Here is a 144,179-nt window from a genome sequence, read left to right on the forward strand (position 1 = left end):
CTTTCCACTCTCATGTTCTTTCTCTCCCTTCCCTCCCTCTATCCTCCACTCCCATGCACCCTCAACTCTCTCTTTCTCCCTTCCTCCCTCCGTCTCTTCTCCCTTTCCTCCCTCATGCCCTTTCTTCTGTTTCCTGCCTCCATCTCCACTCCCATGCACCCTCACCTCTCTCTCTCTCCCTTTCCACCCTCACCTCTCTCTCCCTTCCCTCCCTTTATCCTCCACTCCCATGCACCCTCAACTCTCTCTTTCTCCCTTCCTCCCTCCGTCTCTTCTCTCTTCCTTTCCTCCCTAATGCTCTTTCTTCTGTTTCCTGCCTCCATCACAACTTCCATCACCCTCAGCTCTCTCTCTCCCTTTCCACTCTCATGTTCTTTCTCTCCCTTCCCTCCCTCTATCCTCCACCCCCATGCACCCTCAAGTCTCTCTTTCTCTCTTCCTCCCTCCGTCTCTACTCCCTTTCCTCCCTCATGCTCTTTCTTCTGTTTCCTGCCTCCATCTCCACTCCCATGCACCCTCACCTCTCTCTCCCTTTCCATTCTCATGTTCTTTCTCTCCCTTCCCTCTCTCTATCCTCCACTCCCATGCACCCTCAACTCTCTCTTTCTCCCTTCCTCCCTCCGTCTCTTCTCCCTTTCCTCCCTCATGCCCTTTCTTCTGTTTCCTGCCTCCATCTCCACTCCCATGCACCCTCACCTCTCTCTCTCCCTTTCCACCCTCATGCTCTTTCTCTTTCTTCCCTCCCTCTATCCTCCACTCCCATGCACCCTCAACTCTCTCTCTCTCCTCCTCCCTTCGTCTCTTCTCCCTTTCCACCCTCATGCTCTTTCTCTCCCTTCCCTCCCTCTATCCTCCACTCCCATCCACCCTCAACTCTCTCTTTCTCCATTTCCTCCATCATGCTCTTTCTTCTGTTTCCTGCCTCCATCTCCCCCTCCCATGCACCCTCAACTCTCTCTCTCCATCCCTCCCTCTATCCTCCACTCCCATGTACCCTCATCTCTCTCCCTTCCCTCCCTCTATCCTCCACTCCCATGCACCCTCAACTCTCTCTCTCTCCTCCTCCCTTCGTCTCTTCTCCCTTTCCACCCTCATGCTCTTTCTCTCCCTTCCCTCCTTCTATCCTCCACTCCCATGCACCCTCAACTCTCTCTCTCTCTTCCTCCCTTCGTCTCTTCTCCCTTTCCACCCTCATGCTCTTTCTCTCCCTTCCCTCCCTCTATCCTCCACTCCCATGCACCCTCAACTCTCTCTTTCTCCATTTCCTCCATCATGCTCTTTCTTCTGTTTCCTGCCTCCATCTCCCCCTCCCATGCACCCTCAACTCTCTCTCTCCATCCCTCCCTCTATCCTCCACTCCCATGTACCCTCATCTCTCTCCCTTCCCTCCCTTTATCCTCCACTCCCATGTACCCTCATCTCTCTCTCTCTCCTCCTCCCTTCGTCTCTACTCCCTTTCCTCCATCATGCTCTTTCTTCTGTTTCCTGCCTCCATCTCCCCCTCCCATGCACCCTCAACTCTCTCTCTCCATCCCTCCCTCTATCCTCCACTCCCATGTACCCTCATCTCTCTCCCTTCCCTCCCTTTATCCTCCACTCCCATGCACCCTCACCTCTCTCTCTCCCTTTCCACCCTCATGCTCTTTCTCTCCCTTCCCTCCCTCTATCCTCCACTCCCATGCACCCTCAACTCTCTCTTTCTCCCTTTCCTCCCTCATGCTCTTTCTTCTGTTTTCTGCCTCCATCTCCCCCTCCCATGCACCCTCATCTCTCTCACTCTCTTCCCTTCCTCTATTTCCATGCACCCTTAACTCTCTCTCGCTTTATCCTCTCCTCCCTCCGTCTCTTCTCCCTTTCCTCCCTCATGCTCTTTCTTCTGTTTCCTGCCTCCATCTCCCCCTCCCATGCATCCTCAACTCTCTCTCTCCATCCCTCCCTCTATCCTCCACTCCCATGCACCCTCATCTCTCTCTCCCTTCCTCCCTCTATCCTCAATTCCCATGCATCCTCATCTCTCTCACTCCCTTCCCTTCCTCTATTTCCATGCACCCTTAACTCTCTCTCGCTTTATCCTCTCCTCCCTCCGTCTCTTCTCTCTTTCCTGCCTCCATCTCCCCATCCCATGCATCCTCAACTCTCTCTCTCTCTCTCCATCCCTCCCTCTATCCTCCACTCCCATGTACCCTCATCTCTCTCTCCCTTCCCTCCCTTTATCCTCCACTCCCATGTACCCTCATCTCTCTCTCCCTTCCCTCCCTTTATCCTCCACTCCCAGGTACCCTCATCTCTCTCTCCCTTTATCCTCCACTCCCATGCACCCTCATCTCTCTCTCCCTTCCCTCCCTTTATCGTCCACTCCCATGTACCCTCATCTCTCTCTCCCTTCACTCCCTTTATCCTCCACTCCCATTTACCCTCATCTCTCTTTCTCCCTTCCCTCCCTTTATCCTCCACTCCCATGCACCCTCAACTCTCTCTTTCTCCCTTCCTCCCTCCGTCTCTTCTCTCTTCCTTTCCTCCCTAATGCTCTTTCTTCTGTTTCCTGCCTCCATCTCCACTCCATGCACCCTCACCTCTCTCTCCCTTTCCACTCTCATGTTCTTTCTCTCCCTTCCCTCTCTCTATCCTCCACTCCCATGCACCCTCAACTCTCTCTTTCTCCCTTCCTCCCTCCGTCTCTTCTCCCTTTCCTCCCTCATGCCCTTTCTTCTGTTTCCTGCCTCCATCTCCATTCCGATGCACCCTCACCTCTCTCTCTCTCCCTTTCCACCCTCATGCTCTTTCTCTCCCTTCCCTCCCTCTATCCTCCACTCCCATGCACCCTCAACTCTCTCTCTCTCTTCATCCCTTCGTCTCTTCTCCCTTTCCACCCTCATGCTCTTTCTCTCCCTTCCCTCTCTCTATCCTCCACTCCCATGCACCCTCACCTCTCTCTCTCCCTTTCCACCCTCATGCTCTTTCTCTCCCTTCCCTCTCTCTATCCTCCACTCCCATGCACCCTCAACTCTCTCTTTCTCCATTTCCTCCATCATGCTCTTTCTTCTGTTTCCTGCCTCCATCTCCCCCTCCCATGCACCCTCAACTCTCTCTCTCCATCCCTCCCTCTATCCTCCACTCCCACGTACCCTCATCTCTCTCCCTTCCCTCCCTTTATCCTCCACTCCCATGCACCCTCAACTCTCTCTCTCTCTTCATCCCTTCGTCTCTTCTCCCTTTCCACCCTCATGCTCTTTCTCTCCCTTCCCTCCCTCTATCCTCCACTCCCATGCACCCTCAACTCTCTCTTTCTCCATTTCCTCCATCATGCTCTTTCTTCTGTTTCCTGCCTCCATCTCCCCCTCCCATGCACCCTCAACTCTCTCTCTCCATCCCTCCCTCTATCCTCCACTCCCATGTACCCTCATCTCTCTCCCTTCCCTCCCTTTATCCTCCACTCCCATGTACCCTAATCTCTCTCTCCCTTCCCTCCCTTTATCGTCCACTCCCATGCACCCTCACCTCTCTCTCTCCCTTTCCACCCTCATGCTCTTTCTCTCCCTTCCCTCCCTCTATCCTCCACTCCCATGCACCCTCAACTCTCTCTTTCTCCCTTTCCTCCCTCATGCTCTTTCTCCTGTTTCCTGCCTCCATCTCCCCCTCCCATGCACCCTCAACTCTCTCTCTCCATCCCTCCCTCTATCCCGCACTCCCATGCGCCCTCATCTCTCTCTCCCTTCCTCCCTCTATCCTCCATTCCCATGCATCCGCATCTCTCTCACTCTCTTCCCTTCCTCTATTTCCATGCACCCTTAACTCTCTCTCGCTTTATCCTCTCCTCCCTCCGTCTCTTCTCCCTTTCCTCCCTCATGCTCTTTCTTCTGTTTCCTGCCTCCATCTCCCCCTCCCATGCACCCTCAACTCTCTCTCTCCATCCCTCTCTCTATCCCGCACTCCCATGCGCCCTCATCTCTCTCTCCCTTCCTCCCTCTATCCTCCATTCCCATGCATCCGCATCTCTCTCACTCTCTTCCCTTCCTCTATTTCCATGCACCCTTAACTCTCTCTCGCTTTATCCTCTCCTCCCTCCGTCTCTTCTCCCTTTCCTCCCTCATGCTCTTTCTTCTGTTTCCTGCCTCCATCTCCCCCTCCCATGCACCCTCAACTCTCTCTCTCCATCCCTCCCTCTATCCTCCACTCCCATGCACCCTCATCTCTCTCTCCCTTCCTCCCTCTATCTTCAATTCCCATGAATCCTCATCTCTCTCACTCCCTTCCCTTCCTCTATTTCCATGCACCCTTAACTCTCTCTCGCTTTATCCTCTCCTCCCTCCGTCTCTTCTCTCTTTCCTGCCTCCATCTCCCCCTCCCATGCATCCTCAACTCTCTCTCTCTCCATCCCTCCCTCTATCCTCCACCTCCATGTACCCTCATCTCTCTCTCCTTTCCCTCCCTTTATCCTCCACTCCCATGTACCCTCATCTCTCTCTCCCTTCCCTCCCTTTATCCTCCACTCCCATGTACCCTCATCTCTCTCTCCCTTTATCCTCCACTCCCATGCACCCTCATCTCTCTCTCCCTTCCCTCCCTTTATCGTCCACTCCCATGCACCCTCAACTCTCTCTTTCTCCCTTCCTCCCTCCGTCTCTTCTCTCTTCCTTTCCTCCCTAATGCTCTTTCTTCTGTTTCCTGCCTCCATCACAACTCCCATCACCCTCAGCTCTCTCTCTCCCTTTCCACTCTCATGTTCTTTCTCTCCCTTCCCTCCCTCTATCCTCCACTCCCATGCACCCTCAACTCTCTCTTTCTCTCTTCCTCCCTCCGTCTCTTCTCCCTTTCCTCCCTAATGTTCTTTCTTCTGTTTCCTGCCTCCATCTCCACTCCCATGCACCCTCACCTCTCTCTCCCTTTCCACTCTCATGTTCTTTCTCTCCCTTCCCTCCCTCTATCCTCCACTCCCATGCACCCTCAACTCTCTCTTTAACTCTTCCTCCCTCCATCTCTTCTCCCTTTCCTCCCTAATGTTCTTTCTTCTGTTTCCTGCCTCCATCTCCACTCCCATGCACCCTCACCTCTCTCTCCCTTTCCACTCTCATGTTCTTTCTCTCCCTTCCCTCCCTCTATCCTCCACTCCCATGTACCCTCATCTCTCTCTCCCTTCCCTCCCTTAATCCTCCACTCCCATGTACCCTCATCTCTCTCTCCCTTCCCTCCCTTTATCCTCCACTCCCATGTACCCTCATCTCTCTCTCCCTTTATCCTCCACTCCCACGCACCCTCATCTCTCTCTCCCTTCCCTCCCTTTATCGTCCACTCCCATGTACCCTCATCTCTCTCTCCCTTCACTCCCTTTATCCTCCACTCCCATTTACCCTCATCTCTCTCTCTCCCTTCCCTCCCTTTATCCTCCACTCCCAGGTACCCTCATCTCTCTCTCCCTTTATCCTCCACTCCCATGCACCCTCATCTCTCTCTCCCTTCCCTCCCTTTATCGTCCACTCCCATGTACCCTCATCTCTCTCTCCCTTCACTCCCTTTATCCTCCACTCCCATTTACCCTCATCTCTCTCTCTCCCTTCCCTCCCTTTATCCTCCACTCCCATGCACCCTCAACTCTCTCTTTCTCCCTTCCTCCCTCCGTCTCTTCTCTCTTCATTTCCTCCCTAATGCTCTTTCTTCTGTTTCCTGCCTCCATCTCCACTCCATGCACCCTCACCTCTCTCTCCCTTTCCACTCTCATGTTCTTTCTCTCCCTTCCCTCCCTCTATCCTCCACTCCCATGCACCCTCAACTCTCTCTTTCTCCCTTCCTCCCTCCGTCTCTTCTCCCTTTCCTCCCTCATGCCCTTTCTTCTGTTTCCTGCCTCCATCTCCACTCCCATGCACCCTCACCTCTCTCTCTCCCTTTCCACCCTCATGCTCTTTCTCTCCCTTCCCTCCCTCTATCCTCCACTCCTATGCACCCTCAACTCTCTCTCTCTCTTCATCCCTTCGTCTCTTCTCCCTTTCCACCCTCATGCTCTTTCTCTCCCTTCCCTCCCTCTATCCTCCACTCCCATGCACCCTCAACTCTCTCTTTCTCCATTTCCTCCATCATGCTCTTTCTTCTGTTTCCTGCCTCCATCTCCCCCTCCTATGCACCCTCAACTCTCTCTCTCCATCCCTCCCTCTATCCTCCACTCCCATGTACCCTCATCTCTCTCCCTTCCCTCCCTTTATCCTCCACTCCCATGTACCCTAATCTCTCTCTCCCTTCCCTCCCTTTATCGTCCACTCCCATGCACCCTCACCTCTCTCTCTCCTTTTCCACCCTCATGCTCTTTCTCTCCCTTCCCTCCCTCTATCCTCCACTCCCATGCACCCTCAACTCTCTCTTTCTCCCTTTCCTCCCTCATGCTCTTTCTCCTGTTTCCTGCCTCCATCTCCCCCTCCCATGCACCCTCAACTCTCTCTCTCCATCCCTCCCTCTATCCTCCACGCCCATGCGCCCTCATCTCTCTCTCCCTTCCTCCCTCTATCCTCCATTCCCATGCATCCGCATCTCTCTCACTCTCTTCCCTTCCTCTATTTCCATGCACCCTTAACTCTCTCTCGCTTTATCCTCTCCTCCCTCCGTCTCTTCTCCCTCTCCTCCCTCCGTCTCTTCTCTCTTTCTTGCCTCTATCTCCCCCTCCCATGCATCCTCATCTCTCTCTCTCTCCATCCCTCCCTCTATCCTCCACCTCCATGTACCCTCATCTCTCTCTCCTTTCCCTCCCTTTATCCTCCACTCCCATGTACCCTCATCTCTCTCTCCCTTCCCTCCCTTTATCCTCCACTCCCATGTACCCTCATCTCTCTCTCCCTTTATCCTCCACTCCCATGCACCGTCATCTCTCTCTCCATTCCCTCCCTTTATCGTCCACTCCCATGCACCCTCAACTCTCTCTTTCTCCCTTCCTCCCTCCGTCTCTTCTCTCTTCCTTTCCTCCCTAATGCTCTTTCTTCTGTTTCCTGCCTCCATCACAACTCCCATCACCCTCAGCTCTCTCTCTCCCTTTCCACTCTCATGTTCTTTCTCTCCCTTCCCTCCCTCTATCCTCCACTCCCATGCACCCTCAACTCTCTCTTTCTCTCTTCCTCCCTCCGTCTCTTCTCCCTTTCCTCCCTCATGTTCTTTCTTCTGTTTCCTGCCTCCATCTCCACTCCCATGCACCCTCACCTCTCTCTCTCCCTTTCCACCCTCATGCTCTTTCTCTCCCTTCCCTCCCTCTATCCTCCACTCCCATGCACCCTCAACTCTCTCTCTCTCTTCTCCCTTCGTCTCTTCTCCCTTTCCACCCTCATGCTCTTTCTCTCCCTTCCCTCCCTCTATCCTCCACTCCCATGCACCCTCAACTCTCTCTTTCTCCATTTCCTCTTTCATGCTCTTTCTGCTGTTTCCTGCCTCCATCTCCCCCTCCCATGCACCCTCAACTCTCTCTCTCCATCCCTCCCTCTATCCTCTACTCCCATGTACCCTCATCTCCCTCCCTTCCCTCCCTTTATCCTCCACTCCCATGTACCCTCATCTCCTTCTCCCTTCCCTCCCTTTATCGTCCACTCCCATGCACCCTCACCTCTCTCTCTCCCTTTCAACCCTCATGCTCTTTCTCTCCCTTCCCTCCCTCTATCCTCCACTCCCATGCACCCTCAACTCTCTCTTTCTCCCTTTTCTCCCTCATGCGCTTTCTTCTGTTTCCTGCCTCCATCTCCCCCTCCCATGCACCCTCAACTCTCTCTCTCTCTCCATCCCTCCCTCTATCCTCCACTCCCATGCACCCTCATTTTTCTCTCCCTTCCGCCCTCTATCCTCCATTCCCATGCATCCTCATCTCTCTCACTCTCTTCCCTTCCTCTATTTCCATGCACCCTTAACTCTCTCTCGCTTTATCCTCTCCTCCCTCCGTCTCTTCTCCCTTTCCTCCCTCATGCTCTTTCTTCTGTTTCCTGCCTCCATCTCCCCCTCCCATGCACCCTCAACTCTCTCTCTCAATCCCTCCCTCATGCTCTTTCTCTCCCTTCCCTCCCTCTATCCTCCACTCCCATGCACCCTCAACTCTCTCTCTCTCTTCTCCCTTCGTCTCTTCTCCCTTTCCACCCTCATGCTCTTTCTCTCCCTTCCCTCCCTCTATCCTCCACTCCCATGCACCCTCAACTCTCTCTTTCTCCATTTCCTCTTTCATGCTCTTTCTGCTGTTTCCTGCCTCCATCTCCCCCTCCCATGCACCCTCAACTCTCTCTCTCCATCCCTCCCTCTATCCTCTACTCCCATGTACCCTCATCTCCCTCCCTTCCCTCCCTTTATCCTCCACTCCCATGTACCCTCATCTCCTTCTCCCTTCCCTCCCTTTATCGTCCACTCCCATGCACCCTCACCTCTCTCTCTCCCTTTCAACCCTCATGCTCTTTCTCTCCCTTCCCTCCCTCTATCCTCCACTCCCATGCACCCTCAACTCTCTCTTTCTCCCTTTTCTCCCTCATGCGCTTTCTTCTGTTTCCTGCCTCCATCTCCCCCTCCCATGCACCCTCAACTCTCTCTCTCTCTCCATCCCTCCCTCTATCCTCCACTCCCATGCACCCTCATTTTTCTCTCCCTTCCGCCCTCTATCCTCCATTCCCATGCATCCTCATCTCTCTCACTCTCTTCCCTTCCTCTATTTCCATGCACCCTTAACTCTCTCTCGCTTTATCCTCTCCTCCCTCCGTCTCTTCTCCCTTTCCTCCCTCATGCTCTTTCTTCTGTTTCCTGCCTCCATCTCCCCCTCCCATGCACCCTCAACTCTCTCTCTCAATCCCTCCCTCTATCCTCCACTCCCATGCACCCTCATCTCCCTCTCCCTTCCTCCCTCTATCTTCAATTCCCATGAATCCTCATCTCTCTCACTCCCTTCCCTTCCTCTATTTCCATGCACCCTTAACTCTCTCTCGCTTTATCCTCTCCTCCCTCCGTCTCTTCTCTCTTTCCTGCCTCCATCTCCCCCTCCCATGCATCCTCAACTCTCTCTCTCTCCATCCCTCCCTCTATCCTCCACTCCCATGTACCCTCATCTCTCTCTCCTTTCCCTCCCTTTATCCTCCACTCCCATGTACCCTCATCTCTCTCTCCCTTCCCTCCCTTTATCCTCCACTCCCATGTACCCTCATCTCTCTCTCCCTTTATCCTCCACTCCCATGCACCCTCATCTCTCTCTCCCTTCCCTCCCTTTATCGTCCACTCCCATGCACCCTCAACTCTCTCTTTCTCCCTTCCTCCCTCCGTCTCTTCTCTCTTCCTTTCCTCCCTAATGCTCTTTCTTCTGTTTCCTGCCTCCATCACAACTCCCATCACCCTCAGCTCTCTCTCTCCCTTTCCACTCTCATGTTCTTTCTCTCCCTTCCCTCCCTCTATCCTCCACTCCCATGCACCCTCAACTCTCTCTTTCTCTCTTCCTCCCTCCGTCTCTTCTCCCTTTCCTCCCTCATGTTCTTTCTTCTGTTTCCTGCCTCCATCTCCACTCCCATGCACCCTCACCTCTCTCTCCCTTTCCACTCTCATGTTCTTTCTCTCCCTTCCCTCCCTCTATCCTCCACTCCCATGCACCCTCAACTCTCTCTTTATCCCTTCCTCCCTCCGTCTCTTCTCCCTTTCCTCCCTCATGCCCTTTCTTCTGTTTCCTGCCTCCATCTCCACTCCCATGCACCCTCACCTCTCTCTCTCCCTTTCCACCCTCATGCTCTTTCTCTCCCTTCCCTCCCTCTATCCTCCACTCCCATGCACCCTCAACTCTCTCTCTCTTCCTCCCTTCGTCTCTTCTCCCTTTCCACCCTCATGCTCTTTCTCTCCCTTCCCTCCCTCTATCCTCCACTCCCATGCACCCTCAACTCTCTCTTTCTCCATTTCCTCTATCATGCTCTTTCTGCTGTTTCCTGCCTCCATCTCCCCCTCCCATGCACCCTCAACTCTCTCTCTCCATCCCTCCCTCTATCCTCTACTCCCATGTACCCTCATCTCTCTCTCTTCCCTCCCTTTATCCTCCACTCCCATGTACCCTCATCTCTCTCTCCCTTCCCTCCCTTTATCGTCCACTCCCATGCACCCTCACCTCTCTCTCTCCCTTTCCACCCTCATGCTCTTTCTCTCCCTTCCCTCCCTCTATCCTCCACTCCCATGCACCCTCAACTCTCTCTTTCTCCCTTTTCTCCCTCATGCGCTTTCTTCTGTTTCCTGCCTCCATCTCCCCCTCCCATGCACCCTCAACTCTCTCTCTCCATCCCTCCCTCTATCCTCCACTCCCATGCACCCTCATTTTTCTCTCCCTTCCGCCCTCTATCCTCCATTCCCATGCATCCTCATCTCTCTCACTCTCTTCCCTTCCTCTATTTCCATGCACCCTTAACTCTCTCTCGCTTTATCCTCTCCTCCCTCCGTCTCTTCTCCCTTTCCTCCCTCATGCTCTTTCTTCTGTTTCCTGCCTCCATCTCCCCCTCCCATGCACCCTCAACTCTCTCTCTCCATCCCTCCCTCTATCCTCCACTCCCATGCACCCTCATCTCTCTCTCCCTTCCTCCCTCTATCTTCAATTCCCATGAATCCTCATCTCTCTCACTCCCTTCCCTTCCTCTATTTCCATGCACCCTTAACTCTCTCTCGCTTTATCCTCTCCTCCCTCCGTCTCTTCTCTCTTTCCTGCCTCCATCTCCCCCTCCCATGCATCCTCAACTCTCTCTCTCTCCATCCCTCCCTCTATCCTCCACTCCCATGTACCCTCATCTCTCTCTCCTTTCCCTCCCTTTATCCTCCACTCCCATGTACCCTCATCTCTCTCTCCCTTCCCTCCCTTTATCCTCCACTCCCATGTACCCTCATCTCTCTCTCCCTTTATCCTCCACTCCCATGCACCCTCATCTCTCTCTCCCTTCCCTCCCTTTATCGTCCACTCCCATGCACCCTCAACTCTCTCTTTCTCCCTTCCTCCCTCCGTCTGTTCTCTCTTCCTTTCCTCCCTAATGCTCTTTCTTCTCTTTCCTGCCTCCATCACAACTCCCATCACCCTCAGCTCTCTCTCTCCCTTTCCACTCTCATGTTCTTTCTCTCCCTTCCCTCCCTCTATCCTCCACTCCCATGCACCCTCAACTCTCTCTTTCTCTCTTCCTCCCTCCGTCTCTTCTCCCTTTCCTCCCTCATGTTCTTTCTTCTGTTTCCTGCCTCCATCTCCACTCCCATGCACCCTCACCTCTCTCTCCCTTTCCACTCTCATGTTCTTTCTCTCCCTTCCCTCCCTCTATCCTCCACTCCCATGCACCCTCAACTCTCTCTTTATCCCTTCCTCCCTCCGTCTCTTCTCCCTTTCCTCCCTCATGCCCTTTCTTCTGTTTCCTGCCTCCATCTCCACTCCGATGCACCCTCACCTCTCTCTCTCCCTTTCCACCCTCATGCTCTTTCTCTCCCTTCCCTCCCTCTATCCTCCACTCCCATGCACCCTCAACTCTTTCTCTCTCTTCCTCCCTTCGTCTCTTCTCCCTTTCCACCCTCATGCTCTTTCTCTCCCTTCCCTCCCTCTATCCTCCACTCCCATGCACCCTCAACTCTCTCTTTCTCCATTTCCTCCATCATGCTCTTTCTTCTGTTTCCTGCCTCCATCTCCCCCTCCCATGCACCCTCAACTCTCTCTCTCTCCATCCCTCCCTCTATCCTCCACTCCCATGTACCCTCATCTCTCTCCCTTCCCTCCCTTTATCCTCCACTCCCATGTACCCTCATCTCTCTCTCCCTTCCCTCCCTTTATCGTCCACTCCCATGCACCCTCACCTCTCTCTCTCCCTTTCCACCCTCATGCTCTTTCTCTCCCTTCCCTCCCTCTATCCTCCACTCCCATGCACCCTCAACTCTCTCTTTCTCCCTTCCTCCCTCCGTCTCTTCTCCCTTTCCTCCCTCATGCCCTTTCTTCTGTTTCCTGCCTCCATCTCCACTCCCATGCACCCTCACCTCTCTCTCTCCCTTTCCACCCTCATGCTCTTTCTCTCCCTTCCCTCCCTCTATCCTCCACTCCCATGCACCCTCAACTCTCTCTCTCTCTTCCTCCCTTCGTCTCTTCTCCCTTTCCACCCTCATGCTCTTTCTCTCCCTTCCCTCCCTCTATCCTCCACTCCCATGCACCCTCAACTCTCTCTTTCTCCATTTCCTCTATCATGATCTTTCTGCTGTTTCCTGCCTCCATCTCCCCCTCCCATGCACCCTCAACTCTCTCTCTCCATCCCTCCCTCTATCCTCTACTCCCATGTACCCTCATCTCTCTCCCTTCCCTCCCTTTATCCTCCACTCCCATGTACCCTCATCTCTCTCTCCCTTCCCTCCCTTTATCGTCCACTCCCATGCACCCTCACCTCTCTCTCTCCCTTTCCACCCTCATGCTCTTTCTCTCCCTTCCCTCCCTCTATCCTCCACTCCCATGCACCCTCAACTCTCTCTTTCTCCCTTTTCTCCCTCATGCGCTTTCTTCTGTTTCCTGCCTCCATCTCCCCCTCCCATGCACCCTCAACTCTCTCTCTCCATCCCTCCCTCTATCCTCCACTCCCATGCACCCTCATTTTTCTCTCCCTTCCGCCCTCTATCCTCCATTCCCATGCATCCTCATCTCTCTCACTCTCTTCCCTTCCTCTATTTCCATGCACCCTTAACTCTCTCTCGCTTTATCCTCTCCTCCCTCCGTCTCTTCTCCCTTTCCTCCCTCATGCTCTTTCTTCTGTTTCCTGCCTCCATCTCCCCCTCCCATGCACCCTCAACTCTCTCTCTCCATCCCTCCCTCTATCCTCCACTCCCATGCACCCTCATCTCTCTCTCCCTTCCTCCCTCTATCTTCAATTCCCATGAATCCTCATCTCTCTCACTCCCTTCCCTTCCTCTATTTCCATGCACCCTTAACTCTCTCTCGCTTTATCCTCTCCTCCCTCCGTCTCTTCTCTCTTTCATGCCTCCATCTCCCCCTCCCATGCATCCTCAACTCTCTCTCTCTCCATCCCTCCCTCTATCCTCCACTCCCATGTACCCTCATCTCTCTCTCCTTTCCCTCCCTTTATCCTCCACTCCCATGTACCCTCATCTCTCTCTCCCTTCCCTCCCTTTATCCTCCACTCCCATGTACCCTCATCTCTCTCTCCCTTTATCCTCCACTCCCATGCACCCTCATCTCTCTCTCCCTTCCCTCCCTTTATCGTCCACTCCCATGCACCCTCAACTCTCTCTTTCTCCCTTCCTCCCTCCGTCTGTTCTCTCTTCCTTTCCTCCCTAATGCTCTTTCTTCTCTTTCCTGCCTCCATCACAACTCCCATCACCCTCAGCTCTCTCTCTCCCTTTCCACTCTCATGTTCTTTCTCTCCCTTCCCTCCCTCTATCCTCCACTCCCATGCACCCTCAACTCTCTCTTTCTCTCTTCCTCCCTCCGTCTCTTCTCCCTTTCCTCCCTCATGTTCTTTCTTCTGTTTCCTGCCTCCATCTCCACTCCCATGCACCCTCACCTCTCTCTCCCTTTCCACTCTCATGTTCTTTCTCTCCCTTCCCTCCCTCTATCCTCCACTCCCATGCACCCTCAACTCTCTCTTTATCCCTTCCTCCCTCCGTCTCTTCTCCCTTTCCTCCCTCATGCCCTTTCTTCTGTTTCCTGCCTCCATCTCCACTCCGATGCACCCTCACCTCTCTCTCTCCCTTTCCACCCTCATGCTCTTTCTCTCCCTTCCCTCCCTCTATCCTCCACTCCCATGCACCCTCAACTCTTTCTCTCTCTTCCTCCCTTCGTCTCTTCTCCCTTTCCACCCTCATGCTCTTTCTCTCCCTTCCCTCCCTCTATCCTCCACTCCCATGCACCCTCAACTCTCTCTTTCTCCATTTCCTCCATCATGCTCTTTCTTCTGTTTCCTGCCTCCATCTCCCCCCCCCCCCCATGCACCCTCAACTCTCTCTCTCTCCATCCCTCCCTCTATCCTCCACTCCCATGTACCCTCATCTCTCTCCCTTCCCTCCCTTTATCCTCCACTCCCATGTACCCTCATCTCTCTCTCCCTTCCCTCCCTTTATCGTCCACTCCCATGCACCCTCACCTCTCTCTCTCCCTTTCCACCCTCATGCTCTTTCTCTCCCTTCCCTCCCTCTATCCTCCACTCCCATGCACCCTCAACTCTCTCTTTCTCCCTTCCTCCCTTCGTCTCTTCTCCCTTTCCTCCCTCATGCCCTTTCTTCTGTTTCCTGCCTCCATCTCCACTCCCATGCACCCTCACCTCTCTCTCTCCCTTTCCACCCTCATGCTCTTTCTCTCCCTTCCCTCCCTCTATCCTCCACTCCCATGCACCCTCACCTCTCTCTCTCTCTTCCTCCCTTCGTCTCTTCTCCCTTTCCACCCTCATGCTCTTTCTCTCCCTTCCCTCCCTCTATCCTCCACTCCCATGCACCCTCAACTCTCTCTTTCTCCATTTCCTCTATCATGCTCTTTCTGCTGTTTCCTGCCTCCATCTCCCCCTCCCATGCACCCTCAACTCTCTCTCTCCATCCCTCCCTCTATCCTCTACTCCCATGTACCCTCATCTCTCTCCCTTCCCTCCCTTTATCCTCCACTCCCATGTACCCTCATCTCTCTCTCCCTTCCCTCCCTTTATCGTCCACTCCCATGCACCCTCACCTCTCTCTCTCCCTTTCCACCCTCATGCTCTTTCTCTCCCTTCCCTCCCTCTATCCTCCACTCCCATGCACCCTCAACTCTCTCTTTCTCCCTTTTCTCCCTCATGCGCTTTCTTCTGTTTCCTGCCTCCATCTCCCCCTCCCATGCACCCTCAACTCTCTCTCTCCATCCCTCCCTCTATCCTCCACTCCCATGCACCCTCATTTTTCTCTCCCTTCCGCCCTCTATCCTCCATTCCCATGCATCCTCATCTCTCTCACTCTCTTCCCTTCCTCTATTTCCATGCACCCTTAACTCTCTCTCGCTTTATCCTCTCCTCCCTCCGTCTCTTCTCCCTTTCCTCCCTCATGCTCTTTCTTCTGTTTCCTGCCTCCATCTCCCCCTCCCATGCACCCTCAACTCTCTCTCTCCATCCCTCCCTCTATCCTCCACTCCCATGCACCCTCATCTCTCTCTCCCTTCCTCCCTCTATCTTCAATTCCCATGAATCCTCATCTCTCTCACTCCCTTCCCTTCCTCTATTTCCATGCACCTTAACTCTCTCTCGCTTTATCCTCTCCTCCCTCCGTCTCTTCTCTCTTTCATGCCTCCATCTCCCCCTCCCATGCATCCTCAACTCTCTCTCTCTCCATCCCTCCCTCTATCCTCCACTCCCATGTACCCTCATCTCTCTCTCCTTTCCCTCCCTTTATCCTCCACTCCCATGTACCCTCATCTCTCTCTCCCTTCCCTCCCTTTATCCTCCACTCCCATGTACCCTCATCTCTCTCTCCCTTTATCCTCCACTCCCATGCACCCTCATCTCTCTCTCCCTTCCCTCCCTTTATCGTCCACTCCCATGCACCCTCAACTCTCTCTTTCTCCCTTCCTCCCTCCGTCTGTTCTCTCTTCCTTTCCTCCCTAATGCTCTTTCTTCTCTTTCCTGCCTCCATCACAACTCCCATCACCCTCAGCTCTCTCTCTCCCTTTCCACTCTCATGTTCTTTCTCTCCCTTCCCTCCCTCTATCCTCCACTCCCATGCACCCTCAACTCTCTCTTTCTCTCTTCCTCCCTCCGTCTCTTCTCCCTTTCCTCCCTCATGTTCTTTCTTCTGTTTCCTGCCTCCATCTCCACTCCCATGCACCCTCACCTCTCTCTCCCTTTCCACTCTCATGTTCTTTCTCTCCCTTCCCTCCCTCTATCCTCCACTCCCATGCACCCTCAACTCTCTCTTTATCCCTTCCTCCCTCCGTCTCTTCTCCCTTTCCTCCCTCATGCCCTTTCTTCTGTTTCCTGCCTCCATCTCCACTCCGATGCACCCTCACCTCTCTCTCTCCCTTTCCACCCTCATGCTCTTTCTCTCCCTTCCCTCCCTCTATCCTCCACTCCCATGCACCCTCAACTCTTTCTCTCTCTTCCTCCCTTCGTCTCTTCTCCCTTTCCACCCTCATGCTCTTTCTCTCCCTTCCCTCCCTCTATCCTCCACTCCCATGCACCCTCAACTCTCTCTTTCTCCATTTCCTCCATCATGGTCTTTCTTCTGTTTCCTGCCTCCATCTCCCCCTCCCATGCACCCTCAACTCTCTCTCTCTCCATCCCTCCCTCTATCCTCCACTCCCATGTACCCTCATCTCTCTCCCTTCCCTCCCTTTATCCTCCACTCCCATGTACCCTTATCTCTCTCTCCCTTCCCTCCCTTTATCGTCCACTCCCATGCACCCTCACCTCTCTCTCTCCCTTTCCACCCTCATGCTCTTTCTCTCCCTTCCCTCCCTCTATCCTCCACTCCCATGCACCCTCATCTCTCTCTTTCTCCCTTCCTCCCTTCGTCTCTTCTCCCTTTCCTCCCTCATGCCCTTTCTTCTGTTTCCTGCCTCCATCTCCACTCCCATGCACCCTCACCTCTCTCTCTCCCTTTCCACCCTCATGCTCTTTCTCTCCCTTCCCTCCCTCTATCCTCCACTCCCATGCACCCTCAACTCTCTCTCTCTCTTCCTCCCTTCGTCTCTTCTCCCTTTCCACCCTCATGCTCTTTCTCTCCCTTCCCTCCCTCTATCCTCCACTCCCATGCACCCTCAACTCTCTCTTTCTCCATTTCCTCTATCATGCTCTTTCTGCTGTTTCCTGCCTCCATCTCCCCCTCCCATGCACCCTCAACTCTCTCTCTCCATCCCTCCCTCTATCCTCTACTCCCATGTACCCTCATCTCTCTCCCTTCCCTCCCTTTATCCTCCACTCCCATGTACCCTCATCTCTCTCTCCCTTCCCTCCCTTTATCGTCCACTCCCATGCACCCTCACCTCTCTCTCTCCCTTTCCACCCTCATGCTCTTTCTCTCCCTTCCCTCCCTCTATCCTCCACTCCCATGCACCCTCAACTCTCTCTTTCTCCCTTTTCTCCCTCATGCGCTTTCTTCTGTTTCCTGCCTCCATCTCCCCCTCCCATGCACCCTCAACTCTCTCTCTCCATCCCTCCCTCTATCCTCCACTCCCATGCACCCTCATTTTTCTCTCCCTTCCGCCCTCTATCCTCCATTCCCATGCATCCTCATCTCTCTCACTCTCTTCCCTTCCTCTATTTCCATGCACCCTTAACTCTCTCTCGCTTTATCCTCTCCTCCCTCCGTCTCTTCTCCCTTTCCTCCCTCATGCTCTTTCTTCTGTTTCCTGCCTCCATCTCCCCCTCCCATGCACCCTCAACTCTCTCTCTCCATCCCTCCCTCTATCCTCCACTCCCATGCACCCTCATCTCTCTCTCCCTTCCTCCCTCTATCTTCAATTCCCATGAATCCTCATCTCTCTCACTCCCTTCCCTTCCTCTATTTCCATGCACCCTTAACTCTCTCTCGCTTTATCCTCTCCTCCCTCCGTCTCTTCTCTCTTTCCTGCCTCCATCTCCCCCTCCCATGCATCCTCAACTCTCTCTCTCTCCATCCCTCCCTCTATCCTCCACTCCCATGTACCCTCATCTCTCTCTCCTTTCCCTCCCTTTATCCTCCACTCCCATGTACCCTCATCTCTCTCTCCCTTCCCTCCCTTTATCCTCCACTCCCATGTACCCTCATCTCTCTCTCCCTTTATCCTCCACTCCCATGCACCCTCATCTCTCTCTCCCTTCCCTCCCTTTATCGTCCACTCCCATGCACCCTCAACTCTCTCTTTCTCCCTTCCTCCCTCCGTCTGTTCTCTCTTCCTTTCCTCCATAATGCTCTTTCTTCTCTTTCCTGCCTCCATCACAACTCCCATCACCCTCAGCTCTCTCTCTCCCTTTCCACTCTCATGTTCTTTCTCTCCCTTCCCTCCCTCTATCCTCCACTCCCATGCACCCTCAACTCTCTCTTTCTCTCTTCCTCCCTCCGTCTCTTCTCCCTTTCCTCCCTCATGTTCTTTCTTCTGTTTCCTGCCTCCATCTCCACTCCCATGCAACCTCACCTCTCTCTCCCTTTCCACTCTCATGTTCTTTCTCTCCCTTCCCTCCCACTATCCTCCACTCCCATGCACCCTCAACTCTCTCTTTATCCCTTCCTCCCTCCGTCTCTTCTCCCTTTCCTCCCTCATGCCCTTTCTTCTGTTTCCTGCCTCCATCTCCACTCCCATGCACCCTCACCTCTCTCTCTCCCTTTCCACCCTCATGCTCTTTCTCTCCCTTCCCTCCCTCTATCCTCCATTCCCATGCACCCTCAACTCTCTCTCTCTCTTCCTCCCTTCGTCTCTTCTCCCTTTCCACCCTCATGCTCTTTCTCTCCCTTCCCTCCCTCTATCCTCCACTCCCATGCACCCTCAACTCTCTCTTTCTCCATTTCCTCCATCATGCTCTTTCTTCTGTTTCCTGCCTCCATCTCCCCCTCCCATGCACCCTCAACTCTCTCTCTCCATCCCTCCCTCTATCCTCCACTCCCATGTACCCTCATCTCTCTCCCTTCCCTCCCTTTATCCTCCACTCCCATGTACCCTCATCTCTCTCTCCCTTCCCTCCCTTTATCGTCCACTCCCATGCACCCTCACCTCTCTCTCTCCCTTTCCACCCTCATGCTCTTTCTCTCCCTTCCCTCCCTCTATCCTCCACTCCCATGCACCCTCAACTCTCTCTTTCTCCCTTTCCTCCCTCATGCGCTTTCTTCTGTTTCCTGCCTCCATCTCCCCCTCCCATGCACCCTCAACTCTCTCTCTCCATCCCTCCCTCTATCCTCCGCTCCCATGCGCCCTCATCTCTCTCTCCCTTCCTCCCTTTATCCTCCATTCCCATGCATCCTCATCTCTCTCACTCTCTTCCCTTCCTCTATTTCCATGCACCCTTAACTCTCTCTCGCTTTATCCTCTCCTCCCTCCGTCTCTTCTCCCTTTCCTCCCTCATGCTCTTTCTTCTGTTTCCTGCCTCCATCTCCCCCTCCAATGCACCCTCAACTCTCTCTCTCCATCCCTCCCTCTATCCTCCACTCCCATGCACCCTCATCTCTCTCTCCCTTCCTCCCTCTATCCTCAATTCCCATGCATCCTCATCTCTCTCACTCCCTTTCCTTCCTCTATTTCCATGCACCCTTAACTCTCTCTCGCTTTATCCTCTCCTCCCTCCGTCTCTTCTCTCTTTCCTGCCTCCATCTCCCCCTCCCATGCATCCTCAACTCTCTCTCTCTCCATCCCTCCCTCTATCCTCCACTCCCATGTACCCTCATCTCTCTCTCCCTTCCCTCCCTTTATCCTCCACTCCCATGTACCCTCATCTCTCTCTCCCTTCCCTCCCTTTATCCTCCACTCCCATGTACCCTCATCTCTCTCTCCCTTTATCCTCCACTCCCATGCACCCTCATCTCTCTCTCCCTTCCCTCCCTTTATCGTCCACTCCCATGTACCCTCATCTCTCTCTCTTCACTCCCTTTATCCTCCACTCCCATGTACCCTCATCTCTCTCTCTCCCTTCCCTCCCTTTATCCTCCACTCCCATGCACCCTCAACTCTCTCTTTCTCCGTTCCTCCCTCCGTCTGTTCTCTCTTCCTTTCCTCCCTAATGCTCTTTCTTCTCTTTCCTGCCTCCATCACAACTCCCATCACCCTCAGCTCTCTCTCTCCCTTTCCACTCTCATGTTCTTTCTCTCCCTTCCCTCCCTCTATCCTCCACTCCCATGAACCCTCAACTCTCTCTTTCTCTCTTCCTCCCTCCGTCTCTTCTCCCTTTCCTCCCTCATGCTCTTTCTTCTGTTTCCTGCCTCCATCTCCACTCCCATGCACCCTCACCTCTCTCTCCCTTCCCTCCTTTTATCCTCCACTCCCATACACCCTCAACAATTACTCTCTCTTTCTCCCTTCCTCCCTCCGTCTCTTCTCCCTTTCCTCCCTCATGCTCTTTCTTCTCTTTCCTGCCTCCATCTTCCCCTCCCATGCACCCTCAACTCTCTCTCTCCATCCCTCCCTCTATCCTCCACTCCCATGTACCCTCATCTCTCTCTCCCTTCCCTCCCTTTATCCTCCACTCCCATGCACCCTCATCTCTCTCTCCCTTCCCTCCCTTTATCCTCAACTCACATGTACCCTCATCTCTCTCTCTCCCTTCCTTCCCTTTATCCTCCACTCCCATGCACCCTCACCTCTCTCTCCCTTCCCTCCCTTTATCCTCCACTCCCATGTACCCTTATCTCTCTCTCCCTTCCCTCCCTTTATCGTCCACTCCCATGCACCCTCACCTCTCTCTCTCTCCCTTTCTACCCTCATGCTCTTTCTCTCCCTTCCCTCCCTCTATCCTCCACTCCCATGCACCCTCAATTCTCTCTTTCTCCCTTTCCTCCCTCATGCTCTTTCTTCTCTTTCCTGCCTCCATCTCCCCCTCCCATGCACCCTCAACTCTCTCTCTCCATCCCTCCCTCTACCCTCCACTCCCATGCGCCCTCATCTCTCTCTCCCTTCCTCCCTCTATCCTCCATTCCCATGCATCCTCATCTCTCTCACTCTCTTCCCTACCTCTATTTCCATGCACCCTTAACTCTCTCTCGCTTTATCCTCTCCTCCCTCCGTCTCTTCTCCCTTTCCTCCCTCATGCCCTTTCTTCTGTTTCCTGCCTCCATCTCCACCCCCATGCACCCTCACCTCTCTCTCTCCCTTTCCACCCTCATGCTCTTTCTCTCCCTTCCCTCCCTCTATCCTCCACTCCCATGCACACTCAACTCTCTCTCTCTCTTCCTCCCTTCGTCTCTTCTCCCTTTCCACCCTCATGCTCTTTCTCTCCCTTCCCTCCCTCTATCCTCCACTCCCATCCACCCTCAACTCTCTCTTTCTCCATTTCCTCCATCATGCTCTTTCCTCTGTTTCCTGCCTCCATCTCCCCCTCCCATGCACCCTCAACTCTCTCTCTCCATCCCTCCCTCTATCCTCCACTCCCATGGACCCTCATCCCTCTCCCTTCCCTCCCTTTATCCTCCACTCCCATGTACCCTCATCTCTCTCTCCCTTCCCTCCCTTTATCCTCCACTCCCATGTACCCTCATCTCTCTCTCCCTTTATCGTCCACTCCCATGTACCCTCATCTCTCTCTCCCTTCCCTCCCTTTATCCTCCACTCCCATGTACCCTCATCTCTCTCTCCCTTCCCTCCCTTTATCCTCCACTCCCATGCACCCTCAACTCTCTCTCTCTCTCTCTCTCCCTCCGTTTCTTTTCCCTTTCCTCGTGCTCTTTCTTCTCTTTCCTGCCTCCATCTCCACTCCCATGCACCCTCAACTCTCTCTCCCTTCCTCCTTTGATCCTCACCTCCCTCCGTCTCTTCTCCCTTTCCTCCCTCATGCTCTTTCCTGCCTCCATCTCCACTCCCATGCACCCTCAACTCTCTCTCTCCCTTCCTCCCTTGATCCTGTCCTCCCTCCGTTTCTTCTCCCTTTCCTCCCTCATGCTCTTTCTTCTCTTTCCAGCCTCCATCTCCACTACCATGCACCCTCATCTCTTTCTCCCTTCCCTCCCTTTATCCTCCACTCCCATGCACCCTCATCTCCCTCCCTCCCCTCCATTCCCTTCTTTCCCTGCCTCCCTTCCTCCCTACCTTCTCCCTCTTTCTGGATTTAAACCTTACAAATTAATCATGAATTCAGACTCGGAATAAGAAATACAAAAATACTTTAATCTTTTGCACATACTCTGTACACATAAACATGGTATGCACAAACATGATTGTTATGAACATATTCCAGATGTAATGACATTTTCATTTCAGTTAATTTAGAATTCTTTGCATATCATATACATACAAGGCTGTAAACTTACAAACTATAAGATCATCCGATTCGAATAACAGTGATCAGATTTTCTTCTTGAGATTGGAAACATTCTTTTATTGCTACATCTTTCTCATAAAAATCATGTACCTTCAAAGAATATTGATTTTTTTTTTATACACTGATAGAAAGTATGTCCTACAGTAAACACACACTGGTATGCCAGTTTGTATTGAAAAATGGTGATTTTGACATTTTCAACATGTCACAGAGTTCAGGATTTCAATGCATATTTCCCTCCTATACAAGTAGCTCTTGGCATCAAGGCTAATATCAAATCACATGACCACTTTATGCAGGCATTCAGCATAAGACACACACAACTTGGTACATATCTACTCAGAGGCCTGATAGTTAAAATGGAAGAACAAAAATACAACAATGCTATTAAGTACTGGAATAATCCTTGAATTGTGGTATGTACATACATGTATTTGATCCAGATATACATTATCACAACTTCACTCATTCCTGCTAACTTTTCACTTCAGGACGATAGACAAATTATATCTCTGTTTTAGTATATACAAATCATAAGGCACACAAAACTTTGGTACACATCTACTGATAGTTCAAATGGAAGAAGATGGAGAAGAAAAAAAAATATTGTCAAGTACTGGAATAATTCCTTAATTGTAGAGTTGGGCCAGATAAACATTATCACAGTTTCGCTCATTCCTGCCAACTTTTCACTTCAGGAAGATACAATAAATTTTGTCTCTGTTTATAGTATATAAAAAATCATGAGGCACGCAAAACTTGGTACATATCTACTGATAGTTAAAAATAGAAAAAAACAAAAAAATAATCAAGTACTGGAATAATCCCTGAATTGTAGATGTACATACATGTAGAGTCGGGCCAGATATACATTATCACAATTTCACTCATTCCTACCAACTTTGCACTTCAGGAAGATAAACAAATATGGTCTCTGTTTAATATATATAGTATATACATCACTAATTACTCTGAGATGAGTGACTCCTGATAGGAACGAATGAAGTTGAGAAAATCTGAGTAAAATGAGTTTCTTCCCAGTACATGTAAACTTTCGGGGCCCAACTGTGTAAACGCAACTTGTGTGAGCCTGACCAAAATGCATACAATTAAGTACAACATGGTAATTTAAATACTTAATAAAATTACAAACACATTACAAAACAACCTCAAAGTCAATATTGCATTCTGGGTACTCTTCCATACAAAGTTGAAATCAAAATTACATTTTCAACCAATTGGGGTCATGTATTTAGTAATTGTGTTTACTTTTTGAGTAATGTTGTGTTTGACATTGCAACTTTTGAAGCAAGAGGGCCCTCGATCGTAACGAAATCCAATTTCCAGACAAACTAGCTCAAAGGAACTCTCGGTCCTGTTTCATAAAACTTGCAACCATTAACAAGTGTCACATTTTCTATGACAAATTGGCTCTCAATCATTCAAATGCAACAATTTCAATAGCTTATAATAGTTATTGCAACTTGTTATTGATAACAAGTTTCATAAAACAGGGCCCAAGTTTCAAATTTCATTCTTGCAACTTACTTCTATGAGTGCAGACAAAAATAAAAGATTTCAGTAAGTCATCCTTCACAGCTATTTTTTTCTGAATTGCTAATGATCAGGCGTTACACCTTGGGATATTAAGTAACACAACTGGTTGACCAGCTGCTTGTTATGGTGGTAAAAACAGAATTGTTTTCAGCCCAGTGGAACAAACGTTTACGTTGTTTGACAATATTATGTCAGCTATATAATTTTATCATGAAATCGAAAAATGTATTGATCAAACAAATCTAAGAGAAAAGAAATTCATGAAAAAGTGTTTTTATTTCGACCATCAATTTTTTTGTTATTGTGTTTACATTTTAAGTCATAATCTGTCATATAAAATAAATTGAATGCAGTATATGATTGATTTTTGCTTTGGTAACAAATTTTAATATAAATTTTAGTTTGACCAAGTGATGTAAATATGGAATTTTGCATGATTGTAGATGTAAAGGAATCCTGTGGATGAGGGGAAGAAATGGATGAGGGTCAACATTTGATCCTATGATCCAGGCTATACTTTATGAAATATATAGGGTTATGGTCGCACTTTATTTTGACTTCAGGTAATAATGTTTACGGTTAGGTACACGTAATATGATATATTTATTGTGTATGAATATAACGTTGCTATGTTGTGATATGAAGTTCATTGAATTTGCTGTTTCATTTCTAGTGTTAAATATTATAATTTTATGTTTACAGTAATATGTAAGGCCTGAAGTTGAAGTTAACATTTTGGTAAGTGTAGGAAACCGACGCGGAACAACTGTCGTACAACCGACTCAGAGATAGTTCTATATGATCCAGTAGCACATAATCAAACTGTGCAATCTGGATGGTTGTGCACTGCCATTGTGTGGCTCTCGAAGGTATTCTGATGGCTGTGATGTCCATCATAGGTCATCCTCCTCGTCTGAGACGTAATCCTCCTCTTCTGAGGTTGAAGCTGGAATTTTGGTTAGTGTAGGGAGCCGACGCAGAAAGACTGTCACAGTAGCAAGTGTCGTAGAACCCTCTTGAAGATAGTTCTATACGATCGAGCAGCACATAATCCAGCTATGCGATCTTGATGGTTGAAGGGATTCTGATGGCTGTGATGTCCATCATAGGTCATCCTCCTCGTCTGAGACGTTATCCACCTCGTCCGAGGAGGAATCCTCGTCCGAGGAGGAATCCTCCTCGTCTGAATCTGAGATGCTATCCTCCTCTTCTGAGAGATCAGAAGTATCCTCCCTGAATTGATGTTGAGGAAAGAAGATAAAATATAGGTTTGGGGGATAGGATCTGGGCCCTGTAACATATGAAGTGACTAACAATCCAATCAATTGTAAAAATCTCCACTTTAAGCATTGTATTTACCTGTAACGAAGAAGATACATGTATCAGGGAAACCTGCATGTACAATCAAGATTTTGGATAATATTAATAGTAACTTTCAATGTTACACGGCCTAGGCACTGAAGGCCTGAAGTGGTATTCTGAAATTCATGCTGTCTTTTATGCTAGTGAAAAAATGTTTCCTGTTAAAGCAAAGATAAATAAGAAAAGTCTTAGATTAATTCTCGATATCACCAATATATTACAAATACCAGCATGTTACATTCAGGCCTTATTTCAAATGCACTCTGGGATAGTTTGGTGACCAAGTCGCCGGCTGTGATTGTGTGTCTGTGTACTCTATTTTCTGACAGTACTCACAGTGATTTATCAACGATTCTCAACGCTTTCAAGAGTGGATCATTACTTAAAACGTATGAAATATTTTACACATACTAAAATTAACATATTTGGTGGTGTGATTGGAAAGAGCAAGTACAAGCATAGAAATAATAATGTCACCTTTCGTTGGTTATGTTCATTGGCAAGAGTGAAACCTTGTCTGAAATATTAACGGATGTGACTACATTAAAGGGTTCGTTGGCTTTTTAGATGACCAATGGACATACTCCATTCTGGTGGGATATTCTAAAGTTAAGCCTGTCATTTTCTTGAAGTTTCAAGAAGGTCCTTCCATTGTTTTAATCTAGACATCGATAAGATTTGGAGGATCTTTCTCTTGTTTGTCATTGCTGCCGTCACCAAAAATAAAGAACCTAGATGTAGCTTTCAGAGACGTACCTATGTACATTGGCTCAAAGTTACTTCAGAGAGGCTTCATCTGTGCATTTTGGGCATATTGGCGATAGCGAGAATTTCTATGTAAAGCTGGCTATTTGTACAGTTTAGAGATAAATCTGCACCAACACCTACAATTAGTCCCATTCCATGCAACCTCAATTTATGATAATTAACATAATTTTCACTTTTTGAATGTAGCAGACGTAATAAAGTATATTGCACAGAATACAACCCAAGAAAACTAAAACATATGTTTATTGGGGACACTTGTATATATTGTTCACAGCCGTCAGACTGAATAGGATAGGTGCCTAACCGGCCTCAACAAGAGCAGATAGATCCTGTAATGAACGAATAAAACATCCACCATTTTTTTTAATACGAAAAATATCCTAGATCCTTGTTATTTGATTTAAAGAGACTTTCAAGATTGTTCTTAGTAATTATCGCTTTATATATGTTTCATCTTTATGCAGCGTAATAAACAAAAAAGTATAAACATTTGAACCCAGGTCCATGACACAATGTAGTATACAATACACAACTGTGTCACTGGCAGGGTATACAAGACAAGTACAACATGTACAACATAGGAAACATATAAAGCATATATAGAAAGTGGTTAACAACATAATGGAAAGAGAAGTACGAAGTTGAGATTCCTCAACGGTAATAGGCAATCCGATTCTATCTTTGGCGATCTTAAATACCAGTATAAATAGTAGAAATGTAACCATGAATAAGTGTATTATGCTTGATTTTGCGACAATGCACTAGTTTCTCTGGCATGTATTTTATTACCATGATTTTGATAATAATACTAGTTTGTTTTACGAATGTGGGTCATGATTATTTACACCATCATTTTGTGGCTTACTTGTTTTTCTATAAACTTGGATAAATATGATTTACACCGAACGTAAAATGATATACATGGAGTATTTAAATACTAAATGGTTTCTTATATATAAACATTTTTAGATTTGTTCATAGTAAAATTGCATGATATATATGTTCATAACAGGTATTGCATCGTTGTAAACATCATTCGAGCATTGTCGTATTATAGTTATACATATTTTGAAGAAAAATAATGAAATGAAAGTACCTCTTCTTCGTACATGCACTGTTATTCTGATAAATAAATCCAAATTAATAGGCTTAATTTAGCGCGAACACAGGGATAGGGGCACTTACCTCTACAAGCATCAATGCACAGTGATATACATGTATTAATCCACACACAGTATATAAAGCATATTAAACTCTACATGCCCTGCTGTGGAAAGATCGTTAAATAGTACTAGAAACTATAGCATGCTTTTTCATGGAAAAACATGTAATATTCTCAGTAAAGGAATCACACATGACCCTGCTTAACCAATCATTTGATTAGGATCTAGGAGTAAGTTGTATAGCAATAAAATTAATTTGTAATTCATTATGTTTAATAGTTCACTTACCGTCGAAAGTCGGTGAGTGACTGCAGGAATGAATCAAAATCCGCTTGGGGAACTCCATTGAACATGAAATTTCCATCACTGATTTGAGGAAAAGAATCCTGAAAAGAAATGTATGGGCATGCTTGGTGATAGTGATTCATGTAGTTTTCCTCCATTCAAGTATGGCTGAAATACTATACCATACATGTACATACCAGGTCAGTACTCTCTCTGGCATATAGACTTAGTGTCCTTGTTACACTGACACCTCCTATACACTGCCCCTCCCCACCAAATACACACACATACAAAAAAGCTATGTTGATTGAACTGGTCAATATTTCAACAGAACTTTATGCTGACACCCCCTCCTCCCTTATCATGCACCTGTCCAAAACATCAAGAACAAAAACAAAAACTGTGCTTAAAATAAGTACACTGTGATCAAGATCTCCATCTTGTTTAGTGACTATTCAATCTGACGTATACTCTCAGACCCATGATGACATTATTCAAACCTTATGAATTGATTTGAACTATTTGTATCTATTAGTCTTTAGAGTACTTCAGTGATCTGTTTATACTGAAATTGTATTATTGCGTAACTAGTAACACAACACTCTCCCCCCCCCCCAACAAAAAAAAAAAACTAGATGGAATTCGACTGCACGCAGTCGAAAATGATGCCTCCGTCATCAGAGCAATATTACAAACCAAAACAGAAGAAATTTTTCGAATTCAAGTTCAAATGTAATTCATTAACAGGTTCTCAGAATATCGTGATTACAAGCAATTTCTCATATACATATATGACCCTTTGATCTTTAACCTCATGACCCTAAAATCTACTCAGTTCATTGGCTCTGCAAGATGTCCTGAGTTAAATAGTAATCCATCTGTCATTTCTAATGAGAATGCGTTCACAAGCTATTTTTGCTTACATAATGAGCCCATGACCTTTGACCTTTGACCTTATAAACCAAGAATCTACTCAGTTCATTGGCTCTGCAAGTAACATACATGACCTAGTTTTGGCAGGAATCCATCAATCGGCTCTTGAGATAACGCGATCACAAGCCGTTTTTGTATACATAATGTGCGCTGTGGCCTTTGACCTTTGACCTCGTGACCCCAAAATCTAATCGGTTCATCGGCTCTGCAAGTAACATACATGACCTAATTTTGGCAGGAATCCATCGATCGGTTCTTGAGATAACGCGATCACGAGCTGTGTTTGCATACATAATGAGCCCTGTGACCTTTGACCTTTCACCTCGTGACCCCAAAATATAATCATTTCTTTGGCTCTGCAAGATACATACATGACCAAAGTTTGGCAGAAATCCATCAATCGGTTCTTCAGATAACGTGATCACGAGAACGGGACGTACGTACAGACGTGTGTACAGACGTACGGACGGACAGACGTAACTGAGGCATAAAAACTCCTTAAACTCAACTCCAATGCTACATGTGTACCTGAATTCATCATGGCATGGATATAGAGTACAAACACACATACATACCTGTAAGGTTGACGCCTTTGCATTCAGTGTAGAATAGAGCTCCTCCTTGAACTCCTTTCCAAGTAGTATCAGGTGAGTCAGGTTTGGCATGGAACACAAAGCATCTACTAGGTAATGTGTAGAGGCTGATGTTGGACACCTAACATCAAGCATGACAGTGTGGACCTACATGTATACAAACAGTGATTCATACATGTACATTACCAGAGTACACGTTTTCATTGAATTACTGCAAATATAACTGGGTGCTCTGATATACATGTATGTGTATGGCTATGCTTGGGTGACAAATGCAATGGGCTTTATATAGTCAAATATAGGATTTGGATAAGGGCTACAAATAGGTTTGAGCTCAGGTTTAGTGATAGGAATACTTTTTGGTGCAGGGATCAAGTCCCCCCAAAAAGCTTACTTAAAAACTTTAAGTTAGTCTTCATTAAACCAAAATATCTTTTCTGAGGCAATCCTTTAAAAGTGATGTTTTTTGCAGAACATCATATTTTTAACTCGAGCCAACTGAATTCTGTATCTTACACTGCACATGAAAACCCCTCTTTTTATAATACTGTTCCTTTGTCTACTAAGACTATTATACATTTTCATATAAAAAAATTAACACGTTGAATAATTATTGACAGCATGTTGCTAAAATATCATAACTCCTTAAATTCATCTCCACTACTGCATGTGTACCTGAGTTCATCATGGCATGGATATAGAGTACAAACACACATACATACCTGTAAGGTTGACGCCTTTGCATTCAGTGTAGAATAGAACTCCTCCTGGAAATCCTGTCCACGTAGTGTCAGTTCAGTCAGGTTTGGCATGGAACACAAAGCATCTGCTAGGTAATGTGAAGAGGCTGATGTTGGACACCTAATGAGCTTGACAGTGTGGACCTACATGTATACAAACAGTGATTCATACAAGTACATTACCAGAGTACACGTTTTCATTGAATTACTGCAAATATAACTGGGTGCTCTGATATACATGTATGTGTATGGCTATGCTTGGGTGACAAATGCAATGGGCTTTATATAGTCAAATATAGGATTTTGATAAGGGCTACAAATAGGTTTGAGCTCAGGTTTAGTGATAAGAATACTTTTTGGTGCAGGGATCAAGTTAAGAATTTAGATAGTACAGGATGGAAAGCACAGAAAAATTGTTGATGGGGCATATGCATTAAACAACAGGAGGATAGACAAATTATACAGACGTAGTGCATTTTCTTACTTCATACTACATAGTGATGCATTCAAGGAATATATCCTAACAGGTACCCACTTATATTACTTCACCTAGGACAAGTTTGGCAAATGTAGATTAATGTCTTGCCAAACAACGTGAGTGCAACGTATGGCAGGGATTCGAACCCCATACCTCATGGTTCATGTCCATACAGTGACCTATCCAATAGACCACGAACACCTCTACATGAACAATGGTTGATAACAATTATTTTAGAATGTATAATACCCATAAACGGGTATCTGATTTTAATAAATAGAGACGTATTTGTCTTTGGAGAATTAAATATAAAACAAAGAAGAAACTATCACTTTTTTGATTATTAAGACACATTTTTGACATTGCCTTACTGCTATAATACATTTGTGACTAAATGAATGCATTATACATGAATGTGTATGTAGAGTGTGTACATGTAGATTTGCTTAAAATAAGTACTGTGATCTAGATCTTCATTCTTGTTTAGTGAGTATTGAATCTGAAGTATACTAAGATACTACTTTCAGACCCATGAGGATATAATTCCCACTATATGAATTGCTCTGAACTTAAAAATATGAAAATTACAAACAAAATTATTTGTATCCACTAGTCTTTAGAGTACTTCCGTAATCTGTTTATACTGAAATTGTTTTACTGCATAAGGAGCGACATGACATTCTCCATCCCCCCAAAAAGCTTACATAAAAACTTTAAGTTAGTCTTCGTTAGTCTTCATTAAACCAAAATATCTTTTCTGAGTCAATCCTTTAAAAGTGATGTTTTTTGCAGAACATCATATTTTTAAATATATAAAAAAATTAACACGTTGACAAAATATTGACAGCATGTTGCTAAAATATCATAACTCCTTAAATTCATCTCCACTGCTGCATGTGTACCTGAATTCATCATGGCATGGATATAGAGTACAAACACACATACACACCTGGAAGGTTGACGCCTTTGCATTCAGTGCAGAATAGAACTCCTCCTGGAAATCCTTTCCATGTAGTATCAGGTCAGTCAGGTTTGGCATGGAACACAGAGCATCCGCTAGGTAATGTGAAGAGGCTGTTGTTGGACACCTAACATCTTTAAGCCAGACAGTGTAGACCTACATGTATACAAACAGTGATTCATACAAGTACATTATTAGAGTACACGTTTTCATTGAATTACTACAAATATAACTGGGTGCTCTGATATTCATGTATGTGTATGGCTATGCTTGGGTGACAAATGCAATGGGCTTTATATAGTCAAGTATAGGATTTGGATAAGGGCTACAAATAGGTTTGAGCTCAGGTTTAGTGATAGGAATACTTTTTGGTGCAGGAATCAAGTTAAGAATTTGGATAGTACAGGATGGAAAGCACAGAAAAATTGTTGATGGGGCATATGCATTAAACAACAGGAGGATAGACAAATTATACAGACGTAGTGCATTTTCTTACTTCATACTACATAGTGATGCATTCAAGGAATATATCCTAACAGGTACCCACTTATATTACTTCACCTAGGACAAGTTTGGCAAATGTAGATTAATGTCTTGCCAAACAACATGAGTGCTACGTATGGCAGGGATTCGAACCCCATACCTCATGGTTCATGTCCATACAGTGACCTATCCAATAGACCACGAACACCTCTACATGAACAATGGTTGATAACAATTATTTTAGAATGTATAATACCTATAAACGGGTAACTGATTTTAATAAATAGAGATGTATTTGTCTTTGGAGAATTAAATATAAAACAAAGAAACTATCACTTTTTTGATTATTTAGACACATTTTTGACATTGCCTTACTGCTATAATACATTTGTGACTAAATGAATGCATTATACATGAATGTGTATGTAGAGTGTGTACATGTAGATTTGCTTAAAATAAGTACTGTGATCTAGATCTTCATTCTTGTTTAGTGAGTATTGAATCTGAAGTATACTAAGATACTACTTTCAGACCCATGAGGATATAATTCCCACTATATGAATTGCTCTGAACTTAAAAATATGAAAATTACAAACAAAATTATTTGTATCCACTAGTCTTTAGAGTACTTCCGTAATCTGTTTATACTGAAATTGTTTTACTGCATAAGTAGCGACATGACACTCTCCATCCCCCCAAAAAGCTTACTTAAAAACTTTAAGTTAGTCTTCATTAAACCAAAATATCTTTTCTGAGGCAATCCTTTAAAAGTGATGTTTTTTGCAGAACATCATATTTTTAACTCGAGCCATCTGAATTCTGTATCTTACACTGCACATGAAAACCCCTCTTTTTATAATACTGTTCCTTTGTCTGCTAAGACTATTTTTTTTTTTCATATAAAAAAATTAACACATTGACAAAATATTAACAGCATGTTGCTAAAATATGATAACTCCTTAAATTCATCTCCACTGCTGCATGTGTACCTGAATTCATCATGGCATGGATATAGAGTACAAACACACATACACACCTGGAAGGTTGACGCCTTTGCATTCAGTGCAGAATAGAACTCCTCCTGGAAATCCTTTCCCTGTAGTATCAGGCGAGTCAGGTTTGGCATGGAACACAAAGCATCCACTAGGTAATGTGAAGAGGCTGATGTTGGACACTCAACATCTTTAAGCACGACATTTTGGACCTACATGTATACAAACAGTGATTCATACAAGTACATTACCAGAGTACACGTTTTCATTGAATTACTGCAAATATAACTGGGTGCTCTGATATACTATGCTTGGGTGACAAATGTAATGGGCTTTATATAGTCAAATATAGGATTTGGATAAGGGCTACAAATAGGTTTGAGCTCAGGTTTAGTGATAGGAATACTTTTTGGTGCAGGGATCAAGTTAAGAATTTGGTTAGTACAGGATGGAAAGCACAGAAAAATTGTTGATGGGCATGCGTTAAAACAACAGGAGGATCGACAAACACAGCCATAGTGCATTTTCTCACTACATAGTGATACAAACAGTGATTCATTAAAGTACATTACCAGAATACATGTATTTATTGAATGACTGCAAATATAACTGGGTGCTCCAATATCCATGTATGTGTATGGCTAAGCTCAGTTGACAAATGTTCTGGGCTTTATTAAGTCACAAATATATATAGGATCCGCATGAGAGCTGCAAATAGGTTTTGACCTTAGGTTTAGTCTTACGGTTTATTATAGATTTTAGTGCTGGGTTAAGTTCAGAAATCGGTTAGTTCAGGGTAGTGGGCGCAGAAAATGCATCAAAAAAGATTTATAGGACTAACTTTTACTATTATAGCCGTAGTACATGTAACTACTGCATATTCATCTGAGTAATTGCATCCATCCAAAATATTTATGAACAAAAACAAACACAGGACGCTGAGTAATACCCAGCTCATCTTGAACATAACTACAATATGAAGGTTACGTTAATTTGCCAAATAGATTTTCAATTTCATTAATTTACATATACTTCTAGATCAACATGTATGTTTCTCTTTATATAACTTTTGTTTACTAGCTGTCATCATGTGATGAGGCTGGTGTGAGGCACTCAACATCATGAAGGCAGAGAGTCTTGATCTGTACAGAAATTGAATGACTGAAATTGGTTTAACCCTATTTAGCCCGGGCTATTTTGAAACTGCATAGCCCGGGGGGGGGGGGGGACCCAAAAATAAACACCTAAACTATAAACAAGACCAAATAACCAATGTTTTATCTCTTTATTTGAAAAATGAGATTTCCATGTTTGTTACACAAAAAACAAAAATGAGCGATTTTCGGGCTGACATACAAAGACAAACTGACACGTGACTTCATAATGGTAGGTTTGATTTTCAAAAAATTTCTTTCAAAAGATGCGCAAGACTCGAAAGAAAAAAGTCACAAAATTTCAGTGCAAGATTTTCTTGCGTTAAAAAATTATCGCGTAAAATGTCGAGGGGGGGGGGGGCTTCTAAAGCCCCCCCCCCACGGGCTAAATAGGGTTAACACTGGTAGATGGAGGGGGAGCAGGAATTTTGTAAACATGTGGTCAGAGACCGCATCAATGAAAGGGTCTTGTTGGGGCTAGTATTTATTTGCACAGAGTAGTTTTCCCAATATTAGTCCTTTTTATACTTTTATAAGTTAAATCAGACAGTGAGAAGTCAGAATGTGTATTATTTATATGTTTTAAAATACTTAGTACCTTCAGGTGATTTTTATGTACATTATAGTAAGATCAAAAGTGCATGAAAATATAAGGCCTTTGTCAAGAGTCAGGGATGACAGTCCAATAGGATATGACCATACTGAAGATTCAGGTAAGAGGAAGATCAGGAATTCCTGAGCGTAGGAGCGAATTGCAGTGATTCTACTGTATTTTAGAGGTATGTGAATTAAATGCAAATCTTCTCAGTAAAATATTCAGTATAGCACCTTTTCATTGTAATTCAAATATTTAGACCAGCATTGCTAAAGATAATATTCTATTAGAGAGTTTAAAGAATGATAATTTTATTTACAAGTGTAAAATGATTATGATGATTATAATAATAGATGTTATATTGTACATGAAAGTGGTCTAGCTATAGAACATATACATTCCTTACTATAATTTTCCTTTGTGGTTCGAATTATGTGGCCTGCTATGTTTTAATAATTTGTATGTACTATAGTTCTGTTGAATGAAGACATAATACCATCAAGGCAACAACAAAATAGCTGAATACCTAGGGGGCAAAACCTTAATTTGGGGGGTTTTGGTCGGGATGTTGTAGGTCGGTCGGTATAAACATGATCAGAGGATCTTCCTGCACAATTTCTAGGTGGACTACCCTGGCAATATTTTTCTGGAAAAAAAATAGTCAATAATTAGAAGATAATTTTGTAACAGAACATCATTTTACCATGCATGTGGTATCAATGAAAGAAAATTAAATTATCTACATGATACCACATTCACAATGATTGAATTTATTTTACATAATAATAATAATAATAAATAATAGGATAATTATATAGCACCAGTATCCGCCAAGCTCTGACGCTCATGGTGCTTTACGCATATTACCCTGGTCGTAGCCGAGCTGCCAAAGTAACTAGTGCTGAATAATATCAGGTACCCATTTACACCTGGTGGAGTTATTTCTCCATATTTCAATCACTTTTGAAACTGAAGAAATAAAAATATATAGAAAACCTTCATAATATTAGTTGAATACGATCTGAAAATTACAGGTTCATTGATTTTTATGTAAAAAAATGTATAGCGTAGTAAAGTTCATTTTGGACAATATGCACAGACCAGTTCCTTGATGATACGTTTAACGTGCGTCGTCATTGCCGCATATCTGTCAGGTTTGCCCTTGCAACTGAAACGTGAATCATCTAATTGCATTCTATCCTTTTTCTTAATGATTGAAGGGACAGTGAACGGTTGGGCTGGGCGATGGGGGAGACACAAGTGGCAGGGGCAATTCATAAATTCCCCCAAAAATTAGTAATTCTGATTTGTAATTAATACAAATTGTGTAAGGTAATTGTAGAATCTTGGTTTTTGTATGACATGGTCAAATAAAACATAGAATCCTGTCTGGATCTACAAATATTTTAATGAAGTTCTATAAATGACTAATCCAGAAAGGACTCTGTATTAAAACATTACCTGATGTAAATATAAGAGAAAGTGAACCAATAAATATATAGTTTCTTATACTAGTTCCACTTTAACACTTGTAGATTAGAATAAACCTTAATATAATGTAGCATAAATTTTGTTCCATCTTGTGTTTTGGATCAGAACACTTAAATCGGATTTGCAACCTTTTGTGATGACTTTACATGTTTGTTACATCCAATGCTCCTGTTAATCCAATACTAATATACCTATTACCCCTATCTCAATGTTGTTTTATAATTGATATAGGTATAAGAGGGTGACATTGACCAAAGCAACCTCATACTAGATGAATTTCAGAATTCCTGGGTCTGTCTTTTAAGATCTTACAAGAATTACAAGAAAGAGTGAAAGTTTGCCTGCTAATGTAAAGTAACATTTCAAAGTTAGGTTTATATGAAATATGAATACAGTGCAACTATTATTCAAATGATACACCCCTCTATATTATAGGTTCCTACAGCAAGATGAGTAACCAGCCAAGAAAATGTGTGGCAGATAGTGCCATGTCCATGAAGCATGTGCCTGCTAAGAAATCTTCCAAAGATATGAGCACTGACTACACAAAATGCATCATATGCCAACAAGAATCTGTGATAAGCCTATTCTTCATCCAGTTACGTGTGTAACAACATATATGAACAAATTTAAGGCTCTTCGCATTCTGGTCGGTCAAAGTTAAACCCTTATGATGAAGTAGATGAGCTAGAAGCTCCTCTTTTCCAGCTCCTGGTCTGTCCACATTCCTCATAGAATCATCCGCGTAAGGTACCGAGACATTCTTGAGGAGCTTGGTGTCGATAAAGGAGATAAATACCGGGCGACCATCTTGAAACATACATTACATGAATACTATGGGTCACATATTTTGGTTCTCAATCAAACCAAAGGTTCAGGATTTATATGTGCTTCCACATTACCACTTGGTGACGCACTGAAAAAACTGAGGCACCTAGAAGGAGATGATATCGAGGGAAAACACCATACATGTACACTCCTGCAAGCATCAAAGATTCTTAGAGCAGATTGTGAAGTGTAAGAAAGAGATGTGTGAGAAAAATTCAACTGAGATTTCATTCACATCTGCATACAATATGGTTCCAGACTCACTCACTCTTCAGATGGCCATGAAGACTGAGGACGTTCTGCTTATGTGGCGCCTCGGTAGAATGATCACAACTTCGCAACTGGTGGATGCTCCTAGAGTTTTAGAAGCAGGACTTCCGGGCTTTTCCTCATTCCGTGCTGACCTCCATCCACATAGACAGGCTAGAATCATTGGCTATCTTCCTCTGATCCCATCTTCTCCAACTGACCCTACTGTACTAAAGGAAATGATGATTTGACTTGTCAGGACATCACATGCACGTGGTATCAAATACACAATTATAACTGGAGATCAGGCTACATATGAGCTCGCTGTAGCCATCAGAGACAAGCATCGTAGTGAGTTCAGCAATGTGGTCTTACTGCTGGGTGGCTTTCATCAAGCTCACAACTACATGAAAGCAGTTTGCAGATCTTTAGGGCGGCAGGTGCAGAAGATTTTCTTGTTGCAGCTGGTCTGTGCCAGGAAGGGGCCGCCAAGAAGATGTTTGGTGATAAAGCCGACTACTACCAGGCCATACATGCCCTCAGAATCCTGAGCGAAACTATGTGGCGCCTCTACTAGGAAGCATTATAGACATGATGGGCAGCAGACAGAGAAACAGATCACTGGCAGTCTGAGGTGGAATCTGTCTTGAAAATGCTCTATGAAAAAGACATCACTGCCACTGAAAAGTTGCAAATGCTTCAGAATTCCCATGAACAGTTATCAGCCATTCAGGAACTTTTCCCAGAATCAATGGTTGATCAACCAACAGCAATCTTCTGGTCCACCTTCCTGATGTTCTGCATAGATTTAACTACTACCAGCGAGAAGCTGACTGGGTAGGACATGTCTGTGAATCATATTGAATGATACCTTACCTCAAAGCAGCAGGGCATTACAAATATGGGCATCAGTCTCTGCCTCTCTATCTTGATGAGATGAAAAATCTTCCTAAAACAGCCCCTGATGTACATGAAGCACTTATGGCGGGTACATTTGTTGCAAGGAGAGCAGATGGCAAGCACAATTGTGTTTCTCCTGACATGCTTCTTGAACAGACAAATGCAGATGTCAAGTAAAGAAGAAAGCGGTCATGACGGAATTACACCTAACCCCGCCGCATGGATAAAATGGGTTTAAACAATTAAAACCCATCACATCTGTCTCTGCACAGTAAATATCGATGCTGCATCTTCTTTCACCCAGCCGTAACAATGAATCTGGTGTATGTCGAGTAACAAGGGACACAGAGATGGTCATCAAGGTAAATGGTAGCAGTCGAGACGAATCCATCCAGTGCAACTACAACATCCCTGATAAATGTGTCAACTGGGCAATGTGCTGATTGCACAGTTTAGGACAACTTGAGCAGTGTTAAACAAATAGGTTTGGAGGCACTGTCTCAATCACTATCCAGTCTTCAGAAGAAGACAAGTATTATGAAGCTGAACACGTTCCACACACAAAACAAGAAACAAAAGAAGTCTGGGCCCACAAGAGCTAAATCAGGGAAGAGTGATGAAGTAACTGCTCTTCTGCGTATGACACAGATCATTGTAGTGATGGAGAACTAAAGATTGTTGACTTGGTGAGAACCCCAAGGCAAGGGCCATCACTGACGTTGTATCCAGAGAACTAATCAAGGAGGTATTAGGGCCATCACAACATATATTAACACCTCAGCAAGTGATGACTTCAAGGAGTCTGATCTGGGCAATCAAAGAGCATACAAGTTTTTGAACAACAGATCTATACTCTCTTAAGGCTCCTCCCCCCCCCCCCAAACAGGAGATGCATTTTTTCTTCATGTAAAGAGAGCTGCATGCCCTTGCAACGATGATGAATAAGAGAGCACACATTGCCAAGCCTAAAACCCCACCCTGGACAGAATTTGGGTGGAATCTGGATGATCAGCACGTGCTTCCTGTTCGAAGTACCCATCAAGCCTGGACCGTTTCAAGGCTATATCATGCGGATGTACTGAAGGGTGCAAGAAGAACTGCTCATGTGCTAAGAAGGAAATACCGTGCTACATAGGGTGCCGCTACCAAGGACTATCAAGCAAATTTAGCAGGATGCAGGACATCAAATATGACATCAGAGCAGCGAAAATCAGTGACAGTAGCAGCGACTCAGACAGTGATTAGGAAAGAAAAACAGTAATATCAGAAATAAAGAATATAGGTAGTCGCTTTAAATGAAAATAACTATGATGTACCAGGAAATCGAGTTTGTCGACAAATTGAATAACATTCTTAAAATGCAAGTTCATCTCTTATTTTCATCTCAATTCCCTTTTCAATTAGATATCATCATCATCAGCCATATTTTTATTTACATTTATGCAGGTATGTGCCCTGTGATTTTAGCCAAAAAAGCTGTTGGCCTGTGAGTGGCAATTTTAAAAATAAATGTCATATTTGATTCATATTACTTTAGAACATTCTCCAAATTGATTCTTTGACTTCACAAACTTTGGTCCGGAATCCAATATACACTACAGACGGTTGTATAGTCAAAACTAAATTGTAAAAAGAAACCCTGACATGATGCAGAAATTTTAAATTGAGGTTAATGCAACATGTCATGAACGTAAAATCAGAAAGAAGTTAAGTGAACACTAAATATAATTCAAGACTTGGCAATAAAAACCTTTTCTGATAGGCTTTAAATTATTTGAACACTTTGCATGTATTGACTCCCAATGTGCATTTCCCATTCAATACTCAAGTTTATTATGGTTTATCCCTAAATCAAACATTCAGGGGCAGCAATATCTTGTCATGGCAGGGGGGGGGGGGAGGAGGTGGGTGGGATATTTAAGGAAGTTTGGCAACTGAAGGGGGAAGGTTTACCCCCCCCCCCCTCTCCCACTACAATTTTGTATTTTGTTGTGAGAAAATTTTGCAACATCCTCGTGTAAATCTTACTGGGAGGATGCAAAGTGACAGAATGACAAAAACAATACACATTTTAGTTTTTAACTTTTAAATTCCTGACCCAACTTAATTTTTTTTCTACAACTGTAATCACAGTGATTTTTCAAATTTTCAAGCGATTGATGTTCTGCGTCTTGACAAAGCGCCCCCTTAGGCTAGACTACGGCATTACAATGTGTTTTTTCACTCACCTTGGACTTGTTTCCTTCTTTAGCAAGAACTGCATAGAAGTCACTGTGCAAGGCAGCTTGAAGTAGTGTAACATCCTTTAGAGAGGGCACAGAGCATATAATCTCCCCCATATCATGTGATATAATTGGTCCAAATTCTCCATTTACTCCAAGATCGATCTAAATCAAAAGCAAAAACAAAAACAAAACAAACGAAAAATTAAAATATGAGAAAGTCAGAGTCCATTGATAAAGTTTAAGACCACCTCAGATTTTGTTGATGCTTCTGTCACTCGGCCTGCATTAAGAAAGTCTCATTGAATGATTACAGAATGGTTACTTAATACAGTGGTCGATATCATCAGAGTAGTGCTACGAAACCTATATGATCCCAAATTTATTTGCAAAGGAAGGCCTGCTATAACATTTTATCTGCAATGCAGCATGGTAAAGGCCATTTTTAAAGGGCCCTAAATTATTCCATCCATCAAAATTAAGGGTTACTCTGAAGTCTGAGCATCAAATGATCAAGAGGACTGGTTGCAGCAAAACTGAGGTGTAGGATGCCATTTCAAGCAGACAGTTTATTTTCCAACCAGAAAAGGGTTGGTAGTCCAATAAAACTAATTCAAATAGTTGACTGTTGATATTTATCATATGCCTATAGTGATGGGTATATGAAAATACCCGGAAATTGAACTTAGCCTGTCTTTTAATACCATGTACCTCCATATCAAATTTCATTAAAATCTGTCGAACATTACTAAAGTTATCGATCGGAAACCAGATTGTATTTCTTCGCATATTTAATGAGCTATGACTTTTGACCTTTGGCCTACATACTCCGAAATCAAACTTAGCCTGTATTTCGATATCATGTACCTTCATATCAAATTTCATTAAAATCCATCAAACATTACCGAAGTTATCAATCAGAAACCAAATTTGTTACGGACGCACGGAAGGACGCACGGAAGGCAGCGTTACTTTAATTAATCTACATCTGCACAGTTCAACTTAAGTTGATGCAGTTAAAAATGATTGAGCATCCCATTTGGCTTTTCATATATAAGTCATTTGTAAAGTCATGCGTAACTTTACGAACAGCTTTATGAAACACCCCCCTGGAGTACTGGTTAAACATGATCTGAAATGTTCATATCATGTGAATAATATTGTCAAGCGAGCAAGCACAAAACTATACATGCTCAGAATATTAAACAGATTCAAACTTCCAGCAAATGATTGAATTTGTCTACTGTTCTTACGTTCGGCCCATATGGTAGAATACTGTGCCCCTGCTTGGCCCTCTGGGCTAACTGAAAACCAAAGTAATCAGATTGAAAGAATCCAAAAAATGAGCATGCTGCCTTGTGCTTGGACTGCACTACTGTACTTACCAACATGCTCTAAAAGAATTGGAACTGCCCACTCCCAATGAATGACGAGAGAAACTAGCATCGAGTCTGTTCAAAAGATTGACCAGCCCATCATCAAACTTTCACCACCGGCTTCCTCCATTGCGATCAACTTTACATTGTCGATCACTGCGAAATGGCCAAACCTAGTCCTAAGTCTTAAAACGGAGCGCTTCAAAAGAAGTGCTCCTCCTCTACCTCATCAGGCTCTTGAATTTAAATTTAAAGTAAAGGGGGAGGGGGATCCATAAATAAATCTGTTGTGCATCATACTTAGGTAAAACTACTAGCACAATCCCATTATCCTCAGTTTAATGCGTTTATCTTGTCATTGTTGTAAATTATTAGTGTTAATTAGACTATTAGACCATGTGTACAATTTTACACGCTATTCAAGCCCTGCAAAATAATTCGATACAATTTATTGAACAATTTGACGGTTTTAAATTGTAATTATGCAATATTTCTTAAATCTTTTTAATACTCATACCGTTAATTAGAATTATATTCTCTTTTGAACTTATCATAAATACTTTGAACTTTGAATTAAACCAAATATCTGTAACCAAATTATTGATATATCTGCCAACAACCCACAGGCAAGAGAGACAGAGAGAGAGAGAGAGAGAGAGAGAAAGAGAGAGAGAGAGAGAAAGAGAGAGAAAGGGAGAGAGAGGGGGAAGAAGAGGACGAATAGAATGGTGGGAACGATGGACATAATATATTGATCAAAAGTGCAATTTAATTCTCTCCATGAATTATGTTTCATGACTTATATTTGTTCTGTTTTTCTTAAATTATTTAATCTACAGTGTTCTATGTACCATGAGTATCATCTGGCTTTTGGATATTCTTACCATATTTAGTATTGTATTTTATGTAATTTTAAAACATGCTTGTAAAGTGTGAACAATTCAGCCATTGGCTGCTAATCATATTTTGTTTAATACTATGAATAAATGAATAAATAAAAAACCCATTAAATAGCCATTCCTAAGAAAAATGTATGTCTGTAGATGCCTGTTGGGGTTTGCAATTGAAGGGGAAGTCCACCCTGATTTTAAATTGGTTTTAATAAAAGTAGGAAAAGAAGAGAAACAAATAATAGAAAGTTTGAGCAATATTTGATTAAAATAGGAACATTTTGAATTTTAATTCATTTTAATAATATTTGGCTCAAACTGTCACTGACCTGTTTTTCTCATTTTCTGCTTCTATTCAAACCAACTTAATATCAGGGTGGACATCCCCTTTAAATTATAATACTTATTAATGTATGTAAGATATTAAACTTACCACATCTTTATATACACCTAGTCCAGTGAATACATAACCTGCTATGGTGTGTGCTTTCATGGATTCGCTTATTGTCAGAAATGACATTCCACCCCTCGCCAAGGCTGCAGTATCTAGGTCCTGACTCTCAAAGGTTACATCAACCAAAAATTGTTCATCCAAGTACATGTCGTCTTCGATGTCGCCCTGTAACATGCATTTCATGACATGCCCGGCAATGGCTTTCTTCCGTGATACAGTGAAGTACAGGAGATACCTAAACTCTTCCTTCCTAGGCAGCACTACTTGCTCAATCAGCCTGTTGAATTCATTGTGATCGAATTCATACAAAGAAGCAAGATGGACTCCAGCCATGTACTCCTGAAATAGTTTGTGTGGAAAGAAGAAAGTAGACTGCAGGAATAAACTGCTCTTATCATGTATAGATGACAATTTTTTCTCCTTAGACAACACCCCTACTCTGCAAGCTGTTTCAATGGAGTCTGAGCACTGTTCAAAATCACCTTCTTGGAAACTAAGGGTGTTTTCTTGTAGCCCGGTGAAAGCAACTTTGGCAACTGGTTCCATGAGCTTCTCAATTTGAGAGCGAAATGCTTGGAAAGATGGGCTGTCTAAATCTGCAATCTCTTTCTGAGCATAATGCACCTTCAAGAATTCAAACATTTCATCAAATATTTGAGAAAAAGTTTGTAATGACTTCAACTTTTCTTGTTTTTTGTCACCAAGTTCTCTCCACATAAGACAGAGCATAGCTATGTAGATAGGATACGGGGCCATATTCTCAGATATGATGACATTGTCTTTGGTTAATTGGATAAGCTGATCTGCTTTGGCCACATCTTCTGGAAAGTACTTGTGAATGTAAACCTCCACACTATTCTTGCTAAAACCTTCCACATGAATGAAAGTGTACAGCTTCCTCAGACTATCATTATCTCTTATCTCTGTGACCTTCCATGGGCGACTTGTCACCAACACCGGGCAAGTGGCAAGTTCATCTGAACGCAGAATGTCTGTAAGTGCAATGTCACCTCTCTCTGCAGAACTTCCACTTGCCTCTGCACTGTTGACTCTTGGCTGCGAAGTGGCACTTGATGACTTTGGCTGCATTACCTTTTGCTTTGATTCTGATCTTGCCTTGGTTTGATCAGCAGACTTTGGCTGGTGACATTCAGACTTTGAACCAGCTTCCCCTTCCTGTACAACCTTGCCCTTAAACTCATCTAATCCATCTAATGCAATGAATACATGAGTTGGATTTGAACGAATGTACTCAGTGATCTGGCAGGCTGTTGCTGGGTTGTCCTTGGAGAGATATGACTTGGCAATTTCACCGATCGTGTATTGTTTGGCTTCACAAAAAGGGACAACAAGTACCCACACAAACTTTGGGACAGCAGGACTGTCATTTATCCAGTCCCAGGCAATCTTAGCACAGAATGTTGTCTTTCCAGCCCCAGCCTCTCCCTGAACCATGATCCGCTTGGGGAACTCTCCATTGACTTCGAGTTTAAAGAGATCACTGTACTCAAGTGGTCGCTTGCGTTTTTTCCGATATTCCTCTTCCAGGACAAGGTTTGTGTACATGTCTGTGAATGGTACAATGGAATCAGGGTCGAGAGGATCATCTCTGATCTTACAGAAAGCTGTCCGGTACTTGAATTTGAAATCATCAGCACATCTCTTGATCAGGTCAGGAGAAAGTGATTGGGTCTGTGATCCTGGCCTTGTAACAGGTGCACCTTTAAAAGTGTGATAATTTCTTCTGAATATCAACATGTTTTTGTTTAGGATATTCATAACATTATACACATGAACATAAAAACAAATTTCTGATGTATTTATTGTTGTCAACTTTTCAAGATTAAATGAGAACAGATAATAACTTATTGTCTGCACATCATACATATATATACTATTGTTGATGCATGACATGTCTTTTTGTTTCCTTTTCTAGGTACCTCAATAGAATTTGTCTTTAGGTATGAAGGTATATACACATCTATTTATGTATCCATAAAGTAACATGTCAATATCATTAATTTCCATCGCTTAACAGTATGGACAATAATGATGAACCATATAAAGCTTATATTTTATAGCTCAAAGAACAATTCCACTCGAAATAGAAAGAAATGAGAGAAATGTAGATTTCCTTTTGTTTTGTACACAAAAATCAGAAATTATCCATTTTGGGGCTGACATTATAAGGTCACAAAAGATAAAACGACTCTGAAATGGTACAATTTTCATAAGCTTGGTGTCAAAAGATGAGCATGACTTTAAAAAAATGGTCAGAAAGTGGCTGGGCTTGAAATGCCAAGAAATTTGAATGATAATCCTTGTATAGCTTAATGTAAAACTAATTTCATCATCTCCCTTTAATACACAACTACCAAATGAGTGGGTCTGTAGCCATGTATTAATGGCCACAGCCCATGAGACCGACAGCTCACAAGACCGACAATATCTGTCTACCGAACCATCTGAAAAGTTGTTAGAAGGTCCATGAGACCAACGACCCATGGACTGACAGCCCATGCGACAGACTTGTCATTCTCATGGGTGTTCTGACAACTATTTTAAGGGTTAAACAGACCGGCAGTATCAGTCTTATACAGTAGGTTTGCGGTTGCACCATGTGTGAGAGAGAGAGAGAGGTTTGAGGAGTCCTGAAAAGGACTCTGACTCGGTAATCTTTCTTGGAGGAGTGTAGTCCTGAAAAGGACTGTTTGTTATCTTTCTTAGCATATAGTTCTCAGGAGAACTATAGCGCTTGGAGAGGATGAGTGGCTCGACGTTTCGAACAGGTTGACTATCCGTCGTCAGGAGTGGAGAATAGCTGGCGTGCGTGAGCTTAAGTCACCGGGGTGCGGACGTCATCGGGGAGTGGGCATGGATGGTCGGCTGGTAATTCGTCTGACTGTCCGCCTGGGCTGGAGGCTCCGGGTTGCGGACTTAGGAGAGTTTCGAGTTGATGAGTGGGGGGTGCTGTCGGCGAGACGCTGTGTGTGTCCCCGACGTAGGCGGCGTTGTAGTCTGTTGTCGTCTGCTGTGCATTGTAGCTGTGAGGCTGGCGGCTGCTTTGAGGGTTCGGCGGGTGGCGGTGGTTGATGTACCGGTGTCTGTCGGGGTGGTGAGGGCGGTGCTGGAGGCGGTGGTGGAGGAGAAGTGACCGGGTACTTGTTGATGAGAGGTTTCCAGATGTCGTTGATGTATAGTCCTGAGTCTTGGGGCACGGTGTTGTGGCGGTGAATTTCGATGGCTTCTCGGATTCGGCGGGTGTTTCATTATGGAGATAAGATGACTGTTATCCCATTTGATGGTGTGTTCGTGTTGCTGGGCGTGTTTGACGATGGCGGACTTATCCCAATCGCTGAGTCCGAAGCTGGTTCTGTGCTCCTTGAGTCTTGTTTCCAGATTTCTCCCCGTTTCACCAACGTAGACTTTTCCACATTCGCATGGTATTTTGTAGACTCCAGCTTTCTTGTGGTTTGGATGCTTGTCTTTGTGGGAGTGGAGTATCGAATGGAGTTTGTTGGAGGAACTGTGTCGAACTTGGATGTCTGCTGCTTGAAGGATACGTTGAATCTTGTGAGAGAGGCTTGACCGATATAGGGAAGAACAATAGTTTGCTTCGGTGGTGTAGCTGCGGGTTGGTTCTCTTCAGGGGTGGAGTTAGCTGCGGGCTTGTTGGCGGGAGTCTTGGATTTGATCTTATGTCTTGGGTATTCGTAATTGATGCTGGTTAGGGCTGTGGTGACATGCTGGATTTCCTGGTCTAGATGGTCTGCATCGCTGAGTTGATGGGCTCGGCGGATGAGGGCGTTGGGGACTGATTGTAGTACGGATGGATGGTGGAAGGATCTGTAGTGAAGATATCTATCGGTGTGTGTGGGTTTCCTGTAGACTTGATGAGCGGGCTTGCCGGATGGTGATTTGGTAACGAGAACGTCTAGGAAGGGGATGCTGTTGTTTTGCTCGGTCTCCATGGTGAATTTGATGCTCGGGTGATGCTGGTTGATGTGGGCGAGAAAGTGGTCTAAGTCAGGTCTGCTATGTGGCCAGATGACGAATGTGTCGTCGACATATCGGAGCCAGAGAGAAGGGCGTTGTGAGAGAGTCTGGAGTGCCGTTGTTTCGAAGTGCTCCATGAGGATATTGGCTATAACCGGTGAAAGAGGCGATCCCATGGCTGCGCCTTGAAGTTGCTGGTAGTAATTGTCTCGCCATTTGAAGGAAGTTGAGGCAGAAGTACATGAGGTCATGTATTTCATGACCGACCATCCATGCCCGACCATCAATGCCCGACCATCCATGCCCACTCCCTGATGACTCAAGCCGACACGGTCTACTATTTTTCCCTGACGTCCGCACCCCGGTGACTTAAGCTCACGCACGCCAGCTATTCTCCACTCCTGACGACGGATAGTCAACCTGTTCGAAACGTCGAGCCACTCATCCTCTCCAAGCGCTATAGTTCTCCTGAGAACTGCATGCTAAGAAAGATAACAAACAGTCCTTTTCAGGACTACACTCCTCCAAGAAAGATTACCGAGTCAGAGTCCTTTTCAGGACTCCTCAAACCTCTCTCTCTCTCTCTCTCACACATGGTGCAACCGCAAACCTACTGTATATCTACATCACCATGCAAGCCGACACTTACAAGCAGTATCAGTCTTGTGGGCTGTTTGTCTACTGGGATGTCCTGCTATAAAATAATCCTATTTGTACCAAATGAGAAAGTGTCAAAACAGTGTTTGTTGGCTGCCTGCAAGAGCAATACATTATCAATGGCAGTAAAGGCCTTCATGCAGGCAGCCGACATGATTTCCTTCTTTTTCTCACCTGTCTGCTTCAGGACTAGACTGCCAGCAAGTAGTTCGCCAGAGAGGGACCCTAAGTTACTTCTTTCTAATCCCTCTGCAAGAAGAGCCCTGATGTCTGTGCCTAGAGGCTGTTTGTCTCTCCATCTTGTGAACACTGTCATCAATGCATCATTTGTATTTAGCAAATGCTGCACAATGATTTGACCAAGCTCTGCATTGGGGATCTCCAGGTTAACGCCCACCTCTTTGTAGTAGGTAGGTTCAATCATCTTAGACAGCTTTATAAACTCCTCCTCACTGACAATCCTGTAATAAAAACACATTTTTATTAAGTATCTCTTATTGTGTTGTAACCCCGACTGTACATTCATGTCAGCACCTCTACTTTGTAAGTTTAATTCAGTTCTTGATCAGCTTTTGGGCAAAACAGACTGTACAACTAAGTACATGGAAGAATAAACTACTCCAGCCTGCAAATATGTACACTAGCTCCTACAGCTGAGCACTGTTAGTACCTGCAGCTTCATGAGCATACCTATCTGATTTTATTAAGCTACATGTACTGATGAGATTTATTCAAAGGTATATTGAAGCATACAGACACAAGACTTATACCTCATTGAGCAGTGCACTTGAATATGGAAGAAAAATTGGCATGCATGTATGTGGTGTTATGGTTTAATAGTGAGAAAAATACTTAATATCCCTACTGCTCATTAATGTTGCAATAAAGAACTGGAAATAAGTTCAAATACATATAGACTGACCTGTCTGGTCCAGGGTTGGTTTCAACATCACCAGATCTCATCAGGAGGATCATGAGCAGATAGAGAAGGCAGAATCCATCCATGGTGCAAGACGTCCTTCTCATTCGACAGAAACTCAGTCCGCTGGAAAGGTACATGAATGATAACCCCAGCAAGACTTCCTGTAATTGACCATAAAAAGGGGATTCTACTTACTATGCATATATTAAAGTGGCATGTATTTACAGTGTACATAAAATGGATTACTTTTTAAAACTTTTTTTCCTTATCCAAATATGTGCCTCTTGACTTGACATGTGTGATTTAATACTGAACTATATTTAAAGATAAAAGGGGCTGGAATGTATGGGGCCCCAAGTGTAACACATGTGATTCTGTCACAAAATCAATGTTTTATCACAAAAAGCAATCTCATCAAGTGATTTTGTGATAAAAATAAATTTGTGAGATTGCTTTTGTGACAAAATCAAATGGTGAGATTGATTTGGTGACAAAACATTTATTTTGTGACAGAATCACATGTTTTACACTTGGCACCACATAGAAATGTATTATATTCGGGGGGGGGGGGGGGGGGGGGCGATGTACCCATCTCTGACAATATATATATATATATTCAAAGGGTTTATGATTACTAGTAAAGCTAATTAAATATCATATTGGGAATATGCTGATTGTATAGGGTGTATATAGAAAGAAATAATATTATGGGAATAGGCCATTTTCGTAATGTAACCAAATGTAATGCATAAGTCTTTGTGAAGTGCCTCAATACAAATTATTTCATTCACCTGATAGGATTAATAGTATTTCAATAGTCGGAATGCAACTGCATATATTAAGTGTTGCTAGGTAGGTCAAGCCATAATGTTTGTCCAACCTGGCAACAACTAATGTATGCAGTTCGGATTCTGTCTATTGAAATACTATTATTCTCATCAGGTGAATAAAATAATTTGTATTGAGGCACTTTACAAAGACGTATGCATTAAATTTGGTTACATTACGAAAATGGCCTATTGACACAAGAGCATGGTGATGTCAGATACAGCTGTAAATGGTGGAATTTATAGATTTCAACAGTTTAAAAACACACTTGCACCAGATCTCGGGAGGGGGGGGGATGCTTCTCTCCCAAAATTCTTTCTCTCTTTAATATTATTTATTTTTTTGTCTTCGATAGCCAAGGCTGTGAGTCGGTGTGTTTAACTGACCCCCAGGACATTAAAGTCAGGTTTTAAATGAAAATCCAATCCTAATAGCTAATAACTGCTCTTACAGAAAGCAGACATTTTGAATAACGAAACTGGTGAAAGTTGAAATGAAATTGAGTCAACTCAATAAGAAATTATGAATGTTTTAAATATGAGAATACTAAATCTATGTGTATCTCAAATTTGTAATTTGGTCTGTGGATTGTGTCGTAATCATGGACAACTCTTCTGTTTGTTACGTACAAAAAATATTGTTTTTTCCTTCTAATTCTCCATTGGGGCACTGCTCATAATATATTATGGATAGCACACCATCATAGGACGTTTTTGAAAAGCTGAAATTTTGGTAATTTTGAGTTTTGAAACAAATTGCAAAGTTTTAGGGCACTAGGTCACAGCCATATATGATATATAGCAGGGGCGTCTTAGCGTCTTCCAAAGTGAGGGAGGGCACCAACAAAGGGAAACCCCAAAGTGAACACACCATTTTTTAGACATTGAACTATACCCCTACATCGTCATGATTGTGATTACACTACCAGGGATGACATTTTCTCTCTTTATGTGGTACAAGATACTGCCTAAGCAACAAAGTTTGCATTTGGGTGTGACGGTCTGAATATCAATATTAATATTAATATTAATATTTATATTTATATTAATATTTTTGAGCGAGAAAGCAAAAAATTTAAGTTTGTGAGGTCCCAGTGCGAAAAATTAAATCATATAAATGAGGACAAAAAACAACTCTGATAGAATTTTAAAGCACAGTCTAATATAAAAGAAAGACTGAACAGTTCTTTTATAGGTAACATAATTATAACAACTACAAACGTGAGCATGCGTAGCGAGCAAGCTATAATGAATATTAAAGAAAAAGTCACTTTAAATTAGGGGTGCATGTTATGGGAGAAAGGAAAAGTAGGCACTTATCAGAAATGGGGCACTTCTTGCACCTGAAAAGGCCTCAACAGATATGAAAAAAGGCACTGGTGAGAATGGAAATAGGGAATCTGTTGAAGGAAAAGGCGTGCATACCATAAATGCAAAATGAGCCATCGATGGTCTGTTTTACGCTGTGGCTGCTGTGGTCCAGTAAACTTGATTGACTTACAGTTGCAAGTTGCAGGCAACTTCAATATATTTTCACAGTACCGGCCCATACCAATTTATTTTGCAATGCATTGGCACAAACTTAGATCAACATCCATCGGCAAATGTTGGTTTAGCAATTTATTTTCCTATTCATGTCAACAATGCAAGATAAAATTGTCGGTAAGATGTGTTGAAATGTCCTGTACCATAGTGGTATAGTTATTGTACCGTTCGTAGTCCCATATGTGCAAAATTTGTGCTGGTTTTGACTCAAGTTTTTTTTTTTTTTTTACTCTTTCGCTGTAAAGGCCGCACCCCAACTTGTTGATATTTTCTCTTCCAAAAATACTGCGGCCTTTATGCCGGCAAATACGGTATTCCGGATTTTCAGGTCCTAGAAATCTCCAAAAACAGAATATTCCGAATTATTCGTAAGGGTTGGCAGGTATGGTATTGTGTGCACATAGCTTAGCGCAGCGGCCTAGTCTGTGTGTGTGTTGACCTTGAATCAAAGTTTCATTGACAGGTGTATAATTTCATTTTGAGACAGAGAATTTATTTTACTCAAATATAAAGTAAAAGACTTGCAGAAATTTTAGTACGGTACTGCAAATTTTGTGAAAATAAGAAAATGCAATATTGTTTTTAATATACCGGTAACGAAAATAATTACAGCTTTAAAAAATCCAAACAACTAGGATCATTCTCATTTTGTTTTCTTCGTAACATTGGATAACAAATTTCACAAAGTCCAACATAGACAGATAGAATAACATTGATAATTTAGATTATTTAGTGCAAGGGTAAATATGACAATGACCCGGAATATAATACCATGATAAAAATTCATCAAATGACTTGTAATACTTGTCCACCTGCACATCCCCAGTATAGTACGATAATACTCTGTAAAAGGTCTGTACTCAAAAGGAAGAAGAAGAAGAAGAAGAAGAAGTTCTTTAAAAAAAATTAAAAAAAAAAAAAAAAAAATGGGGGGGGGGGGGGGTCGTACCACGCGTTTTCAATTTCTTGGCGAGAGGCCTGCCTACTGCAATATATTTTCAGTTCTAAAAAATGGCACTTCATTTCGCTCAGTTTTCACATATTATTAAGCCCCTCTTCACTAGTTTGGCAAGAGGGTGCAAGTAGCTAAAAGTAGTGCAGTGGGGCTTTAAAACAGGGTAACAAGAATTTGACAACTGCAATATTTACGAGCTAATTAGAACAACTCTTATTCTTCAATTTGATATTTCAATTATTTCATCTGGTGGTTTCTAAAGCGAGATTCTACAGTTTCCCGGTAGCTGAGACTCTTTCGTAGTGGTTTACCGTAAACAAGTTAGGTTTAAACATATGTAAGGCTTCATGGACAAAAGCTTTCGCACCCTTCGTAATGTACCCTAGCCCCAGGTTTTTTCCTAGTTATTTTATTCTTCATTATGTTGTAAAACTCTGATGAAACCAAAAACGACAACAATGCCTGTAAAAAGATATGAGAAGGATAAATACAAAAGTCTGAACTCCAAGCTCGACTATACACTCAGCTCAACCACTACAGCAAAGCATAGAGTCAATGCTAATGCGTATTGACCTCTAGCACTGCATACTTGCTGAGAGGCAGGTATAACACACAATACACACACCACACTCTATTGCATACCAATGTAGGCTACACACTAAAGCCGGTGTGGCTGATCGGCAAATTTGACCCTAGACTTTCAACTTGAATTTTTAAACTACCGGGTATTTTTTTTTTAACATCTTCTTCTTCTTCTTAGTTGATCCCTCCACTGTTTTGGAGATTCCTGGAGTCCAAATAAAGTAAATGTTTAAAATCCGACCGGTTAGGAGCTTTGGAGAGTCTTAGAACGAGAAGCTTCAATTTTGTGTAGGAAAAAGAGCGATAGTAGAAGTAGGTTATTATGAATTTCGGAAGGCAGGCATGGATGCAGGGGTAACAGAGTAGGAGGGGTAAATTGCTGTGGGTCATCATCCTTATATAGGTTTAACCAGATGGGATAATCCACGAGGCATTCCTTGACTTTGCTGATGAAATCCTGACGAAGATGGGCTAGGTATGAGCAGACTCCAACAAAGTGCTCCACTGTCTCATCATTGGTTTTACAAAGGGGGCATGTAGAGATAGGTGATTTCTTAAAGATAAACTTGAGTTCTGGTAAAAAAAAGAAAATGAATTCTCACAGAATCTAACGAAACTTACACTGAATGTTCAAGATTACAAATAAATGTCATGTGCCAAACAATTTTGGAAGAAAATGTATACTGGCTGAGTAATGAGCATAGAAAGATAAGGAAATCAGGGTAGTACTAGCCCCGACAACATGTGTGTTGTCCCATATACATCTTTCTGTGTAAGTGATTGTTACTTTTCCAAGACTCTGCCAAATTTATGACAATTTTGATGACTCCAGAACCTTGCATTACACACCATTACTTACATGCTATATGATCAACTTTTCTGATACATTCCACACCTTTTCTTTCACAAAGCAATCGCATTACCAGAAGTCAAGTTTATCTTTAAGCGTGAAGAGACGGCATTGTGTCAAGTAGGTGGATGTGAGTAATTGGGCTCTCACTATAAGGGCTCTTCGGATGGTAGGAGATGGTGCATTCTTCGTAAGATGGTAAGATGAAAAAATGGTATTTTACTCATATTTAGGTGTCATCAATTATCACTAAAGTACCGATTTTCAGTGAAATCACTCAGTTGAGTTTTGTACAGTGGTGTTTGAAATGTTGAGAATCAATAAAACAGCTTTTAATACACAGCCAGGATAGTAATGCAGATATGTGTCATTGTGTGAGATCAACAGCATTCTTGCAGACTCTCGGGTAAACGTAAAATAAAATACACAAACAGCAAATTACGAGTGACACTGTGAGAATGGGTCATCAATAAAGAGCAAATTGCCTTATAGAAGGTTGACAAATGTTAGTTATAAGAAAAATAACCCCATACTCACCAGATGGTTATTTTCTATGACTATATCGTGGTTTTGGAAACCACTCGTTCATCCGATATCCGCATGCACAAGCTTGTTTACAGTTAAGCGCTACTACAGATTAGGCCTACAGGCTAACGTGTGACCTGTGGAGTGGCATGGCCTGGTGGCCGATGGGAATAATTCAAGAAAGAAATTGTACTGTAGGGATCCGATCGAGCGAATGGTGGTTTCCTATTCACGCAAGTGTCATTTCTGTCTACAGCCTGGGCAGCTTGCATGGATGATGGAAATCAAGATTCTACGTCAATAGCGGGAAATTAGCTGAAAATAAGACTGTGACATCGGGATCGTTGCGCACGTAATGCATGCCACTACTGTATTTGTCTATGATGTCCACGGCCGGCCGCGCCCTATATCGTGCGGGCGCGCGCGTTCTTATGATTACCTCATAGGGAATCCCCTAAAATTGTATGATTGTTGTTGTTATTGGCGTTTAGCTGGCGCTCTTCAATCTTGACAGATTATCTGCGCCACGGCGTTCCTTCTTTGGTGCATGTTCATCTTGTCGAACTGGATCTCATGGCATGGCTCACTTTTACTGATGGGGCTCTGTCTTTCCAGACTTCTGTTTTCGAGTTAAGAGTTGGCTCACCCGTCTCAGCGAAGTGCTACTGTGAAAGATTAATTATATTTCATTTCTCTTCACCATTAGTCGTGTATTTTAATCATAAGGATGTCATCCTTATGATTTTAATATTGATGATAATCAAACATTTCAATCATTATACTCACAGAGGAAAGCGCACTATATCTATACAAAAATTTCAAATCTGTTTGTATCTTTAATATAATCTAAGAGGACTCTAAAATCCGATGAATTCCCTAATAATTTTACTAAATCTAACGTATTACATTTCAATCGTCTTTGCATTAATTATCCTTCTTACTCATTTATATTTCTTGCATTGTAGTAAAAAAAATGCTCTATAGCTTCTGAAACCTTACAATGAATACATAGTCCATCTTTATGTTGATTAATAATGTGCCGATCATAATTGAATTTATATTTCCCTAGTTTCAACTGATGTATTATTACTTCCTCCTTTCTATTGAAACCTTGGATATTTTCTGTTTTTGTGACATATTATGGCTGAATTCGCCATGCCCGGCGGTAATAGCTAAAAATGAGTTGAATAGCTGAGATCAAAGACATATTTGTTGTAATCGAGTGGCTGCGAGTTATGGTCATTGGTCACAATCTTAATCATTTCCTTCACATCTGGTCTGCCAGTTTTTATGTGCAATCTTTCCTTGTTATTATATTCTTCATTATGTTGTAAATTGGAATGGTATAAAATGTTGTTAATTAAATAGGAATTGTGTGGTGCAAAGGTCCCCCTTCCCTGCTTCTCCAGTCAATGACAAATTGTTTCCCTCCTTTGTTGGGGTATCTTTATTACTCATTTAGAGTAGGCCTATAGGGATTCTCATTTAACTCTTTGTGTTAATGCTAGCATTTGTGAATGATTTTTTACTAGGTAGATTTTAGCAGTAAAAACTCACATCTCCCTAGTATTACCAATTTGTAGTCAAATTATCGAAAATGTTTTTGAATGTTCAGATCTGTATCCTTGATGTAGTGTACACCAGAGAAGAAAACGAAATGGAGATTGGAGTGAAAGATAGAAGACACACAGGAAAAGAGACAAAGAGAGTATGTACTTGTGTCCGTTTCACTTTAAAATGCAACATTTTTCCACTCTAAAGGGGCAAGGCGTAAATCCCCTCCCGGCCTGGGCCCCGTCTTACAAAGAGTTGATATCAATCGTAACTTATTTGCGATTGATATCAATCGTAACTATGTACATAAGAGATAGGAAATTGCAAACTTGCGATTGATTGGAGGACTTACGATTGATTTGGATCGATCGTAACTCTTTGTAAGACGGGGCCCAGGTCAATCTGCCCCCTCAAATGTTGACCATCTGGAACAGCGTATTTCAACCAGGGTGCTGCAAGACATCTAGGGGTGCCACTGGAGAAATGTTTATTTATTTATTTATTTATTTATTCAAGTTTTATTTAAAATAGAGGGTAGGTACATTCAGTTTAACAAAACTGCTTTCCAAGTACGCCCTCTAACATAACAAATGTGCGATATACAAAAATACAAGGATTATATACAAAATATAACATTCATCAAAACTAAACATTGACATAATTATTTGACATAATATAGAGTACAAACATATATAACATAAGAAAAATAATTATACCGGTAGAGGGAAATAAGAACGGAGATTCGACTATAATAAATGCTTTGCCAATTGGCATCCGCGCTTAAATATTTGAATTAATTTGGTTGATTGGATTGAGGAAGGAAGTTTATTAAATAGGGTGCTTGCTTTATATGAGAATGATCTTTTTTTGAAATCGGTTTTGGGGTATGGGATGTCAAGTAGAGCATTTAAGGAATAGCGGGTACAGTAGTTGAAGGTGCTATAATTTATAAGTGATTTTAAATAAGTTGGGGCCATGACATTTATAATTTTAAAAGCTAATAAACAGTAGTGATGTTTTAATCTTTGTTCGACCGATTGCCAATTTAAAGTCGTATGAAGTGTACATTGTGGTGTGTCGTAATCCTTATTTAAAATCAATCTCGCAAATCTATTTTGTAACTTTTGCAGTTTCGATAAATTTGTCTTTGAGCAGTTTCCCCAAGCAGTACAACAATAGTCGATATGTGGTAAAATTAATGCAAAATAGAGGTTTACAAGAGTTTTATGGGGTATTAGGCGTTTTATACGACGAATACATCCAATAGAACGAGATATCTTAGTACTTATATATTTTATATGTTCAGACCACGTAAGTTGTGAATCAAGTATAACTCCTAGGTATTTCATTGTTTCGACACACTGTAAATTTGTACCATTTAATTTAATTGAGAGACGATTGTTCTCCAACTTTCTTTTTGATCCAAATGACATCACCATAGTTTTCTGAGGGTGTATATACATCTTATTTATATCAAACCATTTACATATTAAATCAAAGTCATTTTGTAAATTTTCTTGAACTTCAGAAAAAACATTAGAATTATTAAAAATGACAGTATCGTCAGCATAAAGTGATATTTTGGAATTATTATGAAATGTTAAATTATTGATATCATTAATATACAAACAAAAAATCAAGGGGCCCAGAATTGACCCTTGTGGCACCCCGGATTTAACAGTTAAATACTCGCTACAATGATTATCTATAGTAACATATTGTTGTCTACCAATTAAGTAAGATTTAAACCATTCACACACCTTGTTACTCATGCCATTAAAAATTAATTTATCAAGTATTATTTTATGTGGAATAACGTCAAACGCTTTCCTAAGATCGTAAAATATTGTTCCAGTAATCTGACCTGAGTTCATATTATCAAGAAGGTAATCAGTAATTTCTGTGAGACATGTGGTTGTGGAATGAAGCGGTCTAAATCCAGACTGACGTTCTGATAATAGATTATTTTGGTTAAGGTAAGAATACAATTGTTTATGTACGGCTTTCTCTAGAATTTTTGACAAAGAGGGCAGTATTGAAAGGGGCCTGAAATTATCCACACTAAACGTTCCTCCTTTGTGTATCGGAGTGATTTTTGCAATCTTGAAATCAAATGGAAATCGTGAAGTTTTTAATGATTGGTTAAATAATATGGTCAGTGGTTTTGCAATGATATCTGCAGATAATTTGAGTAACTTGGGATGTAGACCATCCATTCCTATAGCCTTTTTACAATCAATATTGCGTAGTTCATTTCTAACAAATTCTGATTTGATTTCTTGAAATTCGAAAGAAAAATTGGTTTGAGATAACGTTTGTAAAGAATTGAAATTATCATCTACAATGCTAGAACATGTACCAGTTTGTAGATTTGAACTCACATTATTAAAAGTTTCATTCAATAAACTTGCCACCTTTACTTTGTCAGTTATTATTTCATCATCAATTAGGATTGTGTTGCTTACCTCCTTTTGCCTTGAAGGCAAGAGTTTTTTTAAAACCTTCCAATTTTTGCTTAAATCATTTCCGCATTCTGAGAACTCATTTTTATAATACGCTCTTTCAAGATTTTTGTTTAGGTTATTTGCTTTATTTCTATAAAACTTGAACTTTTCCCAGCAACAATCACATTTTGTCTTTTTATACCTTTTCTTATAGTAATCACGGTCACGTGCCAAAGTAATATATTCGTCTGTAATCCAAGGCACTCCATTACGTTTTCTTCTGACAGAAATAAAAGGTGCATGTTTATCACTTAGTATTGTGAACACCGATTTGATATTAGACCACATTTTATCAACTTCAACATTTTCTTCATTAAACTCAGCCCAATTTTGATTTCTCAAGTCCTCTTGAAATTCATTTTCGTTAAAGTTCCTAAAAGATCTAAATTTACATATTTTCGAATGAAGCATTGGATTTTTGCCTTTTACGACTAAAAATATTAAACAGTGGTCACTAAAACCAATGGGCATTACACCGGACCTCAAGTTAGCAATAGAATTCGAGGTAAGTATTAAATCAATGAGTGTACTACTATGAGGTGTAACTCGTGTAGGCTCATTGATTAACTGATTAAGCTGACAAATACGACAAATATCCTTAACATTTTTAGACAATGTATTATCATTTCTCATATTACAGTTGAAATCACCTAGCAAAACAATATTATTTGACAATGACATTACTTTCTCAATATTCCCTTCAAGGACGGTAAAAAATGTACCTGGGCAGGAAGGTTTCCTGTATAAAATACCAACAAAAATCGAACTACTACTTGTTCTTTTGATTTCTAGCCACATGAGTTCAAGCTCCTTTGTTTCAAGATCTGTTCTTCTTAAGTAATTAAATTTCTCGTTAATGTAACATCCTACACCACCACCGCCAGTGCCATCCCTGTCATTTCTTTCAATTTTGTAACCATCGATAGAAATCATATGATTTGAAAAATCCTCATTCAACCATGTTTCGGATAGTCCTAAAATGTCGAAGGGGTTTGACATTAGAAATTGTTTTACATCTGTAACTTTATTTCTTAAACTTCTTATGTTAAGGTGTGCTAATTTAATGCCCTTTTCCTTTGTAAAATCACAAAGTATACTGTATCTATTATCTTCATTCGAAGTAGAATCATGTATAATATTCGCAAGATGAGAATATCCAAGATAAGTTTCTACGGGAGAGATATCTTCTTGTTCCCAAAAGGGAAAATGTTTCAGAGTACATACAGTACATTGCCAATTTTCAAAAGATTCATTCGTATCATCGTATTTGCATTTAGGAATTCCTTCACATACTATATGTGCCCATTTTGTACACGAAGTACATAACAGGGCCTTTTGGTTTTTCCTTACTGCTTTATTACATTTACTGCATGGATATTTAACCATAAAAAAAGAGTCGGTACAAATTTATTCATAAAATTGATTGAAAAAGAAAAAGAAAAAAAATATATCAAAGTGTTCTCAAGTCCTCAAAGTCTCTGATTCCCTTAGTCACTGTCTTCCCACCGGTGGCAGGAAGGAGTGCGACGACATGTCCATCCGATGTCCATGTTTTGAGAACTTTGCTATGATTCCTCGTTTCATGTTATATATTTCTTGTTTAATGTTGGTGGAATAAAGTCGATTTCATAAAAACCGAAGATTAGAAACATCTACAGTTTTTAATTACACTGGGAAGTAGCATTTTGAAGATGTTAATGAGTCTTTCTTCCTCACTACCTTCGCTCTCTCGCAAAGTTTAGAAACAGGATGATAAAGGCAGCCAAGTGCCTATACATCTCGACATATGGGCAACGAGGCGCCCGAATGCCCTTCTATTTGACAGCGAGGTACCCAAATATATATTATATTTTTCCTACCGAAATAACGTTTCCCACACTCATTCGCTTTACTCGCTTGCACCATTTAGCATCAGGATAATTCTAAGCAATGAGATGGCCGAATATCCTCATATTCATGTATCGAGGGGACCGGATATATGAGTTTTTGTATTCATGTACATTCCTCGCTGAGGTGCCCGCATACATTATTATATCTAGTGTGTTGATTACAAAATAATTATTTACCATTTAAAAAATTATCATTTTCTTTGCTCGCTCGCTCCCAAAATCGAATATGCCCGTTCGTGTGCATATGGCAAATAACGAGTGCCAGAGAAATGTGAAAAAAAAGAATTTTATGTGATGGGTTTGGGATCGGGATGACAAAAAGCTATTTTTTATTCTTAAAAGGGTGCCGTGACAAAAAAAATGTTTAAAACGTACAGATCTCGTAGACTAAAGACTGCCCCCCCCCCCCCCCCCCCGACTGAGCCCACGCTACGCCACTGGTTCTCAGTATATAAGTCTTTTGCGATCTTATTAAAAACTTTTAGTAGGAATACAATTCAGTCCGTCTTTCTTTCTGCTGGCAGATTTGATGGCCAAAATATTTCCTGAAAGGCATGTTTAAGAAAGTTTAACCCTGCATTCTGACGATTATTAATTGACTTAACCTTTACGGACTTTACAAAAGTGAGGAGAGAAAACAGAATACACTGGTAGGGGCAGCTCACGAGTTTACAGTTTGATTAGACTACCTTCTTGAGAAAGTACCTTTTGTGTAATGCGGATGATGTTCAACACCTTTTGGGTTTAAATAGTATTTAGTTTACTGTTGTTGATTTCGAGGGTACTATGCAGTGTTTTTCTCTTTCTCCCCCCCCCCCTTATTCCCTCCGCTACAAGGCCCCCGAGGCTGGGGATTTGGGGGGGGGTATGTGCTATACTCTGTATATACTTTATGCTCTATATCATTGAAATTCGAACATCCTAATTGTTGTTATTTTTCCTGTCTCAATCGAGAATATTCCAGCATATCGGAAGTGCTGCGTTTACAATGAGAAAAAAACAATCACACGATCGGAAATCCGCTCAAACAAACAATGAAATATCGGGATAAATTCTATCATAGACCAGTATAACACACCGTCTTCTTTTACACAACAATTAATACATGTAGTTTAGCCAAGGGACAATAATCATATAGGCATATTAAGCTTGCTATTATCACATAAAATTATAAACGCTGTTCATTTTGTCAGTAACTTTCGGGCGCAGAACACATTGGTTAAACATGAAGACTATACTCTTCTAGAATTGGAAGAACATTTCATTACAAGTTGATATAAACGTCGATTTGTCACTTAATGTGCACAACGTCATACGAAAGAAGTGCTGCATACAAATAGATGACGAACATTTTGCCAATTAGAAAAATCGTCGCTTTGTCAGAGTTCACTTGAAGCTTCGACTATCAAACTGTTCAGAATAAACTATTCTGCAAATTATCACCAAGTATAGAAATATAGAATTTAGCCCAAACATCCGGATACTTCCGAATTTATTGCGGCAACTATTTCAGGAAAAAAAGTCAGGCGCGCTTATTTTGGACATCCTCAAAGTTGATATTTGGAACCAGACAGCTCGAGATAAAATAAAATACAATGGCTTCAGGAAAACGCCACCGATTGGGATTGATTTGGGTACATCGTGTTCCTGTGTAGGAGTCTTCAAGAATGGGATGGTAGAGATCATTCCCAATGACTATGGAAACCGGACCACAACCAGCTGCGTTGCTTTCACAGAGAGGGAGATACTGATTGGAGATGCGGCCAAGGATCAGATGTCAGAGTAAGTGGTTTGAGATTTAGTGCACGTTTCATGAAGTGTGACATTGTTCCATGAAAGATATATTTGAAAAAAATTGTCTTCAAAGGGAAATCTAGGACCCAAATGATCGTGAACCCCTGAAGGCAGGGTAAAGAGCACTAATTTTGTTTCTTCTTTCTTCCAAATTCTTGAGAAAATATTTAGCGCCGAATCGACATCCACCCCCCCCCTTGCGCCAGGGGGAGGGGGCCCCCTCCCTAGATCCGCCACTGGTGACAGGTGCACGTGTCGTAAATCCTTTGAGCACTTTCCATGTTGACATGCCGCCCCTCCTCTCATTCATCCTGGATCTGCCCCTGTAATACAGTAGTAAACCTAACCTAAAACAAACTGCTATCCAAGCCCTGCCTATAATTCTTGGGCAAAGCAGAGCCCAGATGAATGTTGCCAGAGCAAATGCCGTATCAGAAGAAGCACATTGTTTTCCAAACTACAAAAGTTGTGATATGCCTTAAGTAATACCAGAACATGGTATGTCGGCCTATGTGATAGGCAATTCTATTTTCTTTTTTCTGTATCTGTTCAGGAATCCAAAGAATACAATCTTCGATGCCAAGCGTCTAATTGGGCGACAGTTCAATGACGACGTTGTACAGTCAGGCATGAAACACTGGCCCTTCACTGTCATCAACACGGACGGCAAGCCGATGCTGCAGGTAGAGCACATTGGAGAAACCAAGACACTCTCTCCAGGAAAGGTCAGCTCCATGGTTTTGACCAAGCTGAAGGAGACAGCAGAAGCTAACCTTGGCAAGAAGGTCACCGATGCCGTCATCACTGTTCCTACTTACTTCAACAATGCCCAGCGACAGGCGACCAAGGAGGCAGGGGTGATCACGGGTCTTAACGTCCTCAGGATGATCAACGAGCCCACCGCTGCCGCCGACGCCTACGGTCTCGATGAGAAGTCTGACGGTCGAGAACTGCATGTTCTTGTTTTCGATCTCGATAGAAGTGAATTCGACGTATCACTCCTTGTAATTGAGGATGGGATATTCGAGTTACTGACGACGGCTGGAGACGCACATTTCGGAGGAGAGGACTTCGATAGCAGACTCGTCAGCCATCTCGTTGAGGAATTCAAGAGCAGGAACAAGACAGACTTGATGACTAACTCCAGAGCACTACATCGCCTTCGTAAAGCAGTGGAACGTGCATCCAGCAGCACTCATTGCTGTATCGAAGTTGGAACTGGCTCTTTTTTCGAAGGCCTTGACTTCTACACTAGCATTAGCAGAACAAAATTCGAGGAACTGTGTTCAGATCTCTTTAAAAAGTGTTTGCAGCCGGTAGAAAGAGTAATGCTGAATGCAAAGATCGACAAGAAGAGGATAAATACAGTAATCCTTGTTGGCGGATCGACACGAATCCCAAAGATCCAGAAGCTTCTTCAAGAATTCCTGGACGGAAAGGAATTCAACATGTCCATAAACCCTGAAGAAGTTGTAGCACACGGATCAGCGTTGTATGCAGCCAATGTGCACAAGATCAAAGATATTGTCTGTTTCCATGTTGCTCCTCTGTCTCTTGGTATCGGGACGGCGGCTGGCTCGATGACAAGTATCATTGATAGGAACACCATGGTGCCAACCAGACGGCATCTCAGAGATTCACTACCTACTCGAACAACCAACCGGGTGTCTCTATACAGGTGTTTGAAGGAGAGAGGGCTATGGTCAAGGACAACAATCACCTCGGCCAGTTTGAGTTATCCGGGATCCCTCCTGCTCTTCATGGCGTCCCCAGGATCGAAGTCACTTTCGACATTGACGCCAATGAAATCTTAACCGTCACTGCTATGGATTTGGTCACGGGTCGCAGCAATGGGATCACCATCTCTAATGATAAGAGACTGTCCAAAGACGACATCGAACGCACGATGAAGGATGCTGAACGATTCCAAGCCGAGGATGATGTCCAGCGTGAAGGCATCGCCGCCAAGAATCTTCTAGAGGATGACACCCTCATCCTCAAGACCGCCGTCAGTGACTCTTCTGCAGAGAAATGGTTAGGCTCGGATGCTCTTTTGTGAAAGCTCCTCTTAACACAGATTATGATAAAGAAAAATCACGATTTGATATCGTACTGAGTATTAAGCCTGTAAACAGAAACTGACTCTTAATGTTTATTGTTTGTAAAATCCCTGTTACACTGGCTATACTTATCTTTACTATAATTATTCATAATCATTAACAAGGTAAAATTTCAGTATCAATAATTGGTATAAAAGGCATAAACGTGAAGAAAAAAACATCTTCATCATGACGGTACTCTGTGATTTAACCCCCAAAACACCCCCCCCCCCCTGCGTACGCGCCTGTATTCGACCATTGCATAATACACTGCATATACCGGTACATGTATGCTGCAAACTCCCAGATAGGTATTTCTGTTCATATAGGTTTTCCTATTATACAAAAAAAATGCCCGCTCTTTGCCACGTCACATCTTCCACTTCACTATCACTGAATGTACCTACCCGCTAAAAGAAAACACCCTCTGACATACTCTAAATCTTTCCTTTCTCTCCTCTCTTGCTTGCTCTATTTATCATGTTTCTGTCCCAGTTTGGCTATCCATCTCTATCCACCTTGATCTATATCTCTACCTCTCACATGCTCTAAATTTCCCTTTCAATTAAGCTTGTACCCTTTTCCATTTTAATAGCTACCAACATCTCTAAAGCCCCCTCTCAAATGCTTTCTCTCCTTCCTCCCACATGATGGGACAAATTGGCCACCTAGCTCTACATCCAATCTGTCATAATGCTATGACATTCTCCTTTCTATTATCTTGCTCACTGTAGACCGTTATTCGCCCTTCTTTCACTACACATCCCCCACTCCCACCCTAGCTCATCTCTAAATCTCTTGCCCTTCCTCCATTGATCCCTTCCCTCACTCTCTTCCCTCCTTTTATCATCCGCTCCCATATGCACCCTCAACTCTCTCTCCCTTGATCCTCCCCTTCCCCCGTCTCTTCAACCTTACCACCCTCATGCTCTTTCTTCCCTTTCCTGCCTCCATCTCCACTCACATGCACCCTCATCTCTCTCTCCCTTCCTCTCTTGATCCTCCCCTCTCTCCGTCTCCTCTCCCTTTCCTCCCTCATGCTCTTTCTTATCTTTCATGCCTCCATCTCCACTCCCATGCACCCTCATCTCTCTCTCCCTTCCCTCCCTTTTTCCTCCACTCCCATGCACCCTCAACTCTCTCTCTCTCTCCCTTCCTCCGTCTCCTCCCCCTTTCCTCCCTCATGCTCTTTCTTCTCTTTCCTGCCTCCATCTCTACTCACGTGCACCCTCACCCCTCTCTCCCTTCCTTCCCTCTATCCTCCACTCCCATCATGGGTGTCGATCCCGGGGGGGGGGGGGGGGATGGGGGGGGGGATGGGGGGGGGGGGGATATATCCCCCCCAATATTTCAGGTGGGGGGGATGGCCTGTACAATCACCCCCCCCCCCCAATAATTCACCCTCAAAAAAGAGAAAAAAAGAGAGAAATTAATGAGAGCCCGATGAGAGTAGTTCATGGTTATTACTCGCAAGATGACCGTCAATATACACATTAATATCTCATTTTCATAATACATACATATATACGAACGAAGTAAATGAGACAACCGTATATGAGACAAGAATAAATTGAATTCTCGTTCATACGGCTTCATCAGGAATTGATGACTTTATTCACTTTGTTCAATCAACAGCATCATAGAAATGCAGTGCGCCAGATGCAAAGACGCAGCGTTAAAAAGCAACGAGCTAAATGTTAAGCGCGAAGCGCAAAAGTACCACCTGCAATGCACATCAGACAATCCTGGACAATGTAAACATAAATGAACTCTGTGACAAATTCGTGATGAGATCGGAGACAAGGAGAAAGATTTTCGGACATTAGTATGACTTATAAGATAGTTCACTAGTTGTTATGTTGTTTCCGCGTTCACCTTTTTAAAATTCACGTCATTGTATCTTTATTTTTATTTTTTTCACTCATTTTATTTCCTGATATTTCCTTTAAAAAATTCATTTTTGGAGAAATATTATTATGTCACAACTTATTTTTGTTTTATTGAAAAGCTGATGTAGGCCTATGTCACTGGCGTATTTCATACAAGTGATTTATAAATGTTCGTGATATCACATGATTTTCAACAAATTCGCGTTTCCCCATTTCTGTTGCAAACTGACACAATTACCAAATAGCCAGGAAGAGCATATATTTTGTATAGTCACTAATGGGCCTAAATAGTGGCCGTTAACACTAACAGTAGTATACAATTCCTTTCCAGAAGCTATTGCGACAAGCACTGCCGGGAGATAACATGCTACCCACCACTCGGGCTGTGCATGCAAAGATTTGCGAACGAACGTTCCATACGTACATCATGTGGGGAAACTGAAATCAGGCAAGGATTAATATAGAGAACAGTACAATGAATCGTCTTCTTTCTCTAATAATATAGTGAAACGGCAAAGCTTCCGCGCTTCGCGTGGGAGGGGGGCAACTGAATTCAGACTATGATTAAGAGTTATAATTAAATGAAACGTCAAAGAACACGATACAACGAATCATCTTCTTTTTCTAATAATTTAATGAAACGTGAAAGCTTCCGCGCTACGCGCGGGATGGGCGAAAGTGATTACAGACGTGGAGTAAGAGTAATAAACAAATGAAACGTCAAAGCTTCCGCGCTTCGCGCGGGAGGGGAAATACTGAATTCAGACAAGGACACGATACAACGAATCGACTTCCTTCTCTAATAATTTATTAAAACGTCAAAGCTGCACTCAGACAAGGACACGGTACAACGAATCGTCTTCCTTCTCTAATAATTGAATGAAACGATAAAGCTTCCGCGCTTAGCGCTAGATGGGCGAAAATAAATACAGACAAGGATTAAGAGTAAAAATTTATTGAAACGTCAAAGCTTCCGCGCGGGAGGGCGGGAGCGAATTGCACTCAGACATGGAAACGATACAACGAATCGTCTTCTTTCTCTAATCATTTAATGAAACGTCAAAGCTTCTGCGCTTCACGCGGGAGGGGGAAAACTGAATTCAGACAAGGATTAACAGTCGAGAATGGTACATCGAATCGTCTTCTTTCTTTAATAATCAAATGACACGTAAGAGCTATCGCGCTACGCGCGGAGGAAGTGGAACTTGATTCAAACATTAAGGATTAAGAGTCGAGAATGGTACATAAAATCGTCTTCTTTCTTCAATAATATAATGAAACGTCAGAGCTTCCGCGCTACGCACGGAGGAAGGGGAACTTCATTCAAACATTAAGGATTAAGGATGGTACATCGAAACGCCTTCTTTCTTTAATAATCTAATGAACCGTCAGAGCTTCCGCGCTACGCGCGTAGGAAGGGGAACGTTATTCAAACAAGGATTAAGAGTCGAGAACGGTCCAACGAATCGTCTTCTTTCTCTAATAAGTTAATGAAACCTCAAAGCTTCCGCGCTTCGTGGGGGAGGGCCCTCCCTGCACCCAACCCCCTAGGGAGCGCGCTTCGCGCACTCTGTAACTCTCCTGGCTATGCCCTTGGGGAGGGGTGCAACCTGCCACAAGCTTCTACCTCTTGATTGCTTTGATCCATTGCCGAAAATATTTTGGCACCTATCATCCCCCCCAACCACGGATACAAATCGACACCCTTGACTCCCATGCACCCTCAACTCTCTCTCTCTCCCTTCGTCTCTTCTCCCTTTCCTCCCACATGCTCTCTCTTCTCTTTCCTGCATCCATCTTCACTCACATGCACCCTCAACTCTCCCTTCCTCCCTTGATCCTCTTCTCCCTCCGTCTCTTCTCTCTTTCCTGCCTCCATCTCCACTCAGTGCACTCTCATCTCTCTCTCCCTTCCCTCCCTTTATCCTCCACTCACATGCACCCTCAACTCTCTCTCTCCTTCCCTCCCTTTATCCTCCACTCCCATGCACCCTCAACTCTCTCCCTTTCTCCCTCCGTCTCTTCTCCCTTTCCTCCATCATGCTCTTTCTTCTCTTTCCTGCCTTCATCTCCACTCCCATGCACCCTCAACTGTCTCTCTCCCTTCCTCTCTCCGTCTCTTCTCCCTTTCCACCCTCATGCTTCTCTTTCCTGCCCACCACCTCCACTCACATGCACCCTCATCTCTCTCTCCCTTCCCTCTCTTTATCCTCCACTCCCATGCACCCTCAACTCTCTCTCTCTCTTCATTCCTCTCTTGATCCTCCCCTCCCTCCGTCTCTTTTCCCTTTCCTCCCTCATGCTCTTTCTTATCTTTCCTGTCTCCATCTGTACTCCCATGCACCCTCATCTCTCTCTCTCTCCCTTCCTTCCCTTTATCCTCCACTCCCATGCACCCTCAACTCTCTCTCTCTCCCTCCCTCTCTTGATCCTCCCCTCCCTCCGTCTCTTCTTCCTGCCTCCCTCATGCTCTTTCTTCCCTTTCCTGCCTCCATCTCCACTCACATGCACCCTCAACTCTCTCTCTCCCTTCCCTCCAATCCCATCATGCACCCTCAACTCTCCCTTGATCCTCTCCTCCCTTCGTCTATTCTCTCTTTCCTGTCTCCATCTCCACTAACGTGCACTCTCATCTCTCTCTCCCTTCCCTCCCTTTATCCTCCACTCCCATGCACCCTAATCTCTCTCTCCCTTCCCTCCCTTTATCCTCCACTCCCATGCACCCTCAACTCTCTCCCTACCTCCCTCCGTCTCTTCTCCCTTTCCTCCCTCATGCTCTTTCTTCTCTTTCCTGCCTCCATTTCCACTCCCATGCACCCTCAACTGTCTCTCTCCCTTCCTCCCTCCGTCTCTTCTCCCTTTCCACCCTCATGCTCTTACTTCTCTTTCCTGCCCACCATCTCCACTCACATGCACCCTCATCTCTCAAACCCTTCCCTCCCTTTATCCTCCACTCCCATGCACCCTCAACTCTCTCTCCTCCTTCCGCTCTTGATCCTCCACTCCCTCCGTCTCTTCTCCCTTTCCTCCCTCATGCTCTTTCTTATCTTTCCTGTCTCCATCTGTACTCCCATGCACCCTCATCTCTCTCTCTCTCTCCCTTCCCTCCTTTTATCCTCCACTCCCATGCACCCTCAACTCTCTCTCTCCCTCCCTCTCTTGATCCTCCCCTCCCTCCGTCTCTTCTCCCTTTCCTCCCTCGTGCTCTTTCTTCCCTTTCCTGCCTCCATCTCCACTCCCATGCACCCTCAACTCTCTCTCTCTCTCTCCCTTCCCTCCCTTTATCCTCCACTCCCATGCACCCTCAACTCTCTCTCTCTCCCTCCCTCTCTTGATCCTCCCCTCCCTCCGTCTCTTCTTCCTGCCTCCCTCATGCTCTTTCTTCCCTTTCCTGCATCCATCTTCACTCACATGCACCCTCAACTCTCCCTTCCTCCCTTGATCCTCTTCTCCCTCCGTCTTTTCTCTCTTTCCTGCCTTCATCTCCACTCAGTGCACTCTCATCTCTCTCTCCCTTCCCTCCCTTTATCCTCCACTCCCATGCACCCTCAACTCTCTCCCTTTCTCCCTCCGTCTCTTCTCCCTTTCCTCCATCATGCTCTTTCTTCTCTTTCCTGCCTTCATCTCCACTCCCATGCACCCTCAACTGTCTCTCTCCCTTCCTCTCTCCGTCTCTTCTCCCTTTCCACCCTCATGCTTCTCTTTCCTGCCCACCACCTCCACTCACATGCACCCTCATCTCTCTCTCCCTTCCCTCTCTTTATCCTCCACTCCCATGCACCCTCAACTCTCTCTCTCTCTTCATTCCTCTCTTGATCCTCCCCTCCCTCCGTCTCTTTTCCCTTTCCTCCCTCATGCTCTTTCTTATCTTTCCTGTCTCCATGTACTCCCATGCACCCTCATCTCTCTCTCTCTCCCTTCCTTCCCTTTATCCTCCACTCCCATGCACCCTCAACTCTCTCTCTCTCCCTCCCTCTCTTGATCCTCCCCTCCCTCCGTCTCTTCTTCCTGCCTCCCTCATGCTCTTTCTTCCCTTTCCTGCCTCCATCTCCACTCACATGCACCCTCAACTCTCTCTCTCCCTTCCCTCCAATCCCATCATGCACCCTCAACTCTCCCTTGATCCTCTCCTCCCTTCGTCTATTCTCTCTTTCCTGTCTCCATCTCCACTCACGTGCACTCTCATCTCTCTCTCCCTTCCCTCCCTTTATCCTCCACTCCCATGCACCCTCATCTCTCTCTCCCTTCCCTCCCTTTATCCTCCACTCCCATGCACCCTCAACTCTCTCCCTACCTCCCTCCGTCTCTTCTCCCTTTCCTCCCTCATGCTCTTTCTTCTCTTTCCTGCCTCCATTTCCACTCCCATGCACCCTCAACTGTCTCTCTCCCTTCCTCCCTCCGTCTCTTCTCCCTTTCCACCCTCATGCTCTTACTTCTCTTTCCTGCCCACCATCTCCACTCACATGCACCCTCATCTCTCAAACCCTTCCCTCCCTTTATCCTCCACTCCCATGCACCCTCAACTCTCTCTCCTCCTTCCTCTCTTGATCCTCCACTCCCTCCGTCTCTTCTCCCTTTCCTCCCTCATGCTCTTTCTTATCTTTCCTGTCTCCATCTGTACTCCCATGCACCCTCATCTCTCTCTCTCTCTCCCTTCCCTCCTTTTATCCTCCACTCCCATGCACCCTCAACTCTCTCTCTCCCTCCCTCTCTTGATCCTCCCCTCCCTCCGTCTCTTCTCCCTTTCCTCCCTCGTGCTCTTTCTTCCCTTTCCTGCCTCCATCTCCACTCCCATGCACCCTCAACTCTCTCTCTCTCTCTCCCTTCCCTCCCTTTATCCTCCACTCCCATGCACCCTCAACTCTCTCTCTCTCCCTCCCTCTCTTGATCCTCCCCTCCCTCCGTCTCTTCTTCCTGCCTCCCTCATGCTCTTTCTTCCCTTTCCTGCCTCCATCTCCACTCACATGCACCCTCAACTCTCTCTCTCCCTTCCCTCCAATCCCATCATGCACCCTCAACTCTCCCTTCCTCCCCTGATCCTCTCCTCCCTTCGTCTCTTCTCTCTTTCCTGTCTCCATCTCCACTCACGTGCACTCTCATCTCTCTCTCCCTTCCCTCTAATCCCATCATGCACCCTCAACTCTCCCTTCCTCCCTTGATCCTCTCCTCCCTTCGTCTCTTCTCTCTTTCCTGTCTCCATCTCCACTCACGTGCACTCTCATCTCTCTCTCCCTTCCCTCCCTTTATCCTCCACTCCCATGCACCCTAAACTCTCTTCCCCTTCCTTCCTCTGTCTCTTCTCCCTCGTTCTCTTTTTTTATATTTCCTGCCTCCATCTCCACTCCCATGCATCTCTCTCTCCCTTCCCTCCCTTTATCCTCTACTCACATGCACCCTCAACTCTCTCTCCCTACCCTCCGTCTCTTCTCCCTTTCCACCCTCATGCTCTTACTTCTTTTTCCTGCCCACCATCTCCACTCACATGCACCCTCATCTCTCTCTCCCTTCCCTCCCTTTATCCTCCACTCCCATGCACCCTCAACTCTCTCCCTTCCTCCCTCCGTCTCTTCTCCCTTTCCACCCTCATGCTCTTACTTCTTTTTCCTGCCCACCATCTCCACTCACATGCACCCTCATCTCTCAAACCCTTCCCTCCCTTTATCCTCCACTCCCATGCACCCTCAACTCTCTCTCTTCCTTCCTCTCTTGATCCTCCACTCCCTCCGTCTCTTCTCCCTTTCCTCCCTCATGCTCTTTCTTATCTTTCCTGTCTCCATCTGTACTCCCATGCACCCTCATCTCTCTCTCTCTCCCTTCCCTCCTTTTTTCCTCCCACTCCCATGCACCCTCAACTCTCTCTCCCTCCCTTCCCTCTCTTTATCCTCCACTCCCATGCACCCTCATCTCTCTCTCTCCCTTCCCTACCTTTATCCTCCACTCCCATGCACCCTCAACTCTCTCTCTCCCTCCCTCTCTTGATCCTCCCTTTCCTCCCTCGTGCTCTTTCTTCTCTTTCCTGCCTCCATCTCCACTCCCATGCACCCTCATCTCTCTCCCTCCCCTCCATTCCCTTCCTCCCTTCTTCACTACCTTCCCCTCTTTCTGGATTTAAACCTTACAACTAAATCATGAATTCAGACTAGGAATAAGAAATACAAAAATACTTTAATCTTTGGCACATACTCTGTACACATAAACATGGTATGCACAAACATGATTATATAATGAACATATTCCAGATGTAATGAAATTTCCATTTCAGTTAATTTGGTATTCTTTGCATATCATATAAATACGAAGCTGTAAACTCGCTAACTATAAGATCATCTGATTCAAACTGCAGTGATCAGATTTTCTTCTTGAAATTGGAAAGTAACGTTCTTTTATTGCTACATCTTTCTCATAAAAATCATGTACCTTCAAAGAATATTGATTTACACACTGATAGAAAGTATGTCGTACAGTAAACACACACTGGTATGCCAGTTTGTATTGAAAAATGGTGATTTTGACAAATTCAACATGTCACAGAGTTCAGGATTTCAATGCATATCTCCCTCCTATACAAGAAGCTCTTGGCATCAAGGCTAATATCAAATCACATGACCACTTTGTTCATATATACATGCAGGCCTTCAGCATAAGGCACACAAAACTTGGTACACATCTACTCATAGGCCTGATAGTTAAAATGGAAGAACAAAAATACAACAATGCTATTAAGTACTGGAATAATCCTTGAATTGTGGTATGTATATACATGTAGTTGATCCAGATATACCTTATCACAACTTCACTCATTCCTGCCAACTTGTCAAGCATAAGGCACACAAAACTTTGGTACACATCTACTGACAGTTCAAATGGAAGAAGATGGAGAAGAAAAAAAAATATTGTCAAGTACTGGAATAATTCCTTAATTGTAGAGTTGGGCCAGATAAACATTATCACAGTTTCGCTCATTCCTGCCAACTTTTCAATTCAGGAAGATACAACAAATTTTGTCTCTGTTTATAGTATATAAAAAATCATAAGGCACGCAAAACTTGGTACATATCTACTGATAGTTAAAAATAGAAAAAGACAAACAAAAAATCAAGTACTGGAATAATCCCTGAATTGTAGATGTACATACATGTAGAGTCGGGCCAGATATACATTATCACAATTTCACTCATTCCTACCAACTTTGCACTTCAGGAAGATAAACAAATATGGTCTCTGTTTAATATATATAGTATATACATCACTAATTACTCTGAGATGAGTGACTCCTGATAGGAACGAATGAAGTTGAGAAAATCTGAGTAAAATGAGTTTCTTCCCAGTACATGTAAACTTTCGGGGCCCAACTGTGTAAACGCAACTTGTGTGAGCCTGACCAAAATGCATACAATTAAGTACAACATGGTAATTTAAATACTTAATAAAATTACAAACACATTACAAAACAACCTCAAAGTCAATATTGCATTCTGGGGACTTTTCCATAAAAAGTTGAAATCAAAATTACATTTTCAACCAATTGGGGTCATGTATTTAGTAATTGTGTTTACTTTTTGAGTAATGTTGTGTTTGACATTGCAACTTTTGAAGCAAGAGGGCCCTCGATCGTAACGAAATCCAATTTCCAGACAAACTAGCTCAAAGGAACTCTCGGTCCTGTTTCATAAAACTTGCTACCAATAACAAGTGTCACATTTTCTATGACAAATTGGCTCTCAACCATTCAAATGCAACAATTTCAATAGCTCATAATAGTTATTGCAACTTGTTATTGATAACAAGTTTCATAAAACAGGGCCAAAGTTTCAAATTTCATTCTTGCAACTTACTTCTATGAGTGCAGACAAAAATAAAAGATTTCAGTAAGTCATCCTTCACAGCTATTTTTTTCTGAATTGCTAATGATCAGGCGTTACACCTTGGGATATTGAGTAACACAACTGGTTGACCAGCTGCTTATTATGGTGGTAAGAACAGAATTGTTTTCAGCCCAGTGGAACAAACGTTTACGTTGTTTGACAATATTATGTCAGCTATATAATTTTATCATGAAATTGAAAAATGTATTGATCAAACTAATCTAAGAGAAAAGAAATTCATGAAAAAGTGTTTTTATTTCGACCATCAATTTTTTTGTTATTGTGTTTACGTTTAAAGTCATAATCTGTCATATAAAATAAATTGAATGCAGTATATGATTGATTTTTGCTTTGGTAAAATGTTTTAATATAAATTTTAGTTTGACCAAGTGATGTAAATATGGAATTTTGCATGATTGTAGATGTAAAGGAATCCTGTGGATGAGGGGGAAAAATGGATGAGGGTCAACATTTGATCCTATGATCCAGGCTATACTTTATGAAATATATAGGGTTATGGTCGCACTTTATTTTGAGTTCAGGTAATAATGTTTACGGTTAGGTACACGTAATATGATATATTTATTGTGTATGAATATAACATTGCTATGTTGTGATATGAAGTTCATTGAATTTGCTGTTTCATTTCTAGTGTTAAATATTATAATTTTATGTTTACAGTAATATGTAAGGCCTGAAGTTGAAGTTAACATTTTGGTAAGTGTAGGAAACCGACGCGGAACAACTGTCGTACAACCGACTCAGAGATAGTTCTATATGATCCAGCAGCACATAATCAAACTGTGCAATCTGGATGGTTGTGCACTGCCATTGTGTGGCTCTCAAAGGTATTCTGATGGCTGTGATGTCCATCATAGGTCATCCTCCTCGTCTGAGACGTAATCCTCCTCTTCTGAGGTTGAAGCTGGAATTTTGGTTAGTGTAGGAAGCCGACGCAGAAAGACTGTCACAGTAGCAAGTGTCGTAGAACCCTCTTGGAGATAGTTCTATACGATCGAGCAGCACATAATCCAGCTATGCGATCTTGATGGTTGAAGGTATTCTGATGGCTGTGATGTCCATCATAGGTCATCCTCCTCGTCTGAATCTGAGATGCTATCTTCCTCTTCTGAGAGATCAGAAGTATCCTCCCTGAATTGATGTTGAGGAAAGAAGATAAAATATAGGTTTGGGGGATAGGATCTGGGCCCTGTAACATATGAAGTGACTAACAATCCAATCAATTGTAAAAATCTCCACTTTAAGCATTGTATTTACCTGTAACGAAGAAGATACATGTATCAGGGAAACCTGCATGTACAATCAAGATTTTAGATAATATTAATAGTAACTTTCAATGTTACACGGCCTAGGCACCGAAGGCCTGAGGTGGTATTCTGAAATTCATGCTTTCTTTTATGCTAGTGAAAAAATGTTTCCTGTTAAAGCAAAGATAAGTAAGAAAAGTCTTTGATTAATTCTCGATATCACCAATATATTACAAATACCAGCATGTTACATTCAGGCCTCATTTTAAATGCACTCTGGGATAGTTTGGTGACCAAATCGCCGGCTGTGATTGTGTGTCTGTGTACTTTATTTTCTGACAGCACTCACAGTGATTTATCACGATTCTCAACTATTTCAAGAGTGGATCCTTACTTAAAAACGTATGCAAATATTTTACACATACTAAATTTAACATATTTAATAATAATAATAATATTTAATTTTTATATTGCGCTTAATACAAATACTGGTACATATTTGGAAGTGTGATTGGAAAGAGCAAGTACAAGCATAGAAATAATAATGTCACCTTTCGTTGGTTATGTTCATTGGCAAGAGTGAAACCTTGTCTGAAATATTAAAGGATGTGACTACATTAAAGGGTTTGTTGACTTTTTAGATGACCAATGGACATACTCCATTCTGGTGGGATATTCTAAAGTTAAGCCTGTCATTTTCTTGAAGTTTCAAGAAGGTCCTTCCATTGTTTTAATCTAGACATCGATAAGATTTGGAGGATCTTTCTCTTGTTTGTCATTGCTGCCGTCACCAAAAATAAAGAACCTAGATGTAGCTTTCAGAGACGTACCTATGTACATTGGCTCAAAGTTACTTCAGAGAGGCTTCATCTGTGCATTTTGGGCATATTGGCGATAGCGAGAATTTCTATGTAAAGCTGGCTATTTGTACAGTTTAGAGATAAATCTGCACCAACACCTACAATTAGTCCCATTCCATGCAACCTCAATTTATGATAATTAACATAATTTTCACTTTTTGAATGTAGCAGACGTAATAAAGAATATTGCACAGAATACAACCAAGAAAACTAAAACATATGTATATTGGGGACACTTGTATATATTGTTCACAGCCGTCAGGCTGAATAGGATAGGTGCCTAACCGGCCTCAACAAGAGCAGATAGATCCTGTAATGAACGAATAAAACATCCACCATTTTTTTTATACGAAAAATATCCTAGATCCTTGTTATTTGATTTAAAGAGACTCTCAAGATTGTTCTTAGTAATTATCGCTGATAAATAAACCCAAATTTAATAGGCTTAATTTAGCGCGCACACAGGGATAGGGGCACTTACTGCTCATATTTTGATTGTGATGCTGCTCCTATTCTACTTTCATCTTCACATCTATATTCATACCTGAATTTATTCATGATGTGATTCAGAATTGTATTTAAAATTCTTGCTATGTATAAGTCATATAACTGTCTTGTCATGTTTTGTGCTGAAAGCCGGAGGACCGTACCTGCTCATAGACTTTTTCTTATAGAGTCTTGACGCCCTTCTGGTTTTCAGCACATGTTTATGTATTACATGTTATACCAATGGAAAACAAATTTCTGTATTATATTATGGACAATAAAATCTTGAATCTTGAATCTTGAATCTTACCTCTACAAGCATCAATGCACAGTGATATACATGTATTAATCCACACACAGTATATAAAGCATATTAAACTCTACATGCCCTGCTGTGGAAAGATCGTTAAATAGTACTAGAAACTATAGCATGCTTTTTCATGGAAAAACATGTGATATTCACAGTAAAGGAATCACATGTGACCGTGCTTAACCAATCATTTGATTAGGATCTAGGAGTAAGTTGTATAGCAATAAAATTAATTTGTAATTTATTTTGTTTAATAGTTCACTTACCGTCTTAAGTCATTGAGTGACTGCAGGAATGAATCAAAATCCGCTTGGGGAACTCTATTGAACCTGAAATTTCCATTACTGATTTGAGGAAAAGAATCCTGAAAAGAAATATATGAGCATGATTGGTGATAGTGATTCATGTAGTTTCCCTCCATTCCAGTCTGGCTGACATACTTTAACATACATGTACATACCAGGTCAGTACTCTCTCTGGCATATAGACTTAGTATCCTTGTTATGTTGACAACTCCTATATACCCCCCCCCCCCCACCCCCCTCCCCACCAAATACACACACATACAAAAAAGCTATGTTGATTGAACTGGTCAATATTTTCAACAGAACTTTATGCTGACACCCCATCCTCCCTGATCATGCACATGCCCAAAACAAAAAGAACAAAAAAACAACAACAAAATCTGTGCTTAAAATAAGTACACTGTGATCAAGATCTCCATCCTTGTTTAGTGACTATTCAATCTGACGTATACTCTCAGACCCATGATGACATTATTCAAACCTTATGAATTGATTTGAACTATTTGTATCTATTAGTCTTTAGAGTACTTCAGTGATCTGTTTATACTGAAATTGTATTATTGCGTAACTAGTAACACAACACTCTCCCCCCCCCAAAAAAAAAAAACTAGATGGAATTCGACTGCGTGCAGTCGAAAATGATGCCTCCGTCATAGAGCAATTTTACAAACCAAAACAGAAGAAATTTTTCGAATTCAAGTTCAATTGTAATTCATTAACAGATTCTCAGAATATCGTGATTACAAGCAATTTCTCATATGACCCTTTGATCTTTGACCTCATGACCCTAACATCTACTCAGTTCATTGGGTCTGCAAGATGTCCTGAGTTAAATAGTAATCCATCTGTCAGTTCTAATAAGAACGCGTTCACAAGCTATTTTTGCATACATAATGAGCCCATGACCTTTGACCTTATGAACCAAGAATCTACTCAGTTCATTGGCTCTGCAAGTAACATACATGACCTAATTTTGGCAGGAATCCATCAATCGGCTCTTGAGATTACGCGATCACAAGCTGTTTTTGCATACATAATGTGCGCTGTGGCCTTTGACCTTTGACCTTGTGACCCCAAAATCTAATCAGTTCATCGGCTCTGCAAGTAACATACATAACAAAGTTTGGCAGCAATCCATCAATCGGTTCTTGAGATAACGCGATCACGAGCTGTTTTTGCACACATAATGAGCCCTGTGACCTTTGACCTCGTGACCCCAAAATCTAATCAGTTCATTGGCTCTGCAAGATACATACATGACCAAAGTTTGGCAGGAATCCATCAATCGGTTCTTCAGATAACGCGATCACGAGCTGTTTTTGCATACATAATGAGCCCTGTGACCTTTAAACTTTGACCTCGTGACCCCAAAATCTAATCAGTTCGTTGGCTCTGCAAGATACATACATGATTAAAGTTTGGCAGGAATCCATGAATCGGTTCTTCAGATAACGCGATCACGAGCTGTTTTTGCATACATAATGAGCCCTGTGACCTTTGACCTTTGACCTCGTGACCCCAAAATCTAATCAGTTCATCGGCTCTGCAAGATACATACATGACCAAAGTTTGGCAGGAATCCATCAATCGGTTCTTCAGATAACGTGATCAAGAGAACGGGACGTACGTACGTACAGACGTGTGTACAGACGTACGGACGGACAGACGGACGGACAACCCGAAAACATAATGTCTCCGGCTACTTCGTAACTGAGGCATAAAACTCCTTAAACTCATCTCCACTGCTGCATGTGTACATGAATTCATCATGACATGGATACAGAGTACAAACACACATACGTACCTGTAAGGTTGACGCCTTTGCATTCAGTGCAGAATATAACTCCTCCTCGAACTCCTTTCCATGTAGTATCAGGTCAGTCAGGTTTGGCATGGAACACAAAGCATCTATTAGGTAATGTGAAGAGGCTGATGTTGGACACCAAACATCATCAAGCCAGAAAGTCTGGACCTACATGTATACAAACAGTGATTCATACAAGTACATTACCAGAGTACATGTTTTTCTTCAAGGACTGCAAATGTATAACCGGGTGCTCCGATATACATGTATGTGTATGGCTATGCTTGGGTGACAAATGCAATGGGCTTTATATAGTAAAATATAGGAATTGGATAAGGGCTGCAAATAGGTTTGAGCTCAGGTTTAGTGATAGGAATACTTTTTGGTGCAGGGATCAAGTTAAGAATTTGGTTAGTACAGGATGGAAAGCACAGAAAAATTGTTGATGGGCATGCGTTAAAACAACAGGAGGATCGACAAACACAGCCATTTTCTCACTACATAGTGATACAAACAGTGATTCATTAAAGTACATTACCAGAATACATGTATTTATTGAATGACTGCAAATATAACTGGGTGCTCCAATATACATGTATGTGTATGGCTAAGCTCAGTTGACAAAGGTTCTGGGCTTTATTAAGTCACAAATATATATAGGATTAGCCTCTTGTCGATGCCCTCGCGCTGTTGGAGTCTCTAAATTCTGACGAGCGAAGCGAGTCAGAGAAACCGAGGCGCTTGCGCTGAGGGCCTCTTGACAAGTGATCTGAATTATATATTCATGAGACCCGATTTCCTACTGAATTATGCATGTCTAGACCGCAGCGATTGTGTGTGTGTACGTGTGTGTTCGGGATCGCCCAACTAGGCTAGTCTGCAAGCACAGACCCTAATTTGACACTTTATCAAAAAATCATTGTGCCTTGAGAGAAGCCTAGCCCAGCTATCTACTGGTACCTACTGGTTGTACCAATATAGGTCAGGAGCAGCTATAGTACATGGCATATGGTAGTCTTATAGTGCACACTCTCTTTTACGACTGACCAGGGTTTGTGCTTGCAGACTACAACTAGGCGGCCAGTCTCGCTCTCACGGAGGGAATTCGCACAGAGCGGTAGATATTACGTCATAGTAGCTCTCTCTGATTGGATGACTTTCACCGAACTCTGCTGGGTCGGAATATTCGCCAAACAATGTAAAACATAAGAAATTCAGATCACTTGTCAAGAGGCCCTCAGCGCAAGCGCCTCGGTTTCTCTGACTCGCCTCGCTCGTCAGAATTTAGAGACTCCAACAGCGCGAGGGCATCGACAAGAGGCTAATATAGGATCTGCATGAGAGCTGCAAATAGGCTTTGAGCTTAGGTTTAGTCTTACGGTTTATTATAGATTTTAGTGCTGGGTTAAGTTCAGAAATCGGTTAGTTCAGGGTAGTGGGCGCAGAAAATGCATCAAAAAAGATTTATAGGACTAACTTTTACTATTATAGCCGTAGTACATGTAACTACTGCGTATTCATCTGAGTAATTGCATCCATCCAAAATATTTATGAACAAAAACAAACACAGGACGCTGAGTAATACCCAGCTCATCTTCAACATAACTACAATATGAAGGTTACGTTAATTTGCCAAATAGATTTTCAATTTCATTAATTTACATATACTTCTAGATCAACATGTATGTTTCTCTTTATATAACTTTTGTTTACTAGCTGTCATCATGTGATGAGGCTGGTGTGAGGCACTCAACATCATGAAGGCAGAGACTCTTGATCTGTACAGAAATTGAATGACTGAAATAGGTTTAACCCTATTTAGCCCAGGCTATTTTGAAACTGCATAGCCCAGGGGGGGGGGGGGGGGGGCTTCTAAGGCCCCCCCTATGATCTCGGCCGTGAAACGCCCGATCGTCGCGAAAAATTTGCAAACATGTCAATGGAATTGTATTGAATACTACCGGTATGGTAATTTCAATTTCTTTTTTTAATTCACTCAATAGCATATTTATGGTAATTTATGCAAATAAGGTCATCAAATTCACATTTTTGCCCATAAATCAGACATTATTCATATTTTAAGCATTCTTTCTCACTACATATATTTTTTAGACCATTTGGAACAATAATACAACACAAAAAATTGAAAAACCAGGGTTATTCCTTATGTTATCTATTGTTTTGATAATTTTTTATGTATTTCTTTGTTTTTTTTAACTTATGTATTTTATTGTTTTTATTGTTTTATTTTATTTCCAACTATAATTCAACTATTTGGACCCAAAAATAAACACCTAAACTATAAACAAGACCAAATAACCAAAGTTTTTTCTCTTTATTTGAAAAATGAGATTTCCATATGTTTTGTACACAAATCACAAAAGTGAGCGATTTTCGGGCTGACATGCAAAGACAAAATGACACGTGACTTCATAATGGTAGGTTTGATTTTCAAGAAATTTCTTTCAAAAGATGCGCAAGACTCGAAAGAAAAAAGTCACAAAATTTCAGTGCAAGATTTTCTTGCGTTAAAAAATTATCGCGTAAAATGTCGAGGGGGGGGGGGGGCTTCTAAAGCCCCCCCTCCCCCCCCCCCCCCCCCCCCCCCCGGGCTAAATAGGGTTAACACTGGTAGATGGAGGGGGAGCAGGAATTTTGTAAACATGTGGTCAGAGACCGCATCAATGAAAGGGTCTTGTTGGGGCTAGTATTTATTTGCACAGAGTAGTTTTCCCAATATTAATCCTTTGTATACTTTTATAAGTTAAATCAGACAGTGAGAAGTCAGAATGTGTATTATTTATATGTTTTAAAATACTTAGTACCTTCAGGTGATTTTTATGTACATTATAGTAAGATAAAAAGTGCATGAAAATATAAGGCCTTTGTCAAGAGTCAGGGATAGACAGTCCAATAGGATATGACCATACTGAAGATTCAGGTAAGAGGAAGATCAGGAATTCCTGAGCGTAGGAGCGAATTGCAGTGATTCTACTGTATTTTAGAGGTATGTGAATTAAATGCAAATCTTCTCAGTAAAATATTCAGTATAGCACCTTTTCATTGTAATTCAAATATTTAGACCAGCATTGCTAAAGATAATATTCTATTAGAGAGTTTAAAGAATGATAATTTTATTTACAAGCGTAAAATGATTATGATGATTATAATAATAGATGTTATATTGTACATGAAAGTGGTCTAGCTATAGAACATATACATTCCTTACTATAATTTTCCTTTGTGGTTCGTATTATGTGGCCTGCTATGTTTTAATAATTTGTATGTACTATAGTTCTGTTGAATGAAGACATAATACCATCAAGGCAACAACAAAATAGCTGAATACCTAGGGGGCAAAACCTTAATTTGGGGGGTTTTGGTCGGGATGTTGTAGGTCGGTCGGTATAAACATGATCAGAGGATCTTCCTGCACAATTTCTAGGTGGACTACCCTGACAATATTTTTCTGGAAAAAAAATAGTCAATAATTAGAAGATAATTTTGTAACAGAACATCATTTTACCATGCATGTGGTATCAATGAAAGAAAATTAAATTATCTACAAGATGATACCACATTCATGATGATTGAATTTATTTTACATAATAATAATAATAATAAATAATAGGATAATTATATAGCACCAGTATCCGCCAAGCTCTGACGCTCATGGTGCTTTACGCATATTACCCTGGTCGTAGCCGAGCTGCCAAAGTAACTAGTGCTGAATAATATCAGGTACCCATTTACACCTGGTGGAGTTATTTCTCTATATTTCAATCACTTTTGAAACTGAAGAATTAAAAATATATAGAAAACATTCCTAATATTAGTTGAATACGATCTGAAAATTACAGGTTCGTTGATTTTTATGTAAAAAAATGTATAGCGTAGTAAAGTTCATTTTGGACAATATGCACAGACCAGTTCCTTGATGATACGTTTAACGTGCGTCGTCATTGCCGCATATCTGTCAGGTTTGCCCTTGCAACTGAAACGTGAATCATCTAAATTGCATTCTATCCTTTTTCTTAATGATTGAAGGGACAGTGAACGGTTGGGCTGGGCGATGGGGGAGACACAAGTGACAGGGGCAATTCATAAATTCCCCCCAAAATTAGTAATTCTGATTTGTAATTAATACAAATTGTGTAAGGTAATTGTAGAATCTTGGTTTTTGTATGACATGGTCAAATAAAACATAGAATCCTGTCTGGATCTACAAATATTTTAATGAAGTTCTATAAATGACTAATCCAGAAAAACAGAATATTCCGGATTATTTGTAAGGGTTGGCAGGTATGTAATATTAGTTGAATATGATATGAAAATTACAGATGTTTTGCTTTTCATGTAAAAAAAGTTATAGCATAACAAAGTTCATTTTGGACAATATGCAGTTTAGTTCCCTGAAAATACATTTAATATGAGTCATCATTGCCGCATACCGTATGTGTCAAGTTTGCAACTGAAACATGAATGATTAATTGCATTCTTCCCTTTTTCTATAAATGACTAAACAGAGTTGTTAGCAACATCAGAGAGACAGGAAATCAAACAATACAAGTACATTTCAACTAATAGAATGATGAAGAAACTATCAGAAACTTCCTAACCAGCTTGAACCTTTTGGTATGAGGTAGGAATTTCAGTTGCAGGTTTGAGGATGTAGTAAGTTTTGCTAACTCAAATCAGAATATTTTTACTCTTAGCAAACTTTTGGATTATTGATAAAATATTATCTAGCAGCTTTTTACAGAATTTCCATATGTAATCATCTGGCATCACTATGGAGCAATCCTGAAGATTCTTCTCAAGGACTCTGTATTAAAACATTACCTGATGTAAATATAAGAGAAAGTGAACCAATAAATATATAGTTTCTTATACTAGTTCCACTTTAACACTTGTAGATTAGAATAAACCTTAATATAATGTAGCATAAATTTTGTTCCATCTTGTGTTTTGGATCACAACACTTAAATCGGATTTGCAACCTTTTGTGATGACTTTACATGTTTGTTACATCCAATGCTCCTGTTAATCCAATACTAATATACCTATTACCCCCATCTCAATGTTGTTTTATAATGGATATAGGTATAAGAGGGTGACATTGACCAAAGCAACCTCATACTAGATGAATTTCAGAATTCCTGGGTCTGTCCTTTAAGATCTTACAAGAATTACAAGAAAGAGTGAAAGTTTGCCTGCTAATGTAAAGTAACATTTCAAAGTTAGGTTTATATGAAATATAAATACAGTGCAACTATTATTCAAATGATACACCCCTCTATATTATAGGTTCCTACAGCAAGATGAGTAACCAGCCAAGAAAACGTGTGGCAGATAGTGCCATGTCCATGAAGCATGTGCCTGCTAAGAAGTCTTCCAAAGATATGAGCACTGACTACACAAAATGCATCATATGCCAACAAGAATATGTGATAAGCCTATTCTTCATCCAGTTACGTGTGTAACAACATATATGAACAAATTTAAGGCTCTTCGCATTCTGGTCGGTCAAAGTTAAACCCTTATGATGTTGTAGATGAGCTGGAAGCTCCTCTTTTCCAGCTCCTGGTCTGTCCACATTCCTCGTAGAATCATCCGCGTAAGGTACCGAGACATTCTTGAGGAGCTTGGTGTCGATAAAGGAGATAAATACCGGGCGACCATCTTGAAACATACATTACATGAATACTATGGGTCACATATTTTGGTTCTCAATCAAACCAAAGGTTCAGGATTTATATGTGCTTCCACATTACCACTTGGTGACGCACTGAAAAAACTGAGGCGCCTAGAAGGAGATGATATCGAGGGAAAACACCATACACTCCTGCAAGCATCAAAGATTCTTAGAGCAGATTGTGAAGTGTAAGAAAGAGATGTGTGAGAAAAATTCAACTGAGATTTCATTCACATCTGCATACAATATGGTTCCAGACTCACTCACTCTTCAGATGGCCATGCAGACTGAGGACATTCTGCTTATGTGGCGCCTCGGTAGAATGATCACAACTTCGCAACTGGTGGATGCTCTTAGAGTTTTAGAAACGGGACTTCCGGGCTTTTCCTCATTCCGTGCTGACCTCCATCCACATAGACAGGCTAGAATCATTGGCTATCTTCCTCTGATCCCATCTCCTGACCCTACTGTACTAAAGGAAATGATGATTTGACTTGTCAGGACATCACATGCACGTGGTAACAAATACACAATTATAACTGGAGATCAGGCTACATATGAGCTCGCTGTAGCCATCAGAGACAAGCATCGTAGTGAGTTCAGCAATGTGGTCTTACTGCTGGGTGGCTTTCATCAAGCTCACAACTACATGAAAGCAGTTTGCAAGATCATCAGGGCAGCAGGTGCAGAAGATCTATTCGGTGCAGCTGGTCTGTGCCAGAAAGGAGCTGCCAAGCAGATGTTTGGTGAGAAGGTCACCTACTACCAGGCCCTACATGCAAAACTTCGAAATGCTCCAAATTGTCTCAACTTCATTTTGGATATGTTTTAGGCCATTTTAAGCATTTCGCAAAAAAACATGCAGATGCGCATGTTTTTGAGCGTACTGGCATTTTGCAACAAAGAATCGCAGCATTTTCTCTGGCATCATATTTGGCACATTTTTCCAAGCATTTTGATACCTTGTTCACCTTTTTTTTACCAGTAATAACGCAATGAGCGTCCGTTTAAGATACATGTCCGTGCGTGGGGCTCTTGTAATATATGGCATATATGGGCAAAAACATGCCTATACAAAATCCACAGCTCTTTAACGATGCAAGGTGACCCCAATTTCTTTTTCATATTTGGATAGATTATGAGTCAGAGATATGATTTCATGTCTCATTTGACCCTCAAATAACTCTTGACGTCATCATAATGCCCTCCGAACTCAAAATTTCAATTTGCATATTATGACGTCAGCATATTTTTTAGAAAATTTATTGTATCTCTGTAAATATTGATTGATTTTCTTCCAAATTTTGATATGTTCTAGCTGAGACAATACTCTACAAATGCACTTAAATGATTTTTCATTTTGACAAAGGCATCATGGCGCATTTGTGCGATTAAAGGAGGCATGTCAATTTTTCACATTTTGCGTGCATTCTATATGGGACATGACTTTTTTTCTTCAAAACTGGATTCTACATTCCCGTCTCTCGCGAGCAATATCTCCTTCGTTTCGGCTTCGTTTTCGCTGAGCTTCGAATATGTTGTAGCTGAGACAATAAGCTATCACTTGCAAAGTGGAATTTGAGAATTCCATTCTCCGTTCACGTGTAATCGCTATGGGAAATGTTTTGGTATATCGGAAACGCACTTGTCTTCCGACCTAGAGATCACTGGTTCGAGTCTGGGCGTCTCCACCAATTTTTTTCTTCACTTTTTTTTCTTTTTGACCTTTCACTGATCATAAGAATTGAAGACAGACCACCTAATTCGTCCTCATGACGATTTAAATTTCTAGTTTATTTTTACAATCTAAATATTTTCTTTTATGATTGACACTAGGTCTTTTTTTTTTTTTTTAGCTATTTTCATATAAACTATATTTACGTTTCACTGAATTCAATATTACTTGCGTAATCCAAGGTTTCCATAAATTACCATTGAGTTGTTTGATTAATTTAATTGGAAAACAGTCATTATATTTGGAATAGAATTTTTGTAAAGAAAATATCATAAGAGTCATTTGAACTTTCACAAGTATAGACTTCTGACCAATCAATGGATGATAAACTTGCTTTAAACACTGACATTGTTGAATCATTAATAATGCGTCTTTTAATGTATTTGTTACCATTCTTTACAATTCTTTCACTTGCAATTGAAAATACTGGAAAATGACCAGATAGATCATTATAAATGAATCCTGTATATTTTTCTTCCTGTATGGTATTTGTAAATATGTTATCTATCAAAGATGCTTTATTTTCAGTGATGCGAGTTGGCTTGTTATTACCCGGTAAGGGAAGTAAATTAAAAGAAAGCATCATATCTAAAAAGTCATTTGTTTCATTATGGATACCATAATTAAGCAATTTTACGTTAAAGTCCCCTAAAATATATGTAAGGCAAACTTTAAAAGTAAAGTTCTTTTACGAAACATCATATTTTCGACTCAAGCTTTATGAATTCTGTATCAAACACTGCACATAAAGACACTCATTATAAAAAAAACTTTCATATGTCTGCTAAGACTATTGTATATTTCCATATAAAACATTACCCAAATTGAAAAAATATTGATTATTGCTAAAATATCATAACTGCTTGAACTCATCTCCACTGCTACATGAATTCATCATGGCATAGATATAGAGTACAAACACATACACACCTGTAAGGTTGATGCCTTTTCATTCAATATACAAAAAAAATCCTCCTGGAAATCCTTCCCACCTAACGTCATACAATACAGGTACATTACCAGACTGCATGTTTTAATTGAATGACTGCAAATATACCTGGGTGCTCTGATATGGCTATGCTCAGGTGGCAAATGCTCTGTGCTTTATTTATTAAAATATACAGGATTTGGATTTAAGGGCTGTAAATAGGTTTGAGCTTTTGTTTAGTTACAAGTATACTTTGGTTAGTGCGCAGGATAGTGAGCTGAGCATGTGTCCAACAACACAAGGACCGACAATTACTACATACTACATAGTGATGAATTTAAGGATTATATGATACCAGTTACCACTCCATTGCGTCTTCATCTTTACTCACGATCCTTATTCTCTCTTTAATCTAACTTGTCAATTTGAGAAAACAGCTCATACTCCTCATTTCTTCTTTATATTTATTTGCCAAATAGAGGACACCATCAATTCCAGAGCCAACATAACTTCATTTTCTGACTGTAAAAACAGTGATTTATCACGATTTTCAAGCGATTGATGTTCTGCGTCTTGACAAAGTGCCCACCCCCCCCTCCCATAGGCTAGACTACGGCATTACAATATTTTCACTCACCTTGGACTTATTTCCTTCTTTAGCAAGAACTTCAAAGAAATCACTGTGGAAGGAGGCAACGTCTAGTGTAACATCCTTTAGAGAGGGCACAGAGCATATAATCTCTGCCACATCACGTGATATAATTGGTCCAAAGTGTCCATCTACCCATTGATCGATCTTAAATCAAAAGCCAAAACAAAAAACAAAACAAACACAAAATTATAATATGAGAAAATCAGAGTCCATAGCTAAACTTTAAAGGGCCGCTCTAACCAAACTTACATAGCCTTTCATAACATGAATACACCTCGACTTATTAATATTTTAGCCTCTGACTTTTCAGAAAATCTCTAAATTGACAAAAAATGACAATAACCATCCATTTTTCACAGTTCTCACTTTTGTTAGGATATGCCCCACGAAAAAAGGTAATATGGTCACGTGGCTTGATGACACATTTGACGTCATTGCAGGCATGTCCAATCCGATAATTTCATAATTATTAGGAATGATGAAATTGACAGAAACGTACTGGGATTATCAAGTGCATATTATTTTTCGGATAAATGTCTTTTTTTTCTCAATTAATATCATAGTTTGCTTTTTAAAGACATTTTAATGCCTAAATCACCCTCCATTTCACTGGAGAGGGGCCTGCAGTGACGTCAAATGCGTCATCACTGAAACTGGGCTTATTTTCTGCGCGTTCTGAGTCGTCATTTTTAAAGCTAGATTCCAGAATTATTGATGATTTCTAAGAAAAATCTTTGTCATGTTCGGAATCTCCGTCAACAAATATTCTACATGTCTTTTTTTTCATTTTTTAGCCTGTTTTGGTTAGAGTGGCCCTTTAAGACTAACTCAATTTTTTGTATGCTTCTGTCACTCGGCCTGCATTAAGATTTTCTTAATGAATGATTTAAATTACAGAATGTGTAATTTTTACAGTGGTACATATCATCAGAGTAGTGCTATGAAGCCTATGATCCCAATTTTTTTGGGCAAAGGAAGGTCTGGTATAACATTTTGTCTGTATTTAATGCAGCATAGTTAAGAAAGGCTATTTTCAAAGGGCCCTACATTATTCCCTTCATCAATTACTCTGAAGTCTGAGCATCAAATTATCGAGAGGACTGGGTGCAGCAAAACTAAAGTGTAGAATGCACCTTCAAGAAGATGGCGTTTTTTCTGACCAGAAAAGGGTTGGTAGACTAATAAAACGCATTCAAATAGTACTGTTGATATTTATCATATACCTATAACATTGATGGGTATATAAAATGATACTGCCCAGTTCCCAATTATTATCACAATGCCTGAGCTGGAGACGAGGGCAATATATTTTACTCCCCCCCCCCCCCACCCCCAGTGAATAATCATCATTAGTGTATTTATCCACTGTAACTCTTATCTCTTATCCTACCATAATGAATACAGCCCATTGTGCCACAGGGCTAATCCCCAATGTGCCAAGCCTCAAATCCCCTGGCCAAGTTAATTTTGAGATAATCGGATTAACGCGATGGTACTATAGCGCGTGCGAAACACTAGGCACAGTGCAATGGGCATGAACAATAACTGCTATTAGGAATGCAAGCATGCATGCACAAAGCAGATATTAAAGCGGTAGCTCGTTCGCATGAATGAAGCAACCAATCTAGAGCGCGCTAGCGTGTACAAAGCACTATAACGGTAGTGTGCAAGCAGCCTTACGGCAGGATATGACTTAAAATATCACTAGTGTCAAATATTGTACAAAAGACATCTCCTTGAAGACATGTACAAATTGGTAGTTAATGTTTCCTTCTCTTCACTTTCTTTCTCTCCTTCTTCTTCTTCTTCTTCCAGTATAGTACAGACCGCCGTTGGCGTATTATCGTACCTTGTGCTTGTCAAGTGCCGAGTGTACAGTGCAAGTAAAAAGGCTCTACGAGAAATCTATGTGCAGCTAAAAACAGTCTGAAGCTCAACGGAGCTTTAATAATGTGTTGCACCTTCTGCTTGAAAAGTTCCAAAGAGGTGCAATCGACGACAGCAGATGGTAAGGAGTTCCACAGTCGGATAGTATCTCCTAAATGTTATTCTGATTATGAATTATTTGGTACTTTCTCAATTTGATTTTGTATAGTGCTCTTTATATCCCTGCCACTTTAATTTACACAAAATAATTATGTCGTTTATTTTATACATGTTGTTAAAAAGTGGAAATAAAATGATTTGATCTGATTATACCACAGGTTATCAGGTATAAGCTCCTGGATGTTAGAGAGTGGAAAATAGGCATATTAAAGACCCATTCTTATTAACTAGATGGATCTTCGACTGTGCACGGTCAAAAATGGTGCCTCCACTATAGAGCGATTTTTCAAACCAAAACAGAAGCAAATTTTTAAAGTTCAAGTTTGATTGTAATCCATTTGCAGGTCTCAGAATTATCATGCTTACAAGCTATTTTTCATATACATGTATGACCCTTTGATCTTTGACCTCATGACCCTAAAATCTAATCAGTTCATTGGCTCTGCAAGATAATTGTACATACATGTCCCGAGTTTGATAGTAATCCATTAATCGATTCTTGAGATGACACGATCATGAGAACTGGACGTACAGACGGATGGACGATCCAAAAACATAATGCCTCCGGCTACTTCGTTGCGGGGGGGGGGGGGGGGGGGGATAAAAATGCATGTCTATAGATGCCTGATAGATTGCAATTAAAGGGGAAGTCCACCCTGATATTAAGTTGGTTTTAATAAAAGCAGGAAAATGAGAGAAACAAATTATTGAAAGTTTGAGCAACATCCAATTTAAAATTGGAGAAAATTATGAATTTTAAATGATTTTTAATCATTTTTTGCTCAAACTGTCACTGACCTGTTTTTCTCTTTTTAACCAACTACATTGTAATATCAGAGTGGGCATTCCCTTTAAATAATAATACTTATTAATGTACAGGGCTCAAATTAATTTTTTGTCCACGGGGGCTCTTCCAAAGAAAAAAGAGCCCCCGTGAGCCTTCTCACGGGGGCTCTTTTAGTGCTGACGGGGGCTCTTATTTTAATACAAATTTCCATTCAATTTGTACCCAAGAAACTCCTTGGTATTTTACTATTATTTATTTAAGTCGGCATTTTCCCTGTTAGAAATTTACTTGTTACATTGCTGTTATTGACTTATATCCCGTGATGACATTCTCTCCATTTCTTCCCGTTCTGCACATAATTTCCTCCTCATCATTCGAGCAACCTTATTTACATTCTTTCTTTACTTTTATTCTTTACCATATCCTTCCAAAACACAGGGGCGGATCTATCTTTTTGTTAAGGGTGAGGGGGGGGGGGTAACCCAAATACGATGTGGAGCATCGTCCACGAGCCGCGAGTCGATTTTTGTTTTTGCTATTTTGAACCCCCGTAAGTGATGTTTTCCGTAAGTGATGTTCTGCTAACATGCGGAGCATCGTCCACGAGCCGCAAAGCGGCGAGGCGATTTTTTGGTACTTTTTTGAACCCCCGTTTATAGTGATGTTTTTCTGGCATCTACTAATGCTGTGTAGGTCTGGACACATGATAGCATTTTTCTATGCACATCACATTTTCACTTGACAGCCCAAGGGGGGAGGGGGGTTAAACCCTTAAACCGCCTAGATCCGCCCCTGCAACATCTTCTTCTTCTTCTCAATATTGATATACTGATCGAGTTACATTATTTGCTGGTCTTTTAGAATCACCAGATTTCAGAGGATTCACACTTTTCACAACGAAAAACTTCTCAATGTTTCAGTCTTTGCGCGATCGTCTCCTGCTCCAGCAGATATTGGGCTTCAGAGTGCTCACCGTTACTACCGGCGCAGTATAGCCACTGCTGATGGCCGCACTAGCTGCATGCACTGCAAGCTTCCGTTGTATTTATCGGTAATACTCATAGAGATGGGAGAGAAGGTGCCATCTAAGTTCCATTTCATTAGTTTAAGGTTTGAAAATTGCTACTCAATATTGTGTTAAAGGTATATCAGAAAAGATAATCTTTATTTTATAATTCCACGGGGGCGATTTTTAATTTTACAATCGCCCCCGTGAGCAACATGACGGGGGCGATTATGGAGCTCACGGGGGCGAATCGCCCACCGCCCCCGTGTATTTTGAGCGCTGTTAATGTATGTAAGATATCAAACTTACCGCATCTCTGTGTACACCTAGTCCGGTGAATATAAAACCTGCTATGGTGTGTGCTGTCACGGATGGGTGTATTTCCAGATACGACATTCCACCCCTCGCCAAGGCTGCAGTATCTAGGTCCTGACTCTCAAAGGATACATCAACCAACAAATCCACATCCCAGCTGTTTTGGATGTCACCCTGTACCATGCATTTCATGACATGGTGTGCAATGGTTTTGTCCCGTGATACAGTGAAGTACAGGAGATGCCTAAACTCTCCGCTCCTAGGCAACACTACTTGCTCAATCAGCCTGTTGAATTCATTGTGATCTAATTCATACAGGGAAGCAAGATGGACCGCAGCCATGTACTCCTGAAAGAGTTTGTGTGGAAAGAAGAAAGTAGACTGCAGGAACGGACTGCTTTTATCATGTATAGATGACAATTTTTTCTCCTTAGACAACACCCCCACTCTGCAAGCTGTTTCAATGGAGTCTGAGCACTGTTCAAAATCCTCTTCTTTAAAAATAAGAGTTTTTTCTTGTAGCCCAATGAATGCAACTTTGGCAACTGGTTCCATGAACTTCTCAATTCGACAGCGAAAGGCTTGGAAATCTTGGCTGTCTAAATCTGTGATCTCTTTCTGAGCATAATGCACCTTCAAGAATTCGAACATTTCATCAAATATTTGAGAAAAGGTTTGAAATGACTTCAATTTTTCCAATTTTACGTCACTAACTTTTCTCCACATAAGACAGAGCATAGCTATGTAGATGGGATACTGGGCCATATTCTCAGAGATGATGTCATTGTCCTTGGTTAATTGGATAAGCTGATCTGCTTTGGCCACATCTTCTGGAAAGTACTTGTGAATGTAACCCTCCACACTATTCTTGCTAAAACCTTCCACATGAATGAAAGTGTACAGGTTCCTCAGAATATCATTATCTCTTATCTCTGTGACCTTCCATGGGCGACTTGTCACCAACACCGGGCAAGTGGCAAGTTCATCTGAACGCAGAATGTCTGTAAGTGCAATGTCACCTCTCTCTGAAGAACTTCTACTTGCCTCTGCACTGGTGACTCTTGGCTGCGAAGTGGCACTTGATGACTTTGGCTGCATCAACTTTTGCCGCTTATTCTTGTTCTTCTTGTACTCTGATCTTGCCTTGGTTTGATCAGCAGGCTTTGGCTGGTGACATTCTGACTTTGAACCAGCTTCCCCCTCCTGTACAACCTTGCCCTTAAACTCATCTAATCCATCAAACGCGATGAATACTTTAGTTGGATTTGACCGGATGTACTCAGTGATCTGGCTGGCTGTTGCTGGGTTGTCCTTGGAGAGATATGACTTGGCAATCTCACCGATCGTGTATTGTTTGGCTTCACGAAAAGGGACAACAAGTACCCACACAAACTTTTGGAGAGCAAGACTGTCATTTATCCAGTCCCAGGCAATCTTAGAACAGAATGTTGTCTTTCCAGCCCCAGCCTCTCCCTGAACCATGATCCGCTTGGGGAACTCTCCATTGACTTCGAGTTTAAAGAGATCACTGTACTCAAGTTCCCGCTTGCAGTTTTTTCGATATTCCTCTTTCAGGACAAGGTTTGTGTACATGTCTTTTAATGGTACAATGGAATCAGGGTCGAGAGGGTCATCTCTGATCTTACAGAAAGTTGTCCGGTACTTGAATTTGAAATCATCTGCACATCTCTTGATCAGGTCAGGAGAAAGTGATTGGGTTGGTGATCCTGGCCTTATAACAGGTGCACCTTTAAATTTAATAATAGAAGTGTGATAATTTTTTCTGAATATCAAAATGTTTTTTAAAGGATATGCTGAACGTATGCACATGAACATAAAATCAAAATTCTAATGTGTTTATTGTTTGTCAACTTTACATTTTCATGTTTTTTAGTCCTGCTGTTAGAGCACCAACATTCCATGAGAACAGATAATAATTTATTGTCTTTGCAGCTTAATTTCTGCACATCATACATGTATACTACTGTTGATTCATGACATGTTTGTTTTCTTTTCTAAGTACCTCAATAGAATTTGTCTTTTTATATGAAGGTATAGACATGTCCATCGTTAACAGTACGAACAACAATGACGAACCTTATAAACCTTATATATTATAGCTCAAAGTACAATTCCACTCAATATAGAAAGAACTGAGAGACATGTAGATTTCCTTTTGTTTTTGTAGACAAAAATCAGAAATTCTCCATTTTGGGGCTGACATAAGGTCACAAAAGATAAAAAGACTCTGTAATTTTCATAAACCTGGTGTCAAAAGATGAGCATGACTTGAAAAAAAATAGTCAGAAAGTGGCTGGGCTTGAAATGCCAAGAAATTTGAATGATGATCCTTGTACAGCTTCATGTAAAACATGTCATCATCTCCCTTACACAGCACATAGTGAGTGGGTCTGTAACCATGTATTAATGACCACAGCCCATGCGACCGACAGCCCACAAGCCCGACATATCTGTCTAGCGAACCATCTGAAAAGCTGTAAGAAGGTCCATGAGACCAACAACCCATGGACTGACAACCCACAAAACTGAAATGTTGGTCTCATGGGTGTTCTGACAACTATTTTTAGGGTTCAACAGACTGGCAGTATCAGTCTCGTGGGCTGTTCGTCTACTGGGATGTCCTGCTATAAAATTACCCTATTTGTACCAACAAGGAAGTGTCAAATAAGTGTTTGTTGGCTGCCTGCAAGAGCAATAATTTATCAATGGCAGTAAAGGCCTTCTTGCGGGCAGCCGACATGATTTCCTTCTTCTTCTCACCTGTTTGCTTCAGGACTAGACTGCCAGCGAGAAGTTTGCCGGAGAGGGACCCTAAGCCACTTCTTTCTAATTCCCCTGCTAGAAGAGCCCTGATGTCTGTGCCTGGAGGCTGTTTGTCTCTCCATCTTGTGAAGACTGTCATCAATGCATCACTGGTATTTTGGCTCTCTTTCTCGATTTGACCAAGCTCTGCAATGGAGATGTCCAGGTTAATGCCCACCTCTTTGTAGTGGCTTGGTTCAATTTGCTTGGACAGCTTTAAGAATTCCTTTTCACTGACAATCCTGTAATTAAAAACAAGAGTTTATCAAGCATCTCTTAAGTATCTCTTAAAGCCCTTCTTAAGTGTTGGGAGCCCCAAATTCGCCACTATTTGGAGGCAAAATTTCACCTTAATTGTAAAGATTTTCCCCAAAAAAATGTGTTTAAAGATAAATATTGATAAAAAGAAAAAATAATTTCTGTTTTCTGTTGTACGCAAAAAGCCTAGATTTTGTATTCTTTCATCAATATTTGACATCAACACATTTGTTTTTAAAATCCTGCAGAAATGTGTTTAAAATGAAATCCCTTTTCACATTATGATACAATTTAAGTGAAATTTTGCCATCAAATTCTTGGGGCTCCTAACACTTTAGAGGGGACATAAGTGTCTCTTATTGTGTTGTAACTTCTACTGTAAAATTCATTAAAGCACCTTTCTTCATACTTTGTAAGTTTAGTTCAGTTCTTGATGAGCTTTTGGGCGAAACAGACCAAACAACTAACTACATGGCAGAATAAACTACTCCAGCCTACAAATATGTACACTAGCTCCTACAGCTGAGCACTATTAGTACCTGCAGCTTCATGAGCATACCTGATTTTATTAAGCTACATGTACTGATTTATTCAAAGGTATATTGAAGCATATACACACAAGACTTATACCTTATTGAGCAGTGCACTTGAATATGGAAGAAAAATTGGCATGCATGTATGTGGTGTTATGGTTTAATAGTGAGAAAAATACTTAACATCCCTACTGCTCATTACTGTTGCAATAAAGAACTGGAAATAAGTTCAAATACATATAGACTGACCTGTCTGGTCCAGGGTTGGTTTCAACATCACCAGATCTCACCAGGAGGATCATGAGCAGATAGAGAAGGTAGAATCCATCCATGGTGCAAGATGTTCTTCTCATTCGACAGAAACACAGTCCGCTGGAAAGGTATGAGTGATAACCCCAGCAAGACATCCTGTAATTGACAATAAAAAAGGGGGATTCTACTTACTATGCATATATTAAAGTGACGTGTATTTACAGTGTACATGAAATGGATTACTTTTTAAAGCTTTTTTTCCTTATCCAAATATTTGCCTCTTGACTTGTGTGATATAATACTGAACTATATTTAAAGATAAAAGGGGTTGGAATGTATGGGGCACCAAGTGTTACACATGTGATTGTGTCACAAAATGAATGTTTTTTTCACAAAATCAATATCACCAAATGATTTTGTCACAAAAGCAATATCTCCAAGTGATATCGTGACAAAATCAATACGTGAGATTGCTTTTGTGACAGAATCACATGTCTTACATTTGGCACCACATAGAAATGTATTGTGAAGATCTAGCTTATATTTGGGAAAGGGGGAGGGGGTGTACCCATTCTGACAAAATATATATATTTAAAGGGTTTAAGAATTAAAGCTAATAAAATATTATATTGGGATTATTCTGATTGTATAGGGTGTATATACAAAGAAATGATATTATGGGAATTGACACAAGAGCATGGTGATGTCATATACAGCTGTAAATAGATTTCAACAAAAGTGACAAAACACACTTGCACAAGACCCCCCTGGAATTCTTTATTATTATTCTTATTTTTGTCTTTGACTGCCGAGGCTGTGAGTCAGTGTTTAACTGACCCGAGTGAGCAAAAATAAAAGATTTGTGAGGTCCCAGTGTGAAAAATTACAACTTATAAAGAGGACAAAAAACAACTCTGATAGAGTTTTAAGCACAAGCTAATGAAGAAAGACTGAATAGTTCTTTATAGGTAACATAATTATAACAACTATAAATGCGAGTGTGCATAGCGAGCAAGCTATAATGAAAATTTATGCAATTTAAATGTAAATCTAAGTTGCTTTAAATTAGGGGTGCATGTTAGGCTCAATGTCACTATTCATAAGGATCGCTTTTCATAATTTGAGAAAAGGGTCATTCATAAAAGTCATTATTCATAAGGACCACTATTCATAGTCAAAGAAGAGGGTCGCTATTCGAAATTGAGTTCGTTATTCATAAGGGTCCCTATTCATAATACTAGAAAAGGGTCGCTTTTCACATAACATGTGAAGAAGGTCGCTATTCATAGTACAAGAAGAGGGTCGCTATTCATAAAACGACGGCAGGGTCGCTATTCATCATACGAAATGACGGTCGCTATTCATAAGGACCATTATTCATAAGGGTCATTATTCATAATATGAGAAGAGGGTCGCTATTCATAATAAGAGAAGAGGGTCGCTATTCATAGTTAGAAATGAGGGTCGTTATTCATAATAGGAAATGAGGGTCGATCGCTATTCATAATAGGAAATGAGGGTTGCTGTTCATAATACAAAATGAAGGTTGCTATTCATAATACGAAATGAGGGTCGTTATTCATAATACGAAATGAGAGTCGCTATTCATAATATGAAATGAGGGTCGCTGTTCATAATACAAAATTAGGGTCACTATTCAAAATAAGAAATGAGGGTCGCTATTCATAATACAAAATGAGGGTCGCTATTCATAATACAAAATGAGGGTTGCTATTCTTAATAAGAAATGAGGGTCGCTATTCATAAATGAATTGAGGTTCGCTATTCATAATAGGATTAGAGGCTCACTATTTATAACACAGAATGAGTGAGGGTAAAGATTCATAAAAATGAAATAGGCCTAAGCAATACACAAAATGCTAATAACAAATGGACACCCCCACGACTGTGGCGTAGCTGTGGGGGGGGGGGGGCGACACATGGCCCTGAATATATATATTTTTTTTTAATGTAGGTTTATTTTTACCTTTTATATTTGATAATTTTATAGAGACATCCCCCGCTCCTGTGATGACGAAATATAACACACATATAATCCTATATATCATCCTTGTTGGAAATCTTGCCCCACCCCTGCCCCCAACTGATCTTATCCAGGCTACCCCACTGGGACATTAAGTAGACGAAGCAGGCCCATCATCATATTTTTAAGGACTGAGTTTGCTTTTAAAGAAACTAGTACCGGTAATTGCTTATAAAACAATAATGTTTTTGTAGAAAGTAGCTTTTAGTGGGACTTATGGGCCTACAAATTATATAGCAGGGTTGGACCGGACCATGAGCCTATTTACTGCCAAGAAAGAGGTGAGAGGGGGGGGGGGGCACTTTAGAATTATGTTTTGTTTGAGGGATAGGGGGCTTGAACACTTTCGGACCTTGGAATGTTTTCGCGTCATGTATATTATAGCGTACAAAGAGGTAATGCAATCCGAATATGAACCAAACATTTATTATCTTTTTTCTGTTGGGGGTGAGGGCGATGGTGGTGGTGGCGATGGTGATGGTGATGGGTAAGGAGGTCTGATAAGGTCTACATAGTGCCCCCTAAAAAGAGTAAAACATGCGGTGACCAATTTGTTTTTGTTTTTATTTAGGGGTGGGATATCTAGCCCTCGTAGAAACAAGGGGGCAGGATATAATGATAAATACAGAACAAACACAGGAAAAATGCGGAATTTAAACATAAATATGCATGCAGGTTCAGAATCCTCTTTTTCTTATGTTAGTTGAGAGCTGAGTTGATGAGATAGCCACCTGTCAGTGACCTGGCTGAGTGGTCTAATTCCTTCTGGCCCAGTAGTATTGACGGTCTTTAAACTCCAGTCTCACTCTCTGGCCAGTTTCGTGATAGTGGTGAAGTTAGTAGTTTTGTGTAAATCTGCTTTCGAAACTAGGGGAAGATTCATTAAAAAATGCTGGATACTACAACTATATTGGAGGTGCAGGCGCGGATCTACGGGGGGGGGGGGGGGTTTAGGGGGTTTAAACCCCCCCCCCCCCCCTTGGGCGCCCCCAAAAAAAAAAAAAAAAAAAAAAAAAGGGAAAAAAAAGAGAAAAAAAAGAAAAAAAGAAAGAAAAAAGAACGCACGCTGGAGAGAAACCCTTTCAAGTGCAAATATTGTGAGAAGATATTCAACTCATCTGGTAACTTAACCAAACACATGATAACTCTGGATATAACTGTGTATTTAACTGTTACTTGATTTAAAAAGACGTTATCATGCACTGCTTTTTATGGTCTCCATTGTGTTAATAGATGCCAGGAAAACATCACTTACGGGGTTCAAATAAACACCCCAAAAAAAATCGGCTCGCCGCTTTGCGGCTCGTGGACGATGCTCCGCATCGTCATTATTTTATTTAACTGTTACTTGATTTAAAAAGACGTTATCATGCACTGCTTTTTATGGTCTCCATTGTGTTAATAGATGCCAGGAAAACATCACTTACGGGGTTCAAATAAACACCCACAAAAAATTTCGGGCGGGGACCGGGTACCCGAAATTTTCACCACTGCACCGACACTAAAAATCGTGTGCATGCAACGGCGGGAGTTAGACTAAATTGCAGTTACTACTTTCAAAACAATAAAATAATCCATTGAATTAAATTAAGATGCTTTAAAAAATAAATGGATATCGTTTCAGTTGACGGTAGGTGTTTTTATCGCTCAAAATTGGGGCTGCAAAAAAGGAATTACGCTTCGTGCGTGGTACCTAGTAGTGCGTTCAGAAACGGAAGTGGAAATATGACCCACTGAAGACTGAGTAAGCCCCACACACAAGACTAAAATGTTGATCAGACTATTGCAATTAAATCGTAATACTAATAGGCATTAATTTAATTGTCAAAATATGTCCACAAAATAATGGTTTACGACCCTTGATAATTTGATGAAGGAAAATAATTTAAAGCCCTTGAAATATAGCATCGAAGTGCCTTCCGTTCGTTCTAAAAATGCGTGTACAAACGGCAAGCTGAAGTTACGAGTCAAGTTTTGTTTACATATATTCCTATACACCGCCATCCGAGCTGATCGGAACATTAAGCATTAAACCAATTAAAAACATCACGTAAGACTTTAAGGGACTCCAAATCAACAAAATTACCGTAAAATAATTATTTGCTTTGACAAATAATACTATAGATATTCATATTATCTTACAGAAATAATGATATTTCATGAGCTACGTACTCGATATCGAGTTCAGCTAGCCACCAATATGAAATGAGACGTAGTTGTCATGCAGTAAACTGTAGAGGGCGGTAATGCAGCAGAGAGAGGAAAAAGCGCGGGACTGAGATCACGTGATATTCACGTGCCTATTACGTGATTTTTTTTCCTCCCTGCGAGCAGCCGCATTCTCTGCATGACAACTACGTCTCATTTCAAAATGATGGCTAGCTGAACTCGATATCGAGTACGTAGCTCATGAAATATCATTATTTCTGTAAGATATTATGAATATCTATAGTATTATTTGTCAAAGCAAATAATTATTTTACGGTAATTTTGTTGAATTGGAGTCCCTTAAAGTCTTACGTGATGTTTTTTAATTAGTTAAATGCTTGTTGTTCCGATCAGGTCGGATGACGGTGTAGGGATGTAAACATGCATATCAAGCTTGACTCGTAACTTCTGCTTGCCGTTAATTTTATACACGCATTTTTAGAACGAACGAAAGGCACTTCGATGTTATTTCAAGAGCTTTAATTTATTTTCCTTCATGAAACTATCAAGGGTAAACCATTATGTTGTGGATATATTTTGACAATTAAATTAATACCTTTAGTATTACGATTTAATTGCAATCGTCTGATCAGTCTTGTGTGTGGCACTTTCTTGCTCTGTCTTCAGTGGGTCATAGATCTATTTCCACTTCCGTTTCTGAACGCACTCGATCGATACCTCGAAGCGTGATTCCTTTCTTGCAGCCTCAATTTTAGAGCGATAAAAACACCTACCGTCAACTGAAACAATATCCATTTATTTCTAAAGCATATTTATTTGATTATATTGAAATATAAGTTTGTGAATTGCATATTTTTAGTTCTATATTTCAAAATATCAGTGTGAAATTCAATTTTGAAAAACCCGAAACCCGAAAACCAAAAACCGGGTTTCAGCTCGACGGTCGGGGCCCGGGCGGGGACCCGTTTCGACTCGGGCCTAGCCTATACCAATTTATTTTTCAGTCATTGTTGGCTCAATTTTGACCGCACATCAGCATGTTTTACTTGCAACAATACAAAGACAAAACCAACAATGCTTGATCCATATCCATACACACAGGAGTCCAGCCAAACAATCCTGCATGTACATGCAGAGCTACCAAGTGTCACGCATTAGGTGTGACATCACGTATTTCAAGGGTTTGGAAATGCTCACACGCACAACGCGCGTGCTTGATTTCGAAAAAACGCTTCACCTTATACGTGTGTTATACCCTCGCCCGGGCACTTGGGCGCCGAATCATGCAAATGTCACGCATTGCTGATCTTTGAACTTGGCGTCTTTGGTACATGTATAACGGTACGTGGGACTACCCTTAACTTAGCTCCTATGAATGTTTCGCCATGGGCTCGTCGATGACATTGCCTTTGATTTTTTCAGAGATCGTGGAATAAACATTGATGAAAAGATATTTCAAGATCGAAGCTTTGATATATTTTGATTTATCATTTACAAAAATATTGACCTGGTGTAATGACAGAAAATATGTAAAATAGGCCTACTGCAATATTTTCAGTTTAAAAAAATGGCGCTTCATTTCGCTCAGTTTTCACATATTAAAGCCCCTCTGCAATAGATTGGCATGGAGGGAGTAGACCTCCCTGCAAGGTCACTGGTAGGTGGTTATTTAATCAAATCAGCTCTCAATTAACATAAGCAAAAGGGCATTATGGGGGATCAAGGGGTACCCCTTAGACATTGCTGGCTGTATAGAGGGCGCAAGTAGCTAAAAGTAGTGCAGTGGGGATTTAAAACAGGGCAACGAGGTTTAACAACTGCAATATTTATGAGTAAGAACAACTCTTATTCTTCAATTTGACATTTCAATTATTTCATTTGGTGGTTTCTAAAGCAAGATTTTACAGTTTAGCTGAGACTCTTTCGTAGGGGTTTAGCGTTAACATGTCAGGTTTAAAGTTTAAACATTAGGCTTCACGGACGAAAGCTTTTGCAGTTAATTATACCTGATCCCTATGTTTTTCCTAGTTATTTTATTCTTCATGATGTTGTAAATTGGAATTTCATATGTTGTAAATTAAGTGAAAGGCGTAAATGAAATGAAATGCTGATAATACCAAAAAAACAAAAAACAATGCCTGCAGAAAGATATGAGGATATAAGGATAAATAAAAAAAGTCTGAACTCCAAGCCCGACTACACTCAGCTCAACCATTATAGTAGAGTCAAAGTGTGTAGACCCCGCTGATATTTTTCGGGGACAAAGGTTTTTAAGTGTTTTTGAGTTGTTTGGAGGTCAATGATTAAAATTAGCTTGGGTAGTCCCCTCCTAACTCCCGGCAACTCTCGTAGGGGTCAAAATAAGGTCAAAATGGGGTCAATAGGGGTCAATTTTTTTAAATGCCCTGATTATGTTAAAAGACATGTCAAATTGTTTGTCTCGTCATACTGAACAAAAAAGTGTACATGATCATATACCCCTGACCTCCCGTTAAGAAGTTATGGCCGGAAAAGTCAAAAGGTCAACGAACTTTCATTTGAGGGCAAAATACACTAAAAGTGCTAGGATCGATCAATTTTCATGTTTTTTGTGTCTATTTATATGTATTTTTATTTAGAAATTTGAATGAGACAATTTCTACTTGAGAAAACCGTATTCAGTAGATATAAGGGGTCAAAATAAGGTCATATGAGGTCATTTGGGGGAAATGAGGTCATTTGAGGTCAAATTAGGTCATTTAGGGTCAAACATGCTCTATCGACCTGACTGTGTTGGCATTTTTTAAAGATCAGTGATGTTATCATTTCTTATGAAATGATAAAAAAAATTATTAAAAAATGAGACAGATATGTACAGAGTTGAGGTTGCCAAATGTCAGAAAACATAGACTAGTGTTAACAGACAAGGGAAATTCCCTAACATTGCTTATGTCTCATTGGTCAGAAGTTTAGGAAGCCATTTTGCTGTTTATTCGATTCTTTTAAAAGTCACTAAAACTTCTTAAATGCTGGTAAGTTTAAAATTAACTTCCTTTATTATCATTTATAATGTAATGACACCTACAGACTATTGTTTTATTTAACAATTCAGTAATTTAATGGCAATCTTGAAGCTATAAATTTGATTACTCTGAAAATGAAATTAAACAAACATTTATTACAATCCCATCTAGAGTAAAGGACCCGGTTTTCGGCCAGTTAAGACAAAATCCTATTTTTTGGACTCTTTACTTCCTATTTATTATCATTTCTTGTTCAAATCATGAAGTAAATATTATTATTATTTAAACAAAAAAAGAATCCCAGGAAAAAATCACGAATTGCCATGACAATATTCGTTTCAATTTTCACTATTTTGGAGCCGGTTATCGGCATAGCGAACCAGTTTTCGTGTACAAAGTCAATAGGAAGCGCTCGCGCGCGCCGTGCGTTTCCGCGCTGATGTATAGCACAAGCGGGCGGAGCAGGTATCCCACGCCGGAGCTCCCGGGTGCTCGCCTGGCCGAAGACAGGCACAGCGGTGATCGGAAGTTGGAATCTGAATTAGACAGACATATTGTGTGTGCGTGGCGGGGTCCGGCTGCATTGATTTAATACATGCGATGAGATACTTTTGAGCTTGCGACCAACACAAAATTTAGCTCTAAATCTGAAAAATACTTGAAATAAAGCTCATTTTATGGTACCCATATTTCTTACATACACACGTCAGATTTGGGTAGCGGGACCGCCGATTACATCGCTAAAATGTGATATTTTAGGATATATTTTCCATTGCAAATGTGGTTCTTCAGTGACTCTGGCATGGTATGGTATGTGTGGGATATGTGATATGCTATTATGCGATGTATTTTAAAGGGATTTTACCATGCATCCAATGGATCGGCCGAAAACTGGAGCTGTCCGATTACCGGCTCCTTTACTCTATAGAAAATTGTGATGTAAAAGTTAAAAAGAAAACTTGAAAGTGAATTAAAGATAAAGTATGTGTGATTACCAATACTATATCGGGTACTATTATAATTAAGATGATTACTGTTTAGACCTACATTTTGACATAGTTTCCCTAAATATAGCAAATAATTTGTAGACCTCTACTGTATAACCCATCTTAAAGGTAAAATGTGTTCCATGATACAAAAACAGATTTACAAGTATTAGTCTACAAACCAGACCCAGTGGTCACACACTAAAGTAAATGGATGCTTGTTGATCATAAAAGAAAAATGATTATCATTGTGCTCATCTGGTTTATTATGCACAGGGGTGGATCTAGCTTTTTGCTAAGGGGGGGGGGGGTGGGGGTTGCAGTCGCAGGATTTTGGTCAAAATCTGGCCGGCCGAAAGTGCTATCAGTGGGGGAGGGGGGGGGGGGGGGTGTGAATTTTTTTTGGCCTTTGGCCGTCCAAAAAAACTACACCCTAAAAAAAAATGTTTAGGTCAAAATCTGGCCGGCTGAAAGTGCTGTCAGTGGAGGGGGGGGGGGGGGGGGGGGGGGGGGGGGGGGGGGGTAGTAAGCATTACAAAAAGAAATTCAAACCAACACACATAAAAAAGATGATTTGTCCAATGGGGCGTAGGGGGGAGGGTCACTAAATGCGACCCCCCCCCCCAAAAAAAAATAAATCACAATTTGTTTTTGTTTTCCTCTAAGGGGAGGGGGTTTAAAGCCCTTAACCCCCCCCCCCCCCTGTAGATCCGCCCCTGATGCATATAATTTTATCTCTTGTTAAACTGCTTTAAAACTAAGACTTAGTGGGTGTGACAAGAATCCTTAAACGTTTGCAAACATTCAATTGTAACCAAAAAAAATGTATGGAAGCTAGATGGTCGCTGCACAATATCATCACAAAAGAAAACTGGAAAATGGAAATCCACGTTTCATTTTCTCTTGTTTTACTCCTAGGTACATGTATCCATACCAAGAATAAAAGAAAATGTCAGAGCCAATAGTAAAACCTGGCTTGAGCAGAAAGCAAAATAGGCCTAGAGATGAGACAGGACCTTGCATAATATGCAATGAAGAATGTGATGAGAATAAAAGTAATTTGTCTTTGCCTGCTTGGGAACGGCTGCAAGAAAAAACAAAAGACTGGAAGGGATTGGCAAAATTTGGCACAGTCCATGAGACAGTGGACTGGCAAGTTGGACCACAAGGTGTTTTCTTTCACAAACGTTGCAGAGCGGCACTAGCTAGTCAACGCTCGCTTGATCAAGCAACGAGACAAAAAGAAGAAGAAAATGGACAAATGCAGGAGACAGAGGCGGATCCAGCACAACAACTAGAACAACAACATGAACAACAACCAGGACCATCTCGGTGCTCAAGAAGCAAAGGACCAATTCATGATAAGAGTTTGTGTGTCTGGTGTATGAAGGCTGCAGACAAAAAACACTCAAAACCACTATGTTTAATCCAGCAAGAAAACGCATGGGAAACTTTCAAACAACACAGTGTCTATCTGCAAGATTCTGAGATGAGAAGCAGAATCTTAGCTCTTATTGAAGCAACTCCAGACCCATTTGCAACTGAAATAAGATATCACCGGTCCTGTTGGAAGCAATATATCCGACCAAGCTACAATAATGACGACTCATTACATTTGCAAGAAAGAGTAAGCCTGACAGAAGTACAGCAGATGTTCTTCGAGCGGGTCTGTACAACTGTTCTCTCCATGAATGAGCCAAGAACATTGGAAGGCCTTCTACTCGACTACAACCAGATCAGAAGAAACTATGGTATGGAAGCCATGAATGGTACTGGCAATGTCAAGAAAATGCTACAGACTGAATTCAAAGACAAAATTGGGTTTCATGATCGATTTCACAAGAACCAGAGCACAATCGTTTATAACACATCTGCAGGAGGCAGTTTCATTGAAGCAGCAATTTATGCTTGGGGTATAAGTGATGAACAGTTACTACACAATGTTGCTTCGCGCCTTAAAGACAGGCTGTCAGGAGAAAATGATATGCCCTGGCCACCCCGTGTTGTTGATATAGAGGATATAGAAGAGCCTCGTGTACTCCTGCGCAAGTTTCTGACTTGGCTTAAGGACCCAGGTGTTCGAAACATTACTGAAGCATGTGATGACCCGGACATTGTTGCACTGTCATCCCTTCTGTTCTCACTAATTACTGGTAACCGCACAACATTTCAAACATGCTTGTCAGTCACGTTGCATGGCTTAACCCGAAGTCATGAAATCTCTGACATTCTCAAGAAATTCGGTTTGGGAATTAGCTACAGTGATACTCTACGTCTATACGATTCATGGGCCATGCATGCAGTAAAGGAAGACTCAACCTGCCCAGATGCAATAGCAGAAGGTTTTCCAGGTACTGGCATCTTGGACAATGATGACTTTAAGGATTAACACACTTACTGGGGCAGATACATCTCGTCGAACTAATGTTATGTTTGTCCAGCCTGATCACTTCACAGCCACAGGAGACGAATGCTCCCCTCTTCAGTTGGTCAAGTCCGATGACCTAAAACAAGTAACTTCTGAACAGCTCAAAGTACATCCATACAAAACAGTAAAACGTGGTCAGCCAGAAGTGCGTACTGAAGTTGATACATCTCTTCCGACGAGTTGTGGGCAAAGAAAGAGGAGTGCAGTGCATTCATTGGCTCGGACTAATAATGCAGGACATAACATCCAAGTTCCTGATCAAAAGGTTGGAGGTTTCACTGGCTTCCAGGCGAAAATCCAGGGAAATGTTACAAAGAGTTCTGCTCACTATTTCCTGACATTTCCAAAGCCACCTCAGAAATCAGTAGTTCATGAGGTCACGTGTAGGATGGTTTCTGCAGCTGTAGCCAAGTCAATGCCATTCATTCAGCTTGTTGGTGACCAACCTGTGTATGCATTGATGGTACAACTAAAGAATGAGAATCAAGCCAAATTTGAGCTTATCCTCCCTGTCCTTGGTCCATTCCACACTCAATTGTCATTCATATCAGCAATCAACAAGCGCTTTCAAGGCTCGGGATTATCTGACATTCTTGTCGCAGCAGACATCATCGCAGAAGGTTCGGTTGACCAGGCACTTCGTGGGAAGCACTACAACAGGAGCATAAGATGTCTCACTCTCATGTATGAGGTACTCATGCGCAGAGTCATTCGACATGAACTTTCCAGTGGGGTAGATCTGTCACCTGAACTTAAAGTCAGCCTTGAGATTCTCAAAAATCCATCTACATGTTCACAAGCGCAGTTGCAAGCAGCAGCTGCAGATCTCCTGGAAAATGAAGAATTGACATCTTTTGTGACAAAGGCATTTGAAAGCGTTGAAGCATCTGATTCTCCAATGGCTAGGTTCTGGCTAAGCTTCATGTACATGGTGGAAATACTGCTCATGAACATACATGCTCTGCGGACACAAGACTGGGATTCGTTCAAAGCTTCTCTCAGGATGATGTTTCCATGGTTGCGCATCTAAGATAATGACAAATACAGCAAGTGGCTGGTTGAGTTTTGGCTCGAGATCTCAAGTCTACCAGAAGAGAAGGAAACCTACTTGAAAGAGGGGTTGTTCTCCCAATCAATGACCGGGAAACCATATTCCTGTTTACCCCTAGATCTATGGATAGAGATGACCATGAACAAGGGTTCAAAGATGAAAGCAGGATGGAAACATATCTTGAAGAACGAAAAGATGTTACTTGCACACACAAAAACCACAAATGCTTGCAACAAAGTGAGAAACTCCTTGCATGTACTGGCAAACCTCAAAGACTCTTCCAAGGATCACAGAGAAAATTGCAAGAAGAGACTGCAGAGAGATGAGAAAGGGGTTCAAGATCTGGACAAATGCCTGGGTGAGTTTGACTGTGACCCGTTTGATGAGACCAAGCCAACATTGAGGTCTCTGCAGTCTGGTATGATGGCATCCGATCAGCTGGTCGTTGACTTTGAGAATGCGCACAAAGATGGTGAAGTGCTTGTTCAATCATTTTTCAAAGAGAGGATGTTTTCCGATGAGAAGAACTTTGATGACACGATGCAGTTTCACCAAGCCACCAATTGTTAAAGGAACATCTCGGGTTACAAAGACTGATGCAATGGAGAACAAGGCCATGACAGAGGTAATCTCTCTTGCTCAGAAATGTGAGGACACATTTCGACTGAGCGATGTAATGCAATATCGTGTTACAGATGAATGTCTACCTATCTGTAACGTGAACGGAACACTGAGAAAGGTGATGAAATCAAAGTTGGTTGACAAGCTCAATCTTGAGGAGATAAACTCGTTTAACAACTACATTGCACTCGTCGACATGGGATTCATTTGGAGACTTAGTACTCCATCAGCAGAGGATAGAGAGAAGCAGGATGGTACAGATTACACGTGGGGCGATTATGCAAACAAGATTTACAACATAGTTGCAGGTCGTCACAGAAAGGCGACCACAATTTTCTTTGTGAATGATCCCTATGACCTAGATGAGAGTATCAAGGATAGTGAACATCAGAGGCGTACAGGCGTTACTTATGTAGGAGGTAGCCGAAATGTATTTATGAGAAGAGATGATCCACTGCCAACATCCAGGCTGTTCAATGATATGTTCAAAAATCCAGGCAACAAAGTTCGGCTCCAACAGTTTCTGAATGCAGAGTTCAAGATCATGTCATTAGAACACCCAGAGACGACTTATATATACTCAGTGAGAGATCGTTGCTCAGATCTGCAGAATGGCACAGAATTAGAGCAATTCACATGCCAACACACAGAAGCGGACACCATCCTTCTCTATGTGTATTACCAACTAAGACAGTCAGGTGTGGAAGACACTGTTGTTATCGATGCAGAAGACACAGATGTTATGGTTCTAGCAGCATACGCAGCCCATCAGATTGAAGGACCATTAGGCATCAAGAGGAAGGGCTTCGTCTATGACTGTAAGAAGCTTTGCAGTCCTGAAGTGGCAGATGTCATTGTCCCCTTTCATGTTCATACTGGTGCAGACGCTGTCTCTGGCTTCTATGGCCAATGAAACCATCCATCGTTGAATCAGCAATGAAGTCAGAGGAAGGAAGGAGTTTGCTCCAAGGACTTGGGAAACAGCTGCCTGTATCAGAAGACACCCAAATCGACATGGAGCAATTCACAATTAAGTTCATCTACAAAGACAAAACTAGTACAAGTTTAGCAGAGGCAAGAGCAAAGAAAAGGGAGAGTATGAAGAAAAAAGCAACACAGAGAATGCCACCTGATTGCGACTCACATCAGATGAAGGTCAGACGAGCCAACTATCAGGCATACATCTTCCTGAACTTCAGGAGTCCAGATGCTCCTCCATCACCTCTCCACCATGGATGGCACATGAAAGATGGCAACTGCATCCCACTTCGATACACCAAGCCTGCATTGCCTACACGTTTGACCAACCTAATACCAGCAGATGACCAATCTCCACAGTCTGACTCCGATTCGGATATCGATAATGATCAAGACTCTGTCTCTGAAGATTCCGACTATGTGTAGAACCTCTGATTTGTCACATCTATCCGTCCTTAAAGGTATGTTGCAACAAATTAAGACATTTACCATACCTAGTAAGAGAGCGCAGGGTTGTGTATGTAACTGATGGGCAGATAAAAACAATCAAGCGAATTTGACATTGTGGCCACCAGTTAAATTACATGTAAACTGCATTGTGACACTTAAAAAAAAATGAACATGGCTTTGTTGTCACTCCTATCGTATTTTAACCCTAGAATGAAACTGCTCTTTCTCATTCAGTGTGAGAGTGCATTACAGCACAATTTAGGTCAATTAAACATTTTTGACCCCAAATGACCCCATTTTGGCCTTATAATGACTCCTTACATCAATTGAATATGGTTTTCTAAATTTAAAAAAAAAAAAAAATTCATTCACTATTATTCATCAATTTACACATAATTTGACACAAATATCTCCTAAGTCTGTTAGTGTATTTTGATCCCAAAGGAGCTCATTTGACCCCAAATGACCTTATTTTGACCCCTTATATCTTTTGAATACGGTCTTCTTAAGTAGAAATTGTCTCATTCAAATTTCTAAATCAAAATACATATAAATAGACACAAAAAACATGAAAATTGATCGATCCTAACACTTTTAGTGTATTTTGCCCTCAAATGAAAGTTCGTTGACCTTTTGACTTTTCCGGCCATAACTTCTTAACGGGAGGTCAGGGGTATATGATCATGTACACTTTTTTGTTCAGTATGACGAGACAAACAATTTGACATGTCTTTTAAAGGCCCACTGCACTACTTGTAGCTACTTGCGCCCTCTATATAACAAACAATGCCTAATCGGTGAGCATTGGTCCCCCATGATCCTCTTTTTCTTATGTTAACTGAGAGCTGAGTTGATGAGATAACCACCTGTCCAGTGACCTTGCAGGGCGGTCTAATCCCTCCTGTAAACTACTGCAGATAAGCTTTAACATAATCAGGGCATTTAAAAAAATTGACCCCCTATTGACCCCATTTTGACCTTATTTTGACCCCTACAAGAGTTGCCGGGGGTTAGGAGGGGACTACCCAAGCTAATTTTAATCATTGACCTCCAAACAACTCAAAAACACTTAAAAACCTTTGTCCCCGAAAAATATCAGCGGGGTCTACACACTTTGACTCTACTATTACAGCAAAGCACAGAGTCGATGCTAATGCGTATACCTCTAGCACTGCCTACTTGCTGAGAGGCAGGTATAACACACAAATACACACACCACACTCTATTGCATACCAATGTACACAATAAAACCGATGTGGCTGATTGGCAAATTTGACCCTAGATTTACAACTTGAATTTTTAATTACCAGGTATTCTTTTTGGCTTGTTCAGATTCAGATGCGTATCCAAAATTTGACCCGTAACTCCGGCATGGAGATACCCTACTAAAACATACCCAGAATGAAGTAAATATTAGGCTTGAGTCGGTACGGTCGATCACACCGGGACCCGACCGTTGCCGTCGGGTCCCGGTTTCGTTTTTTGAGAACCGACGCTCCGAAAAAAATAATGAAATATGTAAGAAATTGCAGTTTTGCACACCACTAAAATCATTCCACCTTGAAACTTAAGTATTTAATTGTTACCAATCATATTCTAGCTCATCCTGAATCAATCCGAACTGCTGATATAAATATGGGTTGCAAAGCATAGTTCGCCCCATGGGGTTGTTGCCAGCTGCTAGCTAGCTACTGTACTGGCCGGGTCTCTCGACCTCGGCAGGATTAATAAATCAGGTTGAAAGAAACATTAATGTTTGAATAATAAAACGGCTTTCTAAAAAGTACTTCTTTACAACATACCGATTGAATAATTTTTAAAAGACAAAATGGATATTATTTCTTTGATTTTGATTACCGCATGCTTCTTTTAAAAGCTGATAATTACTTGGTAATCACAAGAAGTTTCGATACGGATAGCTGTTGCAAGGCAAGTTCAGACTAGTCTCGGAAAAATGCGCAGTGCTCCTCGTAGTTAGCTGTAATGCGTGCCAGAACGAACCCAAACAAAGACGTGATCGTAACGAGAAAAAATCATTAAAAACTACGAGAGCACAATTGGAAAGACAACTACTCAAAATTATCGTAAGCAGATACATAACTTGGAGGAATAATACAATAGTTGTCCAAGAAAAGCCACAGAAATAGTGATATTTAAGGAGTTACTATAGGTACAATCATTATCGGAATGGGCCTGCTGATATGTCCGAATTACACGTTATTTGGTTTCTAGCCTCGTGTTCTAACACGAGGCTAGAAACCAAATAACGCCCTCTACGGTAAAAAGCAGTATAACAAAGGATTCGAGTATCAGCAAGCCCCTTGCGATAAAAATGTACCCAGTTACTCCTCGATTATCACAATTTCTTTGGCATTTCTTGGGCGATTATTGAATTCTTTGTCCAAGTTATTTATCTGATTATCGTAATTTTGAGCAGTAGTTGTCTTTCCAATTGTGCTCTCGTAGTTTTTAATGATTTTTCTCTCGTTACAATCACGTCTTTGTTTGGGTTCGTTCTGGCACGCATTACAGCTAACAAGGAGCACTGCGCATTTTTCCGAGACTAGTCTGAACTTGCCTTGCAACAGCTATCCGTATCGAAACTTCTTGTGATTACCAAGTAATTTCAGCTTTTAAAAGAAGCATGCGGTGTTCAAAATCAAAGAAAAAATATCTATTTTGTTTTTAAAAATTATTCGATCGGTATGTTGTAAAGGAGTACTTTTTAGAAAGCCGTTTTATTATTCAAACATTAATGTTTTTTGACCCGATTTATTCAACCTGCATGAATCAAAATGGCGGCTCGATCGTTGTCTTTCTATTTTTGCTCCAGTTTTTTTAACTTTTAGAGGCATGATAATGGCACTAAACATCGCCAATCATGGATAAAAATAATGTCAAATGGAAGAATATACCGATCTGTGCCGAGGTATGCATGTGTTGATTTATTTGACTGATAAAAAGGGTCACTTTTAAGGGACATACTGATGATGCGCTTTTTATAGAGGCAAGTGACAAATCCTGCGAGCTGATTTCGGGACACCGGGTCCCGATCGGTGCAAGGCCGTCGGGACCCGGTTTATGAAAATCCCGACATGACTCAGGCCTAGTAAATATTCATTAAATGTCCAAATAAAGATCATGAGTTAAAAGTTTTTATGTTTATTACCTGTTTCGTGTCAAATTTGTTGTTATCTTTTGAGTATTTTTCGGAAAAACAATATTAGTACCCTCTATACACTTTTTCACAGGTTTCATGGCAAACCACCGACTGCACAATACATATCGATGGTGGGTTCCGGGCTGCGCGCGCCTGTGTGAAGTTATCTACCGTCATGAGGATCTGAGACATTAGGCTACGGTAGATAACTTCACAGGCGCGCGCCCGCCCGCAACCCACCATCGGTATGCACTTGTATTGTGCAGCGGTTTGCTGTGAAACCTGTGAAAAAGTGTATACTAATATCATCGTTTTTCCGAAAAATATTCCAAAAATAACAAGAAAATTGAAATGAAATAGGTGATAAACATAACGACTTTTAACTCATGATCTTTATTTGGACATTTACTGAATATTTACTTCATATGGACATTTAATGGATATTTACTTCATTTTGGGTATATGTAAGTAGGGTATCTCCACGCCATAGTTACGGGTCAAATTTTGGATACGTTTCTGAACAAGCGCCTTCTTTTTAACATCGGTAAGCTGGAAAAATTGTATTTTTAAAATCCTATTTAGGTGTCATCAATTGTCACTAAAGTACCCATTTTGAATGAAATCACTCAGTTGAGTTTTGTACAGTGGTGTTTGAAATGTTGAGAATCAATAAAAACAGCTTTTAATACACAGCCAGGATAGTAATGCAGATATGTGTCATTGTGTGAGAACAGCATTCTGGCAGACTCTCGGGTAAACGTAAAATAAAATACACAAACAGCAAATTACGAGTGACACTGTACGAGAATGGGTCAACAATAAAGAGCAAATTGCCTTTAAAAGGCCATGTAAAATTGATTACATGTTGATCGTCCGGATTTTTTGAAAAAGAGGAGGAGGGTGTACCATGTTATTTGATATTTGATATTTTTCCCAAGATGGCTGCCGCGTGTACAAATAGTATATAATTGAATATGTACATCAACCAACGTTGCTGTAGTATGCAAGTCGTTGCATGCGCATGCATGCTGTCTGAAATCCAGCGCTAGAGCGTGGCCGCGCTATCGTGAGGTATCTGCGATGCGATGATCAGTCGACTCGATCGACTCATCTCTAGCTAGCTCCTCGACTCAAGCAGAGAATCGATTGCCTTGAGCAAGAAGAAACACAGGGCTTGGAAACGATATAAAGTGACACTCGATCAAAATGACTACAGATACTATAGAGATGTCAGCAACTCTCTACGGAGCTTGACAAGAACTCTCAGTATAAACTTTGAAAAGGACATCACTCACAGCATCAAGCAGAATCCCAAAGACTTCTGGCGTTATGTCAACTCCAGAGTCAAGGCAAGGAGAGGGATAGACGAACTTGTGTTAGAGAATGGTGAGCAAGTAACTGCAAGCAATGACATTGCTGAGACCTTCAATGCCACTTTTTCAAGAGTCTTTACCAAAGAAGACGTGATTAATATGCCTGCACCAGAGTGGCAATACAATGGACCATGCTTATCAACGGTGGAAATCACGCAAGAAATAGTGGAAAAGCAGCTAAAGAAACTTGATGTAAACAAATCTGCTGGTCCTGATGGATTCCACCCTAGAGTGCTGAAGGAATTATCAAAAGAGATAAGTTGCCCACTGGCAATTATTTTCCAAAGGTCCCTAAGTGAAGGATTCCTGCCAATGGACTGGAAGGCGGGAAACGTGATTCCTATCCACAAGAAAGGCAACAGACAACTTGCTAGTAACTATAGACCAATAAGTTTAACCTCTACTATTGGCAAGGTTATGGAGTCCATTATAAGGAATGAAGTAATGGACCACCTGATCGACAATGACATACTACATGATGCCCAACATGGCTTCACTCCCGGCCGGTCATGCTGCACACAACTTATGAAACAAATGGAAGACTGGACTAGACTACTAGACCTAGGGAAACCCATAGATGTGTGTTACCTAGACGTGAGTAAGGCCTTTGATACTGTGCCTCACCAACGGCTCCTGAAGAAAGTCCAAGCCTACGGCATCGAGTACCAGGTTCTCAAGTGGATCGAAGCCTTTTTGATAGGAAGAGTTCAGAGGGTTGCAATTGGAGGGGACTTCTCAGAGTGGACTACAGTGATCAGCGGCGTGCCTCAAGGTAGCGTCCTCGGGCCCCAACTCTTTGTCCTCTATGTAAATGACTTGCCCTGCAAGATTAGTAACGGCATTCAAATCTATGCTGATGATACCAAGATATATGGAGAAGTTAGTACATCAACCCAACGAGACTCAATACAGGAGGATTTGAACAAAGCAGCTTCCTGGGCCAAATCGTGGCAACTCACCTTCAACTCAGCAAAAACCAAAGTTATGCACATTGGAAAGGGTAACACCAAGTCATTGTACCGCATAAACAACCAAATAATTCAAGAAACTGTTGCAGAAAAGGATTTGGGTGTCATGGTAGATGATGAGCTGACTTTTCATACACATATTGACACTGCAGTTAAAAGAGCCAATCAGACGTTAGGACTTATAAAGAGAACTTTCACAAGAATATCAAGAGACACATTACCAATCCTGTTCACGACCATTGTTCGCCCTCTTCTTGAATATGGGAATGTCATCTGGCATCCAAGGTCTAAGGCTGAAGCAGTGAAAGTTGAGAAGGTGCAAAGAAGAGCAACAAAGTTAATTCCCGAGATCAGACACCTATCCTATCAAGACAGACTTAAGAACCTCAAAATGTATTCACTGCAATACAGAAGGATAAGAGGCGACATGATTGAGGTCTACAAGCTGATGAACGGACTCGTAAACTCCGATCCTGCAGCCTTCTTCACATCTGCTCCTCATGAAGCTACAAGGGGACACCACCAGAAGCTGTATAAGCAAAGGAGCAACACAGTCCTAAGAAGAAACAGCTTCAGTCAGAGAGTAGTAGAATCCTGGAATAGTCTTCCTACATCTGTCATCTCCTCATCCTCAATCACTTCTTTCAAGATTAGATTGGACAAGCACTGGTCCTCTCAGCACCAAATGCTTCCATAAAATTTATTTGTGCGTCCACCCGCCATGCGAGCAAAAATAGTTAAGGTTCTTTTTCGAACGAAGCACCACTCAATGAAACGACCGGAAGTTTCAACAGGATCACCTCACACTTCCGTATACTGATGCTGATGCTGATATATGCATGCGCAGCGCATGCATCATTTTTTAGCGCAGCTTCACTTCAGCATATCGCCGATCATATAGCATATCAACCACTCTACATTTCAATACAATTTTTTCTAGAGTCTTACTCATATTGCTCCGATTGTCTCATTTTCGCTCGCGTGAACATTGCCAGCACAAACCACTGACTTCTGCCTCCTGAACGGATCATCGCCCATTCCATTAATTCACTATACGTTACGTACTATAAAGGCTGTATTGTCTGACCGTTCATGAATATTCATGTTTTTGCTAAACTCGGCAAAATGTTTGCTTTTACTAAATGGAAATATTACGGTGGGGGGTTGGATGAAATGGACATAATGAAATAGGCAGAAGTGATCTATGATAATTCATGCTTTTTATGTTTCGTGTGCTCGACCTATAACCTTCAAATCGCTTGGTAAACTGAGTCCAAAGTTAGACTTGTTTCACACGTGTATTATAGGCAATGACGAGCTTGCAACATATTTTGAAAAATTACGGTGGGTGAACTTTCAAAAGTCAATGAGACATGAGGGCTCCAATGAAAGAGCTAGTGATAACGTACGTCGGGGTGGATGTGCTTTTCGTTTAAACAAAAAATGAATTTTTAACGATTTTTAAAAAAAACGTCCATAGGCTAACATGTTAGGCTGCCGACTCAGATCATGCTCTGACGATAGGGGGCGTTGTGAAATGAGACTAACCGGAGCCATATGGTATGTTTGTACAAGAATATTTGAACAGCGTATTTGAAGAAAAGGTGGAAAAGATGCATATGGTAAGTATTCTGTGTTGTTTTCTGAATAAAAAGAAAATATATCAAATATCAAATATAAGGAGGCGGGCGGAAAAAAGGAAGCGGGCGGGGACGATCAACATGAAATCAATTTTACATGGCCTTATAGAAGGTTGACAAATGTTAGTTATAAGAAAAACAACCCCATACTTACCAGATGGTTATTTTCTATGACTAGACCTCTAGACCCTATGTCGTGGTTTTGGAAACCACTCGTTCATCCGATATCCGCATGCACAAGCTTGTTAAGCGCTACTATAGGCTAGCGTCTGTGGAGTGGCATGGTGGCCGGTGGGAAGAATTCAAGAAGGAAATTGTACTGTGCGGATCGGATCCGATCGAGCGAATGGTGGTTTCCTATCTGTTTCACGCAAGTGTCATTTCTGTCTAAACTACAGCCGTGGCAGCTTGGATGATGAAAATCAAGATTCTACGTCAATAGTGAGAACTTATTAGCTGAAAATATGACTGTGACATTGGGACCGTTACGCACCGAAATGCCACTATTTGTCTATGATGGCCACGGCCAACGCCCTATCGTGCGGGCGCGCGCGGTCTTACAATTACCTCATTGGGAATCCCAAAGACGTTTAAATATAATTACTAGACGGAAAGCAGCACGCGCGGAAACCATTACACGAATGGGATTAGGCTCCGCCTCTTTTGGATCATTTGAAGACAAAATAAGCACCCGAGGCGGCTTTTTGATTGGATATGAGCCTCATGAATAATGTATTTTATCGATAGTATCAAAAAATATATTAATTCATTTGACCTTTTTTCGTCACTTCACGGTTGTTTCATCGCAAAGCATGCCGGGACATAATTCTAGTCCATTTTCACCTTCGCCGTGATCAGCTGTCCTGTTGCAAACAACGGGATTCTTATCGAATCAACATCATAATCTTGTACATAGTCCGCTATTCTTCCAATCCAGTATCATTTGTACGGTAAGAAAACCAAAGTTTGTGGTTATTCATTTTTATGACTAATAAAGCTGATAATACGACGTAATGAGAGTGGGCCGAGATCCAACTTTAGTAAATGTGGGCCTAGTCCCGTATGTTCAAATGTGTGTGCATTTTAAGTAGACTGATTGTCTTTTAAGCTGCTTAAGTACACTCGTCTCGTGTTTTAGGTAGAAATGTACAGTAATATGAGATTTATGTCTCATGAAATATGAATAGACTTTCTAGATCCTATAATTTATAATGGAATAGGGTCTACTAGAATGGCCGACAGTTAGGCCTAGAAAGTGATTGCAATTAGAAATTATAAATGTAAGAAAGTAAAAGAGGCCATGAAAACGATAGATTTTCTCGATCTGGATCTGAATATAATAGTCTGATATCAATGAGCTCTACTTGAGGATCTACATGACGGGGGCATACGGAGGATTTTTTCGAGGGGGGGGGGGGTAAAATTTGAAAATCACGCAGTCAATTTCACAACGACTCGGCCAGCCGGTGAATAAGCCGGGGGTGGTAAGAGCACCTTTTTTTCCCCGAAAATATGAAATTTGGGAGACCGATATTTTGTTCAGTTGGTGGGGGGTAAGGTCACCTTTTTTTGGGTCACCCTTTAGCACAAAAAATGTTTAATTTATTTTTGTTATTAAAAAAGTGAGGGGGGGGGGTTTCCTCAAAAACACACACACACATAGTCTAAACAAAATTGGAGGAGAGGGGGGGGGGGGGGGGGTTCAACCCCCGAAACTCCCTCCCCCCTGCATACATGTCTGCTACATGATCTAGTGTTGAAGAAGTGATGAGGGTTCTTTGGTCACAAACTTAAATTTGATTTTCTTTTCCCTTTTATTTATCAGTTGCAGCATCATCGAACACTATGACCCATGAATCAGAAGATAACGTAGATGCTACGAGAGAGCTCATTTCACAATGGACAACAGAAGTGTTACGTGACTTTCTACAAGGAGGGGACTCAAGCTTGGAAATCGAGTACCGGTAGTCATTATTTTATGGGTGTTCTCTGCCTTGACTCTGGGGGTACTGTTCAGCCATCCGAGGTAGAGATAAACTGGACGATGGATGGAGGGGGGGGGGGGGGAGAAAGGCATGCAGACTGCAGAGCTGGTCGTCTACTATGTATAGAGACATTTGTGTGTACCTAGTAGATAAGGACCCTCCATCACTAGAGGGAAGAATGAGAGACTACAAAGAGGGAAAGGCATTTAGTTATTTTGCCAGTTTCTGGTTAGGGAGATATTTTTTTCATCTCGTGGGAGAAAGCTGTCTGTAATTCAAAATCATTTGATACTTGAATAAATTTAGTTCATTTTCTAGACTGTTTCATGTCAAACCGTTGATTCTACTTTCTTGTGAGTATAGTCAGAGAGATAGAGAAGTAACACGAGTAAAGAATGAAAAAGAAGCTAATGTTTGAACGAGGAGGAGAAAATGGAGATTACGTTGTTGCCCATAGAGTTGGAATAGTTGTTCTTACCACTTTTTATTAAATGATTGTGACCATTTGGTTTATTGTTTGTACATAAAGGTCATATGTTATAAGAACTGTATTGATCAATCTAAAGAGTCTTATAGATTGATTAATACAGTTTTGAGATGATGATGATGATTGTGATGATGAACGAGAAGGAGAAGAGGAGGAACATATCATGAGTTGATGGAGAAAAGATTGATAGAGGGGTTATCATTACAGAGAGAGAGAAAGAGAGATGGACTAACATGAGGAAGGGAGAGCAAGAATGGAGGCTATGACATAGGGGAAGAGATAGAAATCAAAATTATATTTATACTAACATTTACTAAATTAGAATAGTAAATTAGAAGATAAAGCTAAAGGAAAGAATGCAAACTAAAATTAAGCAAAGACCATCACAATATCGTTTACATTATAATATAAATTAAGTAAAGGTACATGGAAACGTGTACATTTGTAAAATTTAATCTCTTGTTCTCTTAGATCTTCCTCTTCACACCTAATTCTTGCTCTCCCTCCCCTCTCTGTCTCTTTCTCTCTCCTCTCTCCTTATTATCACTCTTTCTCTTTCATTAAGCGTCGACATCTCTCTCGATGCCTCTCTCTGTTTCTATGATTTTTCTCTCGTTAAATATTTAAAACATCAGGTCTGTCCGACCTTCCTCTCTTGAATAAATCATGAATAACTTCAACTCGGCGTCCTACATACAGTAATGATTGCTTAGTACTCATCTACAACCTTCTCTGTGTTGTTTTATTTTATTGATAAAATAAATATAACCATGAGATGAATACAAGTTAGATCAATATCAACAGGTTTAATGCAATGCATATAAGTTGACATCTTATGAAGAAGTAGTACCACCCCCGCCCCTCCCTCCAGGAACGGGAACGGAGGTACCGCATGCGTGTTCCCAAAATATCTGGCTCGTAACAAAGAAAAAGATCTGCCCGCATTGACTTTACACACTGGACTTTTGCTGAGAAGGGGGGGGGGGGGGGGGGGGTACCACCTTTAATGCAAACACATTTAAAGGGATCGGGTAACTTACTCTCAGATTCTGAAACAAAATCCTGGATTTAGCTCATGCTGCAATGATAAATTTAGGTCAGTCAGGAACTCAATGACTTTTACAATCCGATCGCCTGTCTGATTATCAAGATATTTACGATTGGAAATCGAAACCAAATTTTGTGTTTGCCAAACGGTTTTCATAACACTACAGTTTATTGGGAAAAACGAGTATGGTAAAAGGGGTCAAACAGAGATTTTTACTTTTTAGAGGCACTTCTTGATCATTTTGAAGCACAATTTTGTTAGGGCTTCAGTATTAATACACCATATCACAGACACTGGTAGCACGTAGGGCCATACGTCCATCTCGGTTTAAACATTGTTATACATTGTTAAACAATGCATTTTACAATACCTTTACAACACCATACACCATTTGCTGTCACATGGTTTGGAAATCACATTACAGATAATAATTCTACAACTGTGAGGTTTCACCTGTCGTCATTTGATACCCGAAGGAACACTTTTTTAGGGGCTAAATCTAATTTTTTCACAAGGCAAAATAACTATATGCCTTCCCCTCTTTGTAGTCTCTCATTATTTTTCCCTCTAGTGATGGAGGGTCCTTATCCAGTAGGTACATACAAACATAGTAGGCCAGTTCTGCATGCCTACCCCCACCCCCCCCCCCCAATCCATCCATTGTCCAATTCCTCACAGTGTCTACTGTAATATGTGATCTTATACATTGACTCAATGCTACATGCTATACACACATACACACAGTTAATGTACACTGTGGTGTATGGGCTCTTCTATACACAATATAACCAGTCATGCTGGATTGCAACTTCACTCTGATGTTTCTCTATGTGTCTTCATTGGAGTACTAACCATACAGCTAAACAACCCCACATTATATGGTGGCAGCGATATAGAACCTACTGGACAATATTTTTGAACTTTGCATCATTTTGGAGAGATTTTGGAGGCCATCTTACTGACACACTGTCATGGCATCAACAGGTGCTCCTTTCTACAGTCCCATGTGATGGTTTTACTGTAAGTAAAATGTGCATTGACATTTGCATTACTATTGGAGTTTGAGTAGCTGGTATGAACTATGAATGAATCATTTACACCCCGCATGAATTGGGAAGACCCCGACAGAGCCAATGCTATTAAGATTTTTCATCAGCAGTGTGACTTATACTTCTCAGTCAAGAATGTTGCGATTGGTAAGCAAGTGGATCATGTTCTTTTGTTCACTGGTGCCACGGGTATCAAGCTTTACAACTCGTGGGGTCTGGAAGGTGAGGATAAGAAGAATCCAACTGTCGTTTGGGAGAAGTTCGAGACACAACTGAGGCCAAGGGCAAATTTCCGTGTAGCTAGGCTATACCTTCAGAAATATGTGCAGAAGGAGAGGGAAAGTGCAGATGATTATATCTCGCGTCTGAAGCTGCAGGCATATGACTGTGAATTTCGTGATGACACTGAGCTCCAAGAACGCATCATTGAGCAGTTCATCACAGGCACTAGATATCCTGAGCTCCAGAAAGATCTTCTAGGGAAGAACAAGTCCCTCACTCTTAAACAGATGCTTGAGCTGAGTAGAACATTTGAAGCATCGCAGATGCACATGGCTCAACTAGCGCAAGTACAGACACATATTCAGCCTGCATCGATTGATGTAGTTCGTCGGAAGACTAACACTAGTAACAAGTGTCCTAATTGTGGTGGTAATCATGCTCGCAGTCCACGGGAAGCATGTCCGGCTTATGGCACCAAGTGTAACAGCTGTGGAAAGTTGAATCACTGGAGGAGTGTTTGTCGGTCTCCAGCTCCAAGTACACAGCGGTCTGGGAGATCTCCAGCTTCAAGTACCCAGAAGTGGAAGCAGAAAGCTAAATACGCTACGCCACATCGTGGAGGCAAGCAGGTGCAATCCATCCACAGCACCAGCAATATTGAGGCAGCAGCAGCGGTCCCACTACTGAATGACGCAGTGGATGTCCTGTCATTCAATCGAATTATTGTGTCAGGTATCAGTGCTGTAGAGGTGGATGACAGGGACGACCTAACAATAGCGTACGTGGAAGTCAGACGGGATGAGAGAACCATAATGAAACTGCGTTCGAAGGTTGACTCCGGTGCGGAGGGCAACACACTTCCTCTTCGGATGTTTCGTGGGATGTATCCTGGCCATCTCACTAAGGATGGAGTTCCTCACCCTCAATCAGTGCATAATTCAAGTGCACGGTTGTTCGCTTACAACGAAACACCAGTGATGCACTTCGGTTCCGTGAGGCTCCCCTGTCGTTTCAACAACTCAACTTGGCTTTATGCTACATTCTACATCGTTGAGTCCAGGGGTCCAGCGATTATCGGATGTGACACAGGCTTGAAACTGAAGCTGCTTACTCTACACACACGCATCAACGAGATCAAGCATTCAGCACAGATAAGCTCTACTGATGACCTAGTAAGGCAGTATCCAGACCAGTTTGACAAAATTGGCAACTTCCCAGGAGAATATCATATTGTTCTTGATCCAGACGTTCAGCCTGTTGTCCATGCTCCTAGACGGTGCCCAATCCACCTACGAGATGAACTGAAGCGTGAGTTTGATGACATGGAAGGTAATGGCGTGATCACTAAAGTCATTGAGCCTTCAGCATGGGTCAGCAGCATCGCTGTTTCAAGGAAGTCGAATGGCAAACTCCGTGTCTGCTTGGATCCCAAGGATCTCAACCGAGCTATTCGACGTTGCCATTATCGCACTATCACGACAGATGAGGTGATACACAAGCTATCAGGTGCTCGACACTTCAGCAAACTCGATGCCAAGAACGGTTATTGGTCTATCAAGCTCGACCATGACAGTTCACTTCTGACTACCTTCAACAGTCCCTTTGGACGGTACAGATATCTCAGGATGCCTTTTGGTCTAGCAATGTCTCAGGATGTATTCCAGCAGCGAATGGACGAAATCCTCGAAGGTTGCCCCGGCACAATAGGGATCGCTGACGATATTGTTGTGTTCGGCAAGAGTGAAGCAGAGCACGATCAGAATCTGCACCACCTCATGTCCAAAGCTGTGAAGTACGGTCTGCAGTTCAACAGTGGCAAGTGCAGCATCAAGGTCAACCAGATTTCCTTCTTCGGTATGATCTACGATGCAGATGGCGTCCATCCGGATCCTCACAAGGTCGAGGCAATCAAGTCAATGTCTCCACCTGAGAACAAGAGCCAGCTTCGTGAGTTCCTTGGTATGATAACCTACCTTAGCCCATTCATACCAAATCTTTCAGCCCAGACTGCAAGCCTACGTGGTCTTTTGAAGCAGGACGCTGAATTCCAATGGACTCCAACGCACCAGTCTGCCTTCAATGATTTACGTGACAAGGTATGTCACGATGCAACTCGGGCGTATTTCGATGTTAACAAGCCTACGGTACTGCAGGTAGATGCTTCTCTGCAGGGCTTGGGAGCGACTCTACTGCAGGATGAAAAGGGTATCGCGTTTGCATCAAAGGCCCTCAGTGATGCAGAGACGAGGTACGCCAACATAGAGCGAGAGCTGCTTGCAGTGGTCTTCGGCTGTGAACGATTCCACATCTTCCTGTACGGGAAAAGTTTCATAGTTGAGACGGACCACAAGCCCCTGGAGATGATCCAGCATAAGCACCTGGCAGCGGCTCCACCTAGACTCCAGCGTATGCTCCTTCGTCTACAGCCATACAAGCTGACAATTGTCTACAAGCCTGGTAAGGATGTACCAGTAGCTGACTGCCTATCCAGACGTCCTCTTGGTCCTCCAGAACACATCCACCTTGACCTGCAAATCAACTTTGTACAGTTTGCTCCAGACCGTTTGAGTCAGTTGAAGGAGGAAACAGCCAAGAATGCAGAGTTTGCAGCACTACAGACGGTGATTGTGAAAGGGTGGCCAGAGAAGAGACGTGAGCTACCACGGCAGCTGCAGAGATACTGGGCCTTTCGAGATCAACTTGCAGTTGAGGATGGACTGATCCTGAATGGTGAACGAATCCTTATTCCACACTCCATGAGGGAGTACATACTGAGCAAGCTTCACGAAGGTCATCAAGGTATCGAGAAGACACGACTTCGGGCTAAGGCTTCTGTGTACTGGGAATCAATCAATGACGATATCGAGGTCCTGGTGAAAGGCTGCTCAGTCTGCCAAGAGTACAAGCCCTCGCAGCCCCATGAGACTCTTCTCCAGCACGAGATACCCACACGATCCTGGCAAGTCTTAGGTACAGACTTATTTCACTTTGAAGGGAACAATTATCTCATCATTGCAGATTACTTCTCAAAGTTCCCTTTCATCCGGAAAATGCCTCAAGAGTGTACCAGTGCTGCAGTAGTCAATGCGACCCGTCAGGTGTTCGCAGAACAAGGAGTTCCAGAAAGAATCGTTAGCGACAACGGAAGACATTTTGACTCCTCAACATACAGAGACTTTGCTACACAGTGGGGATTCAGCCATGTTACATCCTCTCCCCACTACCCCAGGTCAAATGGCTTCATTGAGCGAATGATTCAAACTGTCAAGAATACGCTCAAGAAAGCTAAAGTGAGTGGTATCGACCCCAACATGGCTCTACTATGTATCCGTGCCACTCCAATTGACAGCCGCATACCAAGCCCAGCTGAGCTTCTTTACGGGAGGAAGATGAAGGACAACTTACCAACTCGAATCCGCAACAACTCCCCTGGTCGTGATGATGTTAACCATCGTATGCAGCTTCGACAGCAGAGCCAGAAGTATCATCACGACAAATCAGCCCATGACCTAGCACCACTCTCACCTGGGCAGCTTGTGAGAGTCCAAGACCAGACATCACGTCACTGGATAACAGCTACTGTTCGTGAGCAATGCCATGAGCCTAGGTCATATCTCGTCGAGACACCTAATGGAAGGGTGCTACGCAGAAACCGGCAACACCTCGCTGATATTGAGCCCAGGCGTATCCATCATGATGAGGAGGTAACCAAGACACCCGATCCTCATACACGCGAAGAGATGACGCTTGATCCAACGCCCGACATCAGAGGTTCTCCTGCCCCAACCCCTGCCCCAAACCCTGTCCCAATCCCCAACCACCAGCAGACCACCCGCAGTGGCCGGGTAATCAAGAAGCCAGAAAAATTGACTTATTGATAGGACTTCATCTTTGGATACTTCAAGTTTGGACATTATGGACTCAGTTTATTTTTCTGTAAGGGGGATGTAATATGTGATCTTATACATTGACTCAATGCTACATGCTATACACACATACACACAGTTAATGTACACTGTGGTGTATGGGCTCTTCTATACACAATATAACCAGTCATGCTGGATTGCAACTTCACTCTGATGTTTCTCTATGTGTCTTCATTGGAGTACTAACCATACAGCTAAACAACCCCACATTATATCGGATGGCTGAACATATCGGATGGCTGAACAGCTACCGCGTCAAGGCAGAGAACACCCATAAAATAATGACTACCGATACTCGATTTCCAAGCTTGAGTCCCCTCCTTGTAGAAAGTCACGTAACACTTCTGTTGTCCATTGTGAAATGAGCTCTCTCGTAACATCTACATGCACGTTATCTTCTGTTTCATCGGCCGTGTTCGATGATGCTGCAACTGATAAATATAAGGGAAAAGACAATCATATTAAGTTCGTGACCACAAGAATGATTGTAACAAAAGAATCCTTATCACTTCTTCAACACGTAGATGCTCAAGTTGAGCTCATCGATATCAGAATTTATATCCAGATCCAGATCGACAAATCTATCATTTTCATGGCCTCTTTTACTTTTTTACACTTAGAGTAAAGGAGCCCGTAATCGGCCAGCTCCCGTTTTCGGCCGATTGGTTGGATACAAGGTAAAATCACTCTAAAATACATCGCATAATAGCATAACACATATCCCACACATACCATACCATGCCAGTGTCACTGAAGAACCACATTTGCAATGGAAAATATATCCTAAAATATCACATTTTAGCGATGTAATCGCCCCTCCCGCTACCCAAATCTGAAAAATCGAGTATCTTACGCGTGTCTGTAAGAAATATGGGTACCATAAAATGAGCTTTATTTCAAGTATTTTTCAGATTTAAAGCCCGATTTCGTGCTAGTCGCAAGCTCAAAAGTATGTCATCGCATGTATTAAATCAATGCAGCCGCACACCGCGACGCACACACGATATCTCTATCTAATTCAGATTCCAACTTCCGATCACCGCTGTGCCCGTCTTCGGCCAGGCGAGCACCAGGGAGCTCCGGCGTGGGATACCTGCTCCGCCCGCTTGTGCTGTACATCAGCGCGGAAACGCACGGCGCGCGCGAGCGCTTCCTATTGACTTTGTACATGCGGCCGTAAACTGAAACGCTCGGCCGATAACGGGCTCCAAAACAGTGAAAATTGAAATGGATATTGTCATGGCAATTCGTGATTTTTTTTCTGGGATTCTTTTTTTGTGTAAATAATAATAATATTTGCTTCATGATTTGAACAAGAAATGATAATAAATAGGAAGTAAAGAGTCCTAAAAATAGGATTTTGTCTTAAGTGGCCGAAAACGGGCTACTTTACTCTAATTGCAATCACTATCTAAATGTCAGCCATTCTAGTAGACCCTATTCCATTATCAATTATAGGATCTAGAAAGTCTATTAATATTTCATGAGACATAAATCTCATATTACTGTACATTTCTACCTAAAACACGAGACGAGTGTACTTAAGCAGCTTAAAAGACAATCAGTCTACTTAAAATGCACACACATTTGAACATACGGGACTAGATCTAGGCCTACATTTACTAAAGTTGGATCTCGGCCCACTCTCTTACGTCGTATTATCAGCTTTATTAGTCATAAAAATGAATAACCACAAACTTTGGTTTTCTTACCGTACAAATGATACTGGATTGGAAGAAAATCACTGCAGAATAGCGGACTATGTACAAGATTATGATGTTGATTCGATAAGAATCCCGTTGTTTGCAACAGGACAGCTGATCACGGCGAAGGTGAAAATGGACTAGAATTATGTCCCGGCATGCTTTGCGATGAAACAACCGTGAAGGCACGTATTATGCAGATTATATGCATGTTAACCGAAACCCTAGCTAGCTGCATGCTGCACGCGGGAAATCCGACGCGAGGAAATGTAATTGTTTTAGAAATAGAAGTGTCTAGGCCTATATGGATGAACTTCTACCTTCTTTTTGCTAATTACATCTACATATGTAAGGTCCGTATCAATCACCAAACGTTTGATCGTTTAAATAGTTCGATCTGCTTGTATAATCCAGCAATATTTCATGCCTGGTTATCATAGTAAATCTTGTGCCTGTGCGGTTCCATGACACATGCTCCGCCGACGATTGCTCCGCCGACATTTACTCCGCAAAACGCGACAATTGCTCCGCGACATTTGCTCCGCGACATTTGCTCCGACGTCAAATGCTCCGCCGACAGGTGCTCCGCCGACAGTTGCTCCGCCGACAGTTGCTCCGCCGACAATTGCTCCGCCGACAGATGCTCCGCCGACAATTGCTCCTCCGACAATTGCTCCGCCGACAATTGCTCCGCCGTCAATTGCTCCGCAAAACGCGACAATTGCTCCGCCGACATTTGCTCCGCCGACATTTGCTCCGCCTGAAGCGACACTTGCTCCGCCGACATTTGCTCCGCCGACATTTGCTCCGCCGACATTTGCTCCGCCGTCAATTGCTCCGCCGACAATTGCTCCGCCTGAAGCGACAATTGCTCCGGTGACATATGCTCCGCCGACAATTGCTCCGACGACATTTGCTCCGCCGACAATTGCTCCGCCGACAATTGCTCCATCGACAATTGCTCCGCCGACAATTGCTCCGCCTGAAGCGACAATTGCTCCGGTGACATTTGCTCCGCCGACAATTGCTCCGCCGACAATTGCTCCATCGACAATTGCTCCGCCGACAATTGCTCCGCCTGAAGCGACAATTGCTCCGGTGACATTTGCTCCGCCGACAATTGCTCCGACGACATTTGCTCCGCATGAAGCGACACTTGCTCCGGTGACATTCGCTCCGACGACATTTGCTCCGCCCAAAAAGTGTCCCATTAAATACAAATGCTACTAGTACTACGACAAATGCTTCGCCGACAATATTTTTTTTTCACGGGTTGTTTTTGTTTGTTTCTTTTTTTCTTCATTTTTTGAATGCATTTCATGACATTATGTAAATGAAATGAAATGAATGAATGTTGATAATGTGGGAGGAAAAAGCAGTTGCCTAAAAGTCATTTCGAATATACTGAAATAACTTTCCATCTATCACTGTACGTCCCACATAATGTACACTAAACACTCATTACATGTCATGGGAAGTTTTTTTTTTTTTTTTAAAGTAGAGCAGCAAGCCACATTCCCCAATACGCGCATACCTCCTAGTTAATTTCAAACAGCTCATCAATATGTAAGACCTGAAATTACCTCAATGAAAGAAGACTAATAACATGAGAGGAAAGAAAAGAGCAAAAAATACAACCGTTTTTTGCTATTCCCCATAATGTTTGATTTAAAAAAATAAAAAAATAAAATTATAGCTCCTTACGCAAGTTCTCCGGCGAAAGATAATTACTCCGCTCAAAATCTGTTTCATGTATTACTCATTAGCTGATCCAAAGCTCAAGGCTATCTCTCTCTCTCTCTCTCTCTCTTTCTCTCTCTACCATGCTCCTCCTTTTCCTGTTTACACCGTTTTCTTGTCTTCTTTGCTCTTTTCTTTCCTCTCATGCTATTAGTCTTCTTTCATTTCCATCACTTCTTCTCTGCTCCCCCTCTCGAGTTCTATTTCTCTCGTGAAATTGAAACGTAAAGTAATACAATCATGTAGTCAGTGGCGTACCTGGGGTACTCCGTCAGGGGGGGCAAGCGACCGAAACAAACAAAAAAGGCGATGCTAATTTTCACTTCTGGCGAGCGAGCGAGCAAAAAAAAAATCTTTAAGTAACGTTTGGTATATAAACTGGTATTGTTGCAAGTTGGGGGTGGGAACATTCACTTGTTAGCGACGTTAATTTCATTTTTTTGCAAACGAGTGTAGCGAGCAAGAAAAAAATCACTTCTTTTTTTAATAATTGCCACTTAAACTTGGTTCAATTGTCCCATGCAGGGCGCGGGAACAATATTGTGTTTAGGGTGATTTTATACCCATTTTAGCTAGCGAGCGAAAATACATCTTTCTCTCAATGAATTGCTATATACAATTTGTTTCATTGTTGCAGGTAGGGGGCGGGCACAATCGTGTTTAAGGCAATGTCAATCCCATTTTGGCGGGCAGGCAACCCCCTACATTTCTCTTTTTAATGATATTGTAGCAGGTTAGTGGTGGGCACATAATTCCACGAGCTAGCGAGCGTAGCGAGCGAAAAAATCACATTTCTTTTATAGGGAAAATATGGTACATAAAACTTGGGTTCATTGTTCCATGTCAGGGACGTGATTATTAAAAGCGGTGTTATTTCTATTTTGGCGAGCGAGCAAAAAAAAATCACTTCTCTTTTATAGGGAAAATATGGTATATAAACTTTGGTTCATTGTTCCATGTCAGGGACGTGATTATTAAAAGCGGTGTTATTTCTATTTTGGCGAGCGAGCGTAGCGAGCGAGCAAAATTTTTGTAATGATAATTGGTTCATAAATTTCAGATTTTTTTGTTGCAGGGCAGGGCTTACACAATTATGTCTAAGGTGATGTTAATTCCGTTTTGGCGAGCACGAGCACACCAAAACTTCTTTGAATAACGTTTGGTACATAATTATTAACTGGTTGTTGCAGGTTGGGGCGGGCACGTTAGCGGTGTCAATTCCATTTTGGCGAGCGAGCATAGCGAGCAAGCAAAAAAAAAAAAAATTATCTTTTAATAGAAATTAATAAATAAACTTGTTTTTATTGGTGCAGGTCAGTATGGACGCGTTTAACGCGATTCAATTCCTTTTTGGCGGGAGGGCGAAAAAAATCTTCCATTTTTAATGATATTGTTGCAGGTCAAGGGTGGGCACAATTGTTTCCAAAGCAATGTCTATTCATTTTATTCGCGAGCTAGTGTAGCGAGCGAGAAAATGAATTAGTCTCTTTTAGTAACATTTGGTACATATATTGTGTGTTATTGTTGCCATGGTTGCAGGTCGGGGCCCGTCGGGGCAGGCACAGTTGTATTCTAGGCAATACTAATCCTTTTCTTTTTTCAGGGGGACGAGCAAGTGAAAACATTTAATACAAAATAGGCTAGCAAGCAGTTCGCGCCAGCGAAGAGTTTCAAATTTGTTATATCACTTATATTTTCCTATTTTCATTTGTTTTAATTTTTCAGGGCCGTATGCGGAATATTTTTCTGGTGGGGGAGGGGGAAAGATGCGTTAAAAGTTTTCGAAGAATCTCAAAAGCAAAAGGAGTGAAGGGAGTTCGAGCGACCGAACTGGTCATGAGGGTACTTTTGCATTTTCAAAAGTAGAATTGAAGGATTTGGTATAGGCCTACACTACATTTTCAGGAAAAAAAAATGTACGTTTTCAAAATATCTGGGGTCAACTGCCCCCCCCCCCCCCCGGTGCGTACGGCCATGGTCTTTTTTTTTAAAAAAATCCCCATTTTTATTCCTTTCCTTTTCCCTTTTTCTTCCTTTTCTCTTCTTCTTCCTTTTTTCTTTCCTTTTTTTTTTTCCTTTTTTCTCTTTCTTTCCTTTTTTCTTCCCTTTTTTCTTCCCTTTTCCTTTTTTCTTTTTCTTTCCTTTTCCTTTCTTTTCTTTTCTTTCCTCTTTTTCTTTTTTTTCCCCTGGAGCCCGTCAGGGGGGGCACTCTGCCCCCCCCCTGCCCCCCCATAGGTACGCCAGTGCATGTAGTACATTCTTGTTTAGAATAATATTTTCAATAATATCCAGTCCATTTTCTAAAGGTTTCTTTCCTTTAGTTAAGTGTATGTAGCTTTAATATATATATGTTAGTGTGCAAAACACTCCGTTTCATTCGAGTACTTTGTTTTCACTAAATAATTTAAGGGACTCACGAAGCCACCGGAAGAAGAGCAATTGGCTTATCATGAAGAACTAACATCAAACTGCAACAAAATGATTTGTATAAATGTGAATAAGCAGAAAGGCTGCCATCTCATTTTCCCGTCTGAATGGGTTCTCTTCCTTACGTATATAAGTGCCCTTATTTTCTAAACTTTTTTTTTTATATTTGTGTGTTTATTAAATTTTCAATCATATAACAATTACATATTTACAAGTCATTGGTAATAATTAGACAAACAAAAAAACCAATTTGTATAAGAACAACTAACAATAATGAAAGGACAGGAAAGTTATAAAAAAAAACATTATAGTAAAAAAAAATACACTGTACACATATAAATCATAGTTTGAACTCCAGTGCATAAAGGGGAGTGAGGGGGCACAGGAATAAAAGTTAAATCAACATGAGTATCATAAGTCAAATCGCCATTTCTTAAAATGCGAAACAAGCTTGTTCCTTTTTTTCGCTGAGAAATATTCAATATCTTTTTGTTTCTTTATAAAACTCTTAAAAAGATCAACACTTGGTAAATCCCCCTTACTTATTTTCTAAACTTCCATGATGACCTATTACATTGTATAATGCTTTACCTAGTAGATTGATTGATTGATTTTTATTCGACAAGCTTCCAACATACAACAATATACAATAATAACAGATCAAAAAAAGTCAGCTTGAACAGGATAACCCACGAAAGCTCGGGAGCTTATTTCCAGTGGGGTCCCTTATACAGACATGTATAAAATTAATAAGTTAAAATAGTAATATTTACAGACAGATAAGAAAATTAAAAGAACTACTTATTAAAGATAATAATAACAACATTTAAACTGATGATAGAAATGATATTAAGTACAAGAAGAAAAAGAAGAAGGAGAAGAAGAAAAAGAGGAGAAGGAAGAAGAGGAAAATAATGATGAATTTGTAGAAATTCTATAACGTACAAAAACATAAGTATATACAACATGAAAAAGTATGAACCGACAGAAGAATAAAAATTTCAATCATATAACATGTCATTCACTTCTCTTCTCTGACTGTCAAGTATTAGGTATTCCTTTAATTTCCTCTTAAAATGATCATAGTTTCCTATTTCTTTTACACCATTGGGAAGGGAATTCCAATGTTTTATGGCATTGTAATAAAACGAATTTCCAATACTACCTACTCTTTCAGGTAAGTTAAAGTTGAATCGTCTATTTCTTGTATTATAATCATGTACGTCAGTAACAAGATCGAAGTTGGATCGAATATAATGATTCGACCTAGTATGGTATATTTTATGCACATGATGCAATACGAGTTGTTTTGATCTTTGGTCGACTTCAAGAAAACCAGCTTTAGAAAGTTCGCTGTAGCCAACATGAGTTCTTGGACCAGAACAGTTGATAAATCTCACCATTTTGTTCTGTATAATCTTCAACTTCTTTTGATCTGACTTGTTTATGTTACTATACCATGCAGGGTTAGCATAGTCAAATAAACATTGAATAAGAGCAAAACAGAGTGTACGTCTTGCTTTTAAATCCATACAACTTTGATATCTGTACAAAAATTTCAGACGAGAATTTGCTTTTTTTACAACTGATTCTACTAAAGATGAAAATGAAATTGCGCTAGCCAACTCAATGCCTAAATACTTCACAGACTCTTTTCTCTTGATTGCTTGATTATTGTGTGTCACTTTGAATTCAAATGACTTTTTAGAACTACTTTTAGAACAAAATAAAATGCTTTCTGTTTTTCCCAAGTGTAAAGAAAGCTTATTATCAGTCATCCAATCGACACACGTAGACAGCTGTTCACTGAGCTTTTCCTCAATATATTTAGGATCAGGATTTGAATAGAGTAGTACGCTGTCATCTGCGTACAATAATAGTTTGAAGTCTTTTATACAAATACACATATCATTTATATAACTTGAAAATAGAATTGGGCCTAAAATGCTTCCCTGAGGAACACCGCAAGTTATAGGCATTAGTTTGGAACGAATATCATGAATGGCCACTACTTGGTGCCGATTAGATAAGTAGGATCTAAACCAATCTAAACTTGCCTTATCAAAACCCATTAGTTGTAACTTCTTCAATAAGACGCAATGATTAACTGTATCAAAAGCTTTTTGCAGATCAAGGAGCACCATACCAACAAAGCGCCCTTGGGAAGTTTCTCTCCTCAAATAATCAGTCAAATGAATTAGACATGTTTCAGTCGAATAATCATGTCGAAAACCAGATTGAAATTCATAAATTATATCATTTTCTTTGAAGTATCTTTCAATTTGAACACAGACCGATTTTTCTAGAATCTTTGATGCTACGCTTAAAACACTAATAGGTCTATAGTTGCTAACATCAGTTTTATCTTTCTTTTTATAAAGTGGAGTCACTTTTGCTATTTTCATATCCTCTGGAAAAGTACTCGTCAAGATAGATAGGTTCATTAAGTAACTTAGAGGCTTAAATAAAACCTTCGCACCATCTTTTAGAAATTTAGCTGGAATCAAGTCTAACCCAGTACTTTTTGATACATTCAACTTACGTAACTCTTTGAAAACAAATTGTTCACTGATTGGTAATAACTCGAAGCTGTTTTCACGTACACCTTTTCTTTCGTAAAAGTCACGAATACAATCATTGTCTGCGCTGAAAAAGTCTTTGGAAGGGGGGAGTTTGTCTACTAATTTGGCAGCCACATTTGTGAAATGAGAATTGAATTCATCAGCGATGGCCATCTTATCATGACATAATTCCCCATCAATTTTAATGACAGATTCTTGTTCTTTTCGCTTCTTATTTTTCAATCCTAAGCTTTTTAGATTCTGCCAAAGTTTTTTCGAATCTTGTTTATTTTCTTCTATCTTGTTTTGTAAGTAAACGAGTTTAGCCTTTTTCACCTCTCTTTGGACCATATTTCTTAATACTCTGTATCTTTTATAGAGCTTCTCATCTTTTGCTTTTTTCCTCCATTTTTTGTATACTATATTTCTCTCTTGAATTAGGGAAAGAATATCTTTAGTCACCCAAGTTTCTGATCTTTGTTTTATTCTTATCCGTTTCAGTGGCGCTATCATATTCAAATTTGAGATAAAAACATGTTGAAATATTGACCATGCCTCATTTACATCTGTACAGTCAGTTATTCGTGACCAATCAACAACAGATAGTTGAAGATTGAAAGACTCTTCTGTATATTTTTTCATGGATCTGATATCATTAGTCCTGTGATGACCTATAGCCAGTCTAACATTTTTCCGTGTACAGAAAGTAAAATAATGGTCGCTAATACCTAGATCAATGACACCACTTTGACTTATTTTATTTTCTTTGGTACAACCAATATGATCCAATAGAGAAGAACATGTAGGTGTAACGCGTGTTGCCTCTTTAATGAGTTGACTAAACCCATGAAGACTCAACAAGTCAATATATTTTTTAGCCAGTGGCGATTTGCGAAGAAGACAAATATTCATGTCTCCTAAAAGAATTATTTCGTCATCCTTTTTTAATGTATCAAGAATATTGGACAATTTCTCGATAAACAAATTGTTTTTCGGAGGTCGATACAGAACGCCAACAACAATTGGTTTTGATCTTGGTATAAGCAAATTTATCCACAGGGATTCCGTATCTCCAGTACTTATAGCATCCATAATATTAAATGCAATATCATTTTTGATATAGAAACATACACCACCTCCAGAGCCAGAGGATCGATCATGGCGTATGATTTTATATCCGTCTATTTCAATTTCTTCATCATTTATGGAATTGTTTAACCATGTTTCAGTGAAAGCAATAATAGACAGCCTTTTTCTTTTAAAAAGAATTCTAAGTTCCGATATCTTGTTTAGAATAGACCTCACATTGAGGTGTAAAAAATGAAGACCTTTAATTTTAAACTTTTCTTCAAATTCTTGAAAAAGAGAAGTGTTTTCATCTTTGAGGTTTGGCTGAATTATTCTTGCTATCGCTTGCTTTTCAGGTGTAACGCGCGTTACCTTAAAATAGTTTTCTTTTAGTCTATCCTCGTTTTGGCTTTCTTTCTCTAAACAATCGTCAGTAAATATTGATTCACAAAAAGATGGCAGACAACATGTTAAACAATTCCACTTCTCATCAGGGCATTCATAATATAACCTGCGGTACTCTGAAAAACTGATAGCTTGACAATTAGTGTGAAACCATTTTTTACAAGATGCATTGATCGAGGTAATTTCAGGTATTACATATTGATGAGCTACTTGAAATTAACTAGGAGGTATGCGCGTATTGGGGAATGTGGCTTGCTGCTCCACTTTTTTTTAAAAACTTCCCATGACATGTAATGAGTGTTTAGTATACATTATATGGGACGTACAGTGATAGATGGAAAGTTATTTCAGTATATTCGAAATGACTTTTAGGTAACTCCTTTTTCCTCCCACTTCATCAACATTCATTCATTTCATTTCATCTACATTATTTCAAGAAATGAATTCAGAAAATGAAGAAGAAAAAAAGAAACGAAAAAAATAGGTGTAAAGAAAATATTGTCGGCGAAGCATTTGTCGTAGTACTAGTAGCATTTGTAGTTTATGGGACACTTTTTGGGCGGAGCAAATGTCGTCGGAGCAAATGTCGGCGGAGCAATTGTCGCTTCAGGCGGAGCAATTGTCGGCGGAGCAATTATCGGCGGAGCAAATGTCGGCGGAGCAAATGTCGGCGGAGCAATTGTCGCTTCAGGCGGAGCAATTGTCGGCGGAGCAAATGTCGGCGGAGCAGTTGTCGCTTCAGGCGGAGCAAATGTCGGCGGAGCAATTGTCGCTTCAGGCGGAGCAATTGTCGGCGGAGCAAATGTCGGCGGAGCAAGTGTCGCTTCTGGCGGAGCAAATGTCGGCGGAGCAAATGTCGGCGGAGCAATTGTCGCGTTTTGCGGAGCAATTGACGGCGGAGCAATTGTCGGCGGAGCAATTGTCGGCGGAGCAATTGTCGGCGGAGCATCTGTCGGCGGAGCAATTGTCGGCGGAGCAACTGTCGGCGGAGCAACTGTCGGCGGAGCAACTGTCGGCGGAGCATTTGACGTCGGAGCAAATGTCGCGGAGCAAATGTCGCGGAGCAATTGTCGCGTTTTGCGGAGTAAATGTCGGCGGAGCAATCGTCGGCGGAGCATGTGTCGGGTTACCGCCTGTGCCCGACCGTCAAGGATGCTGCATTGCATGGCATGGCTACGTGATCGTGAGCTCAGCTGAGACAGTCGAGGTGAGTTAATTTTTGGCGAATTTACACTAGACCCTAGTCTACATTACTAAAAAGTTAGATCTAGATCTAGGCCTATGTGTGTGATGTTTTTCGTGTAAGTATGCCATCAAGGCATCATGCCTTGGACTATTTCAAACATTTTGAGACTAATTTAAATGAGTATGAAGACGTTACTTTGGGGGTTTCTTCAGTTACTAATGTTAGGGTGTCTGAACGATTTTTCAATTTTCAATTTGGGATCGTTTTTCACCATTTTTGTTTGATATTTGAATTAAAAATGTAATCAGAATAATACATTTCAAATTTCAAGTCTCGCCGATGTTTCTATCAAAAGATACAGCCCCTTCAAAATGCTGAAATATTCATAGCATTTTGCTCAGAATCGATGAAAAAGACGTACACGCAGAGTTATGTTGTTTTGCTAAATTTAGCCAAACAGCTGTATCGCGCGATATGCAAGCGTATGCATATCGTACGCAAGTTGCTCAGCCAATGCGCGACTTGCAAGCTTGAGCCACGCTGTCTCCGCGATATGTGCCATTGACTAGTATGGGTGGCCGTTCCCGCTATAGAACCCGGAAGTGTATTCACTTCCGGGTTCTATGACGAGAATCGGCCACCCATACTTTCATTCACTATAAGCGCACATGTTACGATGTAACCATGGTTTGGACTGAGCGGAGCTCACGCCTCCCTAATTAGCTGATTCCAAAAATGTGGGAAGGGTATTTTCAAACTGTTATAACAAATGATCCCTTGGGGCTAGCGAAAAAAAAAGCATCTGGATATTATCCTTACGTCTAGCCCTGCTTAAGCCGCGGGGGCGCAGCTCAGGAAAGTGGCAAATTTTGGAGCTAGGATGCAAACAACATTTCAATCGCTGTTTTGACCAAGATATTTTTAGAATTCTGGGGGTGGCCCCCTATGGGGAATATGGAGAAAAACCTGCTCTTTCATATGACACCTCATTTATTGAGTTTCACCTTCAGGATCATTTGTTATAAAGGTTTGAATTTCAAATTTTTGGTCAAAATCATTGACCAATTTTGGATGGTCGCGCAATGCACGTAGACCACATAGGGAAGCGTACAATCTCTATGGGAAGGGTTTTAGCACACAACATTGGGTGCGCGATCAGATGAGTTAGGCTATGAACGATTTTTCAATTTTCAAAAGATACAGCCTATTTCTAGATCTAGATCGTCTAGACCTGGCTGTAGACTAGTCTAGACTAGACTGAAGTCTAGGCCTAACTTAGTAGTAGACTCGAGTCTATGTCATCTGGTCATGATGTTGATTGTGCATGCCATGTACGTGTGTCAAGTTGTCAACATGTATGATGTAATGGATGCAGGGGGCTGTCAATCCTCCTGCATTTGGAGGGATCGAGTCTCACGCCACCACGCTCAATCTCAATCTCCCGCCGCCCCGTCCCACCAGCTCGTAGCGGGATGCCCTAATTCCTCCCGCTCTCGCTCAATCTCCCGGGAGATATTGGTTCGAACCCCGGCCGCGTCATACCAAAAGACGTTAAAAGACAGGCTGCTACCCGAGTCGTTTGGTGTTCAACAATAACGGGATAGAGCAACGTCAACCTGGTGCTGCTCAGTCAGTGGCTGCCAGGCTCAAGTCAATTTTTTTTGCTCTAAAAGGTCTAGATCTAGTTAGCACTGAGATTTTTTTTGATTTTTTTTTTTCTTTTCTTACTCAACGATCTCCCTCGAAGCAGTTCCCAAAAGTTGACAGCCCTGTGGATGTATCAATAAACCTTCTTCTTCTTCTTCTTCTTCCTCCGTTGTTCTCGGAGATCTGCTGTTGTATTCTGCAAGCGTCAGTGTTGGTGTCTTTCGTCTCCAGCTGTTGACATTGTAGTTACAAACATTCAAGTGGGAGAGGAAAGGATAGAGGTACGGGCAATGTGAATTTTATGGAGGAAGAGTAGAATTAGAGTGTTCAGTCTATCATATAGATTTGATGGGAGCATGAGGTGGTTGGGAAGAAGTATAGCTTTTGTGAATGCAAAGCCATCATTGAAGTTGAAGTATGAGAGGGTGGTTTCAGAAAAGTGTCTGCTCTGCATTTCTCCGATGAAGTCACTTCGGTGTGACGCTAGGATACTACAGGAGGCCACAAAGTGGATATTATCCTCATCTTCCTGGTGGCAAAGACGGCAAATGGTTGAGGTTGCTTTCTTAATGGTGACAAGCCTAGTTTGGGTTAGGTATGTGTTGCATGCCAACTGTGATCTTATTATGATCGCTTGCCTCAGAAACTGTGAGCTGCTGGTCTGTGGATACAGGAGCATTGGGTCTGGTATGGGCATGTTCCTCCATAGTGACAGGGACGACTTCTTTTCTATTGCTTGTAGGATGTTGTCATTCACTACGTCCATCACTGCCCTCTTGGATTTCTTCTTCCACAATGTGTACGGAATTGGGTGTTGTATGAGGGTATGGAGATCTGGGAGTCTGTACTTCATTAGGATGGCTTGCCAGGAGTTGATGGAGAGGGTAGATTTGGTCAAGGCATGTAGAAATGTCCGATACTCAAATCTTTCATGAGGCAGGTCTAATGTTTGCCCAATCATCTGAAGCTTCTCAATATCGACTTGGTTGCTTAACGGCATAAGTCCTAAGAGGAGATATATAGCATCATCAGCTGCTGTTCTTGGGAGACCAAGGATTTTCTTGAACAGTTGGTGTTGGGCCTGGTCAAGTCTAGCTGACATCCCTTTGGTGATCTTTTCCACTGCTGATCCATATAGCATTCGCGGGATACAGTATACTTTCCAAAGGGATACACTATGCTGGGGAAGGAGTCCTCCTGTGTATGCTCCTGATCCAGTGAGTGCATAGAAGGTCCGCACTCCTTTGGAGATTATATCTTCTGCTGAATTCCTCTTTATGCTTGATTTTATGATGCCGAGGTGCGGATGTTGCAGCACAGATGGCACTGTGTCATGTCCAAGCTTCCACAACGGAGGTTGAGACATATTTTTCCCTTTGTTGTTGAAGGTAATTACACAGCTTTTGCTTGGGTTGATCTTGTATCTCCATCGTTTCGTATAGCTATCGACGACGTCAAGCATTGCCTGTAGTTCAGAAGGTGACGAGCTCAGCAGGGCTACGTCATCAGCTAGTACCACAGGCCAGAGTATCTGCCTAACAACTTGCATCCAAGATCCTTGTTGCGGAGGATTTTCATCAGTTCGTCAATGAAGGTAATATAGAGAAGGGGTGACAGTACACCACCTTGTCTTACTCCCTGTAGAATTGGGAAGGGGTCACTGATGTGGGCCATTCCATGAGAAGAAGGACATGACATCAAAAAAAGAAATGTACCTCTTATGTTAATTCTTTGATTTATCACTAACCTTATGCCATGGATGTTCATAAAACATTAGGGCCTTTCAAATTCAATACAATTTTTTTTTCATTTTTGTTGATTTCCTAAGATCTCAAACCATCATCAAAAACGTACATGTGGGACTGTAGCTGAAAAAAACCAATTTATTGCAGATTACACAGGATTCTTGTAATATTTTTTCCTGAAAATTTCGCTAAATGGAAAAAGATGAATATATTTCCATATTCTATGGGGTCCTGTGATATTTAATCTATTACATAGGGGTGAAAATGGCCTCCGGACAAAATGTAACGCGAGTTACCGTAACGTGAGTTACCGACATATTTGCTTCCCGCATTTTACTAGTCCATTGTTTCTTATCTTTAATATTGTTATCTTATACTAGTAAGTCACAACCTACAATCAAATTAAAGTAGGAAAGATTTTGTCAAGATTGTCTAGTATGAGGAGAAAAGAGGGTCTCATAGAATTGACCATGTCCTTATTTTGTAACGCGAGTTACCGAAATTCAATAATCCAAGAATCTAAAAATGTTTGTTCTTCAATTTTTTGTTTTGTTTCATTCAGTTGTTCTATATCTACCCTGTCCATGTTTGAAAAAAAGTATCTTGTAGATCCTAGCAGTTCTAAAGATATAGGCACATTATTGTGTCAATGTACCCATTAAGTGTAACGCGAGTTACCATGGAATGGCCCATGTACACACGTACATGTATGTCTTCTGCAAGACTTGGGTCATCATGGTAGACAACAATGAACATTATCCATAAACCACTTAAGATGCACCTAGGAGTATAATAGGAATGGTGCGTCATGGTTGGGTCATTTAATTACAACAACATTTTTGAAAACGGGTACCGTCAAATCAACCTTTGGTCCATCATATTAATTATCATCATGTTCTAGACCTACTTCCATGTTTTTCTCATTTTCACTCTGTAATTCTCTTTAATTACAATAATCACAAAAGTGACTGTTCATTGAATGACATGACAGTCGGATTCACTCTGCACTTTATTGAACATTTTCATGCATGCAACATACATGCTTGTAGATGTACATACATTTTGTATCTGAACTACAGTGTATTGAATTCTACCAATTCATGCAAAACAGAGATACTGATAGCCTTGTGAAGTTGTGATAAAAATAATAATACAAAAAATACAGAGCATTCAATCAGTATATTTCTCAAACAACGTTCTCGAAAGATTATTTGAGCTGTAGACTAGCCCTAATTTAATAATGCTTTGACTAGTAGTACATCTACAGACTGCAGGGGTTCATTAGCCACGTAACTCAGTCATTTTTCAAGAAAATCCCAACAAGACCTTATCTGCATTGCGCTTTGAACCAAGCATAGTGAAAATCATACAATTCACAATCTCATGCACAAGAAACTGGCAGAGAGTGATTCTATAGTCTATTAGTATTAGCATAACATGAAGAGAGTCATGAAACATGTCATATTGGTTATGGCAATGGCATCACAAATGGGCGTGTTTTAGTGGCAGTGCTCAGACATAAAATCTTGCTAAAATGATTCTAGGAAAACCGATTTTGAGTGTATTTGATCTAAGATTAAATGGATCTCATCATCTCGGTATACCGCCAGTAGCCTGTTATTTCTTTAGTTGTTGTTTTTACTTTTTACATACATGTATAACATACCGTACTCATTTTAGGTAAACAAAATGATAAAACAACTTTATTCATTTTCAACAATGGATATCTACATGTAATTGCACAAAATACAGTCATTCCCAATACTAGTTTAGGACCGACCATACAAAACTTAAAGCTCATGTACAGTTTTTGTAGCAAAAAGGAAATTTAATGAAATACAGTCTCATTTGAATGAAAAGAATATTTTTGTTGGTTTACCAAAGCTGTACATTAGCTTAAAGTTAAAACCAAGCTTACAATCAGTAGGTATCAAGCACCTAAATAAAAATGAGTTCATAGCTACAAAGTACATTGTTAAAAAAAATTGAAATTGGAAACTATTTACAGTTAAGATTTTCAAATAAATATCAAGTTATCTTAAAGGTACTACAGCTGTATGTCCCTTTTGCAGCCAACCTCAAATGCTGTAGAACTTTGCAGGAATTATGAATATGTCATGTATGTCCTATCTGAAATTTAAACGTTAGCAGTGTCCTCATATTCAAATTATGCAATGAAACCCGTTTACTTGCTAGACTTCACTGTCAGACAATATTGAGTGACTGACTAGCTTTTTTTCTTCTTTGGTAATAACATACACTGTACATGAAAAGAGTTGTAAAGGGTCGTGAGCATTTGTCAATAACCCACTTCTTGTGATGGCCAAGATTAAACTGATTTAATCTTTGCGCAGCATAAAACGTATGACCATTCAGTAAAATTGTCTGAAAATCAAGACTATTACTTTTGGGCTCTATAGCCCTAAAGTCGATTTGACAACTAATAGTCGTTATTTTCCCACTTGAAGACATTTTCAAGCCCCACCTTTTTTAGGGAAGTTCTAAACACTATGAACTGGCCGGCCAAAATGACTTAAAATGATCTTGCCAAGGTCTTCAATTCCAGCGAAATTTTCTTGAAACAGTCTACATTTTGTCGCGGACAAACTGACTTATTCTTATCTTATGGCATTTTTTACAGAAGATAATTTTAAGAGTAATGTTCGACTGTTCGTACACTACATGGGCCTATGACGAAGGTCGTGTGTCTTATTTTAGTCTGACAGTTTTATTACGGTCATAATTCGAGGCAACACGACGAGAAACTATCTTAATTTTGACTCTCGGTGGAATGCAGTGGTTTAGAAGACCCGACCACTGACTAGATTATGTTTTCATACCCGTTGCACTATATATTGATTTTCCTTTCTCTCTTTCTAACGAATAGTTATACCAAAAACTCGAAATCATCATCAATATCAAATGTACTAATAGACAGAGCAGTACTCGCCCGGCGCCTCGGGCGGCCGCGGAGGAGTGTACCAGGGAGGCCGTGTTCGAACTGCAACAAGTTCAACAAAAAAGAGGTAGGCCTAGATCTATGTCATTCCGAAGAAATGATTGTATTAATTATTTCAGCATGTTTAGAATAACTCTGATCCTATTCTTCTTCTTCTTCTTCTTCTTCTTCTTCTTCTTCTTCGAGATAATTTGCCTCCTTCAAATAATACTGAAGTGAAGATTCTTGCACTTATTACACCGGGGTTTAGTCTTAGTCTTATACGAATAGTGCAATGGGTTCTTAGCGTGCCTCCATTTAATGTCCTATCGGAGGGACGGAGTGTTTTCCACTTGACATAACCTGCGTCTAAAAAGGGAAGGGGCACGTTAACACACAACGCAGGCCTCGGTCATCCGCCTGGGTGGGAGTCGAACCCGGGATCTTTGTCTACTTCTACTTCTACTACTTCTACTTCTAGATGTCATATGACTATTTCCCGGCCCTAAACGTTACAACTAGAATCAAGAAAAAAGAGAATCTAGATTAGAATATCTACCGGGTAATTTCTACTTTCTAAAAAAAAGGCTATGCTCTCGAAATTGAGGCCTAGCTGACTTGATCAAAGTGGTTGATCAAGTCAAATTGGATACTGGACAGGCTTGATTCTACATGTATACTACATTAGTACAGATCAGGTCTTCATAATTAATGTGGGTATTTATTGTCCACATATTGATTACGGTATCGTCTGAGAACAGCGTACTGCCACTACTGGTGGGTTTTTTTTTTTTGGGGGGGGGGGGTTGTTTTTGTTGTTGTTTGTTTGAAAAATTCTGCATGGTGAGGCCCACAGTCCCCGTCAATATTTGACACATTTAAATTAATACGCCACTTGTGTTGGAGAATGAGCCTTGCCCTTGCCCTGGTGATCTTTTTTATTCATGATGAAAAATGTATTACAGTACCGTATGCCCTCCATGCTCTACACACAAAAAACATTTCATAAAAATATGAGACACCTCCTTACGTTTTCTAATAAGCAGTTCTGAATAATTTCCACTGCTAGTGTCACTGATGTCCAGTCCGTTCGCTTCCAGTTAGAGACAGTAACCAGTTAGCACAGATATTTTTTAAAATTTGTATTTTGATGATAGTTATATGCTAGATTCGACTCATACTGTAGGTTTTGTAGTGATGAATACTTCTTTTTTAATAAATGATATTAAATGATCCTTGCTTTTATTTATTTTCAATAAAGGTATGTCCAACCAGGATACCATGCGGGCTGCTACAGGCACTTCTGCAACATTACAACAAACAAGTGAGCACAGATGAGATCAAGGCAAAGAAGGAACAATATTTAAATCATTGTATGTCACATTACTTGTAAATGTAAAGTTTTTTTTAGGAAATTCAATGTAAAGACCTTTCTTGTGATGCTCTTTTTTGCCAATTTCCGCCAGATTCGATAGAGCAGATAACTTGTATCAAATGGTATTTGGACAAATGTATGAAATTACCTGCTGAAAATTTTAAAGAACATGATTTAGATATATTAGACTGAAGAAGAATAGCAGAGGCTGGGACCCTGTCATCCATGAATTTTTAAATTTTATTTACAATGTATATTTTATGTGTGTTTTTGCTAATACATACGGGTACATACATGTTGTAATGCTTTTTGAGCAATTGCTTGAAAGAATGTTTGTTATTGAAAATATTACTTGTAAATGTAAAGCCTTTTTTGGAAATTCAATGTAAAGACCTTTATTGCGATGCTCTATTTTGCCAATTTCCGCCAGATTCGATAAAGCAGATAACTTTTACTAAATGGCATTTGGACAAATGTATGAAATTACCTGCTGGAAATGTTAAAGAACATGATTTAGATAAACTGAAGAAGAATAGCAGAGGCTTCGACCCTGCCATCCATGAATATATATATTTTTTTTTTATCTATAATGTATATTTTATGTGTATTTTTGCTAAAACATACATACATGTGATCGCTTGAAAGAATGTTTGTTATTGAAAATATTTTAATGTGAATTGACAATGTGTTGTATAACTGATGATGAATCATTTCTCTACATCAACCCAAAGAGCAGTATCCATGTAGTCAAGCAGGCTTACAATTTTATTGACCATGTATTTTGAGAATGTGAGATAGTAATATGTCATATATTTGATGTGAAACCAGATTATAATTGGTCAAACATGCCTTACAAACTTTGTTTTAAATTGTGATTTATTTTATTTAAAGATATGCCATTCCCTGAAATATATATTGAAGGGTATGAC

General features: G+C 41.5%; 5 protein-coding genes, 2 long non-coding RNA genes and 1 pseudogene across 8 annotated transcripts; 4 read left to right on the plus strand and 4 right to left on the minus strand.

The window, feature by feature from the left end:
- Nucleotides 1–23,830: 23,830 nt before the first annotated feature.
- LOC105440111 lies at nucleotides 23,831–44,110 on the minus strand. Its single transcript, XM_030978684.1, has 5 exons — nucleotides 42,332–44,110; nucleotides 39,639–39,797; nucleotides 28,522–28,686; nucleotides 27,017–27,114; nucleotides 23,831–24,668 (listed from the first exon to the last, which is right to left on the minus strand). Exons 1-5 carry the CDS (start codon nucleotides 44,108–44,110, stop codon nucleotides 24,539–24,541), a joined length of 2,331 nt encoding a protein of 776 aa, XP_030834544.1. The 3' UTR covers nucleotides 23,831–24,538.
- A 1,511-nt stretch (nucleotides 44,111–45,621) lies between these two features.
- Nucleotides 45,622–46,524, minus strand: LOC115921322. Its single transcript, XM_030978685.1, has one exon. It carries the CDS (start codon nucleotides 46,522–46,524, stop codon nucleotides 45,622–45,624), a length of 903 nt encoding a protein of 300 aa, XP_030834545.1.
- Nucleotides 46,525–47,042: 518 nt separating this feature from the next.
- On the minus strand, nucleotides 47,043–53,587 carry LOC115921323. Its single transcript, XM_030978686.1, has 3 exons — nucleotides 53,224–53,587; nucleotides 47,928–48,088; nucleotides 47,043–47,466 (listed from the first exon to the last, which is right to left on the minus strand). Exons 2-3 carry the CDS (start codon nucleotides 48,062–48,064, stop codon nucleotides 47,043–47,045), a joined length of 561 nt encoding a protein of 186 aa, XP_030834546.1. The 5' UTR covers nucleotides 48,065–48,088; nucleotides 53,224–53,587.
- Nucleotides 53,588–57,732: 4,145 nt separating this feature from the next.
- Nucleotides 57,733–63,011, plus strand: LOC593590 (annotated as a pseudogene).
- An 8,075-nt stretch (nucleotides 63,012–71,086) lies between these two features.
- Nucleotides 71,087–95,019, minus strand: LOC105441792. 2 transcript variants are annotated; one of them, XM_030978054.1, is made up of 7 exons: nucleotides 94,866–95,019; nucleotides 93,784–93,972; nucleotides 90,997–92,750; nucleotides 86,834–86,992; nucleotides 77,839–78,006; nucleotides 75,996–76,093; nucleotides 71,087–73,957 (listed from the first exon to the last, which is right to left on the minus strand). In XM_030978054.1, exons 1-7 carry the CDS (start codon nucleotides 94,891–94,893, stop codon nucleotides 73,888–73,890), a joined length of 2,466 nt encoding a protein of 821 aa, XP_030833914.1. In that variant the 5' UTR covers nucleotides 94,894–95,019; the 3' UTR covers nucleotides 71,087–73,887. The 2 variants fall into 2 exon arrangements, with proteins under 2 accessions (XP_030833914.1, XP_030833913.1); XM_030978053.1 differs by having other exon boundaries at nucleotides 93,784–94,067.
- Nucleotides 95,020–116,658: 21,639 nt separating this feature from the next.
- On the plus strand, nucleotides 116,659–118,234 carry LOC115921038. Its single transcript, XR_004062707.1, has 2 exons — nucleotides 116,659–116,688; nucleotides 117,564–118,234. It is a non-coding gene; the product is annotated as an uncharacterized LOC115921038 (long non-coding RNA).
- Nucleotides 118,235–120,363: 2,129 nt separating this feature from the next.
- LOC105441390 (uncharacterized protein K02A2.6-like) lies at nucleotides 120,364–124,407 on the plus strand. The gene has a single exon (XM_011672462.1). The coding sequence runs from the start codon at nucleotides 120,364–120,366 to the stop codon at nucleotides 124,405–124,407; it is 4,044 nt and encodes a 1,347-aa protein (XP_011670764.1).
- Nucleotides 124,408–141,869: 17,462 nt separating this feature from the next.
- Nucleotides 141,870–144,107, plus strand: LOC115921039. The gene is made up of 2 exons (XR_004062708.1): nucleotides 141,870–141,963; nucleotides 143,137–144,107. It is a non-coding gene; the product is annotated as an uncharacterized LOC115921039 (long non-coding RNA).
- Nucleotides 144,108–144,179: the final 72 nt, after the last annotated feature.

The sequence above is a fragment of the Strongylocentrotus purpuratus genome, unplaced genomic scaffold, assembly GCF_000002235.5.
Source record: "Strongylocentrotus purpuratus isolate Spur 01 unplaced genomic scaffold, Spur_5.0 spur5_scaffold_1, whole genome shotgun sequence".
Taxonomy (NCBI): domain Eukaryota; kingdom Metazoa; phylum Echinodermata; class Echinoidea; order Camarodonta; family Strongylocentrotidae; genus Strongylocentrotus; species Strongylocentrotus purpuratus.

Excerpts from the sequence above, each read along its gene's own strand:
- LOC105441390 (XM_011672462.1), top strand. The coding sequence starts at position 120,364 with ATGAATTGGGAAGACCCCGACAGAGCCAATGCTATTAAGATTTTTCAT.
- LOC105441792 (XM_030978053.1), bottom strand. The coding sequence starts at position 94,969 with ATGAGAAGAACATCTTGCACCATGGATGGATTCTACCTTCTCTATCTG. Across the intron at positions 78,007-86,833 it reads AAGAAGGAAATAAGTCCAAG|GTCCAGACTTTCTGGCTTGA; the intron begins GTGAGTGAAAAT and ends GTATACATGTAG. Across the intron at positions 76,094-77,838 it reads CAAAGGCGTCAACCTTACAG|GATTCTTTTCCTCAAATCAG; the intron begins GTACGTATGTGT and ends ATTTCTTTTCAG.
- LOC115921323 (XM_030978686.1), bottom strand. The coding sequence starts at position 48,064 with ATGTACCTTTCCAGCGGACTGAGTTTCTGTCGAATGAGAAGGACGTCT. Across the intron at positions 47,467-47,927 it reads ACCAACCCTGGACCAGACAG|GATTGTCAGTGAGGAGGAGT; the intron begins GTCAGTCTATAT and ends TTTTTATTACAG.
- LOC115921322 (XM_030978685.1), bottom strand. The coding sequence starts at position 46,524 with ATGGGATCGCCTCTTTCACCGGTTATAGCCAATATCCTCATGGAGCAC.
- LOC105440111 (XM_030978684.1), bottom strand. The coding sequence starts at position 44,110 with ATGTTGATATTCAGAAGAAATTATCACACTTTTAAAGGTGCACCTGTT. Across the intron at positions 28,687-39,638 it reads AAGAAGGAAACAAGTCCAAG|GTCCACACTGTCATGCTTGA; the intron begins GTGAGTGAAAAA and ends GTATACATGTAG. Across the intron at positions 24,669-27,016 it reads TCACTCACCGACTTTCGACG|GGAGGATACTTCTGATCTCT; the intron begins GTAAGTGAACTA and ends ACATCAATTCAG.